General features: G+C 44.1%; 3 protein-coding genes, 2 long non-coding RNA genes, 1 other non-coding gene and 2 pseudogenes across 6 annotated transcripts; 4 read left to right on the forward strand and 4 right to left on the reverse strand.

Annotated features, from left to right (window-relative positions):
* The first annotated feature begins 13351 nt into the window (after positions 1-13351).
* LOC108316979 (ras-responsive element-binding protein 1-like) lies at positions 13352-17568 on the forward strand. The gene is given in 4 exon segments (XM_037745257.1): positions 13352-14092; positions 14095-15899; positions 15902-16503; positions 17409-17568. Coding segments are annotated over 4 exon segments (2958 nt in total). The 5' UTR covers positions 13352-13701.
* A 2715-nt stretch (positions 17569-20283) lies between these two features.
* Positions 20284-28901, reverse strand: LOC108317000. The gene is made up of 4 exons (XR_001830544.2): positions 28822-28901; positions 25122-25192; positions 22486-22548; positions 20284-20524 (listed from the first exon to the last, which is right to left on the reverse strand). It is a non-coding gene; the product is annotated as an uncharacterized LOC108317000 (long non-coding RNA).
* A 15707-nt stretch (positions 28902-44608) lies between these two features.
* LOC108317001 lies at positions 44609-45609 on the forward strand (annotated as a pseudogene).
* Positions 45610-47026: 1417 nt separating this feature from the next.
* LOC108316980 lies at positions 47027-50111 on the reverse strand (annotated as a pseudogene).
* Positions 50112-52606: 2495 nt separating this feature from the next.
* On the reverse strand, positions 52607-62427 carry LOC108317002. Its single transcript, XR_001830545.2, has 2 exons — positions 62394-62427; positions 52607-52711 (listed from the first exon to the last, which is right to left on the reverse strand). It is a non-coding gene; the product is annotated as an uncharacterized LOC108317002 (long non-coding RNA).
* Positions 62428-65043: 2616 nt separating this feature from the next.
* LOC119473945 lies at positions 65044-65148 on the forward strand. The gene has a single exon (XR_005203217.1). It is a non-coding gene; the product is annotated as a U6 spliceosomal RNA (small nuclear RNA).
* Positions 65149-80030: 14882 nt separating this feature from the next.
* On the reverse strand, positions 80031-89102 carry LOC119473938 (protein FAM240B). Its single transcript, XM_037745231.1, has 2 exons — positions 88960-89102; positions 80031-80216 (listed from the first exon to the last, which is right to left on the reverse strand). Exons 1-2 carry the CDS (start codon positions 89100-89102, stop codon positions 80123-80125), a joined length of 237 nt encoding a protein of 78 aa, XP_037601159.1. The 3' UTR covers positions 80031-80122.
* A 2432-nt stretch (positions 89103-91534) lies between these two features.
* Positions 91535-92452, forward strand: LOC108317044 (guanine nucleotide-binding protein G(s) subunit alpha-like). Its single transcript, XM_037745232.1, has one exon. The coding sequence runs from the start codon at positions 91794-91796 to the stop codon at positions 92061-92063; it is 270 nt and encodes an 89-aa protein (XP_037601160.1). The 5' UTR covers positions 91535-91793; the 3' UTR covers positions 92064-92452.
* Positions 92453-130064: the final 37612 nt, after the last annotated feature.

The raw sequence follows: 130064 nt of genomic DNA on the forward strand, positions 1-130064 counted from the left end.
AAAAAAAAAAAAAAAAAAAAAAAAAAGGCCCAGTTGTTTCCTTTGGAGGATGCTAGGGAACCAAGTGATTGCCATTACAATTAGTAAATAAAGGAAAAGAATCAAGCAGTGATCCTACATTTCCTGCGCAAACAATACTGAAGATTCAAATGATGAGGGAAGGCTGCTCCACACACAGTTGCCTCTGCCCTGACCTCCATGCTTTGGCAGTTCAGTCTATTCTCAGAACACCGGAGATGCTCCTGTTAAACAAAAGTCAGATCATGTGACTCCTCCACTCAAACCCGCCAACGGCCTCCTGGTTCACTCCCAGCACGGACCCAGGGCCTTCCATGAGCTAAAGTGTCAACACCATCTGTCCCCACTGCCTCCTAACACGGACCCCTCCCTCGGTCTCCTCAGTCACCATGGCCTCTCACACTGAGCACGTGTGAACCCCAGGGCCTGTGCACTTGCAGAGCCTTTCCCAGATTCCTGTTTTATGTATCCACTTGTGGTCCCAAACCTCACATGGTTCTATCTGATTCCACAGGCTTTCCACTAAGTTGGACTATGTCAAGGGGCTAAGTAGAGGGCAAAAAGAAGAAAATAACCTACTTCCTGCCCTCCAAGATCTTAACTGTAATTCCTGCCCTCCAAGATCTTAACTTTAAAGGTGACAGCCAGGGACCACACACACACACACACACACACACACACACACACACACACACACACGGCCTGCTCAAAGTGAGTTGTCCTGGAACATGTGGGAAGCTGGCCTGGCTCTGCACAAGAAGGTAACCCTGTATAAACTGACTTAGCACCTCAGTTGGAGCTAGGAGTTCTCTCAATTTCTGCATCTCTCTTGCTGGGTGTTGTGCACCAGAGTTGTGTCTATTCGGCCATCTTGACTCCCTCCCCCTTAATCCCATCACTGGGTATATACCCAAAGAACTATAAATTGTTCTATTATAAAGACGTGCACACGTATGTTCATTGCACCCCCGTGTACAACAGCAAAGACCTGGAACCAACCCAAATGCCCATCGATGATAGACTGGACAAAGAAAATGTGGCACATATACACTATGGAATACTATGCAGCCATAAAAAAACAATGAGTTCATGTCCTTTGTAGGGACTTGGATGAATCTGGAAACCATCATTCTCAGCAAACTGACACAAGAACAGAAAACCAAACACCACATGTTCTCACTCATAGGCAGGTGTTGAACAATGGGAACATGTGGAATCAGGGAAAGGAGCATCACACACTGGGGTAAGTTGGGGGTTGTTGGAGAGGGACAGCAGGGGGTGGGGAGGGATAACATGGGGAGAAATGCCAGATATAGTCAAAGGGGGAATGGAGGCAGCAAACCACCTAGTTATGTATGCATCTATGCAACAACCCTGCATGACCTGCACATGTACCCCAGAACCTAAAATTAACAAAAATAAATAAACTGACTTAGCAGAGTAGGTCGTCTGAGAGGAAATGAGCCCTGTGCACTGAGCTCTGAAGAGAAGGCGGGCTGAGGTGATACAGGAGATGGTGGTGTTTGTGGGACTTAAACTAAGATTATCTGGAATTATCTGGGTGGGTCCAATCTTATCTTAAAAGCCCTTAAAGGCAAAGAACTTAGCCCGAAAGCAGAAAACAGTTGCATGGATATACTAGTTTGGTTATTCTCTTATCAGTTGATGGACATTTGGGTTGTTTCTAGTTTGGGGCTACTGTAAACACTTTTGTGCAAGGCTTTTTTGTGGTCATGTGTTTGCATTTCTGCAGATGCTGTGAGTTAAATGGAAGAGGTATGTATAAATGTTTTAGAAACTTGAAAATAGTTTTCCAAAACAGTTGTATCATTTAACCCCACCAGTAATGTTGCACTTGCATTACATTCTCTGTAGTGATTAGCCTTTTTTATTTCAGCAGTTCTGGTAGGTCCGTACTCATAATAGGGGCGATTTTGATCTGCACTTCCTTGATGATTAATGATGCTGGGCATCTTTTAATGTGCTGATTTGCCATGTATCTTATTTTGTAAATTGTCAGTTCAAGGTTTTTATACATTTTAAAATTTGGATGTCAGCCTTTTTATTATTATAGTAACTTTTGGAAAATAGATTTTTGACATAAGTGCCTTGACAGATATCTAGGGATATTTTCTCTCAGTCTGAGATTTGCCTGTTTCCTAATAATGTCTTTTGATGGTCAGAAGATTTAAATTTTAAGGAACTCAAATTTTTTAAAACAATATGGCCAGTGATTTCTGTCAACTCCTTAACAAATTTATGTCCTCCTCCAAAGTTGTAAAGGTATTCTCCTAGTTTTTCTTCTAAAGCTTTCTAGTTTTACATTATGAGTAGGCCTGTGATCTCTTTTGGAATAATTTTTGTACAGGATGTGAAGTAAAGGTTGAAGTTTGTTTCCCCCTCATATGGGTATCTAGTTGTTTCCATATCATTTTTTGAAAAAAATTGTTTTCTTTTCCTATTGAATTGCTTTTCTGTTTTTGTTTAGCAAATCATTTGACCATATATGTGTCGGTTTATTCCTGGAATCTTTTTCACTGATTTATTGTGTCTGTCTTCACCAGTATATTATAATCTTGAAGACTTTATCTTAAATCTTGAAGTCAGGTAGTGTAAATCCTCTAAATTTCTTCATTTTCAAAATTCTTTGGGCTATTCTGTTTTCCATATATATTTTATATATTCTAGGTTGAATTTCCACATATATTTTTAAATCAGCTTGTTAGTTTCTATTTTTAAAAACCAACTGGGATTTGGAATGGTATTTCATTACATCTACAGATACATTTGGAAGGAAGTCATTTGTTCACATTAGTTTTATTTTTCTCAGCAAAGTTTTAGTTTTCATTATAGTCTTCTTAAATACTTCTGTTAAATGTATCCCTACATTTTTGGATGCTATTAAAAAAGGTATTTAAAATTTTTTAATCTTTAGGTGCTACATATGCATGAATGTGTTACAACTTTGGGTCTAACCTACCTGGATTCAGAGAACTTTTTGGATTTGTATATTTATAACTTTCCTCTAATTTGAGAATTTTTTGGCCACTAATTCTTCAAATAATTTTTCTGTCCTTTTCTCTTTCGTCTGGGGATTTCTACAATGTATATGTGTTTGGTGTATGGTGTCCCATAGACTCTTACAGGCTCTGTTTACTTTTCTTCACTCTTTTCTTTTGCTCCGTAACTTGATAGTTTCAGTGAACTTATCTTCAAGTTTGCTAATTCCTTCTTCTGCCTTTTCAAATCTGCTTTTGTATTCTTCTAGTAAATTTTTCTGTTAGATTGCTCTATTTTTTAACTCCAGAATTTCTATTTGGTTCTCTTTATAATTTCAATCTCTTTATTGATATTATTTGTTTACATGTTGTTTTCCTGATTTCCTTTACCTCCTTGTCTGTGTTTTCCTTTAGCCCTGTAAGCACATTTAAGACAGCTCTTTTGAAATCTTGATCTAGTAATTTTGAGGCCTCTGTTTTTTCAAAGATGAGTCTGGATATTCACTTTCTTCCTTTGAATGCGCTATGCATTTTTCCTGTTTATATGCTTTGAAAGTTTTTGTTGAAAATTGCAATTTTGATTAAAGGGCTGCCTCTCCCAATCTTTGAAGAATGGCTCTGCACAGGGAAAGATGTTTGTTAATCACAGTAGTGTAAGGCTTAAGATATTCTGGACAGCCACCTTCCATGGGCCTGTGTATGTGCTATTTTTCCAAATACCTCACATAGACAGCTGTTTTTAATGTCTTAATTTCCCTAGGAGATTCACTCCTCCTTCTTCTGGAGGCCATAGCATTCTACTGCATTCTTTAATCAATAATCTCTTTTCGCTGGTATCCCTGGTTCTTTAGTTTGGTACATTTTTCACAAACCATACTCACTGCTTCCTGCGGATTCCACTAGCCTGAGATTCGAGCTATTCACTTTTGCCATCTTAGTTCTGGTGTAGGGCACATAGAGACCAACTCTTCAGTTACCCCCAACAGGTGAGAATCTGGTCTTCTCTGCGTTTTATAAGGTGAGGTTTCATGGCTGCTAGATATATTTCATAACTGATTTTATTTTTAGCTGTTACTCCACTATTTATTATTAAAACTTCCTAAGCCTACAGATATTTCCAAGGAAGGTCTTGGAGAAAATTAAGTAGAGGCAGCAAAAAGCTGACATAGAGATCTACATGGAGATTTGGAGGAAGTCACAGCATTATTACAGTAAAATAAAAGTTGATTTGTCCTTATGCAATGCAATCATTCTTTTAACAGGCATTTACTGTGTGCTTACTCTGTAAAAGTCATTGGAGATAAAGCACTGACAAAGTGGAAAAAAATCCTGCCCTCATGAAACTTAAAATCTAGTAATGAAGGAGAGATATACACAAATAAGGATGGTATTTGGCATGCCAAATGATAATGAGGGCTGCAAGAGAAATGGGGCAGGAAGTTGGTAGGCGGTGGTGGTTTGGGGGTGAGTGTCAACACTGTTCCTAAGGGATGACCACTACAAGTGATCTGAGGAGACATCATTGACAAGTTGACATTTCAGCAGAGACCACAACAGAAGAGGGACCATCATTTGGATTATCAGGGGTAGCAATTCAAGGCAGAGGGAAGAGCAGATGCCAAACCCTAGGGCAGACGCATCTTCATGAATTTAAGGAGCAGCAAGCTGGCCTCTTACACCAGGGCAGAGTGAGTGAGGGCCCAGCTGTGGAGTTAGATCAGAGAGGTAACCAGTGGCCAGCTCAGCCTGGACTTCATGGGTGATGGGCATATTTTGGCTTCTACTCTGATGAGTGGAAATATATTGAGGTTTTGAGCTGAGGAGTGATCTGGGAGGTTGTTCTGGTGCTGGCTGGAGCACAGACTGGGTGCAAGGGCAGGAGAAGGAATATTGTTAGTAGGTAGCCACAGATGTCCCGTCAAGAAGTGATGGTGTCAAGAACAGATGAAGGCAAAAAAGTGTTAAGACAGACATCTCCTGAAGGTAGGGATAGAGATTTTGCTGATGGGATGGAGAAAAGGCAACAGGGGAGTAAGTCAAGAAATACCACAAAGCTGTATTCTGAACACCTGTTCGGATGATGTTACTTTCACAGGAAAAGGGAAGTCTAAGGTTTGGTTCTGGCAGGTCAGTCGTCCACATGAAGAGTTAGTTTGAGAGGAGTTAGTTTTCAGCGGCCTTTTAAATATCAGTATAGAAATAACCAGTGCTCAGGAGGATATAAGGCTCTGAGGCACAAGAGAAAGGTCATAGCTGCAGGTATAAATGTGATGGCTCATCAGGGAGTGAGATGTCCAAGGTCTGTGCAGATTTAAAGGGGTAAATTCAATGGGCCTGTTTGTGGCCAGAGCCTTCCTCAGGCTTCCCAGTATCAACATTATCACAGAAAGCCTCAGTGGTGATCTACTTGAGTCTGTCCACACATGTTGGGGCTTGAGTTGTGCAGACTCTCCATTTTGTTCCCCTTCTTCAACATGACAAGACCTTAGTTAGCCAAATGTCCTGAAGAGAGCTGAGGAATTTGATCTGAATCATCCCGCAAATTCATGGTACAGGAAAGAAGTGCTGCTCTTGTCCTTGGCTCTAGAAAGATGATAACAACCAATATTTTACAACAGGACTTTGCTTGGGATTGGGATTTTAACACTGGGATCTGGCTCCAGGTCTCTTGCCTTCCTCTCTATCAGGTTAACTTGGGATGGTTAGCCATCTAACCAAGTCCTCATGTTTCTGACAGTCATTCCCAGCCCATATCATCCTATTAACCATTGAATTTGTTGTCTACTAGTGCCCAAGTCTGGGATGCAGTATTCTTTTTTTTTTTTTTTTTGGCTAGCTTCATTGAGATATAATTGACAAAATTATACATTTAAGGTGTACAATATATTTTGATAGGTGTATACATTGTAAAATTATTACCACAACCAAGGGAGTTAACATTCCCATCACCTCACATAGCAACTTTTTTTTTTTTTTTTGAGACAGAGTCTTGCTCTGTTGCCCAGGCTGAAGTGCAATACACTCACTGCAACCTCTGCCTCCTGTGTTCAAATGATTCTCCTGCCTCAGCCTCCTGACGTTTTTGTAGTAAGAATACTTAAGTGCTACTCTCTTAGCATATTTTGAGTATATAATACATTATTATTAACTATAGTCACTACATTCTACATTAGGTTTCCATAAAGTTATTCATTTTATATTTTAAAATTTGTACCCTTGAACCAAAATCTCTCCATTTTCCTCACCCCCTGACCACTGGTAACCAACCTTCTACTTTTGGATTCCATGAGTTTGAATTTTTCAGATTCCATGTATAAGTGAGACCATGCAATACTGTTCTTTCTGTGTGACTTATTTATTTCACTTAGCATAATGTCTTCCAGGTTCATCCACATTGTAACAAATGGTAGGATTTCCTTCTTTATTAAGGTGAATAATATTGCATTTATTCCAATAATGGAATCATTTTCCATTATTCCATTTCAATACACACACATACCTAAACCACACTTTATCTATTTATCACTCAACAGACACTTAGATTGCTTCCACATCTTGGCTATGGTAAATCATGTCGCAATGAGAGTGAAAGGGCAGATACCCAGAGATGGTGATTTTATTTTCTTTGGATATACGCCCATAACTGGGACTGCTAGATTACATGGTAGTTTATCTTTAGTTTTTGATGAACCTCCATAATATTTTCCAAAATGGCTGTAACAATTGAGATTCCAACCAATGGTGTACAAGGGTTCCATTTTCTCCAGATCCTTGCTAATACTTGTTATCTTTTGACTTTATAGCCATCCTAACAGATATGAGGTGTTAGATCACTGTGGTTTTGAATTGCATTTCCCTGCTGGTTAGTCACGTTAAGCATCTTTTCACATGCCTTTTGACCATTTGTATATCTTCTTTGGAAAAATGTCTATTCAGGTCCTTCATTCATTTCTAAATTGGGTCATAAGATTTCCTTTTTTGTCTTGAATATTAACCCTTTATCAGATATATATGGTTTGCATATATTTTCCTCCCATTTTGTAGACTGCCCTTTCATTTTGTTGATTGCTTCCTTTGCTGTGCAGAAACTTTTTACTTTGATGTAGCCCCAATTGCTTATTTTTGTTTTTGATGCCTGTGCTTTTGGTGTAAAATCTAAATAATTATTGCCACAACCAATGTCAAGGAGCTTTTCTCTGTAAAGTTTCAGGTCTTACATGTAAGTTTTTAATTCATTTTGAGTTCACTTTGTGATTGGTGGAAGAGCAGGGTCCAATTTCATTCTTTTGCATGTGAGTATTCAGTTTTCCCAACACCATTTGTTGAAGAGACTACTGATTCCCCATTTTTGTATACTTGGTGCCATTGTTAAAAATTAGTTGACTGTATGTATGTGGGATAATTTCTGGGCTCTCTAGCCTATTCTACTGGTCTGTCTGTTTTTAATGCCAATACCATACTGTTTTGATTATTATAGCTTTGTAATATAATTTGAAATCAGAAAATGTGATGCCTCCAACTTGGTTCTTGCTCAAGATTGCTTTAGCTATTTGGGGCATTTTGTAGTTTCATACTCTGCAAGATATTGTAAAGAATAGAAAAAAATCAAGCCATAACATGGAAGAAATTAGTTTCAAAATATAGAATGGTATAATTTAAAAAATTAATTTTACTGTATGTAAATTAAACTACTTTAGTGAACAACAACAACAAAAATCCTGTACCAGATACATGTAAATGGCCATGTCACACGCCTAACTCCCCACGCCAGGACCTGTCAAGTGCTTGCTTGGTGTCTTTGTTCATTCTATACCAGACCAGGCCTCTGATGCCACCTTGGGAGTCAAAAAACTCAAAGGAACTCCTACTGATTACTGCAACAGCATGTGCAGGGAACTGACTGTGTCCAAGGACAGCATTTAGCTAAGGACAGAAACTAGTGGATAAATACTTAACCTTCTATCCCAGATGGAGCCCTCTAAGGGACATTCCCTATGGTTCCTTGGAATGTTTCCACAGGGGCCGAGGCCACAACCCACAGTGATAGCAGGCTCCATAACTCTCTTTTGGACTAGATTTCTCTTGTTCCATTTCACTCATCCTAGTCCCCTAGCTCCTCTTCCCTGAGAGTTTCTTCCAACATAAACTACCTGCACTCAAGCCATGTCTCAGGGTCTAGGGGAATTCATGAAATGCAATCCTTCACAATGGCTGGTTCAACATTTCACTCCAGCAGAAGCCAGACTCCTTACAATGGCCTGTGATACTGTGATATTAGAAATATGTATTTTTGTCTCTGCCCATGGTTCCTCACACTTAGCTCCTAAAATCGTGGGAATCTCCAGTGATGAGTCTTTTGTATGCTAATGACATGATTGGTGCCAGGGGCTCCCAGATAGCAGGAGGGAGGTAATAGTGGCACTGGTACCAAGAATGGCCAAGACGTGATTAGGGTGTAGGGATTTTCAGCCCCACCCCCAACCTCTGGGGAGAGGAGAGGGGCTGAGGTTGAGTTGATCACTGATGGCCAATGCTGTAATCAATGGTGCCTACTACTGAAGCCTCTATAAACACCTAAAGGACTGGGTTCAGGCTTCCTTTTTTTTTTTTTTTTTTTTTTAGGAGGAGTTTCACTCTTGTCACCCAGGCTGGAGTGCAATGGCGCAATCTCGGCTCACCGCAACCTCCGCCTCCTGGGTTCAGGCAATTCTCCTGCCTCAACCTCCTGAGTCGCTGGGATTACAGGCACGCGCCACCATGCCCAGCTAATTTTTTGTATTTTTAGTAGAGACGGGGTTTCACCATGTTGACCAGGATGGTCTCAATCTCTTGACCTCGTGATCCACCCGCCTCGGCCTCCCAAAGTGCTGGGATTACAGGCTTGAGCGGGTTCAGGCTTCCTAATAGCTGAACACGTGAAAATTCCTGAATGGTGGCACACCCAGAGAGGGTCCCAGTAAGTTCAATGCTCCTCCCCATATGCCTGGCCCTATGCATCTCCTCTACCTGGCTTTTCATTTACACCCTTTATAATACATAAGTAAATGTGAATGAAGTGTTTCGAGTTCTGTGAGCTGCTCTAGTACCTGAGAAGGCAGTCATGTGAACCCTGACTTATAGCTGGCTGGTGGGAAGCACAGGTCACATGCCTGGAGCTTGTGACTGGCATCTGAAGTGGGGGCAGACTTATGGGGCTGAGCCTTTCACCTGTGGGATCTGAGGCTACCTCCGGAAAGACAATATTAGAATTGAATTGAATTTGAAGACACACAGTTGGTGTCTGCTGGAGAATCTGGTGTCAGAAGCATTGTTCTGAATTTGAGAGGACCCTTAGCAAGGCCCCACATGATCCCTCCCTCATGACTGGTTTTGTTACTCTCCTCTGATTTATTCTGCTCTGGCCACGCTGGCCTGTGAGCTGTCCTGGAACACCTGTAGGACCACCCTGCACCACTGGCATCTGCATGGTAACTTCCTCAGGGTGAAGTATTCTCTAGCTATCCATGTCGCTTATGCCCTCATCTTCTTTGATGTTTCTCTCAAATACCTCTTCTTATAGAAGCTTACCTGATTGCTTCATTTAAAACTGAAATCTGCCCTTCCTAACCCCCTCCATGCAACCTGTGCAGCTTTATTCTTCCCACAATGATATGGGGTACTTCACGGCAAGGTTTAGAAAACATTTGTTTCTTTTAATTCAGTTGCAGTTTCTTAAAAGTCCCTTATGGTATCTGGGTTTTGGTGACTTACCTGTGAGGGAGTGAGGAGTACTGTGTTTACCTCCTGGCTTCATCGCAAACTGAGTGTCCCAGACAATGCACTGATGCTCTGAGGCTGAATATCTTTAATGCTTTAAAATGAGTCATACATGGACGACTATGGAAACCCTTCGCAAGCCATGATGCTGGGATTCTGTGAGGTTGGGGTAAACTCAACAGTGCCACACGTGTGACGGCAGTGAAGTATCTGTAGAGTGGAGAAGGGACTGGAGACTATTTTGGGATTGTGGGGACAGAATCTCCACCCTCTGCCTGATGACCCCTACCCCAGCCTTTCCTTTACAAGCTCTGGAGTGCAGAGCCCCTTCCAGAGCAGCCTGCCCCCGGGCCTCCTCAGCTTACTTTACTCTTTTCAAAGCTGGTCCAAACCTCCCACAGTCACCCTGTCTGTGGGGGCTGCTGGAGGGGGTGTTACCTGCAAGTTTGGCTCATTCTGGGAAGGAAGATCAAGGACTGGTTCTGACCATACAAACCGAGGATCTATTTCTTTCTAGACACTTTGGTGGGTGTTCTAAAGCTCTGTGAGAGGACAAAAATGAGAAGTGCTCTCTCCCAGGTTAAGACTCCTGTTTCCAGAGATTCTCTGCTTCCTACCTCGTAAAAGTCGCTTCGTTCCAAGAAAGCTGGGATTTGGGACCAGACAGCAAATGATTTCTAGGATCACACACTTGACTCTAGGAAAGTCAGACTTAAAACATAACCAGCCTGCCAGAGTAGAAGGGCCAGGAGCCTCAAGGGGCACTAGAAATCCCATGGTATGTTTGTCGTATGGCGAGATTCCACCCAGAATCACTTGGAATTTTACTCCTGGGCATTTGGACACAGTTCAGTCTGAATGCTGTGACAAATACAGCGGTGGCTTTAAGACACATCTGATACTGGAAAGAATCTGAGACTGGGAGTAAAACCCCTGTTTTTGAATGTAAGCACCACCACCAGCTAGCCTATGACCTGAGCATGCCATTTCACGAGACTGAGCCTCAGCTTGCTTACATTTTAGCCAATGCATTATTTTTTTTTAAATGCAAAGAGTTATAGCTGCCTCAGAGGATGGCTGTGAGGTTTACCAGCCACCCCCAGCAAAAGGGACAGCAGCTATCACTTATCCTTAGTGATGATCCATAGCTGCGTGCTGTACAGGTGCCATTTCTCAGAACACCATGTCAGTATTAATGTCTTCATTTCCAAATAAGAAACCTCTCACTCAGGCTGCTTCCCGCCCCGGCTTCCAGGAGACAGAGCTGGAATTTCCCCGGGTCTGTTTAGCTCCAGGGCTCGGGGTCTCGCCGCGGACCCAGCACGCGGGTTTTCGGGCACGTTCGCCGTCGGCTTTTATACGCGAGCGTTCCTCTCCGCCCTCCCGCCCGGCCCTGGCCCCGGCCCCGGCCCCGGCCCCGGCCCCGCGCGCAGCGGCCCGCACCGAGCACCTGCTCCCGACCGGCGCGCAGCCCCCACCTCCCCGCGGGAGCCCGCGGCCGTCTCAGCCCTCAACCCCGCGCCAGGAGGGAGCGCTTCGGGGGTTTCCCGGACTTCCCGCCCGGCCCATCCTGGGTGGTCCCCAGGACTCACAGATCCCGCGTCCCTCCGCCTTCGAATCCCGGTGCCAACACGCCGCACCCGCGTGGACACACTTGCAAACACGAGAGACGCGGAGACGGCTGCGGAGTTAGACGTGCGCATGCGCAGAAGCAGCCGCGAGGCCGTGTTCAGAACGCTGTGCGCGCGCCCACGCTATTCAAGACTACGTTCCCTCGGAGGCGGAGGGGTGGGGGGGAATTGGGGAGAGATAGCATGGGGAGAAATGCCAGATATAGGTGAAGGGGAGGAAGGCAGCAAATCACACTGCCACGTGTGTACCTATACAACAATCTTGCATGTTCTCCACATGTACCCCAAAACCAAAAATGCAATTAAAAAAAAAAAAGAAAGCCAATAAAGTAAACAAACAACAAAACAAGCTTAAAATGGGCTGGGGGCCATGGCTCACACCTGTAACCCCAGTGCTTTGGGAGCTAAGGTCGGAGGATCGCTTGAGGTCCGGAGTGCAAGAGCAGCCTGGGCAACATAACAAGACTCTGTCGCTACCAAAAGAAAATTTAAAAAAAAATAGTTTGTGCCATTATGGAAGGAGAGAGTTGTATTTTCTAAGGTATCAGAATGATGTAGATTAGAATACCTGAATAAAAGTGACATGAAAAATTTTAAAGGAAGATTTATGAAAAGGTTTTGTCACATTTCTGTAGTATTATTTTTTTTGTCATGTAGACAGTAAGTGCAATAAGAGGTAAGGATGGAAAAGGGAATGGGGGGCTTGCTGGTCAGAAAGGCTTCCAGGAGAAGAGCGGGCTGGAAAAAAAAAGACTACATTTCCCATGAACACCCGCGCCCCAGTGGGCGGTGACCTTTCCAGCTCTTTTGCGCTTTTGTACACCTTCAAGGAGGAATATTTTATTTAAAAAGAGAAAAAATTGAGTTATTTTAAAATGTGAATGTTTTAAAAAGGTAGGAAATGGTGTGTAGAAATGTTCTGGATTTAAGGAGACTGAAAAGACGTGAACAAAATACAACACCTGATCTTAGACTAGTATAGAATGAAAAAATGCTGTAAAAAGGACATTATTAAGTCATTTGACAAAACTAGAATGCTAACAGTATGATAAATAGAAGTATGGAATCAATGTTAAAATTGCCAAAACTGTTAGCATCTATATGGTTATGGAAGAGAATATTGTGGTTCTGCATACTGAGTAGGCGTAACGCCGTGACTTACGCACTCACATAAGGCCAGAACAGAGCCATGTATGTGTCTAGATATGTGTCTAGATGTCAGGTGTGTATACACATGCTGCCGGTTAGATAGAGACTGAACAAATGTTAAATAATGCAAACGAGGCAAAATATTAACAATAGGTGAATCTGGGTATTCATTATACCATTTTTTTTTTTTTTTTGCAACTTTTCTGTGAGTTTGAAATGATTTCAAATAAGAAACTTAAACAAGACGAGAGTTCCCCTAGATTGTATTCTCTCAGGGTCACTGCAATGTCAATGTTGCAAATAGCAGTAACCAATACCAGGCTTTCTCTGCTGCCTGAATTCCAGCCTGTAGTTGACTTCTTTAACCTTCCCTGGCTTATTAGAGATTGGGGAGACAATTCTATCTCATGCTAAGAAATCGCTGTCAGTCTTTCAGATTTCTCCAAACATAAAACATAAAACTCTCAGGATCTATAGATCTATATGTCAGCTCAGCATACAGCATCAAGGCCGAGTTTTTGGATGCATTGTAGACAAAGAATTTTTCTGCATTTTAAAAATGGTTGGAAGACATTATCTACTTATCAGGGTGAGAGGGGGAGAGCGAGACTCCGAGCGTGTGGGTGAGGGAGCTCCGCGGGGGACAGAGATGGGGGCCAGGACGACGGCTGGGGCGCCGGGGTCACCAGCTCCTTGCCCACTTCCCTCCCTGTGGGAGAAGAGGAGGAGGGGAAGTGACTGTGGAGTTGATGAACTTTGCACATCCAGAAACGCCATTCTGATTCCTTTTCCGGAACAAGTTTGCATCTCTCCTCGGTCTCTCCCTGAAGCCCACCGGTCCCCAATGCATCATGTCCGGGAGCCAAGCGCCTTGCCTGGCCATTGCTGCAACTGTGTGCTCCGGGACTGGTGGCTCTGAGGTGTGACCCTGCCCACATTTGGGTCCAGCCAGGTTCAGCCCCCTCAGTAAGGAGGGCAGTTTGATAACACAAAGAAAACAGTGTCAACGAGTGCTACCAAGAGCAGAAGAAAAGAGGTCAACACAGACTCATTTCCTACTCCAAGGGGGAAATTTCATAGTCTATCAGTTGGGTCAGAAAATGGAGTTTTATGGCAGAGGCTTCTTAGAAGCTTAAACGCCTGTCCCAATGACGTCAAGTTCACCTGTTGGCTTGGAAGGTTCAGACCTGTCTTCCATCAACACCATGATGTCGGCGGTCATGAGTGTAGGGAAGGTCACAGAGAATGGCAGGAACCCCCAGGGCATCAAGTCCCCCTCGAAGCCTCCAGGACCAAATCTGATTGTCAGAAGGAACCAGGAAACGAAAGAGGAGAAGTATTCCTATAACTGCCCCCTATGTGAGAAGATTTGCACTACCCAGCACCAGCTGACCATGCACATTCGCCAGCACAACACAGACACTGGAGGAGCTGACCACTCCTGCAGCATCTGCGGGAAGTCACTGAGCTCGGCCAGCTCCCTCGATCGCCACATGCTGGTGCACTCTGGCTAGAGGCCATACAAGTGCACAGTGTGCGGTCATTTACCACCAATGGGAACATGCACAGACATATGAAGATCCATGAGAAGGACCCTAACAGTGCCACAGCCACAGCCCCTCCATCCCCTCTGAAGCGTAGGTGACTTTCCTCCAAGAGGAAACTGAGTCATGATGCCGAGTCAGAGAGAGAAGACCCAGCACCAGCTAAAAACATGGTAGAAGATGGGCAGTCAGGTAACTTGGAGAAGAAAGCTGATGAAGTCTTTCACTGCCCATTATGTTTCAAGGAGTTCGTTTGCAAATATGGACTGGAGACCCACATGGAGACACATTCAGATAACCCACTAAGATGTGACATTTGCTGCATCACCTTTCGAACACATTGAGGGTTGCTCCATCACAACATGCTTTTCCACAAACAACTTCCCAGGGATGCAATGGGCAGAGCTTTCATTCAGAACAACCCTTCAATTCCCGCTGGTTTCCAGGACTTAGGATTTATAGATTTCCCCTGTAGGAAGTTTCCTCGAATTTCTCAGGTCTGGTGCGAAACAAACTTGCGGAGGTGCATCAGCGAGCAGCACCGTTTTGTCTGCGACACTTGTGACAAGGCATTTCCCATGCTCTGCTCACTGGTGCTGCATAAGCAGACCCACGTGACCACAGACCAGGGTCAAGAAAAGCTGCAGGCCATGACCCTGCCTGGTGAGGCCCTGGAGCAGAAGGGCTTCCTGGCCTTGCTGGGCCTGCAGCAAACCAAAGACGTGAGGCCTGCCCCCACCGAGGAGCCTCTGCTGGATGACAACCAGGCAATCCAGCTCCAGACACTCGAGTGTCAGCTACCTCAGGACCCTGGCTGCACCAACATACTGAGCCTGTCTCCTTTTGAAGCTGCTTCTCTAGGCGGTTCTCTCACAGTTCTCCCCGTGACCGAGGAGAGCATAAAGCACCTGTCCCTGCAGCCCTTCCAGAAGGGCTTCATCATCCAGCCTGACAGCAGCATTGTGGTCAAGCCAACTTCTGGTGAGTCTGCGATGGAGCCAGTGGCCATCCAGCAGATTCTGAAGATGGCGGCCTGGGGTCCCCCTCAAATCAGTCTTCCGCCCTTCTCCAAGGCCCCTGCCACCCCAATGCAGGTGATCTTCAAGCACATGCCCCCTCTGAAGCCAAAGCCCCTGGTCACACCAAGGACGGTGGTGGCCACCTCCACGCCCCTGCCTCTCATCAACGCCCAGCAGGCCTCCCCCAACTGTATCAGCCCTAGCCTGCTGCCACCGCCCCTGAAGCTCCTCAGGGGCTCAGTGGAGGCGGCCTCCAACGCCCACCTGCTGCAGGCCAAGTCCGGGACCCAGCCCAACAAGGCCACGTGGCTCTCCCTGCAGCAGCCGCGGGCAGAGCTGCCCGGCCAGCCCGAGATGAAGACTCAGCTGGAACAGGACAGCAACATCGAGGCCCTGCTGCCGCTGAGCATGGAGGCCAAGATCAAGCAGGAGATCACCGAGGGGGAGCTCAAGGCCTTCATGACAGCGCCCAGTGGCAAGAAGGCACCTGCCATGCGCAAGGTGCTCTACCCCTGCCGCTTCTGCAACCGGGTGTTTGCCTTCTCAGAGGTGTTGCGCGCCCACGTGCGCTCCCACCTGGGCATCTCGCAGTACCAAAGCAACATCTGCGACTACATTGCTGCCGGCAAGGCCGCGCTCATCCGCCACCTGCGCACGCACAGCAGGGAGCGGCCCTCCATCTGCAAGATCTGCCGCTACCCCTTCACTGTCAAGGCCAACTGCGAGAGGCACCTGCGCAAGAAGCACCTCAAGGCCACCCGCAAGGACATCGAGAAGAACATTTTGAGTACGTCAGTAGCAGTGCGGCCGAGCTGGTGGATGCCTTCTGCGCCCCAGACACCGTGTGCCGGCTATGCGGAGAAGACCTCAAGCACTACGGCACCCTGCGCATCCACATGCGCACGCACGGCTGCCATGGCCTAGGTGGGGGCCACAAGGGCTGCAAGCCCTTTGAGTGCAAGGAGTGCAACGCCGCGTTCACGGCCAAGCGCAACTGCATCCGCCACATCCTCAAGCAGCACCTGCATGTGCCAGCAACCACATGGCCGTCGCCCGGAACCGGAAGGAGGGCTTGGCCAATGCCACCAAGGACTGCAGCCACAGGGAGGAGAAGGTCACAGCAGGGCGGGCATCCGAGCCTGGCTGGGGTGACCTTAACCCAGAGAGCCCTGCGTCCCCGGGGCAGGACCTGCTGGAGCCCTGCAGCAAGAGGCCCGGCCACCCCATTCTGGCCACGGTTGACTCTGACGGTGCCTCGCAGCTCCTGGGGATGGAATGACAGCCTCAGTCCCCCTCAACACAGACAAAAGCCAGCAGAGAAAAGCGTTGCAAGTCTATACTTCATGGAGTTTCCTCAGTGCCCTTGGCTGTTGGGGATTGAGAGAGAGTGAGTGCGAGAGACAAGCAGGAGCGTGGCCGCTGCTCAGTGCCACAGCCTTACCGCAGCCTGCGTGGGAGGCCCCAGCCCCTGCGGATTCCAGTGCCTTCACTACTTGCCGGATCCATATCATCATGGGTGTTATATTTTTCCAAAATGACTTCTTAAGACAAATACTGTAATGAATTGTCTGGAGAGGACCTCTTCCTTTGAGCATTAGCGTTATTTTGTATTGGTGTGTGTGAGCTTGTTCTTGTGAATCTGTGATAGCACCGTTTGTTCTGGGAGCTGGAAACAGAAGGAAAAAACATACCCTTGGGTACCCATAGCCAATAATTGGAAGAAAATTATGTGAATTTCATGTAAATAACCAGAGGAGAGATGGATAAGATGATAATTTCTCAAATAGACATTTTCCTTTTTTTCTGTGTGCTTCATGGTGGAGTTGTCATCTGGTCCTTGGTATTACAGGATGTGGTTGATGAAAGTTTCCAATGTGGTTTCAAGCCAAAACCAGGAAAGAGTCTAGCTTCAGCCTCCTGTCTGTTTCCACTCTGTCAGCATTAGACATGGTCACTGTTCAAGTTTCAAGATATCCATTCTTAACTACAGAAAAGAGTTACTCCCCTGGCAACTTAACCTATGGAAAACATGCACAGATAGCATATATTTGATTGTCCCCTTTCCCTTTCAGTATGTGTATTATTAATTTTATTATTATTAGTTCATCAGTTTGCTGGTCTCTGCAGTCAGCAGAATCAAATGGGCAATATTTGTCCTGGGAGACCTGTGTGGCACCCAGGTCCCTGAGCTAACGTGTGCCTGTGGCTGCGGTTGGCACCTTCGGGTGGTAGCTCTTCTACTGTACTGAGACAAGCCTTTCTTCTGTTACTGCGGAATTTGGCCATGAGCAGTCTTCCCAAGCATGGCCCAGAAGCAGCTCAGACAGGGTGTAGTGAGGATGTGTGTATCCAGGGAACGGGCATCGAGAAGCCAGGGTTGTGCCCGGAGCATTGCAGAGATGGCTTTGGAGAAAGCAAAGCAGTGACCAGTGACCAGGCACGTTACTCATGAGCGAGGTATTCCCAGTCTTCCCGCTAAGCCTAATCCAAGGCTTCCCCAGCTGTGCTACTGTCATTTGCAAAGCGAGGAAATACTACTACTGGTAATAAAACTACACACGCAAGATGTCAGATGAGAAATAGGTTTATATTTACTTTCCTGAGATGTGGGGTTGGTGCTTGAAGATAAATGTGCTGTTTCTAGTTTCTTAAATAGCCCAAACCCCTGGGTGCAAAAAAGCAGGACTCTTTTTACTCATGAGCATCCTATGCAGGCAATAGACTTCCCTTACTGTCACTGCCCACAGGGAGGAGAATATAGCCCACTGCAACTGAGCTTCTGGTCTCTCAGCCAAGACCTCGGGATGGCGGGAGCCCAGTCAGCCTGCTGCCAGGAACTCCTGGCTTGCTGCAGCACGTGGAGCCCCTTGCCTTTCCCTATGGAGGCACCCCTGCGCCCTAGCTTCCTTCCCCAGGCCTTTTCTGGCCCCACATGCTCCTCCTTTTCTTAGACTTGTTCTCACAGAAACATACACACCCCTTTCTCTCCACCACCTCACCAATTTCTGAAATCCAACCTCCCAGACTTCAAGGGAAGATAGATATTCTTGAGATAATGAAAAGTGATATCTTCGCATATGGAAGGGAAAAAGGTTGCGGTATATATGACTTTTAACTGTATTAGGGATGTATGAACCAGTTTAAAAACAAGGTTTTATTTAATTTAGAGATGAATGGAAATCAGAACCAATGATATCTTGGTCTACTTAGTTAAAACCAGTTCATACATCCCTTAGGCTTTAAAAAAATTTTTTTTAATTGTTATTATTATTTGGGGTTTCTTGTGTTTTTTCTTTGCGACTCTCCACACTAAACTCACAATATTGTGGGGAGAAGCTGTGACTAAACTACGCTGCGGTGAGATGTAGCCGTAATCAGCTCCCAGAGACGTGTGTAGCCGGGGCTGCCGCTCGCAATAATCACTATTGATTTAAAGCTTTACTTAGCCTTGATCTGTACCCTTATAGTCAATAAGGTCTTGCCACATTAGTGAGGTGGAGAAATGTATTATTTGTTCGTTGTTTTTGCCCTCCCGCCGCCCTCCAGTATTAAACTGTGAAATTTGTGATTTGTTTAAACTCTGGGTGAATCATAGCCTAGTTTCATGTCCACCTAATTTGTTTCTATACATTTTGTTTGATTCTCTTTCTTCTTCTCTCAGGGCTTTTACAAATGTATATATATATGGATCTTCTGAAGTGCAACTTTTCCTCTTGTTTTTTTTTTTTTTTTTTTTTTTTTTTTTTTTTTTTTTTTTTTTTTTTNTTCATTGATTAATGGACATGATGCTGAGATTCAATCACTACATGAAACACCTGGTTGTGAAAACAAAAGAAAACCCAGAGGGCTGCTTTCCAAGCATCGCTGGGGAAGCGACGTAACAGGCGGATGCCAGTTTCAGAAAGATTCACCATACGTTCTGACCCTCTGTTCGTCTCTTTCCTCTCCTCTTTCTCAGAAGGAAATTGATCCTAGTGATTTTAGCCCGTGCATTAAACAGGAAACAATAATTAGTAGAATTCATATTTTTCTAAAGGGAACTTAAAAACTGCTGCTACGTGTTATGTACAAAACTGGTTTATGCCACATGAACAGAGAATGGCAAGTCTGGTTTTGGGACTTTTTGTTCCTCTTTATATCCAGTTGTATAGAACTTCCAAATGCAGAGTCAGGAGAAAGCTGTTCTGTATCAAACCATCTAAGCAATAAATGTTATATTTTAAAAGTGGCAAAAAAAAATGGTTGGAAGACATTGTCAGTGAACCTTAGAAATGCGGACATTAACTAAGGGAAATTAAAGTTACTCTTGTTATTTATGAAAATAATGCTGGGGTTATGTTGGAAAGTTTGCTGATGTTTGAAGGTCATGCCTATTGAAGTATTTATGATAGAAACTATATAATCTGTAACTCTACAAATTTCCAGCCAAAACAAGCAAGCAAATGAAATAGGGCAAAGTGTTAAAAAAATTTTCTGTTTGAAGATTGTGTGAAACTTTTTTGAAAAGGAAATAAAAGAAAAAATTATATGATTAACAATTTTTAAATGCTTAATTGTCTAATAAAAACTAGGCTTTTTAGGCTAAAATGGCCACTTTTTATATACGTATATATGTATGTGTATATATATATATATATATATAATGTTCATATAAATTCATATATATACTGAATTTTCCTCCAGCAGCATTCCTTTAAAACTCAAAACTGCCAAAAGAAGTCAAGGTACACATCCCTTGGGAATACAGCTGTGACATGTAAATTGTAGAGCAATCAAAACTCTACCTCTCCACCTCTTAGGGTTCCAGCTAGGCCTGAGAATCAAGTTGACATAAAATACATCATCAGGAGAAAAACCACACAAGTTTAATATGTTACATGTGACATTGGAACCGTCATAAGGAGACAACCCAAAGAGGTGGTAGAACTTATGTGCTTTTGTATTAGGCTGAACAAAGAGAGGTAAATGAGGAAAAGTAATTATGTATGCTGGGAAACTAAAGGAAGATAGGTGTTATTTTAACAAGGTCTGTTTTTACAGAATGTTCTGAGGCTATGAATACCCATCAAAGAATGTTCCTTTTCTCCTGGCGGGGGAGTCTTTCATGTGGCAATTCTAATCCTTCTTCCCCAAGAAGAAAAGGAGAGATCAGAATGCCTTTCTTTTATTTTTTTAGAGACAGGATCTCACACTCTTGCCAAGGCTTTGGAGTGCATGACCTGATCATTGTCCACTGTAATCTCGAACTCCTGGGCTCAAGTGATCCTCGTGCCTCAGCCTCTCCCACAGCTGTGACCACAGGCGTGCACTGGAATGCCCTTCTTGTATCTGCAGTTTTGCAAGTGCCTTTAGCATGAAGTAATTGTTATGCCAAAGTGACCTATGTTGGGGTGGCATATCCTGGCACCCTTCAAAATAAAATGGTAGAAAACGGAGCACAGCATTACTGTATAACAATTGTATATATGACCATCGCGTTTACTTCAAGAAAAACAAGACACCTTTTCAAAAATACAGAATACACAAAAATACAACACAAAATAAGAAAAGGGTTATCATGCAAATCATGCATCTCCCAGAGATGAACATAATATTACAGAAGCATCATTTTACTACATTACATATGTTGAGCGTGTTTTTTGGTCAATATTATTTCACAAAATCTATCAATTCTTCTATGAAATGAGATCAAAAAATGAGATCCTATTCACACGGTGGCGGGGGAGGGGAGGATACGGAGGGACAGAATCAACAAGAAGTTAGTGCGATCCATGTGAGCACAGGTGCAAAGCTTCGCTCCTCAGCGACTTTCCTAACCAGCACTGGTCCCTGTCCTCCTGGGGATACGATCCCGAAGCCCCAGAGCCCAGCCTGGGCAGCCTGTGGGTGGGCCTGAGCGGCTGCCGCAGACTCCAGGAGGCTTCCCCCGCGGCGTGCCCCAGGCCCTGGCTTCGGGGTATCTGGTCGAGTCCCCTGCCTCGCTAAACCCCAGTAAGCTGGGTCTACGGGGTGACTCAGCAGCTTGCTCCCAAGACCACCATGAATGAATCTCCATCTACCCTAGCTGGCAACCAGGTCCTCAGTGATGGTCAATTCCCAGGGGTCACAGATTTGTCTTCTTATTTGGACTGAATTTCCTGTCTTTGCAAAAATGGACCCTACTCCCTATCATGAAGGCTTCCTTTGGGAAAGACAAAAATCAAACAAACAAAACCAGAGACATCCAAATCAAGCAACACAAAACACAAGTTGATAGGTTTGACGTATCCTTCTTTTTTTTTTTTATTAAATACAATTTTCTCTGTAAAATTCCTTGAACCTTTAACGCAAAAGCTGACTGTGACAGTAGTGACAGTGCAATAAACTGGCAGCCCAGCCTTAATTCTTTCTTTTATGCAAACAGGATGTACTTCATGTGAAGCTGTGGAAAATCACAAGCAAACTGTACAGGTTGGCATTTCTGATCCCCCTTAAGTTCGGTGTTGAGCAAGGCTGTTAAATAAGGCTTATCGGTCCCCTAGCACTTAAAAGAGTTTATCCTGTTTCTTTTATGTAGGTGCATGTAAACACTTTTGTTTTGGAGATGGAGTTTCATTCTGTCACCCAGGCTGGAGCACAGTGACGCAATCTCGATTCACTGCAGCCTCCACCTCCCAGGTTCAAGTGATTCTCCTGTCTCAGCCTCCCTAGTAGCTGGGATTACAGGTGCACACCACCACACCTGGCTCATTTTTTTGTAGTTCTAGTAGAGACAGAGTTTCGCCATGTTGGCTAGGCTGGCCTTGAACTCCTGACTTCAGGTGGTCTACCCTCCTCAGCCTCCTAAAGTGCTGGGATTACAGGTGTGAGCCACCATGCCCAGCCGAAAACTTTAAATTATCAAGGTATTAGTTCTAACAGGCTTTTTGTGTGTGTGGAATTTTTAGGGTTTTCTACATATGAAATTCTATCATCTGTAAACAGAGATAATTTTACTTTTTTCTTTCCAATTTAGATGCCTTGTTTTTCTTGTCTCATTGCCCTGGCTAAAACTTCCAGGACTATGTTGACTGGAAATGACAGAAGTGAGCATCCTTGTCTTGTTCCTGATCTAGGAGGAAAAGCTTTCAGCCTTTCACCACTGGGCATGGTGTTTGCTGCAGTCTTTTCATACCTGGGTTTTTATCATACAGAGGTAGTTTTGAAGCCTGATCATGTTAAACATCCCTTACTTTTTATTGTGTCCAATTACATAATTATTATTGGTGCTTTCACACTCTCAATAAGCCAGGGTGTATACAAGAGATGCTACTTGTTTACAAACTGTTTTACATCAACATGTTTACAACTTTAAGGTAATTTCCAATTTAAACCTATAGCAGGTACTTACCTTTTATGAACCCGGTAGCTTACATTTGAGTCAGAAGCAGCTTACGTAAACATGTCCACAAGTCTAAGGATAAAATCAAGATGGCTTATTAGTTACTTCTTTTTTCTTACGCAGTGCTGCTGGACAGTAACACACAAAGAGGAAACACCTCAGGGTCAGATATGCATTACATCGTTTGTGTCAGCCGCTGCCCAGCCTCTTCACTGCCTGCAGGATCCACACTCATCCAACTCCCCACTTGCTGGGGAGCCCACAGGCGCTCACTGTCATTCGGTCCCTGCTGCCCTCTGACCCTGGCTCAAAGCATTTCCCAGCAACTCGCTGCACTCCAGGAGGGGTAGGGCCCCCGGGAAGGGGCTGTGTGTTCTCGGGATTCTGTCCTTTCTCATGAGATGCCCTTCTGCCTGGAATCCTTTTCACTCCACCTCTGCCTCTGCTGAGTCCTGCTTGTCCTTTATGATACAGCTTGATTTTCATTCCTCCTTCTCAGATCCCATTCTTCCTCTACCATTCTGCCTAGGATGCTCCAAATATGTGGTTGCGTATATCATAAGTCCTTAAAATGTAGTGCGAGAGTCTGCTGTGTGCACTGCTCTGAATAAGCCTTGAGCTCCTGGGGGCAGGACAGTATTTTTCATCACTGTCCCCCAGGGAGCCTGGGTATGGCAGGTGGCTGGCTCCCTGGGGGACAGAGATGCTCAGCAATCTTCTCTTACAGGCGAAATGAGTTGAATTTGAATTTCATTTAGCTACCTACCACTCACATAGCCATCATTTAATATTTATTAAGCTTCATTAAATACAGGTAACGTGTGAAGGACAAGAGATGCAGAAATACCAAGGCAAAGACACCGAGGTGGCCTTAATTAATTGCTGGAGTAGAGGTAAGGACAAGATGCAAAGTCAGTGCAGGAAGCAATTACTTTTTACTGACAAGACATTGAGGGGACGTTTGATTTGGGCCTTAAGAGATGATCAGAATTTCATTATTCTGGAGTCCATTGAAGCATTCAAGGCCACAGAAATGAAGGGCAGAAATACATTAACTTAAACTGTCATAAAAGAAACATGTGCTCTTTTTAAAAATTAAAACAACACAAAAGAATTTGAAGTCATGACTCCATAATCCCACACCTCAGAGTGGGATTCTAACATTTTTCTGTATTGATATATGTGTGTATTATCTACACATATATATGTTTATGATTAGATACAGCTTTTGTTTTTATAAAATTAGGTCGTACTACACGTACTTTCTGCAACTTGGATTGTGGCTCATGCCATAGACAGCCTTCTATGTTGCTACATTCAAATTGATAAACCTGTAAGCATTATTCCAGAATAGCTGGATGTCCAAGAAATAAATATGCCTTTTCACAGAATGATCAAAAGAAATGGAATTGATGATTTTCTTGCTCCATTTATACACACAGGCACATGCAGGCACCTGTGAAAAGGAACCACCCATCCTTTCCATTCAGGACTGGAAACGAACAGTGTCAGGTCCACCCAAGGAAGCAGCTCTTTTACCTCTTTTCCTTCTAAATCTGCTTCAAGTAGAGCTTTGTTGAGAAAACAACCAAGCAACCAACCAATCAACCAGCCAACCTGAATCCAACCTCGATGTGTGCATTTATATACAAAGCAGCAGCTGCTGCACACGAGTTCTCATGAAAGTTCCCCGAATATTGGTCCATGAGAAAATATCTGGATTTGATGGTATCAAGAGTGCTTTTGTTGGTAGTGTACAAAATTTAAAAAGGATTTTTACCTCTTAAGGACATATTAATACTTTCCTATAACAAACAGGTAGAAACTGACTAAAAGCACACGACAGCTACTGAACGAGGTCTGTGCTGGTTGGAGCTCTGGCCTGCGGTCTGCCCTGGCCTCTGACACTGCTGCATGATCTTGGACCAGTTCCCTTCCCTGGTTCAGATTCCTCTTTTGAGGAAGGAGACCCAGGCATCTGGGATTCCCTCCCCCTCTGTCATCTACTGTGCATCTCAATAGAAGAGAGGCCAGCTCAACAGAAGCAGGCCAGCTGGCGCCTCCTGAATCTCCTTCCTGAAAATAGCATGCTTGGTCTTGGGGAAACTCTCTGGAAGACACTATTTTACTTAAAACAAGATCAAACCAGAAACCTTTTCACATGTGAGTCCTAAAACTGTAAACCGGAACCCTTTCATATGTGATTCCTAAAGCTATAAACTTAAGATTCTTCCATGTGTGACATCTAAAGTATAAGCCTATATAAAGGCAGAACCTTCCTTTATTAAATGAGCTGGGCTTTTGACAAATTACCGCCTGGTCTCCTGGCCAGATAAACTCTTCCCTCCTTTATTTGGTGTTCGAGAGATCTGTTTCCCACGGCCGCTCCTGCTACACTTTGAGGAAGACCTGCCCAGTGATTACTAAAGCTTCCTGCAGTTCTAACATTCCTATCCGTTTGCCATCTTGATGCCAGGCTGCAAATCGACCCCAGAATTGCTTCTCAGACATGGATGTTACTGCCCATTTCTCTGTGGAAGGAATGTGCAGTGAGAACAACAGTAGCAATGACGAAAAGGACAGGACATGAAGTGCTCGATCCATGCCTGGTGTAAGTTACTGGATCAGAGCAAGATTCTACTTACAAGGCTGACAGAGCTCGTCCTCTGGGCTGATTACATGATATCTATCATTTAGAAAACCTTGGGGAGGGCATCTGTTAATTCAAGAAGAGAGAAGAGAACACTAATAAAAAAGCCTGTTGGATCCCTCCAGAGTGTCTGCCCTAGAGAGGATGCCCCACTCAGCTCTCTAGGCAGCCTCCTGCTTCCCCCACATTCACAGGGGGTGTCTCTGCTTCCCTGGACCTGTCCTTCAAAGTTGAGAGAGAAGGCTTAACTTCCCCTTCCCACAACGTCTCACAAACCCCAGGAGCAGAGCCGGGTTCAAAAGCAGTCCTTAGAAGTAAGAACTGCCCCTGAATATTTCCTCTGAAATTCTTCACCTTGTCATTGTACCTAAACGTCTGTTTGGAGAGTCTGTTTCCCCAGCGCAGTTTATCTGAAGCCAGGAGCCACCTCCACTTGGATGCGGTTAGCAGCTTTCCTCTGAACCCTTCATCAAGGTTGGGTGCCGTGGGTGTGGGGAAGGCAGAAGACAGACGGCTGACCTGTGGGTAACTAAGGGGGCAAACGTAGGAGGGGTCTGAGAGACCTGCTCTGGGGGGCCTGTAGGTGGAGGCATCCGCTTGCGATAAGAAAGATCAACTTGGTTTATTTAGACATTTTGATCGTTGTTAGTCCCAGGGTTTGTAGCCCTAGCAAAATAACTAGCAACCATGAAAGGACGTGAAACATATGAAAAAACAGACAAAACGATTTAAGATCAGTCAGTTCTAGAGCCGATTTTGACAAGAAATATTTCATCACACTCTCAGGTTCGCACCTGGCATTTGTAATTCAGCCACTAGGTGTCAGCAGAGCACCGTGTGCAAATGTGTGCAGGGTTGTGCCAATGTATTTTATTTTGAAAAGCGGGCTAGGAAGGTTTTGTGATTTCTGCTTCTCATAACATTTTATTCTACGTGTGTTAATAATTTCAGTATTGCCTTTTCCTTTGGTTTTTTTTTTAACTTGTTCCCTTTTATGGGTGAGAGTATCATGTGAAAACCGGTTGAAAGATTTTTGACAAAGCTCCCTTCTCCGGATCCACCCTCCCGTCAGCTCCGACCTGAGGCTGTCATTGATGCAGGCGGGCACCCTGGCCAGACCCTCATAGCTCTTCTCCCAGAAAAGAGTTTTTTCTTTGCTTAAGATAATTCCCTCCAAAATTTTAACATGAATTTGAAAGGGAAAAACTCAATACCCGGTAAGTATAAGCAGATGAGAAAGAAAATCAAATGTATTCAGTTGACACAGTGTCTAAATTACTTGCCTACGAAACATTTATTCACTCAACAAGTATGGATCAAGGTCTATTTTGGGCAACTGGGATTAAAAGAAATCACAGGCCAGGTGCGGTGGCTCACGCCTGTAATCCCAGCACTTTGGGAGGCTGAGGCAGGCGGGTGGATTACCTGAGGTCAGGAGTTCGAAACCAGCCTGACCAACATGGTGAAACCCCATCTCTACTAAAAATACAAAAATTAGCTGGACGTGGTGGTGTGCTCCTCTAATCCTAGCTACTCAGGAGGCTGAGGCAGGAGAATCACTTGAACCCAGGAGGCAGAAGTTGCAGTGAGCCGAGATCATGCCATCATATTCCAGCCTGGGTGACAGAGTGAGACTCAATTTCAAAACAAAAAAGAAAGAGAAATCACAATAGACCTAGCATGAATTGGAAATCAGAGTTAATAAAAACCTTTAAAAATTTTTTAAAAACAGCTTCATTGAAATGAAATTTCTTCACCCTAAAATTTACCCATTTGAAGTCTATAATTAAAACATCACCACAACACAATTACAGAACATCTTAATGACCACCCAAAGATCCCTTATGCCTATTTGCATCCCACTACTTTTAAAATTCCATTGTTACAGGAAGAAGCACTTGCTGAGAGTTATTTAATATTTAATCTGTTCAGTGGAAAAACATGTTTTTCTTCCCTTTGGGAGTGTGTCTCCAAATTACCTATTCAAATTTTGCTCCCAGCCTTTCATCACAGCCTTTCATCTGTAATCAGCAGATTCCCCTTGTTGTCCCCACAGCATCGTAGGTTAACTCCCTGTTCTGGGTCTTTGCTCACACCGGTCCCCTTGCCTAGCGCCCTCTGTGGCCTGCTTCACTTACCCAGATCTTTCCATTGTACGCTGCAGGTGAGACTGCATCAAGTTTCTGAAGCCTCCCTCGCTCAGCCGGTGCCTAGCCCTCCTCACTTCATAGCTTCTGGTTGGTAGAATCTGTTTGGTAGAACCTGAGCATATTTCATTTCTCTGCAATAGAGCATTGAATGTTTTGATGCTGAGCTGACTGGGTACACTCTCTCTTTAGCATTTCTGAACTCCTGGGGCTCAGTTCAAGAAACCGGAGCTGATGGACCAACTGACGGCAAAACAGCGGAAGGAAAACGGGATCACGGGGGACGAACTTGACACCAGTGACTTGTGGTCAAGATAAGTTCAAAATTAGAGGGGCAAATCCATCTGTGTGTCCAGTGATGTGGAATAGAAAGGAGAGGGGAGGGAAGTGAAACGTGTTGAGGGGCTAGTTGCCAAGTTATTTTTCCACACAATATTTTGGTAATTCTAGCAAATTTGCAGATGAGGTAACCGAGGCTCAGAGAAGTTAAGAAACATGACCAAGAAGGTAGAACTATAAGTCAGAATCCAAACCGAGTTCTCTCTGAATACAGAGGCCTGGCGATTTCCATACACACCATGTCTCACGAATGCCTTTCCCTCAGTGACATTGTTTCAGTTTCCCAAATCACAGAAAGTCCCTCTAGAGTTACCTTGCACTCTGCTGCAGTAGAAAGGCATGGGGGGAATGAGAATAGTAAATAACCATCACACAAAGAAATTGAGGTCATTACCATAAGTGATGTCTAAGTGCTGTAGGGACTCAAGGGAGGTAAAATCATCTCCCACTGGGAGAAGAAGAACAGCTTCAAGGAAAGTGCATTTGAAATAAACCTGGGAGACTGGAAAGACAGTCCAAGCTGAGGAAACAACATGTACAAAGTGACCGTGCAGAAAGAGCTAACAAAGCAGGGTGGAGACCGCTTTCCTCGGAAGGGTTGATTGCAAGGTCGGCGTTTGGTTGGTGTCAGAGACCTGAGTGGGTAAGCAGTTCCCTATCTGAGTGGGAAACTTTCCCTAAATGAGAGGAATGGCTCCTGTGTCTGGGCTGCTTGCACAAGCAATCTGGTTTCTACTGACTACATGCCTTCTTTCTGGAAATCTAGCATTTTGGCACTTGCTAGGCAGAAAGCGCTTATACGGCCAGCTTCCAATACAAAGATGTTGGATCTCTAATGAACTTTCTTGGCAAACAACACTCCAGACATGTCGGCACACTTGTTGCTGGAAGGGTTAAGTGGATCCTATGTATCTTATGTAATATACTGGGCTGTGACTCTTGGAAATTCAGATTTCCTCCAGAATTTACTTCATGTACGTTTTCTCTTTGCTGATTTTGCTTTGCATCCTTTGCTGCAATAAATTTTTTCCTTTTTAAAAAAATTGTGCTTTAAGTTCTAGGGTACACGTGCAGAATGCGCAGGTTTGTTCCATAGGTATACACGTGCTTGGTGGGTTGCTGCACCCATCCCCCGTCATGTCACCTACATTAGGTATTTCTCCTAATGTTATCCCTCCCAAAGAGCCCTCCTTGGTCCTCTTGACTTACCCAGATCTTTCCATTGTAGGCTGCAGGTGAGACTGCATCATCTTTCTGAAGCCTCCCTGGCTCTGCGGGTGCCCAGCCCTCCTCACTTCATAGCGTCCGGTTGCTAGAATCTGTTTTGCAGAACAGTGGTATATTCATATTTAACTTTTAACCATCTACTCAGAGTGAGTATTTTACTACTTCAAGTTGAGTGAAGAAGCCTTACCAATATAATTCCTTTTATCCTCCCACATTAATTTTATCTATAACTGTTTTATATATTATATCAACATACATGGAAAACTCTATCAGACAATGTTACATTTTTTCCAACCATCATACATACTTTAAAAAACTTAGGAGAAGAATAGTAGTGTATTGAATGTACCAAGATTTTTACAATTTCTGTTTTTATTCCTTCACACCTGATTATCTAAGTTTCCCTCTGATAATGATTTCCTTTCTACTTGTAGAATTTCTTTTAGCGCGTATTCTTTTGATTAACTCATTCATCTGAAAATATATTTAGTTCACCTCATTACTGAAATATTTTCACTGGATATAAATCCTGAGTTGACAGGCCTTTTAACACATCAATATTGTGCCTTTTTCTTCTGATATCCATGATCTCTAAAGAGAAATTCAGTCATTCAAGTCATTATTTCCTTGTATAAAATGTCATCATTCTCTGACTCTTTTAAGAAAATTGTGTTGGTTTTAGTTTTCAAAAGTTATTTTATGATGTGCCTAAACAATTTTTTTGAGTTTATCTTGTCTGGTGTTTGCTGAGATTACTGAATCTATAAGCTTATATTTTTTGCTGAATTTGAAAGATTTTAGTAATTATTTTTTCTACACACACACACGGTCATGTGCCACATAATGACATTTCAGTCAATGATGACCTGCATATATGATGGTGGTCCCATAAGATTATAAAGAACTGAAAAATTCTTGTTGCCTATTTATGTCACAATTGTGACAATGTTGCGCAATACAATCCTTAAGTGTTTGTGGGGATACTTATGTAAACAAACCTACTGCACTGCCCATCATGTAAAAGTATAGCACATGTAATTATGTACAGTATATAATACTTGATATGGTAATAAATGACTATGTTACTGGTTTATGTACTCACTATATCACACTTTTTGTTGTTATTTTAAGCTATACTCTTTTTACGTATTAAAAAAGTTAACTGTAAAACAGCCTCGGCCAGGTCCTTGGGAGTATTTCAGAAGAGGGCGTTATTATACAGAAGATGACAGCCCCCTGTGTGTTATTGCCTTTGAAGACCTTCCACTGGGACAAAACCAGTGACGCTGATGATCCTGACCCTATGTAGGCCTAGGCCGATGTGAATGTTTGTGTCTTAGTTTTTAATAAAAAAAATTTTTAAGTAAAAAACAGTTAAAAATTTTAAAATAGGAAAGGGCAAAAAAATAAGGATATAAAGAAAGAAAATATGTTTGTACAAGTGAATAGTGTGTGTTTGAGCTATTACAAGAGTCAAAAAGCTTTAAAGAATTAAAAAGTTTATAAAATAAAAAAGCTATGGTAAGCTGATTAGTTTATTATCAAAGAAAAAATTCAATAAAATGAATTCAGTGTAGTCTAAGAGTACTGTGTTTATAAAGTGGGCAGTAGTGTACATTAGTGTCCTAGGCCTTCATATTCACCATTCACACACTGACTCACCCAGAGCACCTTCCAGTCCTGCAAGGCATACACGTGGCATGATGGTTTGCTGCACCTATCAACCCATCCCCTAGGTTTTAAGGCCCACATGCATTAGGTATTTGTCCTAATGCTCTTCCTCCTCTTTCCCCCACCCCCTCAGCAGGCCCCAGTGTGTGACGTTCCCAGGAGTGGGTCTTTATATTAACGAGTCTCTAAGGGGTGAGAGGAGAAAGAAAACAGACTGGGCTAGCACTCCGCTGAGTTCCGCTGCACGGGGTGCCTAACGTCGTGCTGTTTGCTGCTGTCTCCCCTGCTCCTGGGGAACCTGGTAGCTGTGGAAAGCCAGCTGTCTCTTGTGGCCCAGGAAACTCCTGTTAAAAAAGTGAACAAGAAAGTGAACATAACTTCAGAGCAGCGGCGTCAGGCCCTGTGAGGCATGCTTGGATCTTGACACAAAAATCCCTCTTTGACTAGATCTGGCTTTAGTATGGATCTTTCACTTTAGCCCAAAGCGCCTCCTTGAACCCTCAAATGTATTCTGAGCTGAGCATGATGGTGATTTGGGGTCAATTGACCTTCCTCATGATCTCCCCCAGGGGGACTTTCTCTCTCAGAGCTCAGACCTTGCACATGGCCCCTATGACCCACCTCCTGAAACTGGAGGCTCTGGGAAACGGCTGATGTGCTTCGGGACAGAGCAGGCACCGTCCGCCACCGCTGTGCTAACCGTGGAAATAAAGTGTGGATAGGGTATAGCTCAAGGGTTACGTGCAATTTTATCAGAAAGGAAATGCAATTTATTCTGACACTGAAAAATGAATTAGGTCCTCATGCTTCTTTTCTTTTTCTTTCTTTCTTTTTTTTTTTTTCCAGGCAAGATCTCACTCTGTCATCCAGGCTGTAGTGCAGTGGCACCATCATGGCTCACTGCAGCCTCGACCTCCCGGGCTCAAGCGATCCTCCTGTCTCTCGTGTTTCTTAAGTCTGATTGACAGGGGGACAAAAGCACACATACCTGGCACCTCTCCTCGGAGGACTGGCCACAGTCATTTTTCGAAAGTTGGGGAGGCGTACACTAGATGGTGCTGTTGGCTTGTGTTATAGAACTCACACGGCAAGGGCTGGAGAACTGAATTTCACATTTGAGAAATGGAAAAGGAGGAAATAAAAACGTGGAATGTCCTAAACTTTCTGAAAATCCAAAAAGGGCCCAAGGGAAGCTAGTTCAATTATTCCTACTATGATGAATTGTGTGATAGTCAAACATGTGCACTCTGGCGGGTTTTCCTAGCCTGGGCTGCCCAGGAGATGGCAGCTGTTCTAGGACTGGAGCGTGGACCCCTTCCCTGTGGTAAGCTGGGGTCCCTCTTAGGAATGACCAACAGCCCAGAGAGGAGGAGGGCCTTGTTAATGCAGTGGTGAGTGGGGGCTTGCAGAAAACTGCCACCTTCGGTGCTCTGATGTCTGAATGCCACTCTTGTCACCTCGAGATTAAAATTTAGAGACAGACTGTCCTGTGTGGCCTATTGTTGACACGGGGCCTCTGAAAGGAACACAGAGACTACCCACATTCACCCTGCTGTGGCTACTGGCCGCCCTGGCCGGCTTTGGTTCCCTGCGAGTTGGCCATTCTGATTGCCACATCCCATCCTTTCTCAGACACATCTATTTTTCTCACACCTGGGAATTACATCTGCTGGCAGTCTTCGGAAGTTTCCAGAGAGTTAGCAGCTTGGGGCTCATTCGTTTCTGCTCATTTCTATTTAGCTTTTGAGAGGTGCTGTGGTCTATCCAGGCAAGACATGATCATAGCTCATCAAAGAGAGGTTGTTTTTGGGAAGCGGAGCAGCTGATTCCGCTGATTCCGGAGCTGAGGTAGCTGCTGCCGCCGCCACTGCAGCGACCTGAGGAGTGGGCTTGGGAAGGTGGTGGCCACCATGCCCAGAGCTGTGCTCGGAAGTGCCAATGGATAAAAGTGCAATGGTACAGAAAGCCAAGCCTGCTGAGCAGGCTGAGCGCGGCGATGATGTGGCCGCAGCCTGAGAAGGCAGCCGCACGACAGGGGCACGCACTCCCTGCTGAAGACGGCCATGTGCCCTCTGCCGCCTGCAGGAACACGGTGGGTGCCTGCTGTTCTATCTGGCTGGTCATCTCCAGCGCTGAGCAGAGAACAGGGAGGAAAGGGAAGCAGCTGATGGGCAAAGAGCACTGTGGGGGACAACGGCAGAACTGCTGGACATCTGCAATGAGGTTCCAGGGCTGTTGGAGAAACCTCTGATTCCCCAGGTGACACAATCTGAAAGCAAGGCGTTCTGCTTGAAAATGAGAGGAGATCGTGCCAGGTGTCTTTCTGGGGTAGTGTGTGGAGACAATAAACGAGCCACTGTGTTGAACTCCCAGCAGGCTTACCAGGAAGCACCTGAAATCGGTAAGAAAGATGAGCAGCCTGCACTCCCAATTCGACTGGGCCTGGCACTTAATTTCTCAGTCTTTTGTTATGAGATGCTAAATTCTCCTGAAAAGGCCTGCAGCCTGGCAAATGCGGCATTTGGTGAAGCAATTGCTGAACTGGATACACTGCACAAAGGGTCTTATAAAGACAGTGCTCCTACCATGCAGTGAGTTCGGGACAATCTCACTCTGTGGACATCGGGAAACCAGGGAGACTCGGGAGATACTGGGGAGGGAGAGAACTGCCTCTGTCATGCCCTGTGATCTGTTGTTCAGTGTCACCTTGTCCCACCCACATACATCCCTTTGTGAGATTAAAACAAAAGAATTGTGCATCGACTTGCAATTTTTCATAGCCTCAGCCTAGCAAAAATGGTTCATGGGATAAACAGCTGGCATTTGTATCTAAAACCCAGACTGGTTGCAGAAATGGCACGGCATTCCGAAGTTTTGGCTCTGATTAACATTGGCAAGATTACTGTGTGTTTAGTTTTCTTAAAGCTGAACGCTGTGATGATGGGTTTTATAATTCAGCAGAACTCTTACTGACAGGGAAAATAGACCCGAATGTTGTGTAACTCTTTGGAATGTTTAATCCAATATCAAAATAGTCACTGAAATACAATTCCATTGTAAAGTTGTACAGAAAGTTAGAGAGATTATGTTGTGTGATGCTGGGATGTGGAGTGAGACACCGTCGTTTGGCATCCGAGTTTAATGGTAATTCACAGTGATGCTGCCTGCTCAGAGTTATAGACACTGGAGCTGTTTGGGCTGTTGGTGCTCAAAAGTTCATGACCACAAATGTCCACAGCACCCTCCTCGGAGGAAACTCAAATCCTGAAGTTGAAATTCTTTGTGACAGATAATTTGCTTGCGACACTGTGAAAAGCTCTGGTGCTCATATGACACACCTGACTGAACCCCCTTTCCTGCCGCGCTATGTTACTGATTTGCAGCTTGTGCTTCTGGAGTGAAATTATTTTTCATTGTTAACACTGAGCTAAAAAAAAAATGCTGTGTGTTTTATGAATGCTCTAATCTGTTTCCTGGCTAATACTTTTTTTTTTTTTTTTTTTTTGGTGTGAGGAATTTAATGAGACAATGCATACAAAGTGCTCAGAACACCAGAGATACCCAGCATTCAACCCAAGTGTTAGCCACTGTCCTTATAGCACCAATGTCCTTTCCCCCACATGCCTTCACCCCACATTCCTGGATAATACCTTTAAGGATAATGCTCTGAGTCAGGCGTGGTTGTGCGTGCCTGTAGTTCCAACTACTTGGGAGGCTGAGGCAGGAGGACCACCTGAGCCCAGGAGTTTAAGGCCGTAGAGTCCTATGGTTGCACCTGTGAATAGCCACTGCACTCTCGCATGAGCAACGTAGCAAGACCTTGTCTCCGAAAAGAAAAAAAGAATGTTCTATAGAGATTGACTTTCACTTGAGGAATACTCAGGCTTTAGGTTCTTCCTAGCTTGGGGCTCTTATTTATTTATTTATTTACTGAAACAGGACGTCTTCCTCTGTGGCCCACACTGAGGTGCAATGGCACAATCTCAGCTCACTGCACCCTCTGCCTCCTGGGTTCAAGCTGTTCTCCCCAGCCTCCTGAGTAGCTGGGATTATAGGCATGAGACATCACAGGCCGGCTAATTTTTATATTTTTAGCAGAGACGGGGTTTCACCATATTTGTCAGGCTGGTCTTGAACTCCTGATCTCAGGAGATCTCGGCCTCCCAAAGTCCTGGGATTATAGGCATGCTTGGGGCTTTTAGATTTCGAAATCTAAACATTCATTGGCCCCGTCCCTTTTGAGTGTTGACTTTGGTTTTCTCTTCTCTCTTTAAATTTCCGTCCTTCTGCTTTCTTACATTGTTTTCTTTTTGAATTCTTGCTTTATCTGTCTTTTGTTCACGTTTTAATGCTACATGTGGGCAGGGGTGAGAGACATGAGCGAGCGCCTTGGTGAGCAAGGCTTGCTTTAAAGAGCTGAGAAGAGCTGCCTGCACCACAGCTTCGTCTTCCTCCAGTCCTCAACATAGCGTCGCTCTTCAGTCACACCATGATCTGCATCAAAAGAGTATTTTAAAATATCCAGCATTTTCTCCCTGTATTGAGGCTGACCCTGATCAGGCTTGTAAGTACCTGTCATCAGCTCTGCCAACTGCGCCCATGCAGCTTCGCTCTCAGAAGTGTTTAAACAAGACGCTAGCACTCAGGGCAGTTGTGTGGACACTGCGGGGGACAGGCTGGAGAGGATCCAGGCCCATCGGTCTCCCAGGGTCTCCCTCCACCTCTGACATTCCGCCTGGCTTCAGGGTCCATCTGTTTGTCCATCCGCCGAGATGAACAAAAAATTCATGCACTGACTCAAAACAAACCAAAAAAGAAAAACAGGCAATAAAAATCCCTCCCTCCTTCGTAGCTGAACAAAAACGTGTATTCAGTTAATACTTGCTCCTTGAAAATGAGTAGTGAACGTGGAACCAAGCTTGTCTTGTTTGTGTGTCTGGTAGCTTTGTTTTTTCTTACCAGTATTCTGCCTAACGTTTGCTTCTCTGATAGTTGTATTTATTGCCTAGCAAGCAAGCCTGTGGCTGGGAAAATAGAATAGAAGCAAAAAAAAAAAAAAAAAAGAAGAAACAAAATGAAAAATGCCTGGTTATTGATGTACTAGATTTGTGTATGTATTTTAAACGCTTACTATTTTGCCTTACATGGAGTAATCAAGAAAAAGGTAAAAATTCAAAAGTGAAATAAAAGTTTTATCAGTTAAAAGAAGGGAGACTTTTGATTTTCCTTTTCAGGCAGCACTTAACACACTTGAATTATACTTTCCATTACTATGTGTGGATGTTAGCCAATAAAACTGTGAGTAAAAGGCTTGACTTCCTTATGCCCATTGAAAAAATTTATTTTGAATTTTTGTGGGTACACAGTAGGTGTATATATTTATAGGGTAACAAGACATTTTGATAGAGGCATGAAATGCATAATAAAATGCATTGCATCAGGGCAAATGAGGTCTCCTCTTCACTCTTACTTATTATTATTATTATTTATTTTTTCAAACAGAGTCTTCCTCTGTTGCCCAGGCTGGAGTGCAGTGGCACAATCTCGGCTCACTGCAGCATCCGCCTCCTGGGTTCAAGCAATTCTCCTGCCTCAGCCTCTCAAGAATCTGGGATTACAAGCATGCACCACCACACCTGGCTAATTTTTGTATTTTTAGTAGAGGTGGCGTTTCACCATGTTGGCTGAATAGGCTGGTCTCGAACTCCTGACTTTAAGTGATCTTCCCGCTTTGGCCATTGAAAGTGCTGGGGTTATAGGCCTGAGCACCATGCCTGGCCTTCCCCTTCACTCTTAAGTCAGAAATATTTTTCTACTTTTTCCATCATGGAGTTTGTGATTTAAAACAGAAGAGGGAAAGCCATCTTATGCTCCTGCATTTACTGCACTATTAGGTTCATTTAACAGCAAACATATTTCTTGAGGATGTTGGCTGCCAAAAGTTTTAAAATCTGAGTGGACAGGTGTCCCATTAAGCGGTTTTGGTTTATGAATTTTAGGGAAGTTATTCACTGGATACGTCTAAATGCCCTGTTGTTTATTGTTGCAAAGTATGAAGACTTTGTTTGGATCTCACCCCATTATACGTATTTTTCTCTTTTTGGTGCCTAAAATCTACCAGGTGAATATATGGCGAGGATGAGGCAAATGTGCCCTGCCTGTAATATGCCAGTTTAATTGCTCATGGAATTTGTGAATGACGTGGAATGGGAAGTGAGGGGAGAGTGAAATGTGGGGATGGGAATCTCAAGAGCTGGTCTTGACAACATGTGACTTGCCACAGTCAGGCCGGGCGTGGTGGCTCACACCTGCAGGCCCAACAGTTTGGGAGGCTGAACCGGGAGGATCACTTGAGGCCAGGGGCTCAGACAAGCCTGGGCAACATAGAAAACCCATCTCTACAAAAAAATAAAAATAAAAATTAGTAGGGCATGGTGGCACCTGTGGCCCCAGCTGCTTGAGTCTGTTTAGGTCACCGCTGTCTCCCCAGTACCAGGATCCCTTGAGCCCAGAAGTTCAAGGCTACAGGGAGCCCTGATGGTGCCACTGCACTCCAGCCTTGGGTGACAGAGCGAGGCCCTGTCTCTAAAAAAATAAAAATAAAAAAAAGCAAACTTCTATGAATGGTGGAATTCATTGACTTTGGTCAAAGGCTGAGATCACCTGTAAGACGGGGGACCATTTGCTGCCAGATTAGCTTGGTTCCATGGTGACATATTTTCATAACTCCTGCACATTGCCATTATGGAGGGTTGCTGTGTCTAGTAGTGTGATAATCTGGTTATCATATTTCTCCCCCACCAGACTAGAAAACCTACGAGCCCCAGGGCTGAGTCTGTTTTGTGCATTGCAGCATTCCCACCGCCCAGGCCAGAGCCCAGCACAGGGACGATGTGCAGTGCACTTAGGATCAAAGGTGTATCCTTTGCTGTATCTCACGTACCTGTGTGACTGGCCGCAACCCCTTTAGCCTCCAGATAGTTCTTGGAAATGATGGTAGAGAAGCGTGGATGTCTGGACTGGGAAAGGGGCGACGGGAAACTCTCCTGTATGGCAGAGTAGCAGCCTCCACGCAGGGCGCACTCACTGTTTAGACAGCTGTCAATTAAGAACTTTTGGTGTGCCTGCTACTGGCGAGACAGTGGTGGCCTAAACAGACATGAGCTCTGCCACACAGTTTTTGTTCTTCTGGAATTTACAGTCCAGTGAGGGAGATAGACTGTAGTAAAAGAGCCACAGACATGAGTGGACAATTACAAATTGAGGGCAGCAGGTCAACCCAGAAAAGCCAAGGGACAGGCAGCCGTAAGAGCATCCATCCGTGGAGCCCAGCGTAGAACTGGGGAGTTAGGGGAGGCTTCCCATAGGGAGCCACACTTCTGCTGAGTTGCAGGTATCTAGAATGGAGAGGCTTGTGCAAAGGCCCTGTGTCTAGAAGAAGCTGAACTTCTTCAAGGACCTGCCAGAGGACAAGATGGCAGGAGATGAGAGGTTAGAACATGAGAAGTCAATGGCAATGTGCAGTAGTTGTGAAAGCACGTCACAATGGAACCAAGTTAATCTAGCAGCAGGGGGTCCCCCTTTTATAGGTGATCCCAGTCTTTGACCAAAGCCAGTGAACTCCACCATTCACATAGGTTTGCTGTTTATTTTTGTGTTTTTAGAGACAGGGTCTTGCTCTGTCACCCAGGCTGGAGTCAGGGCTCACTGTAGCCTTGAACTTCTGGGCTCACGGGATCCTCCCACCTCAGCTGCCCAAGCAGCTATGACCACAGGCACCATCATGGAACCCTGAAAATAGGGGAGCCTGGTGCCAGGTGAGGCACAGAGGTCAGCAGAGGCCAGATCACACGATCCTTAGGTGTCAAGTGTTTTAGTCTTTATTCTTAAAGAATGGGTGGTCTTGAAGTAAAGCAGAGTGTGGTATAATAGGCGTATCTGTTATTTATTGCTGTGTAACAAATTACCCCAAAGGGTAGTGACATAAAACAACTTATATTACTATCTCACAGCTCTTTGGGCTAGGAATTTGGTCATGGCTTAGCTGGGTCCTCTGCCTCTGGGTCTCCCACAAGCTTACAATCCAGTGTCAGCGGGAGCCGCAGCTATCTCAAGGATTGCCTGGGGAGAGGGTTCATTTCCAAGGTCACCAAGTGGCTGTTGGCAGACCTCAGGCCTTTGCTCACAGCGGGCTGGAGGCATTTCTTCATTGTCTCACGAGCCTCTCCCTAAGGCTTCTCACAACATGGCAATTTGATTCCCCCTGAGTGGTAAGGCAGGAGACAAAGAAAACATTGCTTTTGTAACCAAATCTGAAATGTGACATTCTGTCACTTTTACAATATTCTATTCATAGAAACAACTCACCTGCTGCGGCCCACACTCAGGAGGAGGTTGTACCAGGGAGTGAATGCCAGGGGGTGGGAATGTCTGGGTGCCAGTGCAGATGCTGCCTACTGCAGTGTGGAGAATGCATTGGAGGGGTCAGAATGAACATAGCGAGAAGATTCAAAGCCTCCTGAAGGAGTCTATGCAAGGGACGGTTGCAGACTGTAGCTTGGAAGAATCCGGTAGCTGTGGTGACGATGGACTCTGGGTGTATACGTTGGAGAGACACTTAGAAGGTGAAATTGACAGGTAGTAGCTTAGAGATGAGTTGGATATGAGAGAAAAGGAAGAGAATGTCACAGAGCATTCTTAGGTGTCTGTCTTCTATACTGCACGGACTGGGGCCATTTGTGGAGTCAAGGACCGTGAGGCGAGGACCAAGTTAATGGGGAAAATCAGGGGTTCCGTCTTGAAGGGACTGGCACTGAAACGATACACAAGGACCCTGAGATTCCAAATCACTTTACTGGACATCTCGTGCATGCAGGAAGATGTCTAAATCTTGAGCCCAGACATGCAGGCTTGATGTTTAAGAGTGGGAGCATCAGCAGGCTGCCTTGTGAAGAAAGCTCAGGCTGATGAGGGGTGGATCCGGGCCTGAGTCTTGGTGAGCTCCCCATGTCATGATGGGTAGAGAAAGAGCAGCCTAAAAGAAGGTAGGTAAGGTGGGGCTATATCAGAGAGACAGTGGTCAGGGAGGGGCTATTTCAGAGGCACAGAGAGGAGAACATTCAGGAAGGAGGGAGTGGCTGACAGCACTAGGGCTGCTGGATGACTGTCACTTGTCGGCACACACTTACTGAGCACCTGCTAAGCGTCAGGCCCTGAGAGCCTCCATTTGTTGTCACCTTCCTGCACGTCTCAGTGTAGGGGATATGTGGGAACCGAACACCTGACGTATACTTTTAAATCCCCCAGCCACAATGCTAGCTGCCAAATCAACGTTAGCAGATGCTTGACATCGTGATTTTTCCAAGGGCCTGGCTGGATGGGGTGGGTGTTTTGCATGCAGCCCCTAGACTGGCCGCATAAGGCTGGGGACTTCATAACAAAACAGACACCAGGACCGTGGTCCCAGGAGACTCCAAGTCAGTGGGTCAAAGATAACTAGGCAACTGATTTTAAATAATCAGGTTTTTTTTTTTTTCCTGGTGCACAGGCAGGATGGGGAGCCCCTCAGAGGTCTGGGCTGAATTCTGATTCCTCCAAGAGTCAGTGCTTCCACCCCGCATGGGTCACTTGCTGAGCCTCCTTTTCCTGCCATGAGAGATAAGGAGGACGGCAGTTGCCCACTAGGTTGTTGTCTTGAATGGGATCCTGTTTGTGGAAGCCCTGGAGTAACGTCTCAAAAGAGTCCCAAGTCTCAGGGTGGTTGGGGATGGCGCCACTCAGGCATTAATGTGCATGAAACATCTGGAGATCCTGTAAAATGTGCATTCGGCTTCGGTCGCCCTGGGTGGGATTGTGAATCTGCCTTTATAGCACACTTCCATCTGAGTCAATGCTCTGTTGTGTGAACCATGGGTCCTTTGGATGGTAATGGTTGGTGAAATTTGCATGTGGTGTTATGCATGACCTCCTAGCTGAGGTCTTCATGATGTTCGCATTTGATGACATCATCACAAGATTGCTTCATGTTTCATAAATTGTATCTTCTGCAGTACTAATAACCAAAAGAAGCCATTCTAACCCCAGAGCCAGCAATCATAGAAACAGTGAACCCTCCAGCTCTGAGCACTTTGATAATGAAAAGCAAGCAGCCCACTAGAGCATCGGCAACAGAAGAATAGAACACTCAGTCAAACTCGTGATTGTAAACCACGGCACGAGCAGCATAGGTTGCATAGGCATATGAATCAGTCAATCCCACCCACTGCAAATGCAGAATGTTTCAATATGCTTCATTCCAAAGTACTTTTGAATAAAAAGCTTATTCAGGGGGTAAATGCAAATTAGCTCTAGGTGTGCTCCCTTCAGCCAGCTGTAGAGGAATCTTAAGGGCAAGGATTCAGCGCCTCTACAAACCCTTTCTGCTTTCTCCTCTCTGCTCGCAAGCCCTCTCTACAATCCTGAGAGCGTGATTTCCTTTACCCGCATAATTTCAAAATGCATTTCATCTCTGTACATACTCTGCTTGTCAGAGCCTGTTGCAAACATCATCAGCTTAAAAAAGGTCCGGGCACGTGTCATCCTGGGCTGTACCCCATATGAGTAACCCCCTTCATGAAACTGTGACTCATCAGAGAAATGCAAATTAAACTCACCATGAAAGATCACCATACATTCAACAGAATGAATAAAATTCAAAAGACTGACAATGCCAAGTGCTGGCAGGGATAGCAAGTACACGGAACTCTCACCCACTGCTGCAAGGGGGCAAAGGGTGGATCAGCTGCTTTGAAAACTGGAACTACCTTCTCAAACTAGATCTATGCCTGTCTTGTGACCCAGAAATATCAGTTACCTGTAGGTGTTGTCAGGCCTGAGCTCTTTTGCTAAAGCAACTGCTGACCCCTAGTCAGAGCATGAAACGTCATGATTAATTAATAGTGGTGCTTTGCACCTGTGGATTTGAGGAGCACCGTGTGAGCTGTGCCGGTTTGTCAACATCGTTCATTGGTAACAGATGATTTGTACCTGGCATTGCTGAGAATCCTAGAGGGCTCGGCTATTGCAGCCATGGCGTTCTAAAGTGCCTGATAGATGGAAAAATTAGAGGGAGTAACAAACATGTTTTGTAAATATCTTTTTGTTAAAATTCATATGAAATGTTGTTTTGCGGGGAGAATGGCCAAACTAAGGGAATGTGTGCTCTTTCCAGGTCCACAAGGGGGTGTAGTTTCTAGGGCAGGAACTTCCCAGCGACAGGCCCTACCTGCCTTCCCCCATGCCTCCATCCAGGACTTAAGGGTCTTTGTTTAACTTTGGCACATGCGGGAAAGGATCAAAGATCAGTCACTCCAGCGGAAGTTTAAAGGAACTCTTTCCATTGGCCAGGGGGCTTAGAGAAGGTGGAAATTCCTCCCAGGTTAAAAGTCCCCTTCTTCCTGACCTCCTTGGATTCCATACGTGGGTCCCCTTCCACTACCTTTGTGGAAGCTGCTTTCTCTCTCCTGGATTCCATCTTTCTGGATTCTCTCACTCAGTGTGAGAGGAGCTTTCCTTCCCTGATTTTCCCCTTCTGGGGACCCTTCTCAGGAGAAAGCAGCTTTTCTTTCTCCTCATTCAGTGTGAGAGCTAGCTGTTTCTCTCTCCCCCCCTTCTTCTTTGTTCTCTCTCTCTCTCTCTGCCTAAATAAATCACTTTCTGCAAAAACTTGTTGGGTCCAGTATTTACTTGCGAGCGCACCTCACCTTCTCCCATTCTTGGGAGAGCGAGAGAACAGCAGCCTGGATCCCAGCAGGGAGCAAGCTAAACCTCCCTTGCACCCCGAAACCTGGAAACAAAACCACCTGTTGAGTAATCTGCAGTGTGTTTGAACCCTGGTTCAGGGGAGTCAAGAGAAGGGTGAAGTGTAGAGAGCTCTATGCCACTGCGCTCACAGTGAGGCAAGATGAACCATTACCTGTTATGTCTGTGCATTTTGTTTTACTTATCTCTGTATATACGTAGTGTATATAAAGGACAAACGAGTCCTAGTTTACATCTAGTTTTTCTAGATGTTAAAGAGGGTGCTAATGTATGGCAAAAGTAGAGTTAGCGAACTCATATATTTCATACATTTTGTTTTAAAATTCCAAGGAAAGATTGTCTTCTGAAAAGCCGAGCATTCTTTCTCACTGGGTTGATGGAGCTGGGAAGGATCCTAGGCCAGAATGTCCATATTTCAAAGACTCTTTCAAATTATAACTATGGTTACATGTGTGCAGTTTATTCCAGACTGCTGTGTACATAGTGGACAAATTCAATCCTTACCTGAAACATCTAGTCTCTCTAGATGTCTAAAGTGCCTGATATATGTTAAATGTTGAGGTGGCAGCATAGCACTTTGCAAATACCTTTTTGCTAAAAGTTGTGGGAAATACTCATTTTTGGAAATTGAATTGTGAGCAGTATAGTACTGTCTATACTTGTTCATGACTTAGAGGAAGTGAGAGGGAGGAAATTGCAAAAGGTAATATGCTAGTGTGTTCATACTTGGACATTTTCAGACACCATTTTTCTGTAGCTTTTGTGCATCTTGTTTTGCTGTGCATATAGTGCATATAATGAAAAAGCAAGTCTTAATTTTGCAACATCTGGTCTCCAGATGTTAAAGAGATTTCCAGTGGATGGCAAACTACTAAGAAAATTAGCATATTTTTATTCCTTGTGTTGAAATTTATAGGAACACTTTGTTCTGTCAATGACTTTTGGATAGAAATTCGCTCATCTCTAAGTGTTACATGTGCCTGTATTTGTCCACTGGATTGAAGGCAGAGAGGAAAAAGTGAGGAGAAAATGGTTCAAGGCCAAAAAGGTCATTTTAGAAGATACCTTGGATTATAACCATTGCTATGTGTGTACGATTTCATTTAATGGTGCTGTGGACAATGGTGGACAAGTTAAATGAAATATCTAGTCTTTCAAGACATTTGAAAATGCTCGATTATTCATTTATTTATTTTTATTTTTATTTATTTTTTGTGACAGGGTCTTACTCTGTTACCCAGAGTGGAGTGCAGTGGTGCGATCTCGGCTCACTGCAACCTCCGCCTCCCAGGCTCAAGCGATTCTCCTGCCTCGGCCTCTCCAGCAGTTGGGGTTACTGGTGCGCTCCACCACCACCCTGCTAATTTTTGTATTTTATGAGAAATGGGGTTTCACCAGGTTGGCCAGGCTGATCTTGACCTCCTGACCTTAAATGATTCATCCACCTCGGCCTCCCAAAGTGCTGGAATTACAGGCATGAGCCACTGCACCTGGCAGGTGATTATTAGAAGTAGTATACTTGCATTTTTTAAATTTGTAAATAGCTTTTAAAAAACAGATGGGAAATAACTATTTGTAAGTGGAGTTGTTGAACTACCTCTGCAAACAGTATACTCTCTGTACTTGTTTATTGGGTTGAGAGTGCTGAGAGGGAAGAAATTGCAAAAGGTGTTTTGCTAGTGTTTATTAGAAACTTTCAGTTTAATCCATAGCCTCCCAGAGTACTGGGATTACAGGTGTGAGCCACTGCACCCAGTCAATAGTGGCTATTAAAAGATAAGCCCTAATGCTCAAAGTATGTTAAAAAATAGATGTAGTAAAACAATCTATCTATAAATGTTCCTTTGTTAGATTTAGGAAGGCCTGTCTTCTGGGAGTGACCTTCATTACTCCACCTCTTGGAGCCAGATACAGTCCTATACTTAGTCACTGGGGTGGTGGAAGATGGAGAAAAGGAAGGCTGAAGGAAAGGGCTCCTTGCTAGTATCTTCACATCTAGAAGACAGTTTCAGATGGTAACCATAGGTCTATGTGAGCATTTTTAGTAAAGTGCCTGTGTGTAATTCTGGACAAGGTTCATTATTTTGCAACATGTAAGCTTTATGAATGTCCTGGGGAACACGGGCAGCCGCCAGAGACCTAGCCCAGGGGCGCAGCTGGGAGCTGAATCTCACCTGGGGTGTGCGAAGAAGGCTAGGACAAGCGAGTAGAAAAGTGGGGCGCAATCCAGGGGTGTTGGGGTCCATGTCAGTTGCGCATGTGCCAGGCCCACAGCTGAAGTTGGAGCACGGCCTGAGTAATGGCAATGTAGACGCGGCTTGAAGCAAATGCAGATACTTCAGTGGAAGAAGAAAGGTCTGGCCTACAACCCATTTCATGGTGAGAACAGCGTGGCATAAATGCCAACGATGTGAAAAAAAACAGAAGCAGCTGGATTCCATACTGTGGAGACTGTTGCCTATGCACCAAAGAAGGAGGTAATAAATACTAAGGGTATCAGGAAGCCAAGGCTGATACAATTATGGCTGAAAGCAGCTAAGTTAGTTTCAGTGGGTTTCACCACGCAACTGAATTCCACCAAAGGCGGCCAGAGACTGGCTCCAAAGAGCTTGACAAACTACTTCAAGGTGGAATTAAGACTGAATGGATCACAGAGACATTTGGAGCATTCCGAACTGGGAAGACCCAGATCTGTCATACATACACTGGCTATCACCTGCCAGCTTCCCATTGACCGGGGTGGAGGTGAAGGAAAGGCCATGTACATTGACACCAAGGGTACTTTAGGGCAGAACGGCTGCTAGCAGTGGCTGAGAGGTATGGTCTCTCTGGCAGTGATGTCCTGCGTAATGTAGCATATGCTCACGCGTTCAGCACAGACTGCCAGACCCAGCTCCTTTATCAAGCGTCACGATAGTAGAATCGGTATGCACTTCTTATTGCAGACAGTGCCACCACCCTTTACAGAACAGACCACTGGGGTCGAGGTGAGCTTTTAGCCAGGCAGATGCACTTGTCTGGGTTTCTGCAGGTGCTTCTGCGACTTGCTGATGAGTTTGGTGTTGCAGTGGTAATCACTAATCAGGGGGTACCCCAGGTGGATGGAGCAGCCATGTTTGCTGCCCATCTCAAAAACCTGTTGGAGGAAATATCATCACCCATGCATCAACAACTAGATTGTATCTGAGGAAAGGAAGAGGAGAAATCAGAATCTGCAAAATCTACGACTCTCTCTGCCTTCCTGAAGCCAAAGCTATGTTTGCCATCAGTGCAGACGCAGTAGGAGATGCCAAAGACTGAATCATTAGTGGTTTTTTCCTGTTACAAACCTTAAGTGTGGCAGCCTAATGGGAGTGCACCGCCCTGCCCGCTGGGGCTCTCCGAAGGCCTCTGCCTGTTGTGACTGCCAGGAAAAGGCTTCCGGGAAAACAGCTATTGTGTCAGCTTTTCTGATGGTGTAAACAGGAGACAGGTCAGTAGGCACAAACTAATCTAAAATGTTTATTCCTTCTGGAGTGTAAAAAAGATTATTGTATTTATTTATTTTCTCATTTCAAGCACGTATTTTTCATCAGGACACAAGAAGACGTTACATACATTCTAATACACATGGGGGAGCGGTGATGAGAACTAGAGCTAGCAGATAACAGGGAGGAGAATAAGCAGGACAAAGTCATCTCACATCATGTTTCTTGTTTTCTTTTTTTCTTCTTCTTTTTTTTTTTTTTTTTTTTATTGAGATGAAGTCTCGCTCTGTAGCCCGGGCTGGAGTGCAGTGGCTCGATCTTGGTTCACTGCAACCTCTGCCTCTTGGACCTGGTTCAAGCAATTCCCCTGCCTCAGCCTCCGGAGTACCTGGAATTACAGGTATGCACCACCATGCCCAGCTAATTTTTGTATTTTTAGTAGAGACGGGGTTTCACCATGTTGGCCAGGCTGGTCTTGAGCTCCTGAACTCGTGATCCACCCGCATCGGCCTCCCAAAGTGCTGGGATTACAGGCACGAGCCACTATACCCGGCTCATGTTTCTTATTAAATACCCACGTGTTCATTATATATTATGGCATTGTTCTATGTTCTCACGTTACCCACAATATCACTAGATAACCACTGCTTGCAACCGTCCTCCTTCCCAGTACTGGTCTGACGCAGCCGGCCTATGGCAAAGTCTTCCATTCCCAGTACTACCTGAGGATTGATTATTGTACTTTTTGATAAAGCCCTTGATGCAAGGCTGACATCAAAAAATTTTTGATACATTATTGGTTCAAGAAAACGCTAGTGCACTATAGACGCCTTTGGGGGAAATTTTGTTTAAATAAATACGGAGTGGAAAGTTGCTCCCTGCAGATTCGAGGGGGGCTGTTGGTGTGCCGCCCACCTGGGCTGCTCCAGAAGGGAGCCCTGGGGTGGGGCGACCCTCGAGACGGGTGTAGGCCCCTTCCGTCTGCGCCACCAGCAGGGTCCTCTTTTTGCTCTGTTCAGAAAATGCCTTGTGGATTTGGTACTCAAAGGGGAAGGGGCAAAAAGTAAAAGGATGAGGGGTGAGACACACATCCAGGGAAGAAGGGTTTCAGCGCAGAACCAACATCCCTCCGGGGCCCGGCTCTCTACACGGTCCGGCGGCCCTTGCCTACCGCGGCATGCCTGCTAGTCGGGGTGGGCTCTGCGGGCAGGGGCGGACTGCGGGTGGAGGTGGAGTGGAGGAGGGTCAGGTTACGTGTTGCTGTTGCACAGAAACCTGTAACAGAGGTGCGCGCTGGCCGTGAGGACCGTGGCCATGCACCTGTTGACCAAGAAGAGCTTCCAGAGAGTCGGTGCATGGTCCTCCTTCTTCGCGGGTGGTGACAGCTCCTCTTTGGCTGGGAAGGCAGCCTGGGCACCTCGAAGACTTCCCTTCACGACCCCACTTCTGACTTCAGTGTCTTGCCTCAGGCTTTCCAAGCTGTAGGGTACGGCATTTAAGGGGCTTCCTGTTTCTTCCTTGATGGGGCAGTCTTTATCCTCCTGGGTCTCATCCTTCCGCCACTGGTGGTTTGGGAAGAACTCCCTGCATTTCCCATTGTGTGGCTCCAGAATTCATTTGGGTGTCTAGGGGCGGGGGTGGGGGTGGAGGTGGGGGCGCGGGAGGCTGGGGGACGTGCTCGGGTGGGGGCTCTAGTGGAAAAGCTCCTTCCGCTGATCCTGCATGGAAGAGTCTCCCATGATGAATTGGCACATTGGATCACAGCCAGGTAAAAGAAGCGCGGCTGGTCTGCTGTCTGGATCAGCCCCATCCGAAACTTCTCATTTCTAACGGCACTTTCTTGATATCAACGGAAGAAGGGTCTTTCCTCTTGTCCATCAGCAAGAGGCAGATATCAGCCAGACAGAAGGTCCGGGACTTGCCAATGCCCACACTGCAGTGCACCACTAAGGGGCCATGCTCCGGGCTGAGTGGCCCTGACTCTCTGACTTTGAAAAGAAAGTTCAAGAATGAGGCTGGCAATTCGGGTATTCCACAGTCAGGCCGTGTGATATAGTGGAAATGTAAGATCTGTCAAGTTTCTTGGGTTGTAAGATTTTCCATTGCTAGCTGTGGAACTGTATAATATGACTTGATATCTTCAGAGATCAATGTTAATTTCAAATTTGTGTCTTCAAAGATCATTTCTTTTTCTTCTTTTTGTGGCCAGTGATAAAAACTAGAACTAATGAATTACCCGATTTGTAATTTTTTTTTGTTATAATTTATAGAAAAGATGCAACTTGGACAAGGAATTTTTTTTTTTTTTTTTTTGACACAGAGTCTTGACTTGTCACCCAGGCTGGAGTGCAATGGCATGATCTTGGCTCACTGCAACCTCTGCTTCCTGGGTTCAAGCAATTCTCCTGCCTCAGCCTTCTGAGTGCTGGGATTACAGGCACCTGCCAGCACGCTTGGCTAATTTTTTGTATCTTTAGCAGGAATGGGGTTTCACCATGTTGGCCAGGCTGTTCTCAAACTCCTGACCTAGTGATCCGCCAGCATTGGCCTCCCGAGGTGCTGGGATTACAGGCTTGAGCCACACACCCAGCTGACATGGAGTTGCTAATCCACCTCTGAGCAGTGTATGCCAGGACTTCTTCATTAGATTGGCAACAGAGGAGCAGAAGGAAGTGTAAAGAGAGTGATGTTTGCAGATGTGTCCATATTTACATTTTTATGATAGCTATTGATGTATGTGCATCTTTTTTAGCTGTACTATAGGAATACATTAAGTAATTCAATGAAAACATACCTTGTTAATATTTTAATAGTACAGATCTGCTAATGAGTTCTCTTAGAAACATTATTGTTAATTATTCTGTTGCTGTATATTTCATTTTAAATTGAGCATTAAGGGAATGAAGTATTTTAATCAAAACTCTGCCAATGCTTTTATCTAGAGGCATGTCACCATTTTTGTCTTCTATGACATTTTTGTCCCAAGAAAGGCGGGGTTACATTTTTTTCTAACAGATTGAGTTGGTGTAGTATATTCTTGGTTATCAAAATACCCATATAGCTTTGAGATATTGAATTGGTAAATACTCAAGATGTGTGAAAAAGCATGATATATACTGTATGATCTCATACAGTATATTGACTGTTGTGTCTACATGTGGGAATTCACTCAGGGTGGTGGCAAAATTATTAAAGGAAAAATAGTACAGAAAGTTATAGGATGTAGTCTCAAACCCTTTTGGAAGGCCTAAGGGTTTTTTCTACAGTTCTTGGCTGAAGCAGCCAGAGTCTCTTTGCAGGAGCCACAGAGATTAAGGTGCAAATACAAAGGATTGTGAATAGTTTACCTAGCTAGCTTGTTTACTCATGTGGTCTTAAAACTAAACTTTGAGCCGGATGGCCCTTTTGGGGGAGGTCGTCTAGGGAGATTACCCACTAATGGTGTTTGCTTTGGGCATCCAAACCTGTCCGTTAATTTTTCTCTACAAGTGTGTTGACTTAGAGCCTCTGTTATTAAATCTATACTGAATAAATGGCGAGAGGGCAAACTAGTCAGCTGCAGGATCATGTAGCTGTGCTCTTTCTCTGTGAGTGGCTCAAAACTCCTTGGCCCCCTCATTCACTGGAAATTTATGGGATGAATCCTGGCATCTACACCCACACAGGACCTAGAAGGACATGTTAAACTGTAAACTGCTTATGATTGTGGATGACTTTGTTCTTTGCTTTTTGTGTTTTTCAGTTTCCTATAATGCACATAGTAACTTTAAAAAATAAAGGCTTTTTTAAAACCTAAAAAAAGAGGAAGTTATAGAATTGAGTACTCCATGAGATATGGTAAAATCACCTTATGCTAATGGTTGCAATATAATGGTATAAATGAGCTTTCACTATATGTATTAATGAACTTTAAGATTTGGAAATCAAAATTCGGTTCATATATTCAATTAAATGTGCTCAGATTTTATTGTGTTAGATAGGCACATTTTTCTAATGCAATATGAGTGAATCAATAGAATCTTCATATTATTGATGAAATGTGGTCATTTCCATGTAAATCTTATATGGCTATTTCCATATGAATATTAATAATCTATGGACCATATGTTACTAATAGGTATTTAAATTCCTTCAAGTGCTTGTGGATGTAACTTTATGCCATAGCTTTATCTTTGGCATGAAAAAAATAAATGGATAAGAGAGACGACTTGTAGTAACATCACATTTATGCCCAGCTTCTGTGTGTATTCACAGTATTCTGTGGAGAGGGGGCGAGTATAAGTCAAATTCCTGATACCTTGAATAACTCTCAAATCTGTATCTCTGTTTCATCATGCCACCGTGAGCTAGGTAGATTCTCCTATTCCTTCTCATCCTTCCACACAATACCCGCCTGTCCACTTTGACTTTTATTTTGACTTTCAAGGCTGGGGATGTTAACAGTTGGCGGAAGAAGTGCAGTGCTGCTGCTCAGCGAGAAGCTTGCGTGGCCTTGCTAGGTTTCCAAAGCACAAAACCACACACCGTTTTCATTAGTGTGAAGTGCAAGATTCTCTATTCTGTGCTCATTTGCAAAGAAATTAAGACGTTACCTTTCAGTGGAAAAATTTCCCTGAGTGCCCTAGTTCAGAGGAGCAACGAAATGTAATACTCAGAGTCAGATGTTGAGGAACTCCTCAAGTTTCCTGTAAAAGAGCAGAAGCACAGGCTGCAGGATGACTGAGGGTGGGGCTGGCCCTGCAGCAACCGAGGGATGTCTTTGCAAATATGCTCATGTGTGTGTTTTTTTTTTTTTTTTTTTTTTTTTGAGACAGAGTCTTGCTTCCTCACCAGGTGCCAGGCTGGAGTGCAGTGGCACAATCTCAGCTCACTGCAATCTCTGCCTCCCAGGTTCAAGCAATTCTCCTACCTCAGCCTCCCAAGTAGCTGGGACTACCGGCGCACGCCACCACACCCAGCTAATTTTTGTATTTTTAGTAGAGACAGGATTTCACCATGTTGGCCGGGATGGTCTCAACCTCTTGACCTCGTGATCCACCCGCCTCGGCCTCCCCAAGTGCTGGGATTAAAGGCGTGAGCTACCACGCCCGGCCTCATGCATGTTTTTACATAAAAATAATTTTAAAATTTCTCAATCCAGGCTAAGAAAAAAGAAAGAAGACACAGATTACTAATATCAGAATTGAAAGAGGAATCATCATTACTGATCAAGTGGATGTTAAAGGGACAATAAAGAAATATTATGAACAATTCTATGCCTATAAATTGTATAACTTAGATGAAAAGAACCTATTTGTTGAAAGACAGAACCTACCAATACTCACATAAGGCAAAATAGATGATCTGAATGGGCCTATATCTACTAAAGAAATTGAACTGATAATCAATAAACTTCCAAAACAGAAAGCACCAGGTTTAGAGGGGTTCAAAGGTGACTTATACCAAATAATTGAGGAATAATTGATATCATTTATTCATAATTTGTTCCAGAAAACAAAAGCAGAAGGAACACTTCCTAACTAATTCTATGGGGCCAGTATTACCCTACTACCAAAACCAGATAAAGATATTGCAAGAAAGGAAAACTACAGACAAATATTTCTTATGAACATAGATGCAAAAATCTTCAACAAAATATTGGCATACTGAATCCAACCATGTATAAAAAGAGCTATAGACCACAATCAAGTGAGGTGTATGTCAGGTATGCAAGGCTCAACATTCAAAAACCAATTAGTGCAATCTATCACATCGACAAGCTAAAGAAGAAGAAGCAGATTAAATGATCATATCAATAGATGCAGAACAAACAGTTGACAAAATCTAACACCTATTTTTATTAAAAACTCTTAGCAAACTAGGAATAGAGGAAACATTTCTCAAATTGATAAAGAACATCTGCAAAATGCTTACAGCTAACATCATACTTCATGGTGAGAAACTAAATGCTTTCTTCCTAAAATTGGGAATAAAGCCAGGGCGTCCCCCCTCATCACTCCTATTCAGCATTATACCGAAGTTCTTGTTAATACAATGCAACAAGAAAAGGAAATAAAAGGTATATAGATTGGGAAGGAAGAAACAAAATTATCTTTGTCCAAAAATGACATTATTCTACATTCTTCAGTAGAAAGTCTCAAATAATTAACAAAAATTCTCCTGGAACTGATATGTCATTAAAGAAAGGTTACAGGATGCAGGTTAATTAATATCCAAAAGTCAATTGGTTTCCTATATATCAGCAATAAACAATAGAAATGAAAAGCAAAACACCATTTACATTAACACTAAAAAAGTGAAACACTTAGATATAACTTAACACACTAGGTATAAGATCTATGTGAAGGAAAACTACTAAACTCTGATGAAAGAAATAACAAATCTAAATAAATGGAGAGATGTTTAATGTTTGTAGATAGGAAGACTCAATACCGTCAGAAGGTCAGTTCTTCCCATCTGGGAATCTATAGATTCAATGCAATTCTAGTCACAATCTCAGCAGATTACTCTGTGGATATCAACATATAGATTCTAAAGTTTACATGAAATGGTAAAATATCTGTGGATAGATCAGTAGAATATTGAAGAAGAAGAAGAAGAAGAAGAAGAAGAAGAAGAAGAAGAAGAAGAAGAAGAAGAAAGAATGACATTACCCAACTTTGAGACCTATTTTAAAGTTACAGTAAACAAGAAAGTCTGGTATTGGTGAAAGAACAGACAGATAAATCAATGTAAGAGGATGTAGAGCCTGAAAATAGACCCATGTAAATGTATAGTCACCTGATTTTTTGACAAAGAAGAAATGCAGGTTAATGGATAAAGGGACAGTCTTTTTTTTTAGACAGAATTTTGCTCTTGTTACCCATGTTGGGGTGCAATGGTACACTCTCAGCTTATCTTAACCTCCACCTCCTGGGTTTGAGCGATTCTCCTGCCTCAGTCTCCTGAGTACCTGGAATTATAGGTGTCTGCCACCACATCTGGCTAATTTCTCTATTTTTAGTAGAGACAAGGTTTCACCATGTTGGCCAGGCTGTCTTGAACTCCTGACCTCAGGTGATCTGCCTGCCTTGGTCTCTCAAAGTGCTGGGATTACAGGCGTGAGCCACCATGCCAGGCCCAAAGATACAGTCTTTTTAACAAATCGTGGTGGAACAAGTGAACATCACGTGCAAAAGAAGAAAAGGATCTAGACAAAGACCTCACACGCTTCACAAACTTAACTAAAAATGAGTCATAGACCTAAGTGTAAAACATAAAAGTATAAAACTACTACAAGATAACATAAAAGAAAATTTACATGAGTTTGAATTTGACTGTGAGCTTTTGATGCTACATCAAACGCATAATTTATGAAGGGAGAAAATAGGTAAGTTGGACTTCAGCAAAATTAAAACTTCTGCTTTGTGAAAGAAAGTGTTACGAGAAAAAAAGGCAAAGCCACATGGTTGAGCTTAAGCATAGTTGTGAAGAGGCACCAGCATTCTTTTTGTGAGTCATTTCCCTCCCTTTCTCTTTTTCCCTTTCGTCCCTCAGGTCAGTGGGGAGTGATTCTTTCTGCCTCCTTTGAGGTCTCTGTTAAGAGATGGAAACTTGTCATTAAAAAACACAGTTATGCATAAAATCCCTGAGTGCAGATACTGGTCAACAGTGTTAAAAAGCTTCCATATGTGTGAAAATGTGCAGAAATAGAAAAAATATGTAAATAACATTTGAAGTGTGTTCTATAGTAAATGTAAAACATGATAATTTTGGAAAGCTTGGAAACACTTCCAAACTGGACCAGTCTCTTTGGAATAAAATGGCTCTACCTGCTCACTAAATCTATGTGAAACTTGCTGTGGGGGTGATGAGAACATCAGGCTCATTAGTGGTTCCAGTCAAAAGAATAAAAGACTTTAGTGACATCTCGTAGGCCTAGTTCTCACACTGCTGAAGGAACCAGTCCATTCTGAAATCCATGGTCTTATCTCAAGAATGAGTGAAGGGGCTCAGCGCAGTGGCTCGCTCCTGTAATCCCAGCACTTTGGGAGGACCAGACGGGCAGATCACTTCCTCAAGTGAGTTTGAAACCAGCCTGGCCAACATGGTGAAGTCCTGTCTCTATTAAAAATACAAAAAATTAGCTGGGAGTGATGGTGCATGCCTGTAATCCCAGATACTCCAGAGGCTGAGGCTGAGGAAGGAGAATCGCTTGAACTCGGGAGGTAGAGGTTGAAAGGAGCTGAGATCACGCCACTGCACTCCAGCCTAGGCAACAGAGTGAGACTCCATCTCAAAAACAAAACAAACAAAACAAAACAGAATGAGTGAAGGATTCTCCCTCTTGAGAAAATGTTGACCTGTAAAAGATTGTGAGGACCTGAATCGGTCCACTTCTCTATGGTTCAAAATTATTTTATTTTTTATGCTATGACCTGGGGACACGCAAAGGCATTTTTTCTCCTTCCTTATTGCTGTAGCAAAACTATCAATATTGTTATGCCTCCAGCCAAAGAAGAGCGTGGCCACGAATTCTTGCCTTGATTTCTGTTCGTTTCTCTTTTCCTACGTTGGAAGGGCTGCCAGTTGGCTGGCTGGACTGTTCTAATCACACATGAAAAACCTCGTGACCCAAAGAATTCATGTGGTGTCCTATTTGCATTTTAGGGTAACCACATGAGGTCTGTAGAGGTGAAAGAAGCTATATCACGGCCAATGGCAAGTTGGAACTGTTGGATGGGTTTTCACTGCCTTTCTGGGTTGCTTTTTCAGGAGGATCCACATATGTGACAATGGCTCTTGGGGTCTTAGGGCAAGATAACAGGGATCTTAACCTCGATTTAATGTGTCCTTAGGGAAGTTTTAAATGTTGGGGGTTGCACCTAGCACAGGATTCTTAGCAAATAGTAGTTGTGGTACTTTCTGACTTGCTGATTGCTTATACAGAAGTTTCAAACCTAGAAACAGGTCATGGTTTTTATGTTACCATCTGTCTATAACTACATGCTGGTCACAGCAAAGCCAGGCCAGAAAACCAAGATGCTGCTGGTGGTAAATTTCATTTACAACAATACAGTAACTAAAAATATAAGAGAAAGAAAAATATAGAAGCTTTCATGACATAAACCATAAACCTTTACAGACAGCAATAAAAATAGACTTGAATAAGTGGCAAGATACTATAAATAAGTTTAAATTCAAGTCAAAAGCCCCATGGGATTTGGAGAGCAGGATTGGACAAAGTGTTGCTAAAATATCCTGTAGGTAAGCACCAATACTCACCAAGAAATCTTTAAATATAGAGAATATTGGAAAAATTTAAAGATATTATAGACTCTATGCAGATGTAGGTCTGTTATAAGAGTAGATAGATGAATTGGAGAGCACAGGCTGCTTGCAGGGACCCTTCCTCTGCTCCACTCCCAGAATAAGAGTTTATGGGCAGCATCGCTAATTATGAGGGAAGGAAAACTGGTTAGTCAGTGATGCAGGCATAATAGGTGGGGAATGGATGTAGATTCTCTCCTCATACCATATACTGACCATAGTAACTCAGTCTCCAACCTCCTCAGTGGTCAATGGAGACAGCATGTGCCAAGCCCTCCACTCTGAAATAATCCCAGGGTGAGAACACACTCTGGTGTGGCCCCAAGACACCAGGTACACACAGATGCTCTCGTAAGGCGGGATGTTCTGAACACTTAGAGGTCACTGCCCAGAAACTGGCCAAGGGTGAGGCATGTTTTTCAACGGGCAGGGTTTGAATGCCCCAGACTTGCTGAGTTAACCCTTTACTGCACAGGGACTACTGGTGGCTGCACAGAGAGAGGGAACAGACAACAGGAGCCCTGAGGAGGGACTCGGGCAGGTGTTTGTGAAGAGGGGAAGGGGCGGAGCTCGGGAGGTGGGAGAGGACACTGGAAGAACTCAGCCTGTTGTCTGGCCACATGCATGTTTAATGGAGGGCAGCCTGCCTCAGGAAAGAGCTCTGGGCCAGAGGCCGAGGCCATCAGGAGGGAAGGCAGTGCTGATGGCTAAGGCACAGTCAGTCCCAGGTTCCAGGGTCCACACGGAGCCCCTGCTGCAGCCTCATGCCCTCCTCCCTGGCACTGGCTTAGCAAAGGCCATGCCTGGTGATGATCTTGTAGAATGAAGGCTGAGAGTTTTCTAATAGACCACTTGGTCAGTTTCTAATTGGGGAATGAGGAGATTTCGGAAGAGCTTCAAGGCATTGCTGCTGATTCAGATTATCTCCACAGTTGCTGTGCCTGTGACTCACTTTTTCTCTCCATTTCTTTCTTTCCACCTCCCTTCCTTCCTTCCTTCCTTCCTTCCTTTCTCTCTCTCTTTCTTTTTCTTTTTTTTCTTTCTTCTTTCTTTTTCCTTCCTTCCTTCATTTCTTTCTTTCTCTTTCTTTCTTTCTTTTCTTTTCTTTTTTTTTTCTTTCTTCTTTCTTTTTCTTTCCTTCCTTCCTTCCTTCCTTCTTTCCTTCCTTCTTTCCTTCCTTCCTTCCCTCTTCTCCATTGCATTTTGGATTGTCATTCCAGGATATTTAAAAACAGTTTTTACTCGTTTTCTGGAAAAAGAACATCTATAAAGACTGGACCACTTCTTGCCATGGCCCTCCCACTCTTGTATGACCCTACAAAAGAATAGACAGCCAGACTGGGGCAGGACAACACGTTCTCAGAAACAGAATGCCCACAGAGCAGGCACCACACATTTGCTATTGCTGTTTAGTTCAAAGGTCCTGCCCATTTCATCCTCAGGAGCAGTTTTCACAGTTACCAGGGCTTTAGGGCCGAAATATGAGGAGAAACTGAGGGCTGATCCCATTTCTTGAGCGTTCACTGTTTTAAAAATTAAAACAGAAGAGGATATCACATCATCATTTCTATCTAGTGAGTGTGACCGCATAGGAAAGGCAGACAGCGATGTCATTTCTTGCCGTGGGGTGCAAATTCCTAGGAAACAGAAGGACTCTTGTGAGACAGGGACAGTCCGCACCACTCGCCATTCCCCGCTGGGGACAGCCTTCTCCATGGCAGGGAAGCCCTGTGACTAAAGCATTGCTTCATCTCTGTTAGCCAAGCACTTAACGTTGTATCAGAAGATATTACAAACTACTGATAAATGTGCCAAAGTCAGCAATACTTTAATCACTATTTCTCAGATTTATGTAAAAAGCAATTAAGGCAAGCTGTGAAATAGGAACATAAATCACTGGAGGAACATTTGACATTTAGTGCCCCGTTATTAGTGACAAGAGAGCACTCCAGCACTGGGTGTTAGTGGACTCTTAAAGCAATCTCAAATTATGTGGAATTCAAATTCTGTGGAGTAATTAGAAATCTAAATAGGACGAAGCTTTTCTCATTTAAGAGGTTTCTGACGTAACTATTATTAAATTATCTATGAGCAAGAGTTGGAGAGGACGAGAAAAACATCCCTTTCACGAAGAGCCCAAATCAGTAAATAAGAGAAAGAGATGAGAAGTAGTCATTGGAATCAAAGCCCATGGCTCCTCTCCATATGACTCCACCACAACCCATGTCCTTTAAAAGTTTACTGAGAGGTCATTCTGCATCAGAGTTTCACCACCTTCTTTATTAGCCAATCCTACGCTGTTCTTTAATTGTACATTGTAATTAGTGCGCAAAAAAAAACACAACGCCTAGTAAATTAAAAAATAATTCAGGTCTTGAGTTACTTGTATCTGTCTTGCTTAAAGTTCTGAGTCAATTACTTGATGAAAGGGTGAGGTGCCTGCTTTTATGCTCAGCTGGAAGAGCCGTACATGTCACAGGAAGGTATTCCATACACCTGGCATAGGCGGGATCTCAAGAATGAGCAGTCATGGGCTTCTCCAAACCAGAAAACTGGGACCTCACCTCCTCCACATGGAATTCCTCTCACAGAAATAGACACAGGCCTCACAGCAGAATGGTAAAATTCTAAAAGCGTTATCTCAAAGGACCAGAAAAGGACATGAAGAAAAGGTGAACCATGGCTTGAAAAAATGTCACAAATGGTGAATAAGTGAGATCAGGGTAACACAATGCAAATGCTGCTGGAAAACAAAAAAAGACATGTTTGGTGTTAGGAAGTCTTAAAAACTCATTTTCTATGATATCTCATACAGACTTTGTTTACTGGAGAAAATAATTAGCTCAGGAAGTCATCAGTCAGGGAATGAGCACTGGAACACCTCACTGTTTTGGGGGCGACCTCTGGTAAGGACCAAGTCCTCTCTCGTGTTTGCTCTCTTGACCCTCCCCATGGGGGCTAAGACTTTTCCTACCTGTGGGGAAATGACTCACTCCTAAACACGTGGTGGACAGGTTTGAAAGCCACATAGGCAGTCAGAAAAGTCATGGCAGGGGCACTTCAAAATAAATCTCTAAGGGAGCTGTAAAAAAACAAGAAAGAAAGAAAAATATTTTAGACGAATCAAAGCCCTGGAAAAGCCTTCTAAATCCTACCCACTCTGCCAATCACTGGGTTCTTCCCTGAGGGACCTTCAGAAAATTAAGGAGATAGAAGCCAAACTCAGATACCATTGCAGCATCTTTGTTTGAAAAATCACTCTTTGCTATAAACTTTCATGTTCATGGGACAATCCAACCAGTATTTTAATGATAATAGTAATCATGGAGCATGCATTTCCACTGGAACGTTCGGAAGCCAAGGAATAATGGCATTCTGGCTCTGATGCCTTCTGTCCTTGTTTACATAGTAAACGACACTCTCTCAACAGCGCTTGGAACGATGCCCTTTCATATCTGACAATGAGTTCATCTGGTACAAATAGAGAACCTTGAGGAAATGTGAGTCTGCCTTCCCCAGAGGTCAGAGCTTGTTATGTGAGCGCCGAGCCCCACTGCTGTCCTTGCTGGGCCTGTACCCCACAGCGACGCTGGCCACACCCAGCAGAGCCAGCTGCTCTCCGTCCAGCCCTTCAGCAGGATCTGTGGTCGCTTCTGAAAACGCAGGGTCCCTCTGTGCTGGCTCGCCGGGCCCTGCTGCTCTCTGGTGCCATTCTCCTCCAGCTCACAGACGTGCCCGGTGGCACATGGGGTTTTCACTCTAGACAGAGCCCGGGAACCCTGCCCCCATCAATGTTGACATGTCCCCTATCCAAAGGCGCTCCTCTGCAAGGTTTGCAGACCACTGCCTGCCCGAAAATCAATCTGACATCCAAAATGTGTACGCCCTACAGTGCCCTAGTGTGCGTTTTACCACTTTTAAAACAAGAGTGGTCCCAACATCTCCCTTAGGGACTAACTAGTAAATTGAGACTTGCTCTCTGAAATATGCCACAGTTATGGCCCTAAAAGTGCCCAAGGCAGGGCCTTGTACTTGGTGATGGGAAACTTAAATGAAACGCGTATGCTCGGTGATTTTCACTGACTGTTAGGCGTATGGCAGATAGTCTTTGCCAAGTTACAGAATTAGTATTCCTTTTCCAGATTTCCCCCTGTCTCATACCTGGACAACTGGAGCAGAATTCATAAAATGTGAAAAAGGTGAACGTGCTGAGAGGAGGAGGGAGAAACAATCTCTGTATTTGTTCAGCCAAATGGCTAAACGCGCTGTGACCAAAACCTGGGGACCGAGAATGAAACGCTTCAATTACGTGAAGCAAACTAACATCTCAAGTTACATTCAGCACAGACACATCTGCTACAGTGATTTTTAAAAACCATATAAAAAGTTGTCAGGCAGCCATTGCCAATACAATGCAATGAAAAGAGCACATGCCCTAAGTCGCGGCTCAGTCCGGGGCACCGAAGCCAAGCTGTGTCATCTCCGGCAAGACCCGGAACGTCTCTCGGCCTCAGTGTCCTCTGTGAGGCCTGGATGTGAACCTCACAGGGCTGCGCTGAAGAGTAAATGCGATAATGAATCTGAGGACTCTTTGTCAGTGCCACTTAAACATTCTTGTTTTAAAATTTATTGCTTTTAAAGCCATGTGAATTGGGTGTTGAGACATTTAAAAATTCTCACCACATGTGGCAAGGTTTATAGAGCCCTGACTTACAGAATGCCAATTCACAAACATCAGCCACACCCGGCTTGGGTGGCTCCATGAGTCTTTGGCTGTGAGAACTGACCTCTCTACACGCTGCTGCTGCTGGTACCGCTGGTGCCTAGGCTTCCTCTGTCTTCCCCCTTCCATTTCTCCTCAAAACTCCTCTCCCATGCCCCACCACCATAGCACAGAACCATACTTTGGGCCTAAGGTAATTAAATAGACTGTTGTAATTGATCTAAATACGGAAGCACCACGCAGAATTAAGGTTGCATGTGAAGAAGTCTGACAATTTCCAATTCCAAGGAGCTGACAAACCAATATACATGTGAAGATCAACATATTTGGAGATTGCAGACCGCCTGGGCAGTAATTTTCCATGTGTAGGCCTAGTACAATTTTCTTTTTTGTAGATTGGATAAAGAACGTTCACAGCTAAAGACAGTACTCTGGCAAATGCTTAAACCTATGACCAAGCTATGACTTGTGATTCTACTTGTCACAAGCTATGATTTGTGATTCTACTTACCCTTCTATTTCCAAAGCTTATTCACACCAAGAGTAGAAGGCTTTCTCAATCCGATAAAAGTTATCTATTAAAAACTCTACAGATAAATTCTGAACACATTTCCCTCTAAGTTTAGAACAAGGCAGGGATGCCCACTCATACCAGATCTATTCAACCTTGGTAGTAGAGTAAGTCAAGAATGATAAATGAAAGTTATGAAGGCTAGAAAGGAAGAATTAAAGCTGTCTTTATTTGTAGGTGATAATTGTGTACAAAAAAAATTCAAATTCAGAGATTCCCATGATAGAACTCTCTGAGATGTTGAAAACATACCGTATTTTGATCTAGATGATGGTTATACAGGTATTTACTCATTGGAAAAGTCACTAAGCTGTACATTTAAAATATGAGAATTTAACTTGGTACAAATGCATTTCAAAAGAAGTTATATGGTTTAAAATCATCTGCATGAAAATATAACCACTGATGCTTTCAAAACATGTTTGCAAATTATTTGATGCTTCTCCTTTCAAAATGTGGACTGTAACTCCCTCCCCTTGAATATGGGCTGAACTTAATGACTCATGGCCAGTGAATAAAGGCTGTGGAAGTGAGGCCATGTGACTTCTGAGACAAGACCATCAGAAGGATATGGCTTCCGTCTGCCTCTCTCTCTGTTAGGATGACCACTCTGTGGGAAGCTGGCCGCCATAGCATGAAGACGCTCAAGCAGCCTTGTGGAGATGCACGCTTGGTGAGGAACTGAGGCCTCACACCAGCAATCGGCAGCATCGTGCTGGCTGTGTGATCTTCCCAACGTGCGAGTAGATTCTCCAGCCACTCAAGCCGTGGTGCTCCTGCAGTCCTGACTTTCTGACTGCAGCCTCATGAAAGAGCCTGAGCCAGAAACATCCAGTGAAGCTGCTTGTAAATCCTTGCCCCACAGAAAACGTCGAGAGGTAATAGGCGTTTATGGTTGTTTTAAGCCAGAGAGTTTTGGGGGTAGTTTGTTACACAGCCATGGATAATCCTTGTCTTCAGTGTTAGTGATTATGTTTGAACAAGATGCTTCATGGCTGGGCATGATTGAGATGTGAGAAGTTCTATATATCTTATAATCTAACCTACAAAACAAGCTTCGAGTGCCATCTATAAGGCATGATGTAAATTAAAGCATACCAAGTCCTGAAAATGTAAAAACGCAAGTAATGTTATGTTATTGATTTTCTAGATGCCCCTTTCCACTTGTGGACCCTAAAGCCTCTACATCTGGAGATTGTGGGTGACTTTGGAACAAAATACTAAGAATGCAACAGCCATAAGAAAGTGATATTGTAAGGAGTTTTCCCAGGGTAGAGAACCAAGCATGACAACTGAGGCCTCTTTTGCCAACGTGACAGCGTGAGGAGGAAGAAGGAAAAGCCTCTGACTAGTTGTATTTTGGTCTCATTATACTACTTTGCTTTCTAAAGGTGTCAAGTCCCTATAAATCCTCTTCTTGAAGCACTAGGAAGTCAGGTTCGAACTCACCAAATGACGGAGGAACTGGTTAGAACCTGCATCGCTGTTGTTAGAAGACTCAGATTCTCCCCCCAGCACCAGACGCTCCACCTGGAAGGTCACAGCAGCCCTTCTCCTTGCTTACCACTCAGTACTGTACATGAAGAGAAGCTAATTTCCAACGCAATGGCCGACTTTGTAGCCACAGGGCTGCCCTTTCAGATAAGCTTAAAGAAAGTTGCCCAGTTGCTTCCAACTCCTTATGCTGTTCTTCCTCAATGCTGCTTCCCCACCATTCCGCTGCTTCTGCATTTTCAACAGTAAGTTTGTTAAACAAGCCCTCTAAAATGCATGGTCATGAATAATTTTAATAGTAAAATGGTTTACACTATAGGTGCTGGAAATAAGTAAGCACCTGATAATGGATTAGTTGCCCTTAAGAATTTCCCCTTAAAAAATCATTAGCATTTCTCTACAACCACTGGTGGCTGCTTTTGTTGTTATTGTTAGAAAGGGTCTCGTTCTGTCACCTGTGCAGTGGCACGGTCATGGCTCACTGCGGTCTCCACCAGCCAGGGTCAAGGCATCCTCCCACCTCAGCCTCCCAAAGTGCTGGGATTACAGGCACGAGCCACTGTGCCTGGTCCTCTGGTGGTTTTCTAAGGGCATCAGTTTTGCCTGAAAAGCAAGGAAGAGTTAATGATCAGGAACAAATACCTGAACAAACAGAGCCATCCTCTGTGCCTCGGGGAGATGTGATCCCGACCACAGCATGTTCTTGACGCTGTACACTCACAATGTGTCCTCATGTGAAGTCATTGTGTAAAAAACACACACCTGAAAGGACAAATGAGCAGGAACAGAACGTAAAATGCAGAAATCATTGGAAACTATTCCTAAGGTGACAAAGTTAAGATTCAACAATAAAACCACTAATTTAAAAGAATACAAAAGCAGAAGGTTTTTATGTCAGGAGTAGGGATCAGAGTGGAAATCCAGGGTAGATAATAATCACAATGATGGTGAAAATGACTTTTTAGCAATCATGGAAAGAACAGAAACCATTTAAAGCACTTTCCCCACACGCCAAACAATTTGAAGTCCTCTAGGAATCTGGTGGAAGATGAGACCGCAGAGGTAAGGTAAGGGTGTCCTGGGAAGAGTTCTTTTTCAAACAAAGGAGCTTTGGAAAACCTCAAAGGAGGCAGAAAACAAACATCTGGGGGGATGTGTGTGTGTGTTGCTGTGTGAATAAAGCTGAGTGCCCATGGGCTGCTCCAGCTGGAGTCTGACAGCTGACATGGAGGAGAGTGAGCTGTGGCCAAGGGCAGAGGAGGCGAGGGTCATGGAGGGCACATGGCGGGAACATGCCACAGAGGTGATGAAAGGCAGCTTTGTCGACAGAAAGCAGGGAAGCCTCACGGGGAGATGGGAGATGTGGGATTGTGGGATGTTTAGGGTCACTGGAACCATTGGCTCACTGGGGCCACGGGTGGACAGGGGTGCTGAGGGACAAGGTTTCAGGTGGTGACTTCATGGCAGGTGCCTCTTTTATCACCTCCTGGGCCAAGAGCTGGAGGGGTTATCTCAGCACGCCCTGATCCTGCAGTGGGAGCCTTATGCATTTCATTCCTCACTTGCTCCAAGAGATTACTGTGTTCTTCACTAGGATCTCCATGAGGAGGGTGGGGACATGCAGGATTTAGAGGAAGCCCGGGGGACCCAGCCTACCGGAGGCTATGCGGGGAGGCAGAGGGCATCCTAGCTTTCCCCCCCAAGATTCAGTGAACTGCAGTAAGCCAGAATAGACTCCAACTTCAAGGCGGTGTTTACATAGGACACTCCTGACAGTGGAGGCGGAGCCTGGGGCATGGCTCATGGGACCAGGACTTTTAGGGGCTCAGTGTTACTGGGTAGTCCTGCTCAGCCTGTGCTGCCCCCTCTCAGGCTTTTGATCAGCCAGAGAGTCCACACACACTGAGCAACCACAGAGCGTGTGGCCAAGTCTGAGTGTTCAGTCACATTAAAGGGCCTTACAGTCACAGGGCACACATCTTTCTATTTGTATGGCTTTGCCCACAGTGCAGAAGACCAGATCTTTATGCCACTGCAAGGGTGACATTATAGTGGAAGTTGCTTCTAAAAATGCAGTGGTGAATGTCATATGGAGCAAAGTGGAGTGAAAAACACAAAAGTTTTAGTACTGAAATCAGATAACCCAGCCCAGCACTCCTCGAAAGCCTCTTGGGCCAGCTACTTGACTTCTCAATGTTATCACCTTATCTACAAACTTAGGATGCTGTTGTGGATGATGATGAGACTCATCTCTTGCTGCTGATGTTATGAATAACACTAAAGCGTGAAAAGTCACATGAGTGAATATCACCTATTCTTGCTCTAACTCAGGGTTGAGTCTTTGGTTCCATGAAATCCTAGACCCACCCTGTCTGGCTCCATAGCAGGGCTTCCTAGCATCCAGCATGGCTGAGTTTTCCATGAACTTGGGGGGTGCAGACACCTCAGGTTCCAGGGAGACCCATCCACAGGCCCCACACTCAACCCCAGTTGTGTGAGAGGGTGCTTTTCTGCAGACATGGCGATGTATCAATCGGGCTGAGTGTCTTACTGCAAAAGAAATTCCACTTCACATTAGTTTTCAGAAATTACAAACTGCTTCAGAAGTCTGATTCTAGATTCACTAGTTTTGAGCTTTGCTGAACAAAATCAAAGGAAAACCTACCATTTAGAGACTACCAGATGGCTTTCTCTTTTGTAAGAGATGAAGCCCAAATTAATGGTTGGAGAAAAATTGCTCTTCTGTCTGAGAAAAGGAAAAAAAGACACTTCACTATGGGTTTTGGTTTTTGAAAGGTGAAGCCAAGATCCTACTGTGAAATAGCATTTAAGACAACAGAGAATCATACAGTTTTCTACAAAAATGTCAAGGGTGGTCTTCACTGTGGGTAGAACTTCATTTCTTCACTCATTCAAGCATTGTTCATTGAGCTAGGATGTACGGATCCCAACAGAGTGCCTTGCATGCTCCAGGCCTGGGTGCTGCTGCGTGCAGCCAGCAGTCTAGTAAGAGGAACAGACACCAATCCAACAATCGCCTCACTGCCACCAAGTGCTGTGAAGCCAGGGCGATGTGCGATGGGGCACTGAGCCTTGTTTTGAAGGCTTCTCTGAATAAGTGACTTCTAAACCAAGATCCAAAGATGGGTTTATAGGCAAAAGGAGTTAGGGTGCTCGCTTCGGCAGCATGTATACTAAAATTGGAGCAATTCAGGAAAGATTCACATGGCCCCTGTGCAAGGAGGACTCATAAATTCACAGTGTTTCATAGTTCTGCACAACAATGTGAAGGCATTAAATACCACTGAACCGTACACTTACAGTGGTTAAACTGGTACATTTTATGTTATGTAAGTGGTAATATGTATCACAATTTTAAAAAAGAGAATGTGCGGAGTTGCAAATGCCCCATTGCAGGCAGAGGCAGCATCAGGTACACGTGTTAGTGGCCCAAGAGGAAAGCCAGCAGCCAGGACTTGTGTGCTGAGATTTGTGGGGTGGCGTGTGGCCCAAGATGAGACTGGGGTTGCAGAATCTGGTTATCGGTCTTTGTCTCAAGGTCAGGGAAAGATTACTGAAAAGATTTTATCAGGGCAGTGACATAATTTGTGTCAAAACAATCACCCTGGACTAGGGCAAGAGTGGTTGGAGGGACAGTGGACGCACCTGGCCAAGTAGAAAGGTGTTAGAGTTCTTCAGGAGGCAGTGGTTGTCACTTGGGATAATGTGCTGGAGTTGAGATGCAGAAAAGGGGATAGATTCAAGAAAACTTGGAGGACAAATGGCTGAACTTGTTGATGAGTTGCTCTGGGGGCGAGAAGGACTCACTGGGACAGATCGCTGGGTGGACAGTGGGGCCAGTAACTGGGGCAGGAAGCACAGACAGAAGGGCTTGGAGGATGGATAGCGGTGGTTGTTTTGGGCATGGTGTTGAGTTTGTGCCTCAGTGAAGTTTGCAGCTGCCAGTGGGGGAAGATCCTATGCATGGGTGGTTGACTCGGGGCTCGCTAAGGCCTGCACTAATATCTGGTGGAGTCTCTGGGGATTCTGCTGGCTCACGCACTGCACTGTTTTCTGAGACACTTCTGTCACGGGACTGGGGAGGACTCAGGACCACTCCCGAGGGAAAACAGATGGAATGCCCTTTCTGCCTCATGCAGCAGCAGGCCTGCTAACAGGACAGCTGACGAAAACGATCTCTTCTTCTTCTGCATGGCTGCTCCCAAAGAAGCCACACTGGCTTCATGACAGCACCCTGACTGGACCTTCTGGGGCATGTTTGTATTTTAGACCTGCCAATTAACTGTGTGTTCAACTCTGGGTCCTGTAGACCCCAGGATGGGCAGTACTCAGAGCACTTCTGAAGCACTGGCTTATAAGGCAGACACTGTGCTGAGTGATTGAAGCTAAATGTTGCATCCACCCACAGGGCTTGAGTCTCTGGAACAGCTGCCTTTTCATTTAACAATCTTGGCAAATAAAAGCATACTGGCCAGGTGTGGTGACTCATGCCTGTAATCCCAGCACTTTGGGAGGCCGAGGTGGGCTGATCACATGAGGTCAAGAGTTAGAGACCAGCCTGACCAACATGGTGAAACCCTGTCTCTACTAAATACAAAAAATTAGCTGGGCATGATGGTGCGTGCCTGTAATCTCAGCTACTTGGGAGGCTGACGCAGGAGAATCTCTTGAACCCGGGAGGCAGAGGTTGCAGTGAGCCGAGATTGTGCCATTGCACTCCAGCATGGGCAACAAGATCGAAACTCTGTCTCAAAACAAACAAACAAAAAATAACATACACGGTTGAGATCCACCAGAGGCCGAAGTGGCCTTGTATTCGTGAGCTTCTCTCGTCCCTGCCTCCAGTCCCTCTGTCCTCCCCGGGCCCATCCTAGTGCCATCCTGAAGGAATATCATTCTTTATTCATGCCCTGCTGCTGAAACATGCATAAAGGTTCCAACTAAACAATCAAATGTCAGAAAACAACATTTAGGACATACCACCCAGACCACCAGGCATGAAATAAATGCCTGCAATTAGTCACGCATGCCTCCAGGAGTAAACATGAGCTGGAATGAAGGACGGCTTTTTAATTATGTCAACAGATGAAGTCTTCTTACTATGTATGGAAGCATTCAGGCCAAATTCTGCGGTAAGTTCAGAAATGTAATTCCCTAAAAGTGGCTGGTCATAATTAGTTTGGAAGTGGATGAGAATATGAGGTAAACCATTTTTAGCAATGACTCACTCTCACAGTTAAGGGTGAACATGTACTGAAGGAAACTTGTTAAGCTGTCAAGGTCAACCAAGAAGCTCTTGATGTGTCCTCAGGAACCCAATTTGGTATAAGTAAGGCTACATATAAACAAATATGATAAGCATATCTAAGGACAACGTTCTCTTTTGAGAGTGCTGGAAAGGGCCCCAAACTGAGAATGTGTCGTGTTTCGCAATGCTCCGATCCCATCCTCACCAAGCTCCATTGTCTTACAAATTTGTTCTGCTTGCTGGCTTTGCTGCCGATGGAAGAAGGCATTAACAGGCTGGTACAAGGATGCTGAATTACCTAATCAAACTATTCCTTACTATGAATTGCCGCATTGTTATCTGCATTTATACAAACTCCTTAGTTTCGTGCTGGTCCGGTAGGTATCCTCTAAACTGCTTGGTTCTTTCCCATGAACCCACAGCCTGAGGGGTGGCAGGATGCTTCACACTTGCCAATGAATAGCATTTTAGTTTAAATAGAACATTCTGAGTTTGAGCGTTTGTTCTATTTAGAGCTCCATTTCATGTCAGGGCTGGCTTAAATACTCTTACGTATGGCTCTTAGATGAAGGCTGCCTTTGAGATGGCAGGATCCTATTTTTGTCTTTCTGGATGTGGGGTCCCACAGTATAAGGCTTGTTGGATCATAAAGAATCTGACTAGCCATCATCCTTAGTTCCTGGGAAAGAGACTTTAAGTCACTGGAATTTCCAAGTCATTTGACTGTCTTAGTCTAGCCTAACAAGATGACTCAGAATGGGGCTGGTCACCATAAAGACCAGACATGTGATTACAGGGCTGGGGCTTCGAGCCAGCCTGGCCCCCAAGGAGGGGAGGAGAGCAGGAGGCTGAGTTCATACACATGGCCAGTGTTTCAGTCAATTATTCCTTCACAGAGAAGCTCCAATAAAAACTGGACGTTAACGCTCAGTGGCACTTTGCAGTTTGTGAACACATTGATGCATTGGAGGTGATGCACCTCCAACATAATAAAACTCCTGCACCTTCCTTTAAAATAAAACAGATATTCCTAAGCGTAGTGCTTTCCTCAATTCTGTCAATCATTCTAGTAAATTACTAAAACTGAGGGGAGTTATGGGAACCTCCTGAACTTACAACATTTGGTCAGAAGTGTGGGTGACATGGGGATCCTAAAACTTGTGTCTGGCATCTGAAATGAGGGAAATCTTATTGAGTATCCTGCCCTTTGGTCTATGGAGCCTGTTGCTAACTCTGGGTGGTTAAAATCAAAATTGGAGGGTATAACAGTGCAGAAAGTTTGTGCTCCTGGCAGGGGAAGGGGCATCACCGGCCTGCTCGGGGTCCTGTGGTCCTGTATGTGTGTGCCATATTGCACAATAAACAGGGGGATGTGTGTCACATCGCCCCACGTCAGATTTGTCTCTCTTAACTTCATTTCATTCTATGTCTTTTGTCTCTAGAGGCACATGTGTTCTGAGAAAGACTCATAAATGTATAAACTGGCATTTTCATTTACTGTTATATCATTGAAATGCCTTGCAACTTTTCTATTTTCAATAGTTACAAAGTCAGAATTTCTCAGGAGTTCTGAAAATTATATTTGAACCATTAGTGTCTGTGCATCCAGTATGTGGCCTGCTATCCAGGAGGATGCTGAACCAAGTGATGTGCCCTTCTTTGAAAAATTAATCCCAGGATCAATCCCTAAATGGGACAAAGGGATATACTCGTGAGCACAGAAGCGCTACTGTCTCAAGAAACCAACTTCTCTCAACTTTTCATTCAGAGGAGGCAGAGTTGGGGGTCAGCCACCCCCATTTCTACTCATGTCAGCCTGCTCCACAAAACTGACAGTTTGGGGTCTGCTAAAAGCCCTTCTGCTCCACTCCTGGGAAAGCTGTTCTCCTTGGGGGCCTCTGACAGCAGCTTCCGCCTCCCGCCTCAGCACTAGTGCAACTTCTGCAACCCTGGCTGCAGGTTAGACTCATCAGGAAGATTTAATAAAATGCCCATGCTATCTCCACACTCAGAAATTCTTGCCTCTCAAGTTAGGCAATTCTCCTGGGCTCTGCTGGCCTTGCAAAGTACCGTGCCTTGCCTTTGCCTGCAACCTGCAGGTTTGATTAACATCTCCAGAAAAGGTGACCCCACGGCTGTGTTTCCTGATGCATTCTTAGGCCAGGTACCTTATGTCTCACTCTTGACATTTACAACTAGAAGGAGAGTTGACAGTTTGAAACGCTTCATTTAGTTTTGCAGTTCTAATTAAACATCTCCAGATTAATATTCTTGAAACAAATACGTATCTCATTTAATGAGAACTTCCATGGTGCTAAAGGTTTGATGTGCATTTTCTTTTTTTAGCCCCTTTACTGTGAAATATGACACACATAAGAAACACAAATACACACCTGAGTGAATTATCAAAAGCAAATGTTGGTAAACCATCACTTAAATTCAAAAAGAAATACAATATGGCTAGCATCCCAGAAATCACACCCATCCCCCTTCCGTGACACTAACCCCTCTTTCCTTACAAAAGTTAGGTAATAACTTCCCTGACATTTAAGGTAATCACTTCCCTGTTGCTTTTGATTGCCAGTCACCAAATATGCATCTCCAAAGTTGAATTTTGTCTTGCATTTTATGAATTTCAAACATATGGAATGTATGTGTTGTGTCCAGCATTTTCTGCTCAATGTCTGAAATTCATCCATCTTCCAATTCATCCACGATAGCAGTGATCCATTCATCTTCAATGCTATCTAACATTCTACTGCATGAAAAAGGATCCATCTCTCCACTTGTGATATTGTGCTGGCCTAGAGCCAGAACCGGAGCAAAACTATTTTATAAAATGCAAAACTGTTTTTAGATAAGTTGAAATGGCTGCCCCATTCTCCTCACAATAACTACTGTCCTTGGCCTCTGTAAATAGAACTGCTAGTTTGTTCTTCAAAACTACGTAAAGCTGCTTACCTTTTCTTATCAGTAACTGCTAAAATCTGTGATGTGTAAACAAATGTATATCTTGACTTCTGTAAACCACTGAGGTAACAAACAGAATGACAAAAGTCCCCCGGCCTTTGGAATGTCCGGAGACCCCCACACTCGTCTCCACCCAGGAGGTGAATCACAGAATCCCCTAGCCCTTGGAATGTCCAAAACCTTTTCATCCCCATCCCCACCCCTCACCCCCGCTCTCAAGGTGGTTTTTCGGGTATAAAAAGTCGTGGCACCCTCCTTTTGGCACCACAGGTTGGAAAGACGTGAGTCCTCTGTGGTCGCCGGCATAATAAATGACCCTGCAATCTGGCATACTTTTGTCTTGTGGTAACTTTCTACGCTCCGGTCAAATACAACACACTCTATTGTTGAATAACATCTGAGCGAGTTCCAGATTACAGCCATTGAAACTGATCGTTAACAGCGCTGCTCTGAACTCTTGCACGTGCTTCCTGATGTCCACAGGAATTGCTGGGCCATAGGCCATATGCAGCATCCTCCACTCCAGCAGACAAAGCTGAGACATTTTCCAAAGTGGCTGCACCAGTTCACAGTCCCATGCTTCATACTCTCTCCAATACATGGTGCTGCGAGTTATCCTCAAATTAGCTGTCCTGTGCGTGCGTATGGCAGCTCTCTGTTTTGAAAAGGATTTTCCATCGTCAGTGAGGTTGAACAGTCCTGTGTTCCACGGCCACCTGAGTATGCACCTCTGAAAAGTGTCCATTTGGTTCTTTTATTTGTTCCTCCACTGGGTTATCTGCTCCTTCTGTGTGACTCTCAGGACATTCTGGATGCCAGTCTTCTCTGATGTATGTTACAAAACATCCCCTTCACTCCAAGGCCTGACTCCTCATTCTCCCAATGACGTCTCCACAAGAACGAAGGCGCTGATTTTAAAGTAGGTCAGGTACATTTTCTTATGACATCCTCCCCAAATTCCTGTGAATTAGAATTATTGCCCCAACCCCAAGGTGTGGAAACTGGTGTTTAATGCTTACAGAAGTTAGATAATGTGCTAATGAGTGGCAGCCCTGAGATTAGCTCCCAGATCCGCCTGACGCCAAAGCCCATGCCCTTAATCCCCAGTCTCTACAAATAACAATTGGCTATTTGCATTTGAGTCTTGGCCACAGTCCCAGTAAGCAGCCGGTGAAAGCCAGATTTGTAGATTTCTGTTCCTTTCTTAGCCCTTCTCCCACCCACTACTCCACAATGGATAGGTGCACATCAACGGTTGACTGTTAATTACTACATATGTGCTTAAAAGTGTGAAGTTAGCCCTGCAAAAGTCTTGAAAGAGAAATGTTATCAAGCCATACTTGGTAAAAAAAATCAGCCCCTTCACCTCTTTTATTCATTTTTTAGCAAATTTTAACACTCAAACTCAATCTCTTGGCATGGTTGTCCCATGCATGACTTGACAGGGGAAAGATCAAACATGGGAATTAAAGTGATCTCTCTAGGTCGTCAGATGCCCACTCAGCATCACAGGTAGAGGTGCAAGAGGAACTTTCCAGGAACCGTGCTCTGTGCTGCGCTTGGGAGCATTTCGCTGTCTCGCCGTGACTGACGAGGCAATTAGTAGAGGCGAAGTGTGATGTTCACCCATAGTGCTTCATTCTGTGTACAATGCAAGACAGTGAGAAATAGATGGAAAAAGAATCCAGGCAAATGCCAACCAGCAGAAAGCCACAGGAGAAATATCAATATCAGAATAACAAGAAACATTCCCCAGCCCGCCTGCCAACCACATTGCTCAGTCTTTGGTGCTCACCCAGTGAGAGAGTTCTTGCATTCTAATATATTTTCCAATGGTCTTTCAAGAAAGGGCCTAAGGATGAAAGAGGGCAATGTGCCCTCCTGACTTGGCCGCTTTTCTAGTGCTAGGTCATGAGAAGGTTCAGCTTTGACTTGACCTTGAGGCATTACCATTGGTTCAAATACAAGGAGGTCTCCCTGGACACCTGTGCCTGGGAATGGACGTGACTCTTAAGGAGCCAGCCCCATATTTATTGCACTGGGAGAGATGCTCTGGGGCATCAAGGAGGTGTCTGAAGAGGTAAGAATTTTCTCCTTGGGAGCGACTGTTCCATAATTTGTTATGGGGGTGGGGGTGGGGTGCAGCTCAGCCAAAACCAGACAAAAGCTGTTTAAAGTAAGGATCCCTCGGCAGAAGTTGACAGTCAGGATGTCTGGTGGGAACTTGTGTTGAAGACCACCCCCACGGAGGGATCCTCTGAACTGCAATGCGAACACCCGGTCCCCTCTCTTGCCCATTTGCCTCTTCCTCCCTCAGGAGATCAGGGCGTGTGGGGTCGGGGATGCCAAACGCCTCCATTTACTTCGGTTACTCCGGGGTGCACCATTCCAATCAAAAAACTTCATTCTGAATGGAACATTCTGAGACTGAAACGACAGAAGTGCCCTGAAGGCCAGCCCTGAGTAAACCTCAGGGGAGAAGAGCAGCCCCCAGGAAGAACCCATCCCGCACGGTGACTGCAGTCCACCCGCAGAGAGCCCCAGCACGACTAAGAGGTCAGTGTGGAGGCCAGACAGATTTCCAGTCGGGAAGACAAGAGTCCTCAGACAGAGGACACTCTAGACGTTCCTGCTAAAATGCTAACAGCTACTGTTCATTGCAGACTGTTTATGTTTCCCGTGCTTTTCAAGCACACTGCATAGGTAATCTTCACAGCAGCCCTATGAGGTAGGTGCTTTAGGAAGGAGGGAACGGAGGCTCAGAGAGGTTAAGCGACTTGCCTGAGGGCTCTAGCTCGGAGGCGCAGCCCGGCCCTCTCACCGGGAAGCCTGCGGGCTGCGGGCCCGGGAGCGGTCTCCTGCTCTGCCCTCTCCCCGACCACACCGCGCCTTCGGAGAGTCTTGATGCGCATTAACATGCTAGTGACGCTGAGAAGTCCAGAACAGAATATTTAAAAATGCAGTTGTTTCTATTCTTTATTCCAGAGTTTGTCACACTTAGTTGACGAGTCATGCTTCCTTTGAAATGGGGTGATCAGACCCCAGGACACAAGAGGGGATGAGCCTGGGCGGCTGCGGGCTGGCAGCGCAGGAGCGGGGGACGAGCGTCTGTTCCCCGCTCCCCGGAGGGGTGTCTCTGAGCGCAGGGCTCCAGCGCCGGGCCGGCTCCCTCAAGCGTCCAGACCGGGGTCAGTCGTATGGCCGATGGCCGGGCAGGAAGGATCACTAGGTGCAGCCAGGGTCCTGGGGCAGAGGCCCGTGTACTGGGGCCAGTCCCAGTGAATTACCTTTGCCCCCCACCCAGCCCCATTCAGGTGTTTTAAATTACAAGAGACAGACAACTACAATGAGAAAAGAAAAGAAAGAAAAGAAAGAGAAAAGAGAAAAGAAGAGAAAAAATTAAAAGATTTAAGAGATAAAGTTGGCTCCAAATAGCTTGGGTCCAGGGACTAAAACTCTCTGCGTCTCTCTCATCTCTCTCTCCCTGAGCTATGCCCTCCTGCGCTGGCTTCATTCCTGGGGAACACTCTCTGGGGTGACTGGCAGCAGCTCCAGGCTCCATCGTCTTTATTGTCCACCCAGAAGAGCCAGCAATCTCCTTCCCTGCAGGTCCGGCCCAAGCCTGGGCCCTGGCTCTTCCTGGACTCAATTGGGCCAGGGGGCCATCCCTGAGCCAGTCGTTGGCACCAGAAGGCTGTGGCACTTTATTTGGTCAGGTTTGTGTCAAGCGCCTAGGGGTGGAGCTGCCCTCCCCTCCCCGCAGGGAAGGTGAGTTGAGTTGGGTGTCTTCCTCCTCTCTGCCCGGTACAGTCTGTTGTAAGGGAAAGGGGCACTAGGCACTGGTCAGGCACAACCTACAGCATCCACAATGCCCCCGGCATTGGGAGAGGTGGTTGTGAGCCATGAATTATCTATTCTGTGGCTGGCCTTCAACACAGCAGTTCTACTTTTAGACTTCATCCAAAATACACAACTGGATAAGCATGTGTGTATGTATGTACACACACAGTGAAAACCCAGAAAGTTGGCTGGGCACAGTGGCTCACGCCTATAATCCCAGCACTTTGGGAGGCCGAGGCAGGTGGATCATGAGGTCAAGAGTTCAAGACCAGCCTGGCCAACATGGTGAAACCCCATCTCTACTAAAAATACAAAAATTAGGTGGGTGTGGTGGCTGGCCCTGTAATCCCAGCTTCTCAGGAGACTGAGGCAGGAGAATCACTTAAACCTGGCAGGCAGAAATTGCAGTGAGCCGAGATCAGGCCACTGCACTCCATCCTGGGCCACAGAGTGAGATTCTGCCTCAAAATAAAAAAAAAAAGAAATGAAAAACCAGAAAGTCAACCAGAGTTAACCAGAAAGCTATCCAGAGTTGTTAAATGAAATATGAAATATTCTAACAGGACACACACAACCTTTCTACGTTATCATGTCTGCAGTAATGTTTTCAAGGAATTGTTTGTAAATTCTAGTAATGCAGAATATGCTTAAGTAATTCATTTGTTATAGCTCTGAACTTTTATTAAAAAGGAATTGTTCAGGCCAGACGCAGTGGCTCACGCCTGTAATCCCAGCACTTTGGGAAGCTGAGGAGGGTGGATCAACTGAGGCCAGGTGTTCGAGACCAGCCTGGCCAACACAGTGAAAGCCTGTCTTTACTAAAAATACAAAAATTAGCCAGGTGTGGTGGCATGAACTTGTAATCTCAGCTACTCGGGAGGCTGAGGCAGGAGACTGGCTTGAACCCAGGAGGCAGAGGGTGCAGTGAGTCGAGATGGCGCCATTGCACTCCAGCCTGGGCAACAAGAGCAAAACTCCGTCTCAAAAAAAGAAAGAAAGAAAAAGGAAATGTTTAAATAAATCATTCACATCTAAATATTATGCAACCAACAAAAAATAATGTAGATTTGTATTTATCAATTTTAAGATGTCCACAATATGTTACTGAATGGAAAAACAGGTGACAAAAATCTACGGTAATGCCTCGCTTTTGAAAAGTTATTTATCAATCTTTTTGTGTAGGTATGACTAGAGAGCTGTTACATAGTGTTCAAAATATTAGTAGTGTTTATTGCTGGGTGGTGGCAATGTGGGTAATCTTTACACTTTTTCCTTTTCTGAATTTTTACCATAAACAAATATTTTATAATCAGAAAAAGTCAGGTTATTTATTATTTTCAAAGAAAACGCATTATTTTCTAAGCTAATGGGAGAATCCTATCTTCTTCCTTTAGAATCTGCATGTTGTCAAGGAAAATGTTACAGTTGCCCTGGAGCGCCTCGATCCTGGGTACGCTCTCCTGCTGCTGCTGCTGCTGTTGTGGTCCTCCTGGGAGAACTGGCTTTGTGCCTGGTTTGCACTTTAGCGCTGCTTCAGTTCTCATGGCGTCTGGGGGAGGTGGCTCTGTGTTGCAAACAATCCTTTGATTTGCCCAACTGTCTTTGGGTGCTACCCATCTCGCCCACATGCCTAGGACAGTAAATCTTTCCTAACGAGTGTCTCTCTCCCTTTCCCTCCCCGTCTCCCCATCTGTAATGTCCCCCATAGCAAAGCCTCCAAGTGCCGTTGTGTCTCCTGGGCTGGGTACGTGCATGTCAGCTTATCTGCACCAAAACCAGCCTGAGGACTTGTGGACTGGTCTGAAACTAGAGAGCTCTTTTTGATTTCATCATTAGATTGCTTTGCAAAAAGGGACCTTTTCTGGTTTAATTTCTTCTGTCAATAATTCTGAATCATGTGTAGCTGTCCAAAAGAAAGAAGGATCTGTTGTTGCTACTCTTTGTCAACATAAATAAAGTTATGGTTTCAATTCAGTAAAGTTTTTTGAGCAGCTGAGGTCGCCTCTAAGTTGGTAGAATAATTTTGCCATTTTTCAATCTGCATTTCACACAAGGTTATTAAAGGAAAAGTGCTAACAAGTTTGAAATGAGAACTGGAATTTTAAATGTGTTTGTCTGGAGCCACAGCATAAGGTACAATTGCAATGCTTTGGTCTCTGTATCTCATCACTTAAACCACACTCTTATTTTTGTTTTCGCTCACCTTGACCAGAGTAGAGGATCACATAAAGGGTATATTTTCCAAATAAAGCTGTTTGGATCATCATAGTTTTAACAAAGACAATCCCTAACATCTGTAGAGTGCATTCTCCGCACTGCTGCCAGGGCTGTTTGACTAAGACACTAAGACAGGTTCTTAGCACGTTACTTGCTTGCTTAAAAACCTTTGATGAGCCTCCATTGCCTATGTGACAAAGCCCAAACTCCTTAGCTCAGCATTCAGGGGCCTTCCCCATTTAACCCCAACCTTGCCCCCCTCCACTCCCTACAGGGACAGCACAGAGGCCACTTCCTGCCTTTACACAGCTGGTTCCTGTGTCCAGGATGCCCTTGGCCTCTACCTCAAGGCTTCATCTTACTCTCTCTGGGAGACCTCCATGCTTCTCCCCCGGGCACCCAGTGCTCTTCTGAAAGACCTTACCATGCAGACTCAGTTTATGTCATCTTGTCTTCTCTGCTAGATTCTGCACCCTCTGAGGAATCAGTTTCCAAGTCTGGCTAAGCATCTGCTCTCCTGGGCAGCGTGATAAAAATACCATCCCCGAGCCCCACCCCAGATCAACAGAACTAGAATCTCTGGGAGCAGAGCCCAGGAATCTGTGAATTTAAAGCAGTTTTCCAGGTGATTCTGACTGGCAAGCAGGCCTTGTAACCACTGCCCAGAACAAGCATGCATTTTCCATGGGCCCAGCCAGGTGATAGCCAGGAGGGAGCAGAGAGAGAGAGAGGAGGCGGAGAGCTCAGGTGCACTGAGGGCCCACCTTGTGCCAGGTTCTGCCCTGGGAGCATTTATACCCGCTCATTCGATTTCAACCACCGCAAGAAACAGATGATGGTATGCCTATGATGCCAGATGAGGAAACCAAAGCTCAGGGGGTTCGTCTGAGGTCCCCACCAGTACGTAGTGGAGTTGTTAACAAAACCAGCTCTGCTGTCTCTTTGGACTCACATTCGTCTTCCATAGCCCATGTTAAATAAATGCTAGGTAAAATAAATGAATATCTGTGTTTGTAGATGCTCCGTGCCTCAGGCCCCTGCAGATCTAACCAGCAAGGTCTATCCATTCTGTTCGTTCACGTCCATTCTCTGTCATGGAGACCTGGGAACAACCTCCTAATCCGTCTCCCACCGTCTCCTGCCATCTCCCCTTAAATCCGTCTTCTCAGCTGCAGTGGAGTGATCATTTAAACTTGCAAATCTACCAAAGCTACTCTGCTTGTGGTACATTTTATGACATAGAAGCTTTTCATATTTATATAAATAAATATGTCTATTTCTGCCTTGATAACTTCAAGGTTTTCAAACTTAATGGTGAATATTTAAGCTAGATTTCTAATGCAAATAACAATCCAGGGGTTAAGTTATATACTATATTAAGCGTTCGTACACATTGACATGAAAGACACATCTTAGAAAAATGGGCAGTAAAGTATGCATAAGCAATTCACAGATGAGAAAATTCACCTAATCTACAACCAAATGAAGAGACTCCAATTATGATGTCACTCAACACCCCTCAGACTACAGAAAATTTAAGCTAGCTCTGACAATTAATGCTTGCAGCGATGTGGGGAGAAACATATTCTCATAAACTGTCGGTTCAAATGGGAATTTCTCCAGCCTTTCTGGAAAACCTTCTAGTAGCATGTTAAAAGTAAAAACTGCAAATACCATGTTCTAACTTTCCATTCCTGGGAATCTATTTTCCAGTATCAAACTCCTGTGATAAAGGACCTCCAGAGGAGATTACTTACTGCTGCATTGTTCAAATGCAAAACCCTGGAAATCATGTGACTATTCATCTCTAAAAGAATTGTTAACTTTAATTATAGAACATCCACATCATGGGATAATACGGCCAAATTAAAAATGTAAATTGGAATTAAATTCACCTGGGTGCATTTGTATGAAGCATGGTTGTGTGAGGAACACAAGATACACAAAAGAACGTGATCCTGTTTTGTAAGATGTTACCACATGAACACATCCACATAAAGCCTTTTAGATGTATAGTGTGAGTGTGTGTTCAAGTGTGTGTGTGTTTGTAGATTTATGTGAACGTGGAGTAACCTAGGTGAGGTTGTTACTGAGGTGTCGGGGTCACTGACAGTAGTGAGCAGAAAGAAAAGGGACGGAGTTAAGTCCCGACCACAGAGATGAGGGAGAAAAGGTTAGTAAAAAACTGTGATAAGCCCAATCGGCATGCATGATATGATCATATTTGTGCACCTACACGAAGTTACATAAACATGTATATGTGTGCTTGAAAAAGTTCACAATGCGCATCTGATCAGCTGATTCCTCCACCTGAAACCTGTCAATGGCCTGCTGTTACCCTGTGGTTAGATCCAGAGTTTCTTATCTGGCTCCAGAGGCCCCTTCGCCCCTCCCCCTCCTATATACTAGGCTCCTCCCCAGTCTTTGGGCTACAGACGCATCTCCCCAGGGACCTCAGGTCCCCACCCCCTGCACCATCTCCTGATCCTCTTTGGTTCTTCACACTTGCTTTTGTCCTCTGTCCAAGACATCCTCCCTGACACAGTTTCCTGGATAATTCTTACTTGTTTGAATTTCTTTCTTTACTCTATATATTTAGGGTGTACACCATGATGTTCTGATGTACGCATGCACACTTGATTAATACTGTCTAGACCTTAGCTAAAGCATCCATTTCTCGGGGAGATTTCCCTTTTCCTTGATCTCCAGATGTAGCCTTCCAGATGTTCATTCCCATGGTCCTCTGTCCTTGCTCAAGTTCTATTATTTTTATTTAGTCTCCAGCTATAGTTTATGGCTAATTTGTTGCATTTGAATTGAATGAGAGCCTATGGCAGGGGCCAGCACGGCTCCCCGGATCTCATCACAGTGGGTGGGTAGAACACGTCTCCAACCCTTCTTGCCACCCGTGGCTCTGTCAGCTGAAATGAGGCCATTTAGATTCCTGTGGAAGCAGAAGGAAGCAGTTATACCAGCGCATGGCATCTGCAAGGGCTGGGATCCTGTTCAGCACCATCTCAAACTATGCCCCCACTGCACCCTCTGTGTCCTTCTGGCCCTCTGTGCTTCTGGGCCCCTAGTCTTTATCCCTTTGCTGCAGCCTGGCAGGGAGGAAGCTGGGCAGTGGTGGCCCCATCACTACTGCCCCCGTAGAAGGCCACCTACCTTATGATCGTGTTTGAGGCCTGAGAGGAGGCTAATGTGAGGGTGACTTTAAACTCTAGAATGTGTCTGGACACCTGCTGTGCCACCCGAGAGCTAACCCGACAGGTGTGAAGGGAGTTCACACAGGGGACTGACCTCGAGGGCGCTGCAACCAAGTTTATCGCCATGCGTTCATTGCATGCTTCTAATTAAACCCGTTGACGAAGAAAAAGCAACACATTTACAGGAAGACATAAATTAATTGAGTTCCTTTTCAAGCCACATTGTTAAATTCTTTTTATAATAATAGCTTTATTTCTGCAAGAAGTTACATTTCTGTGTTCATAAAAAGCAGGGAAAGAAAGACAAGATTTTATGACTTCTTTTCCAGGAGACCCGGGGAAGCCAAATTTTCAGCAAGGTCATTGCCCTCAGTAAGCTTAGAGAAAACACTCCAAATGTCTCAAGACTTGAAACATTTTGAAATGAGGAGGAAATGTGGAATCACATTATGTCACATGGGCCTGTGAGTCCTGGGGAGTGCTAATTCCAAGAGCTTTTTATATTAAATAGCCTGAGCGTCCTATCCTGCTTGCGGTCATCCCGTCCTCTGTGCGGAGGGGATTGAGCAGGATAATAACTCCCATTAGCACTGGGGGAGGTTTCACATGTAAATCCCCTAGCAAATGGAAGCACAATTGGAGAGCGTCCTGTTTAGTAAGTCAGCATAACTTGGGTGTTAGTATTTTTCCCCTAGAAAATTGCCCATGGTTGCTTGCTATCTTTGAAGTCAGTGAGGTGGGCAACGCTCAGTCCGTGCTGTTGGCCGGCTTTTCCTTCTCATCAGGGTTGTCCAGCATCTTCAGCCTCCTCTCCAGCCTCTGCCTCCATTCTTCTCTGAGCCTGTGGAGGGGAAACCGTGCACATGCTCAGTGCATTTGTCTCCACCTATGCTGGTCCACTGAACCATGGCTTTTTCTTCTCAAGGATATTTTAAAAGAAACCTGGTGTGTGTTACTCTCCTCCCTGTGTTCATGTGTTCTCATTCTTCAACTCCCACTTATGAGTGAGAACATGCAGTGCTTGTGGTTTTCTGTTCCTGTGTTAAGGGGAGGACAAATACCTAATGCATGCGGGGCTTAAAACCTAGATGACGGGTTGATAAATGTAGCAAACCACCATGGCACACATATACCTACGTAACAAACCTGCACGGTCTGTACATGTATCCCAGAACTTAAAGTAAAATAATAATTTTAAAATTCCAAGGCTTTTTACAAATGAACAAAGAAAAAAATGAATAGTCACAAGGGCAATGTCTATGAATAGACGGCTCTATCCCAAACGCAATCCTTCCCAAATTGATAGGTGGATTCCACGTAATGCCAATCAGAATCCCAGAAAGACTTTTCTATAGCTATCAACAAGCCGGCTCCAACTTCTATATGGAAAGGCAAAAGTAGATTAGCCTTAAGAAGTCTGAAGAGAGCTGTTGAAGACTCACTCTACCTGAGTTGAGGCTTAATATAATTAAGTTACCATCATCAGGGCAGTGAATAAACAAATAGATTAATAGCACAGAATAGAACAGAAAGTTCAGAAATAAATACACAGTAACATGACCAGTCGATTTTTGTCAAGAGGTTAAGGCGACTCAATAGAGGAAGCATAGGCTTTTCAACAAATGGTGCCGGAGCATTATGTATCTATATTCAAACAACAGACCTGGAATCTGCTCTGGTCTGAACATTTGTGTTTCCCCTCAGATTCGTATAGTGAAATCCTAACTTCCAAGGGGATGGTGTTAAACTCTGCTAGATTATGGACCTGGGAAAGAATGGGAAGATTCTGGAGTCATGCTCTGAGGTTCTGGGGGTTAGATAATATGTGTGTACTTCAGGAAAATCAGAATATACAGAAAAGAATTAAAACAATTGAATTCACCTTCATCTTTCATTCTTATAAATAACCCTACAAGAAGTATAATACTTAATACTTTTTCTGTATCCCAGTCTATTTTCCTCAGAGTGGCTCCCAGAGGTGAAATAATACCACTTAGAAGGTATAAATATTTTGAAGGCTCTAGGCACCTATTACTAGATTGGCTTCAGGAAAACTTCTTACTTACACTCTGCTTAATTATGGGCCCCGGAAAGAATGGAAAGAATCTGGCGCGCGGGCCTGTTGCTGGCTGGTGCTGTTGCATAAACACATGAGCAGGCGGGGACTGAAAGTTGAAATACTGTCAGAGAATGAGGCACATGGGGCAGTAGTGTCAAGACATTGGTTGCAGTCCTAATTCTACCTCAATTTTAAATAGAAATGAACGACATCAAAGTATAGTTTGTCTGTTTGTTGAGCACGGGGCTGCTGCTCTCCCACGAGTGGGCAGCTTCCTCACATGTGGGGAACTCTGCTCCGCACCACTGGTCAAAGTATGTTGTACCTACAAAGGGATGATTTATTGAGCTTATATGACCTTCTACTTTGATTTCTACAGATTAGCAATTTTCATAATTATATTTCTGCATCATGGTTGTTAAGTATTCATCCTATATTTTAATTTGTAATCCACCTCTCCAACCTGGAGAATACCCAATTTCACAAGCTTTTTTGGTTACACATCTCTGAAAGCCTCTGTAACTAAATCTGCCTTCAAGTACATGACTTTTGTCACCCGGGATCTTTTGAAGCTCACTAATAAGGGCTGCTGCCTGGTGTTTCATTGAACTTCATGCACTTCTTAACCTAATGAGGATTCATTCATTAACAAAAGGGACTGTAACTTTTACTGGGTGTGGTGACAAAGCTGACTGGTGGCTGCAGCTTCTTTCCATTTGTATTTGCTTCAGATCAATGCCAAGGCCACACTTCCTGCAGGCTGCTCTAAGACAGCCACTGGGCATGGCCGTGGTATTAGCGCAGTGCCCCCCAGCGAGCTGCAGAACTTCTTTAGCAGGTGGCTTTGGCTCACTGACTCCTCGTTACTCTGCCCAAAACTGACTAGGGCTGCCCTGCTGTCTTCCCAGTCCTAATTCCTTTTTCTGCTCCTTCATGGAGGTCAGACCCGCAGCACAGTCTGATGACCTGCCTTCTTTGGCTTTGTGGTGTGCTGAAGCTGCCTCATAACAGTTCAAAAGAACCGAGGATTACTTTTCAGGAATTTTTTTAAGCTAATTATTAAATACAGACAGTATTAAAAGTAAATTATATAAAGTTCTAATTAAATTGTATTAAAACAAGGGCACTGACTACGTAAAATTCATTACTTCCTAATGATTTTACTGCATTTTACAACAATCTATGCTCGTCAGGTTACTTAGGTCGATTTCACCTGTATGGTGAAAGTGCTACATGATGAGGGATTACTGCCAAACGCCTCTTCTGAGCTTGTCTTCATTTCAGACATCTCATTGGTAGCTTGAAACAGACTGTGGTGGGAATATTTACACCACGGAAGCTGCAAACAGTTTAAATCATGCACGACTTCAGGTACCATTTTGTTCATTGTCTGAACTAAGGTTTGGCCCTAATGCCAAATCTGGCCAGCCACCCATTTTGTAAATAAGGTTTCATTGAAATATAGCCCTGCCCACTTGTTGACATGTTTTACTTACATATGGCTATAGCTGCTTTCGCACTACAATGACACAGTTCAAGAGCTGCAACACAGATCATACCACCTAAAAAGCCAAAAATATTTACTGTCTGGTTCCTTTCAGAAAATGTTCCCGACCCTTGGTCTAGACTTAGGAAAGTGATGGACGAAATCTTAACATGGATTAAATTTAGAAGTGTGCCGTGTCTGTAGCTAATATATTATAAATAGCAAAAAAAAAGTTGAGGAAATATTCTTCCAGTACTAGAAAGCAATGGACTTCTTCGCTGAACTGGATAGTAATCAAGCACTTATTTGCTGCATAATTTTTTTCAAATTATGGTTGAATTTCAACCATCAGTTGGCCCCGATACAAGAGGTTGGCAAAAAATGAATAAAAACACTTTTCATTATTATTCTCTGTGAGAACCAGGTGACTATATGGGATTTATAATAAAGAATATTGTGTGTTCTCTTACTGTTTATAAATTGTGTGCTACACAGCTTTCGTATCAGTCAGATTTATAAACATATGCATGTATATACACACATACATTTTTCCTCCAGAGAGCCAGTGGTTAAACATTCATCAACACACAGCTTCCTTCCAATTTTTCATTCACAGGTGCTTCCTCCAATAAATCTTATGCACATCTAATCTCTTGCCCTCTGCTTCTTAGAGGACCTGAATTAACACATTCGGTGTGATGCATTCATTCTAGGAAAAAAAAGTTAGGAATCTGGGGTTCATAACATATTCATTTACTTTTTATAGCAGTTACATGCTATTGCTAAATGGTAACGAATTCAGGTCTCTGTCTACCCAAATGTCTTTTAAATCTTGTCTTATGAATATTTAGACACTTTGCTGCTCCTTTTTGGTCAATATCTTTCATTACTGTGTTGCTTCTGTTTATTTTGGGGTTCTCAGTAAACTGGTGAATATAGATTTATATATGGGGCTTTCCTTTTGCAGCAGAGAAGGTCCATAAGAGGAGGATAATGCTTAAAACTTGGCTTACAAATTCAGCTACATCAAAAGAGCCATAAGACTGGCATTAAAGCTCAGAGAGAACATTTTTACCTTCAGCCTAAAAATATTGACCTCGCTTTTCAAATGGAGACCAAGTCATGTTTACTGCTTCTTGTTCTAGAGTCTTCTGATTTGTGAAGGAGTTGTCAATTTCTAGGAGCACAGACTCTCCTTGATAAGTCTGGGGCTTACCTAGAAAACAGGATGATATTTGTGAGATTCTTAAGTCATGATCATAATGTTATTCCTGGAGCGCGTGAGGACAACTGGATCCATAATTATATTTTTCCTATTATATGCTAGGCACTAAACATATGTGTCAGTTTCATCCTCCAAGAAGCAGATTTGTGGGAAACACCTATGAAAAATAAAGAAGGGAGGAAACTGAAGCAGGCAGGAAGAGCCTTATAGACTTCAGCACTGGTCTGACATCTGTGAAGAGACGGGGAAGTAACGATTGAGTAGGAAGAACCCACCCCACAGCACAGTTCTGAGGAAGCTTGCGCTGCGCTGGTGGGGAGTCCCTGAGCAAATGCTGCCTTCGGAGAAGACTTGTCATGCAGGAATTGCCTAGAACTAGCACCTCTGCCACCCTCAGTTTTGGCTAGGGGCAGCCTGGGGAGGTATGGTTTTGGCTCACCCACAATGGTAGATGCAGAAAGGGAGCTGCTGGCATGACCAGTCAGCTGTTTCCAAAGCAAATGATCCTGGAGGGCCTCTGAGTGGGGCACTTCCGTGGCTACCACGCTATGTGAAGAAGAGCAACAGCATACTCCCTGTCCTGAAGGAATTGAGAGTTGGCCGAATTCTTGATCTCCCATTTCAGATCTCAGAACTCCGATCTTGATCTCTGTGCTTTTGCTTTAGTATGAAAAGTGACATGATGATTTTGCTGCGCCTACGCCATTCTCATGGATAGGAAGCATGCCTTGACAATTATTTCCTCATAGTGGGGAGAGGCGGGCCTGCGTCTCGTTTCCTTGTGGTTTGTAGCTTGCTGACTGGGTCTCTGGTCAAGGGTCAGAGCTCAGTCCATCCACACAGGCTGGCAAACTTTGGCATACTGATTTGACCAACTCGATTTACCAGCTGCTTCCTTCCTATCCTTTTAGTTTGAATGAAAAATCTAACTAAAATTTTTCTCTCTTCTGCTTATTCTTTGTCGAGTAACTCTTGTCTTATAAAAAGTTTGAAATAGTGATTTCATCTGGCTGGGAGATTCTGAGTCAAATATCTGATTGCCTGAAGCTGAAAACATCCTAGTTGATATAACTGATAAGCAGGCTTCAGAGCAGAGGGAGGTGAGTGGTCTTGGGTTGAGGCTTGATGTACCCCCAGATTTAATGTCTACTTGACACTGTTGAGATCTGCTAAATTATGAAGAGGTATTTTGAAGACCACACTTCTTGCATGAAAACATTAGCTGTTCACTGTTCAGTTTCTTAGTTATAGCTACCGGTTGGGCACTTAGGTGTCCATAAGATTTATGATATAAACTGAGATACTTTTGAAAATAACAGGGACTGCGGTCAATGATGATACCAAACTTCCCCGGGCAAACCAGGAGGTGTGCTCACGGAGGATGCCCACGCCGCCCTCGACTCTTCTCGAATTACCTCAATCAGTTGCTTGCAAATACTTTCCAGCTTCTGTGGGGGACTAACCCATCCATGTTCTGTTGCTTTTCTCTATCCAGACTCAGAGAAAGTAAAGACGTTTCCAGTTCTGGGGCCACCCACTTTGCCTTGTGATCTCACCCCCAGGCCTCTGACAGATATAGAACACCAGTTCCAAGGAAAAATGGGTTCTCCCCATCCCTGGATTCCTTCCCAGAGTCACTGAACCCACAGGTGTGTGTGTAACACCCTTCACCCGGCTCTGGCACAGCATCTTGCCAGGTTAGCCCAGCAGAGGGAGAGGAGCATGAGACATTATTGGATTTGTTCTCCTGTCAACAACGGGATTTGGAGGTTTTTTGTGTCTACTGCTCACTCAGACACTTAGAACATTTCTTGATTGCACAGTGGATTGGAATTTTTTATATAAATGGAGGGTAGAATAAAAAAAGGTGTGTGTGCCTGCATGCGTACATTGGAGGGTGGGCATTTGCCTATAGTGGAGTTGGGGGAGGCAGGGACCATAGGGCTGAAATAGGGACTCAGGTGTCTATGATATTCACTGGTCTGCAAGTATATGCTGGGAGAGTATTATTTCATTAGGACAGTGTTTCAAACTATTTGCTCAGATCAGCGGGGATTTAAGCAAATGTTCTGACATTTTGGTTTTCATTTAAAAATTCTAGGTTTTTTGCAAAACCTGGTTCATGTGGGATAGGTATGTGTTTGCATTTTTTTCAGCAAAAATAAAAGTAAAACGACTAGGTTTTAATTCATTGTTTACCAAATTAAAAAGGCTTTTGAGAATTTTAATTCACAATTGCTAAGCACGCTAGCTCTGGTGGGTGGCCTTGAGGATGCAGGAGAGACCACAGGGAGCTGCGTTGCTTCCCCAGCTCCGGGTGGGATCCTGTTTCTGAGTCCTGCGGCCCCTGTGATCGCGTCTTTAAACACTTAGCTGGGGGAGACTAGCGGAATGTTTCATGATGAGCACAAAGATTTATTCTTTCAGTCATAGAAGGTAGAGAAATCTGCTCCAAACTTTAGGAGAGGGGGTCATTTCTGGGGCACATGGGAGCCTGGAGAATTAATGCAGTTTGTTCTATGGACCATTTGCAATTGATTGCCATTTTATAACTTATATTATTTTTTACTTACAAAATGGCATAGGACCAAATTTTTGGAAAAGATATGAGAACATACACACACACGCACACACACACACACACACACACACACACACAGTCATCCCATTAGTCAAAAATAACCACTTTCGGTATCTTAGTGTATTTTCTTCTAATCCTTTTCTTTTACATACTCTCTCTATATATAGTATGTAACTATATACATATACTATATATATGTATATATGTGTATATGTATGTTTTACTATCTTGACAAAAATAAGATCATATTGCAAGTTTTTGCTTTCTGGAAGGGAAGATACAGCACAGGGCTGATGATGGGATCTGGCTTCCAGTGGCCCAGTGGGCCAGGACTGGGGGAAGGAAGATGGTGGGGACCACACAACAGGCTCCCTTCACTTCCCTGAGAATCTCCAGGATTGGATGCTCTAACATGAGACTCTTCTAGCATGCAGGAAAGCCTAGTTTTGCGTATTAGGCCACCAGGAGTGTGGCTGGAATGTTGGCAGAGCTCTTCTCTGGGTTTGGAAGGAGGCTCCTCACTGGGGCTTAAGGAAGGATTTTGTTTTAGAAATTAACTTTGAGTTTTATACATGTGAATTACTCATGTTTGCAGCCCAGCATGCACTAGGCAGACACAGAAACATGGAATCATGGTGCTCTGCTGTGGAGAACACATGACTGCCATTCCACCTGTGGTGGACATCCTAGCAGACAGACATGCTGGCTAGCCTCTTCCCATGTTAGGGACAGAGAACCAGGACAGGCCCAGAAGAATTGAGCTGGTCCACATGACACGTCTTCCCACATAAGCAAACCTTCATCTCTCAGCAGACTCCTAGGACTAAGAATCCTTCTCTCGAGAATCTTGATACTATCCCAGATGAGGGTTCTTTTTATTAAACTAGTTTTTCACACATATACATATCTGTCGACTTAACCCTAAAATTTAGTATAACCACATGAGCTGGAGATTGCAACAGAGAAGAAATGGCGAAGGGATTGTTTTAATTCATCAAGACATAAATAATATATTCTCATTTTTTTGTATTAAAAAGTCTTGTCCAAGTCTACAAATCATTGATTCTCAATCAGGGTTGACTTCGCCCTCCAGGTGGCCTTGGTTGTCACAATGTGTGTGGCGATCTCACAGATAGCTCAGCTTTGAGGCCAAGGATACTGATAAACATCTTAGCACAGAACAGCCCTCCACAACAAATAATTATTTGGCCCTAAATGTCATTGTGCTGAGCTGGAAAATCCCTGGTATACCTGCAAGATGGAATGAGTGGATGTATTGGTGATGTTTTCCACGTTTTATGATGTTTTGACATCTTACAGTTTGCTGGCTGGGAAGAGACTGTCCCTGCTAGGACTAGCAAAAGGCTTGGCCGATCTCCAGACCAACCAGTCTCAAGTCTGTAGCCCTAGCCACCTCCGTGTCTAACTCTCACACACTGAATCACTATTTCCCCTGCCCTTGATTATCCTGGGGCCATACCAGGCAACTGGAAACCACTCCTACAGCTCAAAGCCTACCAGAATGATCCAAACTAACCAATCCTGAATTATACACTCTGCCCTGCCTTGCCTTTTTCATAGAAATCCCAATAAAGACTCTGGCTGAGCTGGGCGTGGTGGCTCACGCCTGTAATCCCAGCACTTTGGGAGGCCGAGGCGGGTGGATCATGAGGTCAAGAGATCGAGACCATGCTGGTCAACATGGTGAAACCCCGTCTCTACTAAAAATACAAAAATTAGCTGGTGGGCATGGTGGCGCGTGCCTGTAATCCCAGCTGCTCAGGAGGTTGAGGCAGGAGAATTGCCTGAACCCAGGAGACGGAGGTTGCGGTGAGCCGAGATCGCGCCATTGCACTCCAGCCTGGGTAACAAGAACGAAACTCCGTCTCAAAAAAAAAAAAAAAAAAAAAGACTCTGGCTGAGAGGTTCTCGCTAGCTCTTCTCCCACCTGACCAAAACCAGGAGCTTCCCCTCTGGCCCTGTGGGACATGTGTGACCCCCTCTCTGGGACCTGTGAGTACAGTGAGCTTCTTCCTTCCAAGCCTTGCCCCCAGGTCCTCATGAGAACTCGCAATTCCTCCTGTCGTTGTACAGCCTTTACGCCTTCATGCCCAGCATATGTACATTCCTACAACGGTGGACACCAAAGAGAATTCACTACCTCCGTCTTCATATCTGGCATCTTTCTAGGAAATCCACTTTAAAAGTAATAATAGAGAAAAAATTCACATACTTTTTCAGGGCGCTTCTTTCCTGACGATCTTCCTCCAGTTCTCGGTAAAAAGTCTGTTTGCTAATTTCTTTTTCCCAGAAGCTTTTGAGCTCATGACAAGTGTCACAGCAGAAGACTTCTCGACGGGTGTATTGATTGTTCATCCCCTGAAATATACAAGTAAAGCAAATCCCAGTCCTTCAGATAAAGCCTCTCTAGGTTTGGTGTGATAGAAAGATGAGCTTACACGTAGACACTGCTATTTCTATTTACACTTTTTTTTTTTTTTTGGTGACTGTAAACACATCACACATCTGTACTCTTAGTCTATTTCCTCAACTGCAAATGAGAATAATAATCGTTATGCCAGAAAACATTGTGAAAAATTTTGAATTAGACAAAACCATAATCTGGTAACTCTTCCAGATTATCTGAGTCTAAAGCTTGCTCTTTTCACTGTCTTTGAGGCATTTGACAATTTTGTAAATTATAGAACAATGACAGTAATGAAAATGATTCATGAACATAGAAATCCAAATAAATTTTGTCCACTAAAATGCAATTATTCTACCCATCAATATCAATTTTTCATCTATGTGTTTTTAAAATTTCTTTTGAATCAGTTGTAATACATTACTAGTTTTTTCCTTATTTATAAGTTAAATAAAATATTTGATGCATGTTCATTTTATATTTGTATGTGATTCATTATATTAGCTTTCTTAAAAAACGATCCTTTAAGAGTGACCTCACAGTTGTGCGTGTGTGTGCGTGTGGAAGGCGTGCATCGTCAACAAAAGTGCTAAGCCTCATGCATCACAGATAGCCAGCACCCAGTCAACAGCGTGCTCTTTCCATCCTTCCTCACAGAACAGAAACAGCCTCTGCCATCTATCAAGCACCCAGTGTGCGCCAGGTATGCTTTACCCACCGTCCCATCTGATGCTCACTGCAGCTCTGTCTCCACTCACTGTTCAGATGAGGAAACTAGAGTGAGAATCTGCCCGTGGCCATCACTGAAAATACAAGCGCTGGCATTTGAACCTAGGTGTGTCCATCTTCAAAGCAGTTGCTCTTTGCTCTGCAGATCCTCTTTGCTCACCAGACGTGTCCACTGCGTTTGGAAACGGGTACACCTGGAGCAAGCTCGTTCAGCATATGTGTATACATCCTATGAAGGGACACCTACTTAACCCAAAGATGTTTGCTTTTTACCCGAACGTGGCCGACTTTCCAGATCTTACAGTGCCATCAGGCAGGTGGACACGGATGCCTGCACAGCAGAGCCCTTCTTGCCGGCTGGCAGCTCTTGCTCAGAGAAGTGCTTCAGCCCAGGCTAGAGACTGGAAAGGGACCTGGTCCCTTACGTCCCAGCTATGAAGTCCCTATGATCCCACGCAAGCTGGGTTTTCCTGGGGCACCCAAAGGATTGGGGGTGACAGAGGAGTTTAGAAAAAGCTTCGGAGAATAACATTTATTATTTATATTTATGATATAAAGTAATTTATATTTTATTTATATGTATAATAATAGAATATGATGCCTTTATCAGAGAGGCAGCAAGAGCTTCCTGAATGAAGGGAACAACATGTGTAAGTGTCCTGAGGTAAGAAGAAGCTTGAAACTGAAAACAGCTTTGGGTATTCGATAAAGATTTTAAGAATCCGCTTCCGGCATTCTTCCTCCTGGACCCATTTTCCCATCACCTGCTTATTTCTACAGTCAGAGCTGCCCTGGAAAAAACTGTGCTGAGCACGTGGTGGGTGGTGGTGGCAAGGCAGGTCAGGGTGGGGACGATGGAAGATGCCAGGCTCTCTGGGGGGGGGGTTCTCTCTGGTCACATACCGCTATATGAGGGCCGTTGTTTTCTTATTTAAAACATTTTTATTTTTTATTAAACATTTAAAAATAATTTTTAAATATATTTTAAATTGACAAATAAAAGCTGTATACAACATGAAGTTCTGAAATATGTACACATTGTGGAATGGCCAAATCGAGCTAATTCACATCTCACTTTGCATATAAAGGGGCTGATTTTCAGAGGCATTGACAGGCCCTGTCGAGGTTCCACAGCTTGAGAGTGGTGTGACTGTCAGGGCCTGGAGCCTGCACTCTTCCTACCGCTCCCGGCCACTCCTTGGTAAGAAGAAGTTTGCCTTAGGTGCCCTTTTTTACTTGAGGTGCTCAGTGACCTTACCCTTTCCTGTGACTGACAGACGCTGAGGTGTTTGTTACTTAGAGGGGTACAGCTTCGTGAACAGAAGCTCAGTCTTATTTTGTTTTCAATGCATTGACGCATTTAATGGGTGTTCAGTTATTCAAGTTAAATGAAATGACCCCCTTCCAAATTATCTTTTTCATACGAAGAGCTGGCCCCTTTGGAGTATCTCAGATATGGAGGATCTGAGAGTGGATTGCTTTTGTGCTTTCTGGATAAGGGAAACACAGTCTTTCTGCAGTCTGCCAAGCTGGAGCTGTGCCGTAGAGCCTCTGGAATTTCTCTCTCAACCCTGGGGCCATCCTCCAGCCTGACCTGTGCACACATTTCTGTCTTTCAAGGGCATATTTCTTACTTTTTTTCTTTCCCGGGCTAATAATTCGGTGCACAGAATTCTAATAAATTTCTAGCCACTGGACATTGAAAAAGAAGCCACTAACAAAATATATCTGATTTTACATTTTCATTCATAGAACTAGGGTGTGGAATGCATGCCCTCCTACAGCAATTAGGTTTCCTGTGGGTTTTGTTCAGGTTCCAGGGATATTTAAGGCATCTCATTTTCCTGATATACAAATTCAAGATAAGAAGATAGTGCTGTCTGCCCTGGCCCTCCCGGCCCGCCGCCACCGCCATGGGCTGCCTCGGGAACAGTAAGACCGAGGACCAGCGCAACGAGGAGAAGGCGCAGCGCGAGGCCAGCAAGAAGATCGCGAAGCCGCTAGAGGACAGGCAGGTCTACCGGGCCACGCACCTCTTGCTGCTGCTGGGTGCTGGAGAATCTGGTAAAAGCACCACTGTCAAGCAGATGAGGATCCTGCATGTTAATGGGTTTAATGGAGAGGGCGGCGAGGAGGACCCGCAGGCTGCAAGGAGCAACAGTGATGGAATATATTATCCCTAGATGATGGCTACAGTTTCTCATCTTCCCGGCTATGTCCTATCACAATCTGCATGCTGGAATTGCTCGGTCTTAGGAACTTCTAATAAGAATACTTCCGTTGTCGGGGTGGGGGGGAGGGGAGGGGAAAGCGGGGAGGGGCCCCTACTATCTGACCTTGAACGGTGATTGAAAAAACAAAAAATGGACTGAAATCCTGAATTGGCAGAAATGTAGTATGACGACTATCAAAAAGACATCTCTGTAAGAAATGACTGACAATCTACTGCACCTACAGTTGGCATTTGAGCAATGTATGACAAGTCCTTCCTCAGTGAGCAAGCTGCTGTGTACTAGATGCTGTGCTAAACCCTTGAACCCTGCTAATACCTTGCCTGCACATCTCTCTATGGCTGTTCCGCAAGTAAATATGAGTATTAACATTCGTGATAAATAAAAATTCTCTGCATGTTTCAGCAAAAAAAAAAAAAAAAAAAGAAGATAGTGCTTGCTTTTAACTGGGAGGAAGGTGTTAAATGCAGAGTTTGCCATTTAAGTATGCAAAAGGTAATGCCTTTTATGTGCATGATAGTTTCACAGATTTTTAAACTTACAAAATACCCCTAAAGATTACAAGTGCATATTAGGTACCTAGTATTTAGAAAAAGGATAGCTTGGTTAAACAGGTACTCGCTGAAATGTTCTTTTCTCAAAATTAATAATGAACATTGTTTTCTAAAGAGCTTCGTTATGAAGACAAGGAACACAGCCTGCTCACATCCGCATGGCATTTCGCATCCTCTCTGTCTGGGAGGAAGGTGTGGTTTGGAAATGGAAAGAGGATTCATTCTAGCAGATACTGTAGTTGCAGAGTCATGAGCTGGGTTAAGGAAAATAGATGAAAGCAGAGTGGTGTCTACACACCCAAGGAGTAAATTAAAATCTGGGTGAACCCAAAGGAAATCAGGCTACGAAGAATCTGTTGCATGCGAGGTCTGCTTCCAATTCCTTTTTGATCAAAAAGCACTTCTGGGGTCTCTGTTTTCACAGAGTAGCTTGAGAATAGCAGGCATGAGTTTCGGAAGGACGTAAGGAGGAGACAGGAACTCAGACGTCTTCAGGGATCAGTAAGCATCTTAAAGGAGTGAAGCTACTGGGAGCAGTGGCACTAGGTCTTGAAGGGCACGTGTTCTGCTTCAAGACATGCTTTCCAAAAAGGCCCAACACCACACTGGCCAAACAAAACATGGCATTTGACTGGATGCAGTCTGAGGGTTACCTACCTGCCCCACTTAGGGGACACATTCTCTGTCTACAGATAGAGCCGATGTCTTTCTTCATGAGTTTTCCTCGAAACCTCCTCCCTGTGCTCTCCCTACAGGGAACCCTGAACTATGTTGATTTCTCTATGCCTTCCCCCTTCCTAAGCTGTCTCGTGGGGCAGCCCCCTCTCCTGCTTCTGCACCCAAGCAGGCAGATCCCACTCTGGCTAGCCAGGCTTGCTACTGCTGTCATTCCAGCAGCAACTGGGATTGGAGTTCTTCACCAAGCTGCAGCCCCCCCCACTAGGGGTCATGTAGACATAGCTGTCCTGCCTGCAAAACACAGCCACATCCTGACAACCAGGATGGAGACAAAGCTCAGTGGAGGACTTGTCACTGTTGTGACTTTGGGCAGGCAAGCCCTTCACTTGGTCTGAGCCCATTTCCTTAGCCTTGAAGTGGAGATGAAGTGTGGTGATGTGCAGGAAAGTGCCCCCAACACAGCCCACTATTCATTCCTCAGTGCCTCTCCCCACATGCCACATACTTGTCCACGGAACTCACAGTCCATCTCCCATCCCTGGCAGGCATCAAAAGTGCTAAATGAATTTGAACCACCACCTAAATACAGTCTCCTTGTGTTTAGTTTATACATGACACCAAATGTCTTGCTTCTTACTAACTCGGCCCATCTTGAAGGCTTATTTATCTCTGTTACTGGGCTGTAAGAATTAGAAAGCCTTAGATCATGGGTATAAGAGGCTTCCCATCTTGTCCCAGGTCCAATGTCAGACCACGTCCAGAGAAGCCTTCAGCAAAGCTCTTGGTGATGAGTTTCACCCTTACATCACTTAGGATGTTATATCTGTGGGCTCTGTGGTCAGGCTCTATAATCACATTTACTGAGTGATGCTGAACATGTTTAAGGAGTGACTGTCTTACTAAAGTTGACAGTTGCCACTGTGCCGACTGTTGGGCTCAATCCCTCCATGTGATTTCACAGCCTCACTGCTTGTTTTGCTGAAAACTGCTGGGGAACGTGAACTTCGGCAGGTAGGATTATGACAACATGTAAGAACTTCCGTAAAAGAAAGTGCATTTTGTTTGAGATGAGCCATGCCATCTTCCTCTTTCCTTTTTAAAAACCTTGTTTTACATTTATTGCTCCCTTTACTGGGCTCACCATCGCTGGTATTGCCCTCTTTGAACAGAATGGATAGCAATTTTAGAAAAGCATTTTTAGGAAAGCATCAAAATAAGGCAGGAAACAGGGAATAAAAGAGGTCTGCCTTTCCCTGGGTTATTGATGGGAAACCTAGGCACTGACGGTCGCTCTCTCTGCCTCTGCACCTGGCCCAGGCAGAAAAAATCATTAGCTATATGCCACATGCATACGGTGCTGCCCCATTGGAGCGCAAACGAGAGTGGAAAAGCATTAGTTTCTCAAGTTGTTCTCTCTGTGTGGTGGGGAAGAAAGAAAAGCTGCTGCGATCCCCCGTGGGATGGATCGGTAGTGTTTTCATTGTCACAGAAATAAGAAATACTAAGCAATGTGCAGACACATAAACCCATTAGGTATCTGAACCTTCCCGAGCTACTTTTAAAGCTCTATAAGATTAAGCTCCTATTTTTTCCATGAGCAACTTTTCAAATTCAGGTGTCTCCATTCTGTTCTTGTGCAACTGATTTTTGTTTATAAACCCAATTTCAGAGGTGCACACTCACATGTCTTCTAAGTTTCCATTTGCTACTTTCATTCCATGTGTATGCAGATGGATGAGAAGAGACTTTACAGAGGAGCAAGGAGCGTGTATGTGCCTTTTGATTTTTTTTTTCCCCCAGAGTCTGACTCTGTCGCCAGGCTGGAGTGCAGTGATGCAATCTCAGCTTGCTGCAACCTCCACCTCCCGGGTTCAAGAGATTCTCCTGCCTCAGCCTCCCGAGTAGCTGGGACTACAGGTGCGCGCCACCATGCCCAGCTAATTTTTGTGTTTTTAGTAGAGACTGGGTTTCACCATGTTGGCCAGGATGGTCTCGATTTCTTGACCTTGTGATCCCCCCGCCTTGGCTTCCCAAAGTACTGGGATTACAGGGCTGAGCCACTGCACCTGGCCTTGATGTCTTTTAAATTCCCTCTAAACCCGAGATTCTCTCAGAATATAAGATCATTTATTTTTCTCATAACCCAGGTAATTGTATTGTCTTCCATCCCCTGGGGCTCCAAAAGCAGGAGCAGTAAATTAAAATAGCTATAGTGTCCAGAAGGCCACATACCTGAGTTATTCTGGCTATTTTTATAATAAACACTTAGGAATATTGTCTGCTTCTCCCTCCCACCTCTAAAAATCAGGTTTATTGTATTTATCTTTTTGTTTCCCCCGTTTTTATAAATTCATGGGTAGAGGGCAATAGTTCTCCTTTCTAAAGTATAGACAATGGTGGGAAATCCATTGGTTTGGACAAGTGAAACTCAGCCCTGCAACCGGGGGGGCGTGGAAGTGAGTTCGGGAATGGAGCAGGTCTGATCCCGATAAGTGGTCAGACAAAACCTGCCACCCTATGTTTGCCTAATGGCTGGTGGGCTGCAGGTCTGCGTTCTCTGGCCTATTTCTATGCTCTTTATCGAGTGCTTACTGAATACCTTTTATTCTTCAAAGCGCTCTACATTTCACCTTCGATTCCCACAACAACCCTCTTCTTCTCCTTATTTTACAGAGGAAATACAAAGAGGCAAGCCACTACTGGAGGTCGCCTTGTTGATGGTGATGGAGCTGGGATTTAAACCACACCCAACTCCAAAGCCCGTGTCATCACCAGCACACCACCCAGCCACCCGACAGAGAGATGGCAGCTCATGACAAGAGCAGGGTGCAGAGAAAGCAGGCATCCAGTTAAATCTGCCGAGAGCAATATGCAAGCCATCAGTTCTTTCTCAAAGCAGAACTAGCTTAACTTTCTGCCAAGATGATCTCCTGTGCATCACATCAAGACACACATCCCTTTTGCTCTCAACGCTTTCTGTCAAAGTGCTCACTGTGGCTGGTTTCATGCCGGGCATGGTAAGGATAAACAAACAAACAAAAACTAGACTCCTCCTGACACCAGCACCAAAAGTGTTTGTTTATTTAGCCCCCTCACCTGGAGATTCTGCTTCCACAGGTGCAGGGGACTCACCGTCACTCCATTTCCACTCAGGTGGCCTTTTTCACCCGCAGTGAAAATACCTTTAGGTCCGAAGTTACTAGGTCTGGGAGTAAGATGGCTCCGCCTGGCTGTGGCCCGAAGACATTTGGATGGGCTTCTCCTCCCACCCCACCTTCGGGCCCCACTGGACCGAGAGCAGATGGAGTTTCCTCCCGTCTTCTCTCAACTTCTCAGATGGAAGCTGGAGTGCAGTGTGGGAGTGTTCTCCTTAGGTTAGCACTTTTTCAGAAAACATTGTCTTTTTAATTTTCCCTCCAAAATTCTGTCCGGCTATTTGAATTTCAGTCTTGAGTCCCTCTGCACCGTCTCCTTATAATTAATATCCCTCAAAGCCACGTCAGATTTTGCCAGCAGTATATTTGGGTCTTAGGAGGAGGCTCAGGAGAAAGAAAAGGTCACCTGGGCAATACGAGTGAATTCTTGGGTAGCTGGGAGTTTTAACTGAAAAAGGACTTAACGTGGGAGAAAAAAGCTTATTTGTACCGGATGTGTCCATAATAACTCAGCCATGTTATTCCCTCGGAGCTTGCCTGAATTGATTGTGGTGGCACCAAGTCAGGAAAGAAGGACACCACAATTATGAGATAAGTCCCTGTGACTTTTAGTCCATATGATCCATACGGAGCTTAATTTTATCACATGAAAAATGCATTGTTCTGAGAATTACATGAGACAATGGAGCATGAAAAGCAAGCACTTAACGTACTATCTGCTCCATAATAAATATCATCACTATCTACATTTTTATTAGCAGCCTGCATTGCGTACAGTACCAAATGCTATCTCATTTAATCCTCAGCATATTGTGCTAGGTTTTACTTTCTTGTATTTGTGAGCAAGAAAGTGAGTCTGAGAGGCTGACTTGCCCCAAGCTCCAGAGCTCATGATATGGAGAGCCAAGAGTCCAGACCTGCTGATTTCACAGCCCCCAGAATGTCCACTCATTGGGTGCTGACATCACAGAAGTGACAGTGAACAATGAATTGTACTTTGCAATTGCTAATGTGATCTTCAAAGTTATCTCACTCAATGGTATCAAGAGCTCTGGGAAGTAAATCTTATTATGTTCCCTGTAACCAGACAATAAGCCAGGGGTAGAAGGTTTAAATCCTTGTCTAAGTCACAGAACCAGTAAGCGCTGGTCCTGGGCTCTGAAGCCACAATGTCTGATGCCAAAAGTCCTGTCATCACCTCCCACAGTTTAAGCCACTTTCCTCCTTCATTTAGGGAAAAGTTCACGTGCCCTAGAAAAATAAGGACTAGTTAGCATCTGTCATCGTAGACAATCATTATTCTAAGATGCTCTGCAAGGGCCTGATTTGGATCCATCCATGTCCAACCTGAGTGCTCAATCCTGCCAGTCTATGGGTGGGGTCAGGGAGCCTTGCTGACTAAATCAAATAGGAACCTCACCCAGGATAGGAGCAGTGGGCGCCGCTCCAGGGAGGAGGATAGGTAGGATCATAAACATCCGTCTAGTTAGTCCATCTGTTCAAAAACTAGATTTCAAAATGCTATAAAGGTCAACATTGACTCAATGGACAAAACTGGAATATGGACAATAACAGGAGTGCCTCAGTGTCAAGAGTTCCCACAGCTGATGAGTGTGCTGTAATTACGTTAAGCTGGCCGTGTTCCTGGGAAGCACCCACTGAAGCATTTAGAGGTGAAGGGTTATGATGTGTCAACTTATCTCAAGTGATTCAGTAAATTTATAAGGCAAATGATAAATCAAGCAGGGTAAATGGTGATGATAAATGCATCTGGCTAATACTATAGAGGAATTCTTTGAATTATTCTTTCTGTAATTTTGAAATTACTGCCAATGAATGCTAAAAAGTAAACATGACTTTTATCTCCTTTCAAGAGAAAAATTGCTATTTACTCTGTTTCTCTCCCATTTATCCCCCTCCCCCTACAACTTCTTATGCAGAGCTCCAACAAAGGCTTAAAAAACAGGTGAAGGGCATTGCAGAATTAGTCAGCTTGGGAGTTCTCAATATCCAAAGAGGGAACAATTTGCACAACAAAATAAATAACATGTCAGTTATGACCCAAAGTATGAAGTCAAATTGATATAAATTATTGAAATACACAAATGGAGGAGAAAGAACAGCTATTACTTTCAGAAGAATTCCAGTGAGTAAGTGTAGAAAGAATCAGGGAAAGAGAAAATCACCATGAGAACAGCACAGTAATAATACCACAGTAATAATACCACAGTAATAATTATCGCAGGCAGAAACCATTCATCAGTGGTAAAATGAGTGGATGACATTTTAAAGAGGAACAGAATGCTTGCATAACTTCAAAGATACGTCTCCAAAAATTTACTAATGACTGTGGTGGTTTTAACATATGATCACAAATTGTTTGATGCTCCCCCTCTCTCTGGAAGGTGGAGTTAAGTCGCCTTCTCCCTGAGCCTGGGATGACTTGGTGACTGAGGGGAAAGTAGTCACTTTACAGTGGAGAAACAAATACCCCCTAATGTGCTTAAGGCTCTTAACGCTTCTAAGCATTGTTGATATCATGTGTCCCTTGACGTGACGTGATGTGACACGATGACTCTATGGTGTACTTTCCCTAACACCAGAATGCTGTCTATTCATGAGACAACTGAAGACCAGCTCAAATTCCAGAATATTTTATGAAATACCTGAACACTGCTCATTTAGAAGTGTCAAGGTCATGAAAGATAAAGGGAGACTATGATTGATTACACATATATATATATAGCACATTGCATTTATTGGTATATATATATATATATTTATTGGTGTATATATATAGGTGTATATATGCACTGGTATATGTATGCATTGATCAGTGGACTGATCAATGAATTCTGCCTGCAATTTTATACACACACACACACACACACACACACACACCAATAAATGCAATGTGGTATCCTGGCTTGGATCCTGGAACAGAAAAAAGAGACAATAATACAGGAGTGGAAAACTGAGAGAATCTGAATAAATCCCGCAGTACATTTTACTGTACCAAAGCTAGATGTACCATGGCTATGTAAGATGTTAATATTAGAGAAAGCTGGATGACAGGTATATGGAACACTCTGTACTATCTTTGTAACTTTCTCGAAATCTACAATTATTTTGAAATAAAAAGTAGAAAGCACATGCATCTTCCTGACACCATCGGCAGATAGGAATTAAGGGCCATTGTTTGCCTGAGGAACATTGTCAGTGCATACAGAGGTAGCCCGTCCTGGAGCCAGTGGCGTCCTGCCATTCAGCCCTGTGTCATGGTAAAAGCCCAGGACTAGGAGTTAGGAGACCCCGCACCCTCTATATAGGGCAAGTTACTTAAACTAAGTCTCTGTTTTCTCATCTGTAAAACGGAACAGTATGTACTTTACCAATCAGCCAGTTTTCAGTGGAAAAGACTGCTGTGAAAAATGTTTTGCCTGACACAGTAAGTGCTTCATGAAATCCTCGGCTGCCTAATTTATTTATCCGTATGTTGATTACTGATAGATCAGGGGCCACGCACTTGGAAGCCTGCGGAGTTCTGGTGTGTTTAGAAGGCTCTGTGGCAAATTCTAGGATGCATGGCTTGTTTCAAACAGACACCACCACTCAAATCCAGCCAATCCACTGTCGCTGGTGGGGCGTGGTCCCAGTGTTGCCTCATGTTTCTAGTTTTTCAAAAGCAGCTGGAAATCTGATTTTTAAAACATTGTGTAATTTATTTTAAAATTTGATAATAATTTATAGACATTTCAAAAGACTGTGCAGAGCAGCAGAATATGTCTGTGGGATGGACTTGGCCTTTTGGGTCACTAGTTTTTGAGCCCCACATGGACTAATGGAGAAGACTTCTGAGTTCTCCGTGTAGCTAACTTTGCCTTTGCTTCCAGGAAAAACATACACTGGGCACTGGTAGAGTTGAAATAAAACGAAGTGAAAGCAAAGTTCAGCTCCACCCTTCCCCGTTACTGCGGACCACTGCGGGCTTATTGGTCACATCCAGGTTGCTCAATTTGACCCAATTGTGACCTAGAAGGGAACCGGGAGGTTCCTTTTTTTTTAATTGCATTTTAGGTTTTGGGGTACATGTGAAGAAGATGCAAGATTGTTGCATAGGCACACACATGGCAGTGTGATTTGCTGCCTTCCTGGAAGTGGGAGGTTCTTAAGCTCATTCTGCCCACACAGAGCTGCCCCTGGGTTTGCCTCCATGCTGTTTGGGTTGGGACCAGAAGCCAAGCCAGGTATCTGTTCCCTGGGGCTTTGACACCAAAATCTTGTCCCTTCAACTAGACCCTTAACTACCTTGGGGCAAGGACCTTACTTAATATGGTGTCCTTCACACAGTGTGTCTAGTGGACAAAGAACCCATCATCCCCTCATGCTGACACCACTTGCCAGTCAGTCCAAATTCTCCAAAGAATTTAGAGCTAAAAGTAATCAGTTCTCTAAAAAAACATATTCTGCTCCTATTAAATGCTTTTAAAAAGGCAAGGTGGCTAGAATACAAAAATTGGCTAAAATACTGTTTCTCTCCTCTCCTTCACCAAACTGCCAGTCCGGGGGCAATTTGGCCTTCACTAATTTATGTTACTTGTTTCCTGAACAGAAAACTGGCTGTGCATATTTTTAAAGAGTGGGCCCCAGCCAGGGTCTGATTTCCCAAAATAGTTGGGTTTCCGGAAACATTGTTTCCTTTCAGATAATGGACTACCTAGAAGGAAGGCCCATTAGTGATCTCTATGACCAGTTGAGTGAAAATAGAATTGTGGGGTGGATGTCCCATCTTCCTGCCCCACAATGTGTGCTTTCCATCAATCAAGTGTAACTCCTCAGAAACTTGAGGCACCCAGAGAGGCAGCCAGGTCTAAATGGGACAGTCCCCACAGGTCACAGTGAGACGTCTGGAAGAAGAACACTCTCAGCACTTTTGGGGAGGTGTAGAGGGAAGTGATCCCGGAGGGCAAAGAGCAGGGGGCTTGGAGTGGCATCAGTTTCCCTCTCTTAGGCTGTTCTTCCCTTGTTTCTCTTTTCTTGGGGTGGTCCATGTATGTGGGATGGACATGGAAATTATTGCATGCCATCATTTATTCAATCCTTCTCGCCAGAAAATCCCCAGCATAATTTGGTCAGAGTTACAAAGTTTTACACTATTAGCAAAGATGATCCTTTAACACCCTGTTTTTAAAAATGTGAATGTCATTTCATGCACGTGGTGAAATACTTTAAAAAAAAAAAGCATTGAAGGATACGAAACTAAAAAGCGTTTCTCATTTTTCTTTACTGCTGTCAGCAACACTTCCCGAAGACATCCGCTCTTAATGATGTCATATTTGTAATTCCATCTTAATGAAAGCGTATGTGTTCATTAATATGTGTACAAAATATTGTCTTGTTTTTGCAAGCAGGACCATACAATAGGCACTGTTTTGCATTTTGCCTTTTTCAACTAAGAAAATATTTCCTGACCAGAATACATTGTTTTTCATGGCTGTGTAGTAATCTGTTTATGGATATGCCATAATTAACCATCCTAGCATGGATGGACATTTAAATTAATTCCTGCTTGGGTCTGTTACAAAAAATTCCAGAGCAAATAATATGTTTTGTTCACATCTATAAGCATATCTATAGCATAAACTCCTAGAAGTAAAACTGCAGGTCAAAGTCCATAAACCCTGAAATGTTTACTCCAAAATTCCATATTGCCCTCTGCTGTCATGGGAGTGATGGAATGTTTGTGGACTTAGCAGAACCTTTTCTGTAGAGGTCCTTCCGGTTTCCTTAAGGACAGAAAAGTCTGGGTCAATGTATTCACCTCTTGGTAAAAAGACACAAGCATAGTTTCAGGTCTTGGACTCAGGAGAACGTATCTGAATGGACCACCTTAAGACAGAGCCTGGAAAGCAATTGGCTTTTCTAACTCAAAAAATATGTGCTGAACTAATGAATTGATGAGTCATAGCAGTGCCCATAGAGAAATAACTTGATTGAGTTACACTTGATTGATGGAAAGCACACATTGTGGGGCAGGAAGCTGGGACATCCACCCCACAATTCTACATTTCTCAGTTGAGTTTTGCGTCAAACATAAAATAAATAATTATTTAAATAAATAAACATAAACTTTAATCAGTTTCATTGCATTCTAATGCTAGTAGGACAGATACATAGTTTGAGATAAGTAAAAAAAATGTTCAAAGTTCTAACAGGAGATAGGTATTTTAAATGGTCAATTAAATTTTCTGTGTCTCCTATTTGCTTTGAATGCTATTTGGTTTATAGTTACCATATTAATACTAACATGCAGTCATTTCTAAAATACATGTTTGATGCATTTTGTTTTATAAATTTCATTCACTTTTCTTAAAAAGTTTTTTTTTAAAGAGTTTGGGAAAGATACGTAAGTCTCCTCATCTGTGAGTTGAGGTGTTTGATCTCAGAGGTTCACTGAGGTCTGTCTGGCTCAGAAAAGCCATCAGCCTCAAGTTCAAGGGAATAATCTGTAACTTCAAAATTATAGGGACTTTGTGTTTCAGGTTTTTCACTTTCAAATGAGGATATCTAGTTGCTTTGCACATATGGGAAGGGCAAATATCCACAATTAGATAAGCTTTAGCAAAAGGAGACTTTGATAAATAAGCAATTCTGTTTCTCTGCATCACCCCGAGCAAATGTAGTTTTTAACTATGGTGTAATCCATTGAGAGGATTAGTTCTATTTTCAGTAAAATGTTACCAATTTAGAAAAGTCATAATTCCAATGGCAGTTCTTAAATTTACTTTTGTAATTCACTTGCACTTAAAGAGTATGAGAACTCATTTTTATAATAAATTTTAAATTAAATATCAATTTAATCAAATAAATTTATTAAAGCTCGACTGTGTGAGGCTCATGTACTTGAATCTGTCTGATGAGGGGCTAGGGAAGAGCTAACTATATCAAGTCGGATGAAAAGGAATTCTATAGTTGAATTTCACGATTCTCAGGTTAGTCAAATAAAAGCCTCAAATTAGTGATTAATCCTCCCACCATCAGCTCTCTGAGAAGCTTCAGTGATTTGGCACCTACAATGAACATTCCTTGGGACTAAATTATCCATCAACCAAAATGAGACACACCTTTATTTTGGTTAACCTTAAAAGAGCCTTGCTCTGTGAGATTGACACCATTTCTGGCTTTTCCCACACTCCTTAACATGAAATTTCTGCATCATTGACATTTAGGAAAAGAGGAAAAGCATCACAGATGGGAAAAAATCTTTTGGCTCATCTAAGTTATTCCCAACTGGTACAGGGTAGGTGTTCAAGGTGAAGAGAAAATGAATTCAAGTGGTCAGTAAACGACACACATATAAGGGGTGATGTCTGTTTCCATTTTCAGCCCAAGTTGCGAGATGTTCCCACACTTGACAACACAAGCTCAACGCACTGTACCTTAAAGATGAATTTGCAGGTGAACTGATACCCGGCCCGGGTGCAAAGGAGGGTAAGACTCCCAGGCCCGCTCTTGATTCCTCAGCTCCGGCTTGGGAAGGCCACAGACGCTGTCCTGAAATCACATTGTTGCAGCCCTTATATATGGAGTGGAAGAGTTACAGAAATCCCGTAACCTTTCAAGGTCATTTGAGCCAAATTAGTACCAGAATCAGACAATATCTTTCCCGGGACATTGTAGCCTTCCCTTGTGGTGAGAGATGGCTCTAAACAAATCCCATCTCTGTTACTACCCCACCCGCCCCAGAGAAGGCAAGCTTCTGTTTTGGCAGTTCCCACGAGTACTATGACTTGGCCCAAATGGAGAGAGACGATTTAGAGCATGGGCTGGATTATCCATGTGCCCTATTCCCCTGTGACTTGTGAAAACCCAGTCTCTGCACCTTGGTGTGTAAAGGGGACTGGAATGGTGGGACGAGTCACACTTGGGTGTAACATTACAGGAAGACTTAGAGAAGCATCTGGTTCTTTGGAGCCATTAATCCTTGAATGGAATCTGGTGATGACATATCACGGTCTGCTGAGTTCTCTACCAGTTGGAGCAGGAATTGACCCTGGTGAGTGTTTTCCAATAAAATGCATCCAAGTGAGATCGACTTCTCATTTTAGAGTGGCTCTTATCCCATGATGGAGGAGCACATTTTGTCCTTAGGAAAAACATTTAGAATCCTCACTCATCTGATAACAGAAATAGCTTTGGTTTTCATCAAATCCTTTGACTATGCTACTAATTGCATACCCATTACTTGGTTCAGTGGATTATAAATTTACAACTTACGTTATACATGATAACCTCCTCTAATATAGATGTTCAGATTTTATCCTGTTGAAGTAATATTTAATGTTGAATCTGTGAAAGTGTTTTAATAAGCCCATTTACATTAAGCTGGATGCTTTATTTAATAGCAGAACCAAATTTTATAATTCTTTTTTTTTGGCAAGGAAAGAGAGTAGTTAATTCTGAAATTATCACGCAGGGTCCTACCTACATAAAAGCAACAATTTAAAGAGAAAAAAACTCAACAAAAATGTTTCCAAGGAGTATACTGAAATCACAGAAGTGAACTTATATACATATCTGTATATTTCACTTAAGTAAATATAGTGAAACTTGAATAATTAGCAGGTAACAGATCACTAGATGCTAGTCTTCCTTCCTTCCTTCCTTTCCTTCCTTCTTCCTTCCTTCCCTCCTTCCTTCCTTCTCCCTTATTTACCTCCCTCCCTTCATCCCTCCCTCCTTCCTCCCTTTCTTTCTCTCCTTTGAAAGTTATTTTGGCTACATGAGATGTCTCAGTCTTTATTGAAGCCATTAGTAAGACTCCAAGAAAAATGTTTTCAAAATATTTCTTATGTGCTGGTACTCCACTTGGCTTATAGCAATTCTGTAAACCCTTACTAAATCTGCTAATATAGAATCTTGCACAATTACCAATTTGTTCCACTTTAAAGAATGAGCATTTACGCTCTTCCAAGTTCAACAAAGGTTTTAATCTATAAGTATAGTGGTGTCCACATTTTGATCTTGATTGTATCTTTGATTTGATTGGGAAGACAGAGGCACAGAAAGGTAAGGCCACATGGCCAAGAAGTGGCAGGATTTGAACCTAGGCTGTCCGACTCAAGCTCTTACTAAAGTGAGATGTTCAGCACATGCGTCTGTCCAAGCCCCAAACACTTCCCACTATTCATTTCCCTACTAATAAAAGGAGTTTACCTGAAAGGACAAGAGACGATAGAATACTTGCTCAGGTCAGAGCCCCTGCAGGACCCTTCTGGAAGGAGAAGCAGGGGCTCCAAGAGCTGCCTGTGACCCAGGCAGGGTCACAAAGTAGGCAGGAGCAGAGCGGGGAACCCGGGTAAGAGAAGAAGCCTCTCAGATCCCACCAGGGAGCTGATTTCAAAAATTTAAATAGAGTTACTCCCCATCTCCCTGCCACATAGCCTTTAAGACAAAAGCGCACCTATTCAATGGTGGTTATTATTACCATTATCAATACAGTTATTACTACCCCAGGCCTTTCTTCTTTCTCCTTATTTTGAAACAGGGAATTTATGCCACTTCATTTTTTTAAATTTTATCTTTTTTTCTTCCTGAGGCTGCCCCCCCCCCAAAGAGAAGGGGAGCCTCAGGGGTTACTGAGAATCTTCTACATTTAGTAGAGGTGTACACACCAACTGGGCTCTGGAACCCAAAAGATTAGATGTAAAGAAGAGAAAAAAAAAGAAAAAGCACATAGAGAGAAATATCTTCTAGAAGAGATTCAGGTCTATATTTATTTGAAAATGTTATGTGCCAAACTGGCCAAGAAAAGCCTCCCCAGTGGCAGGCACTGCTATCAACTAGAAACCTAACCCTTTTCCTGAGTGCACAGCCCTGGGAATTTCCAGCTCCAATCTGCATTCGCAGATGAGCCCCCGGAAGAGTCTCTCTGGGGGCAGAGGGTCTGGGAGTGGTGAGAAGGGGTTGATGATGACGCACTTACAGGCCAGTGCGGGGAGGGAAGAAACAGGAACCAGTAAGTAGAGAATTGGAGGTCTCACGCTGGATGTTTCATGCCAAACTTCCTGTTTTCACATCGTGCATTGCAAAATATAATATCAGTGGCTTAGTGGCCATGGCCTACACACGTGTGATAGGTGGATAGCACTTGACCATGCAGCCCTTTATTTCCATCATCATGGAGCTAGTCTGAGTCCAGTTCCTTTGTGTGTATGATGACCATTTCCAGTATAGGCATGAAAAATGTGTATTAACATCTGCACCTGGAATTTGTCTTAAGCAGATGTATTAAGACATGCAGATGCAGAAATGTCTGTCATGAGGGAAGAAGCTGATATTCACAGATCGATAGGAAGAGGAGGCAGGGCCATCATGCCATGCAGGGCCACGCAGCAAGCACCAGGGTTGGTCAGGAGGCAGAGAGGGGCGAGAGGGGAGAGTGTGGCCCAGAGCCTTTTTTGGGGTTTTTGCAGGAAGAGATGGGTATGGTGACCTTAGGATTGACAACTTTGAACAACTTTGGTGGGCCCTGGGCCATAGGGTGGCCTCTGTTGCCTGGTTTTTGGTCCTGGGTGGTATAGGGGAAATACTGGCTTGGCGTGGAGAGTTTGGGGAAGGAGATAGTGGGGTGTGGGCCCTGCACTCGTTGATTTGCATATCACAGGCGTGCTTGCAGGGAGGCACGTGCTACCTCCAGGAATGAGCCTGCCCTGGAGGGCAGGTTCTCCAGGATCAGGGCTCCAAATGCCAGTGCATCCAGAATATGGAAAATACAGAACATGTGCTCAGGTCAGAGCCCCTGCAGGACCCTTCTTCTGGAAGGAGGAACAGGGGATAGCATTTCCATATCCCTGCCATTTCACTGTCATGCCAGCACTGTCTAAGGCAAAGGGCGCCAGCCCTGCCCCCCCAACCTGCTGTGTCCTGGGTGCAGCGGGCCACTGTGAATGGCCAGGGAAACCCAGCCATAGCAGCGTCTAGATAAACCACCACCTGGGCAGAGACTGACTCTGAGACCCTCCTCTCCTCTTCTCAGGGCTCCCCCACCTTGATTTTTGTTTCTTCTGGCCTCCACCTGATGGCTGAGCCTTCCCAGGTGGAGACTTTCCTCTCTCAGCCACCAAACCCTGTTGATGGTGTCAGCTGGGTGACACAGGTGTCTAGAGGTTCTAGGTGGGCCTCTGGCTCTCCCTGGGCTTGTAACCTTGTGGAACTTTCTCATGTGTGCATAGGTGCATTGTTTTCCCTTAGAAGATTCATAATTTTCCTTAAATCCTCAAAGGGCTCCATGCCTCTAATGGGTGTACTATTAAAAACAACAGTAACAATAACACCTACCATCTCTTGCGTATGTACCATGTTCCAAACACTAAACCCTTTACAAGTATTAACTCTTCTCATCCTCACACAACCTCTTCTGAGGCACAGTGACGTGAAGGAACCTGCGGTCACACAGATCAGCAGTGTGGCTGCAGACCAGGGAGCAGCAACTGTGGCCCTCAGGTTAAATCTGACCCACTGCCCTTTTAAAAAAATTAATCGGCCAGGTGCAGTGGCTCTTGCCTGTAATCCCAGCACTTTGGGAGGCAGAGGCAGGTGGATCACGAGGTCAAGAGATCGAGACCATCCTGACCATCATGGTGAATTCCCATCTCTACTAAAAATACAAAAAGTAGCAGGGTATAGTGGCATGCGCCTGTAATTCCAGCTACAGGTGCGTGTAGGGAGGCTAAGGCAGGAGAATCACTTGAATGCTGGAGGTGGAGGGTGCGGAGATTGTGCCGCTTCACTTCAGCCTGGCAATAGAACACAACTCTGTCTCAAAAAAAAAAAAAAAAAAAATCAATTAATTTTACTGTGACAAGATACACACAACATAAGATTCACCATTCTATCCATTTTAAAGTGTACAATTCAGTGGTATGTGGTACACTCACAATGTTGTGTGACTATCACCACTATATGATTCCCCAACATTTCCATCATCCCCAAAGAAAGCTCTGCACCCATTGAATAGTCAGTCCCCATTTCCTCCTCCTCCCAGTCCCCGGCAATTACTAATCTGCCTTCTGTCTCTATGGATTTACCTATTCTGGATATTTCATATATATGGAATCATAAAACCTTTTGTTTCTGGCTTCTTTTGCTTAGCAGAATATTTTCAAGGTTCATTTGTGTTGCAGCATATATGAGAGTGTCATTCTTTTGGTAATTAAAAATATAAATTGGGTGTGATCTCTTAAAAATAAGTTTAGCCTAAAGCTGTCTCCTGGCCTATTTTAAATTGGACCTAAGTGTTTCTTCGTATACAGTGAACTGTTTACTAACTGGATATGTAAACAGATTATAAACTACTCTCATACCAAGCTCTGTGATTTGGCAAATCACGGGCGGCCAACTGTTCAAACCATTTTCAAATAAGGCAAACAGCAAGCTGTAACCAGTCCAGCTGTTCCTGTACTTAACTTCCTCTTTCTGTCCATAAAGCCTCTTTGACCACGCACAGCATCATAGCCTCTCTGAACCTATTCTGGTTTGGAGGGGCAGGTAGGGAGTGGTGGGGGAGTTTCCTGGTCTATGAATCATTCTTTGCTCAGTTAAACTCTGTTAAATTTAATTTGTCTAAAGTTTTTCTTTTGACAGGTTCATACAAGTGGGTGAGCCTGAAGCTTCAGCTCAGTCACTCCTTAGTAAATAGCTTCTGGAGCAATTTTTTCTGTAGGACCAGTTCCCCAAAGTGTAATTGCTGCATCAGTGAGCATGGCCCCTCACATTTTGGGCAATGACATCAGATGGCCCTCCAGAAAGGCCATATCCAGTTATTCTTTCACTCTCTTGTAATTAAAGAAGCTATTTTTCAGAGGATAACTTGGCAATATGTATCAATATTTTATATAGCAAGTTAACATTGGAGTCTCATCTCTGGCAATTAATCCTATGGAACTGATCAATAAGTGGATAAGGATATAGGTCTAAGGGTGGTCAGAAGAGCATTGTTCATCATAGCAAAGAATTGGAAACCAACCAGTGTCTCATGACAGGACGTTGGTGAAAGGAATTATGCAGACTTACAATGTGTTGATGTAGAAAGGTAAGACATGTCAAGTGGGCCTGTCGCTGCTGGGTATGTTTAAAGCCATAAAACATTTCAAAGCCTAATGCTTGTAGCTCCACAACTCCCAGCTGCCTCTGAGTCTCGTTGGCACTGACTTTCCGCTTTCCCTAACAGATGAGACCTAGGAAAAAGGGTGATAGAAAATAGATTTCATAATATTAACTCGAGGGTTCTGTCTGGAGCCCAGACACTCCCAGTGGTTTGGCCCAGCTCTAGGCTGGAAAGCCACAGGATCAGCCCCTTTTGTAAGTGAGAACCACTGGACTCATTATTCCTGTTACCTTACTTATTCCCATCACCCTTACACAGACTTTAGGGCAACAGCAGAATAGAATTATAACATTAGGACTAGAAGAGGCTTAGGGATTACCAAATAAAACATCTTATTTTGGGAAGATTTTGAATGTTCACAACACAAAGAAGTGATAAATATTCAAGGGGATAGATATGCTACTTGCTCTATTATGATCATTACACATTGTATACATGTGTAATATCACTCTATATCCTATAAATATGTATAATTATTACTTCTCAACTAAAAATAAAAGAATATTCATGTGTATATGAGTTGTATGAACTTGCCTTGGTAAAATGAATGTATTATATGCACATCCATATAAATGATATATATATACATTATGTATGTATATATGAAATGTGTATATGTGTATAAAAATGGAAAGTTACTTTTTCTATTCTAAGTTCGTTAATGGTGATTATCTCAAAGGTATGGGCAAATAGGAGAATTTTAATCTTTTCTTTGTATAAAAGCTTATTGCTTTTTCTTTTGATAGGGGTATATTGCTTTTGTGATTGGAAAAAACATAAAGAGGGGAAAAAAGCCCATAGCTTTGACCCCAGAAAGAAATAAATGAAAAATGCTACCACATTAGGCTGTGAAAATATAAGTTAATAAAAGATTTTTAGAGAGTTGGTAGTGTGCAATTTTCAGTTATATTTAACATCCCTGGAGGCATGTAAGAAACAGTAGGGGCAAATGAGATACTCCCAGGTGTCTGGACCCCGTCAGCCCAAGGACAGGCTGGACGTCAGTGACGCTGTGGTAAGGAGGTTGTCAGGGCTGAATGAATGTGTGGTTCCCCGGGGCCATGAAGCTGCTAGAAGGCAGCGTTGGTCTGCCACATTCTGGGGCACAAACCATCTGGCGTTCGTAGAGGTGGTGAACTAGTCCACCAAATGAAATAACAGCCTATTCAAACAGACTCAGCAGCTTGTGGGAGGAAGGCTAAGCTGAGCAAGCCCGTTCAGTGAACCTGCCAAGGTTGTCCCAACTTCAGCCAACTGCTGTTATTGCCGCGCAGCTTCTGAGGTAAGAGCTGTGTGCTTGCTGTGAAAATGAGTTTTAAATGCAAATCCCAGCCGTTCCTTTCTAACTACTGCTGCTGCTACTCAATTCTGATACAGACATAGTGAAGCCGCTTGTGTGCGGGACAGGTGGGCAGCTACCAGAGCCTGAGGAGACTCTGTGCAAAAGAGCAAGAAGACCTCTCCAGAAGACACAGCTGCAGAAAAAATCTGGCATTTACAAAGCATGATTTCTGGAATCTTAAAGAAATTAGTATACAAACCCAAAAAAAACGTGCATGGTAACTGAGGTGATCCAAAGAGCTATTCTGGAAGATGAAACTGGCCAATGACAGGAAGGAAAGCCTGAGTGAAAATTTAGATCTGCCAATAGCGGGAGAATGAGAAGGTGAAAAAGGAACAGACAGAAGTAAAGTAATTGTTCAGCATATATTGGAAGTAACTTTTTCTAATCTAAGAAAATCGTGATTTAGGTTGAATAAAACCACTGATCCCCAGGGTAGAATCAATGAAAAACAAAACCAAAGAAACTCACCTAAGAATATCCTGGTGAAATTTCTGAATTATAAGGACAAAGGAAAAAACTGGCTAAGATTCTGAAGAGAAAGAACAGGTTACTTAGAAGAGAAAATAAATCTGGCTAGACTTTTTAGCTCATTGAGGGAAATGAACCAGGATCCAGAAATCCTATACCTGTCAAGGCAAAAGATCCACATTTCTGAACATGCAGATCCTCAGAGTGTGCATATCCATTGCCCTACCTGAAAAAAATTGTAAACAAAATCTTGTAAATAAACGGCTTTTAAATCAGGAAAGTGTTCTCAAGCAGGACAAGATGAAGAGGATGAGAAGTGATGGTTGACAAACTGATCTTGTAAGATGGGTAATAATGATGACAAATAGGGATTATTAATCAGAGGTGACATACTCTAAAGAGAAATTGAATAGAAGCAGGGAAATGAAAACCATAAATTATCTGGATTTGAAAGAAGAGTGTTTGTGGAAGAGAGTGATGCTGAAGAAGAGAAGGCGGTCTCAGGTCTGGTCTTGGAAAAGAGGGGAGGTGGTCAAGTCGTAACTGGGACTGCTGCCTGGTAGAGTGGACATTGGGGTTGAAGCAATTAGGATTTCATTTTCATTAAACAAACGTTTTCTCTGTTATGCTGGGCACTGTGCCAGGTTCTGGGGATGCAGAATCTCTGTCCCCAACATTGACGTGGGGAGTTGCGAAATTGTGTTCTTTAGTTAAAATTTATTTGTTTTTAGGCCAGGTGCGGTGGCCCACAGCTGTAATCCCAGCACTTTGGGAGACTGAGGGGGGTGGATCGCTTGAGGTCAGGAGTTCGAGACCAGCCTGGCCAACATGGTGAAACTTGTCTCTACTAAAAATACAAAAATTAGCAGGGTGTGATGGCATGCACCTGTAATCCTAGCTACTCAGGAAGCTGAGGCAGGAGAATCACTTGAAGCCGGGAGGCAGAGGATGCAGTGAGCCGAGATCGTGCCACTGCACTCCAGCCTGGGTGACAGAGAGAGATTCCATCTCAAAAAAAAATTATTTATTTTTAGAGACAGGGTCTCACTCTGTCACCCAGGCTGGTACACAGTGGCACAATCATAACTCACTGCAGCCTCAAAGTACTGGGCTCAAGTGATTCTTTCACCTCAGTCTCCCAAGTAGCTATGACCACAGGGGCGTACCATCACGGCAGGCTAATTTTTTTAAAGTAATTTTTTTTTTGTAGAGATGAGGTCTTGCTACATTGTCCAGGCTGGTCTCAAACTCCCACCCTCAAGCAATCCTCCCTCAGCCTCCCAAAGTGCTACAATTATAGGTGTGAGCCACCGCACCCCACCTGGATGAGACCATGTTCATGTTTGTTTACCAGCTAGCTTGGGCTAATCTGTGGAGTCTTTCTTTCCTATGGTGTGTGACTGCTAATGCCTTGGCTCAGGTTTTAATTTTCATTCTTGCTTTTATTTTTAAGCCTGGCTTTATAGGGGTTGCTGTTCTGTCTGCATAGCTTAGTGGTCAGCCAATGATAGGGCATGGTTTGTGCTCAAACACCTTGAGCCAGTAAGTGTTGCACTGTTTGCCGCAGGATCTGTGTGTGGTTGAAAAATGCATTCAGAATTTAAGCAGTCCACAGGTGTTCTCCGGCTTTTGATTTTTGCCACATTCCTCATGTCTCTTTTGGTATCCACATGGCCTCAGCGTGAGCCATGGATAAGTGGACAGATGGTTTTCTTTTCTGGTGTCCTGCTCAGGGATCTGGCCGTGTTCATGCCTCCAGACCATCAGGGACTGTCTGAGCTCACCAAAGTCCCCTATGGCTGGCGCCTTGCTGGATCTCACTGTTAATTTCCTCCTAGTCTGACATTCTTTTGTTTGCCCCTCCCGGAACTGCAATCTCAGTCTAGTTGTACTGTTGGTCTTCCCTGCTGATTTGTAACCAAGATTGCTTCTGTTTTGAATTTTCTGAGCTCCACTTGAAATCAAAGGAATGCCCTCTGGCAGCAAAGTTGCTGGTTTCCCCCAAACGCTCTGTGTGGGTAGAGCTGAAGAAGGTCACAGACTCCCATTGCCCTTTCCTTACATTTAGTAGTTTTTCTTGAATAAATCCTTCTCAATTTGATTGATGTTGTTGGCTGATTTCCAGGCTCCTCAAATGATAGTTCTTTTTACAATTGTGTCCAGTTTCATTGTTGTTTTTTGGGGAGAGAATTTGATGACCCCTTGACTCCACTGTTTGGGCAGTCCCCACTTTAAGTTTTTGTTTTTGTTTGTTAAGACACTCAAGGTGATTCTAGTGTGTAGCCTTGACAGAGAACAACCATGTTTTGAAGAGAGAGCAACTCCAATCACTTGGGCATCCACAGTGGGCAACTCTGAGAAAGAACAGTTCACATTCAGGAACCGTCAGCCCCTGGGAAGGTCAGACAACCTTACCTTAATATAAGTTAGTCCTGGTAATATTTCTATGAATGGAAATATCCTTATTAAGCTTATCCCTGAAGAAATGACTCATGTTCCTAAGTAGAAATTATAATTATTTGTCAAGCTTTTACTGAACACTTCCTATAAGACGGGCACTGAGCTCAGCAATGCATGGCATTACTTAATGTCACCCTCGCAATGACCTTAGGATCTGCGTACCACCATTTCTGCGTCTTTTCCCTTCGTAGTTGAGAAAATTGATGCTCACCTCACAGAGCCTCATCCCTTAGATCTGACTCCAGTGCCCTTAATACAGCCGCTTAACTGTAGATGGAGCAGGGACTTGGTCCTGGCTACACAGCATACATGGGGACCTTTTAAAATTCATTTCTGGGTCCCATCACTAAACAAATTAAATGATCACCTCTGGGAGAATGGGTTCCAGGAAAAGAAAGATTTTAAAAGCTTCCCTGTTGACTCTAAAGGGCGTCCTTGATGAGACCCACTGCCTGGGAACAGTTAATTTAGGCTAAACTAAGTAGTGCATAAAGCCATAATTTCAATTAAATAAAACTTTACACACAAGGTCCTGAGTGGGAAGCAAGCTAGTGGCTGGGTGTCTGTAAGTCACGACTCATGGTAAGAACCCAGGGAAGGATGGTCACCGCACGCTCACCAGCGCACTCCACCATCCTCACCATCCTTCTAGTGGGGTCCCTGGGCTGAGGGGCAGAGCAGTGCAATAGCGTTATTCAAAAATTTTTTTAGGCCGGTGCGGTGGCTCATGTCTGTAATCCCAGCACTTTGGGAGGCCGAGGAGGGTGGATCACAAGGTCAGGAGATGAAAACCATCCTGGCCAACGTGGTAAAACCCCGTCTCTACTAAAAATACAAAAATTAGCCGAGAGTAGTGGTGGGCGCCTCTAGTCCCAGCTACTCAGGAGGCTGAGGCAGGAGAATCGCTTGAACCTGGGAGGTGGAGGTTGCAGTGAGCCGAGATCTCACCACTGCACTCCAGCCTGGGTGACAGAGTGAGACTCCGTCTCAAGAAAAAAAAAATTTAGAAATTATTTTTTAATTTTTCCATAAGTTATTGGGGTACAGGTGGCATTTGGTTACATGAGTAAGTTCTTTAGCAGCAATATGTGAGATTTTGGTGCACATATCACCTGAGCAGTATACACTGCACCATATTTGCAGTCTTTATCCCTCACCCCCTCCTGTGCTTCCCTCCTGAGTCGCCAGAGTCCATTGTGTCATTCTTATGCCTTTGAGAAGCACGATAGCTCTTGATATGCACTTGAAACTGCTCGTGAAAGATTGTGCTGATTTATATCCTCAGCACCCAGCCAGCGAAGCAGAGGCAGAATGCTTTGAGAGTGGTCCTGGCTGCCCTGGGGTCTGGAGCAGCTGTTAACAGGGTTGCTGATTTCAGGTCTCCTGGAGCCCATCAATCCCAGTCCTGGATCTCGCGGAGGGGTGGGAGCCTTGGGGCTTGTTTTCACATTTTGTAGTGCAAAACCATGATCTCTGTTATGCCTGAACTCTGGTTCCTTCTTGCTGTGGGGGAGAAACAGGCTACCGAGAATGCCTTCTCTGCTGTGCGGAGCTTTGTTCTGCTCTGACTTTCCTGTATTTTAGGGCAATACAGCTTCAGGAGCCAGTGAATCAGTGGTGCAGCGGCTGCAACGCTGTGGACCACCCCAGTAGGAGAAGCTTTGGGTAATGTCTATAGGAGCAAGGGAAGAAGTGTTTTTGCAGCATGCTCTATTTAAAGATCCTGCCTTCTCTCCTACCCAAAAACGGAAGAGCAGTGGCCAGGAGTGGTCCTGCTGACCAGCTGCCTGGCAGAAAGGCCTCATCTCATCCAGGGGGCTGCCTGTTGGTTCTCAGCTCTTACTGAAGCTGGAATAGGGAAGTCCCAACCTTGCTTCTGATGCTGTGAATCTGCCTTCCTCTCTGGCTGGCCTTCTCAGTACTGCGAGGGGTCTGCCTTCTTGAGGGCTGCCTCACAAAGGGAAGGAATGAACGAACTTCTATCTGGTGTATTGGCCAAGGCTGATACTTGTGTTTTGAATTCTCGTGAATTCTACGCTGGCTCTTCACATTTGGGATTTGTGCCTGATGTGTGACACATTTCCTCTAGATTGACGGAAGACAGCACCAAATGATCCTCTGCAGTCACCCTGTCCTGGTGTGTCCAAGACATGCTGGACCACAGAAGCTGGATGTGTGGCCCGAGCTTCTCTCTCATCACAGCCCCACGGAAAGACGCTACCCACGAAACCAGAGGGAGTCCTGTGCGCCTCCCTGACCAGCACCTTCTCTCTGGTTTACAGACAGGAAATGGAACTAACGTGGGTGTGGAGGAAACACCCGCTGTCTGTGGGGGCTTCGCCCTGCTTAGGAGGGGAGCGTGAGCTCCCGGTCCTCTGACTTACAGTGAGTGGCACATAAGCGCCTCACTCACGTGTGGAACTGACACCAGCATCCTCAGGTTAGGGAGTCTCAGTAATAATCATCCTGGTAATAACTTCAAAAATAAAATGAATGTATTCACTAGTGAAGGCTCCACAGGGGCAAGGACTTTGTTTTATTAACTACTTAGCAGGTGCTCTCTAAATGTTTATTGAATGGACAAATAATAAAATAATGGCCATGGCATGAGTTTGTCAGCTAATGATAGACAATCCCAGGGAGGTCCTTGGAGCACATTAGCCAGCATGGAGATGGGCAGGGACCTACACACACCTCCAGAGTCACAGTCCCTGTGGCTTCAGGCTCCGTGCACACCGACCCCCAGCTCCTGAGGACACAGGCATCGGTTCTGGCATGAACGCATCTCCGTGTCCTGTTCCAGAAAAGCTCACAACCTCCCTCTCTCATCTCCCCGATCATGGTGCTCATGGTCCTGGCTTGTGATGAAGGCTGGGCAGACTAGAAACTGCCCAAGGACACAGGGCCCGCTGCTGCTGGCATCTTCAAGGACCCAGGCAGTGATGCTGTGACCAAGAATAGCCATGCCCAGCCCCTGGTTGCCTCCTGGTCATCATCTCTAAATTGCCATGAGATCTGAGAGGCTACAGTCTTACTGCCTTGGAGCCTGACAGTGTTTTAACAGTGTTGCTCAGTTAAGTCTCATTTGTTTATTTAGAGATTAAAAGGTAAAATTCCAGGGAAACTGGCTGGTCACAAAGTGAGCCTTAATAAACCCTGTAGGAAGAATTTTAAAGCGTATAGTCAGAGACCTTCCTCCCTCTCTCCCTCCCTTCCTGCCTTCCCTCCTTCCCTCCTTCCGTTCTTCCTTCCTTCCTTCCTCCCACCATTCCTCCCTCCCTCTCTTCCTCCTTTGTTTCTTCCTTCTGTGTGATTTCAACTCCAGCAATTATGGTTTAACAAAATGTTTAATGCAAGTGTTTTAAAAGGCTAGTTTCACCAGGAAAAAGAGCATTGCCGGGGCTGTGACATGTAACAGATGCTAACAGATTTGAAAGCATACAACAACCAAACAGTCATCTGCTAGAATCATTTTCTTGCCTGTTTTTTTTTTTTTTTTTTAAATTACAAGTTAACCATAATATTAGCCTGGCCCACAGGAAAAAACCCCATTTGGGAACAAATAAAATATTTCTCCAGTGAAATAAAAACTTCTCTTTTTCCCCTAAATGCCTCTAGGCAATATTCTCTTCTTTATAGTTTATATCTATTTGAAAATAATGACAGATATTGTCTATTCAGTTTCTCATTTTTATTTTTAAATCCATAAACCTTTCAGATCCTGATCTTGGATAAGACTGGCTGTCTTTCATGGAACAGCTTCCCCGGACTGCACTGGGGCCCTCTTGACACAAGAGACAGGGTCCAGACCCCAGGCCTTGGAAGGGGGTGACTTTCCAACCCCAGCTCCTATCTGTACCAGTGACCATATCTGAGGCCCAGGTGGAGGTTTTCAGCTGAAGCTTTTGGGCCATGGTATTGCTGATTTTTCCTTCATCATCTTTGCAATTCTCTTCTTGCTGGCTTTAAAAAAATTATTGAGCATGAAAATGATTGAGGACCAAAATATTTTAAGAATATGTCATACCTCCACAAAAATATAAATAAAATATCTCTTATAGTTTCCCAGTGGGTCTTCTATAATGGCAAATTCATCATAAACAGAAGTCCGGAAAATAAAAATTTTTATTATTTTTTTTATGACTGAAGTTCACAACCTAAAATAAATATATTAGCAGCAATTCACATAGGCGTAAAACTTATCTTCAAAAAATATTAAAACTAATGGAAGAGCATACTCCACTCATCACTTAATTCCATTTAACATTGAAAGTGTTAGAAATATTTATCAATGAGATGAAAAATTACACATTTTCTTTAGTTCAGAAGAACACTGGTTAGCGTGTTGCAATCCAGTCTTACAGTTGCATGTGGTCCCCACTAGCTGAGTGATCTCTGTTCGTCACCTGACGTGGTGGCTTCAGGACACATTCCTGTTGCTACTACAGTATGAGATATATATTTTTTTTCTTTTCATCAGTGCATTTGAGGAAAGATTTGCAAGGCAGCTGCAGCCACACATTTCTTGTATCTGAAGGTCTCTCTGCCCTAGACTCTGGGCTCAAGGCATCAAGAACAAGGTGGGAAAGGCCAAGAGCCCAGACACAAGCTACCCTCTGCCTATAATGTGGCATGCAGCTGAGCACTGCCACCCACAGATCTGGGCCCAGGCCTGCTCTGCACCCAAACACCTCGTTTGTAATTTGTAATAGGATTATAGGATGTCAACATAATAAGAGATTTCAGGAGGAAGGATTTTGTGAAGGTCATGATTTATTTCCTTTAATCTTTCTAAAAATAGAAGAAATTTAATAAAAGTCACCCAATAGCTTTTCCTCTCCAGGCAACCACTTTCTCCCCACACAAACACAGCTTTTGCTTGGCTTCCAATCCATAGCTCATGTTATTTCTAGTCACTGGATACTGGATGTCATCAGTTAGTTGGAGTTAACTGGAAGTAAGTGAGTGTCGGGAGTGAGGCAGGGACAGATGACACAGGAGCCCTGGGCTGTGTCAGCAGTCACAGGAGCTGTGTCCGAAAGCTTCTGGGCACGGCCATCCCCACTGCTTATATCACCTTGGGCCGCTCTGGAACTGAGGCTGTCTGGGTTTCAGAAATACAGATTCCTTAATGAACAGTTCTGGTAGAAGGTATGAGGGAGCCAGAGGAAAAGGTGGAACCCACAGTTGTCGGGGCGTATGCAGGAGGCTGGAATATGAGGAAGGGTAGAGCCATCTAGAGGGGGTCATGGGAAGACAGAAACCTTTTGAAGACTTTTTCATCTAAAATGCAATCTTTGGTAATCAGGTGTTTCTCTTGTTTTGAATTCTCCAACTGAAATGGATGTGCACTGGCTCTTACCTGCCTTGGTGGAAATTAGCAGTTTAAAAATAATACTGTTACCCATGTTTATAGCGGCACTGTTCACAACAGCCAAAAGGTGGAAGCCAATTAAGTCTCCAACTATATATGGGTGAATGGATAAACAAAATGTGGTATATACGTACGGTGTGTCCCTCTACAGCTCACAGCTCTTAATAATTCAGTGGGGAAAAAACCCATTAGAATGAATATGTAAGAACTGAACATCAACATTAAAAACCAGAGGAAAGTAGATTACATTGTATGAAAGGAAAATGGAAATGTAATACAGAACATATCAAATTAGATTTTTTTTTTCAGAAATTTTCACCATAAGGTAGAAGAGGATACGTTGCAAAGATGCTGCCGTTCAGATGATTAGAGCTGCAGTGGATCTGCTAATTAGTGGTATGATTTTGTAAGTTACTGCAGTGTTTCAGGGGATTCTAGTTCCAAGGAAGGAATCCAAGGCGGAATCCTTCAGGAGCTAGATGGCCCCCCGTGATGCTGAAGCACCGAAGAGATGGAAGTGAAACCAAAGGCATGGGAATTCCAGACAGAATCTCCTCTGTCATACTGTGCAGGGGTCTGAAATGCATTGTGGGATAACGAAAAAGACTTAGACCTTATTGTGATGCCAGATAAAACCTTTGACACTCTGACCAGCCAAAGCCTCTTAACATTAATCAATAATCAAAAGATTGGAATTTTTGGTGTCTGTAAAAATACGCTATCAAATTTGTGAATCAAGATTAAAGGAGAGGTAGAAGGTAGATATTTAATCAGGACTCCTTAGGTATTATTTGAAGCTTTTAATGCATTTTTTATTTCAATGCCAGGTTTTTCTTCTTGAAATATGTCTTGGCTGTGTGTCATGGCTCATGCCTGTAATCCCAGCACTTTTGGGAAGTTGAGGCGGGTGGATCACTTGAGCTCAGGAGTTCGAGGCCAGTCTGGGCAACATGGTGAGACTCCACCTCTACAAAAAATACAAAAATTAGTCAGGTATGATGGCATGCACTTGTAGTCCCAACCACTTGGGAAGCTGAGGTGAGAGAGTCACTTGAGAGCCTGGGAGGTTGAGGCTGCAGTGAGCTGTGGTCACGCCACGGCACTGCAGCCTGGGCAAGAGTGAGATTCTGTCTCAGCATAAGGGGAAATATTTATTCTACTTTATTTTTAAAGAAAAGGCTGTGGAACATCAGTCTTGGGCTCTTGGAATACTATGGTCAGCTAAAAAATTGGATTTTTGCCCTCATGGAGTTTATGTTTTAGTGGGAATTCAGACAGACACACAAATTGAAGTAACATTTAGTGTGTTAAGTGCTATTAGTGTGTTAAGTGCACACTAGTCCCCCTCTTGCAAAAAGAGGAGATCTTTTTGCAAGAGGGGGACTAGTGTGTGCACATATTGGAAAGTGAGGCTCAATCATGGGGGGCCTCCTGGAGGAGTTGACATGCTTCTAAAGCTAAGAAGATATGAAGGTGAAGGACTAAGGCAGGAAGGAGGGTCCCTGCCTGGTGGTCATTACTCTCCAAGAGGAGATGAGAACATGCAGTCCTGGAAACTCTTAGGGAAGATGGGTGCAGTGAGTAGCTTCAATCGAGTCCAGTGGAGAAGCTGTCAAGGAGACTGGCCCTCCATGCAGGTCCTGTTGGTCAGGTTAGAATAGTGGGTCCTGCATTCTGGGCCCAGGAAGGAGTCACTGACAGGCAGCTGGCGGGGGTGCAGGCCTCCTGGAAAGGGCAGTTGACTCTGTATTTGCCACAGGTCTGTGGTTACAAAGAATAGATTCACACACTTAAGATATTTACAGTGCAAAAGGGAAGCTGTGCATAAACCAATAGTTTCAGGGCTTAGTTAGAAACAAAGTCATTTGAGATTGTGAAAGAGACAGATAAGGCTTCTCCTTTAGGGGGTGTGTGGATGAGCCACACTCTGCTTCTCCCTGCACCTGCTCTATCAGTGATGGTGGTGATGGCAGTGATGGTAATGAAGATGATGGCAAATGTGATAAGAAGGAGGAAGAAGAGGGAGTGAGAGACGAGGAAGGCTTTATGAGCCTATTCTGATGAAGTAACACCCAGTAGGAATTCCTCTAACCCGGTGGTCCTCAAAATGTGCTCCCTGGACCCACAGCATCAGTATCACCTGGTACTTAATGGCAAAGCAAATTCCTGGTTCCCATCCGAAACATATTGAATGAGACATTCTAGGGATGGGGCCCAGCAATCCATGTTTTTTACAAGCGCTCTGGGCGATTTGATGCATGCTACACTTGAGAGACGCTGCTCTCATTGATATTTATGTGTACCCTCTTCGTTGCCATTCTTTTAACCAACTGCCTAATACTTCATTCAATAGATACATCGTATTTATTACACTAGGTCCATGTTGGCCAACACCTGAGTTATCTGCACCTTTCGGCTATTACAAATAATGTGGTAGTGAATGCCCAAGTACATTTAGCTTGACGAATCCGTTACTTTATGATGTCTTTACTTTTTGTTATTAAAGTATACTTTATAAGCAGTGAAACGCACACATCTTACATATACAGCTTGTTGAGTTTGACAAGCACATATACCTTATATAACCCCCACTTTTGTTAATTCATTACCCCAGAAAGACAACAAATGCCAGAAACAGAAAATTCTTGACAACAGTTTGCCCAATGTATACCCTGATTGACTGCCAATGTATAGGAGGGTTCGTTTCTCATATCTGTGTGAACTCTGGCTTTCACTAAAGAGCTTCATTTTGTTAATATCATATTTGAAATAAGTAATATCTTGTTGATACTTTGATTGACACTTGTCAGTATAATTAGTCATTTTCCCCATATGTTTATTAGCTCTTTATATTTCTCTTTCAATGTCTTGGCCAGATGATCTGCTGAACTTGAATGTAGAATTAACTTCCACTCTGCCCAGATATAATTTCCTTGAGGAATCCCCTTCCTGACACTTCCCTCAATCTCCTCTCTCCCATTGGGCTAAGGTGTCTGTAAAAATACTGTATCAGATTTGTATCTGCGCTTCTTTTGACCCCTTTTCACTGTACTTTTCAACTAGATTACAAAGCATTTCTTCGTGTTCACTGCTTTTCTTCTCCTCTGTCCCCTGGAAAACTCCAGACACTAGCCTTCCAACTCTTTCCCCAGAGCCCAGCCCAGTTTCGGGCACTTGCTGGCTTCCTTTTGCCTAAGTATAAATTCACCTGCAGTACCTGGGAGAAATTGAAAAAAAATTAATGTATCATGGTTTAACTTTGCCTTCGGAACTGCATAGTCACTGAGAAGAATATGAAATCTAAAAAAAAAACTCTGAGAGCAAAAAAACCCAGCAATCCCTTTTCCCTTCTTCTCTGCTGAGCTCAAAATGATCACAGAAGAAATAAAGGCAAAGTCCCAACAAAATATTCAAAGCTGCTGTTGATATTTTGGAAGCTGATTGATTTTTTTAAGCAGCCATCATATACAAGCAATCTGCATTGACACATTTCTAATAATAATTCCTGCTGCTGATCCTAGTCTCTGGCTGGGCCCTTTTGCTTGTTTGAAGAAGCAGAGCCTTGTCAGGGTGGGGAAAGCCTGATTTTTGACTTATAGGCATGATGACAATTGAGAACTCTTTCTCATTTAGATGCATTTTTTCCTTTTAAATTCAACAGATATTCACTAATTAATTACTAGATGCTAAACACAGAGGGGACCATAAAGATCTCTAAGGCTGTCCTGTCCTCCCTGACAGGTCAGAAACACAATAGCTCATGGCAAAGCGAAAAGGGAAAATTGACTAGAGTAGCTGACATGCCCTGGAGGAGGGGTCACTTCTAGACAGCCAGCACTGATTTAGTCAAGGTCAAAACATCTGGAGGCGCGCAGACAGACAAATACCGTAGAAGAAGTTCCTTCAAAAGCGGAGGCTGCGTTTCTTGAGAACGTACATCATTGTAAACCACTTCTTCAGTACATTTTGCATTTGGTGATATTTGAACCCCTTTCTCAGCTCTTAATGGCCTGAAATTGAGAAAATGCAAAGTGAAGGAGGGAGGCAGGGATCCCAAGCCTTGGCTACACTCAGAAATGACATGATCTCTAGAGAGAACACATCCTTCATTCCTGGTGTGAAATGTGTCCAGCCCTGTGCTGGGTTGGGCCAGTTTGTAGATTCTAAAAGAGATGTGCCATAATCAATTCTCAGCTCGTACAAGAATGAGAGGGAAAGTCTTGGTTATTGGATAATTTGCTTATATTCTTATCTTGTGTTTTGGCTGCTTTAGTTATTTTTGAGATTTGATTAGTGAATCAGTAAATAGTTCACACAACTCTCATTAAAGGCTACATTGAGCATTCTGCAGGCATTCCAAAAGGACAGTGTTTCAGGAACATAATTGTGCATTATACCTAGTAAATTTGGGTCCATAAACATTTACCAAACACCTGCGTGAGGCACTGCTCCCAGTGTCCAGGAAGTAGAGAGAAATAAGATGCATCCTTTCCGCTAGAGAGCTCATCTGTAACAACTGTTAGAATCCCAAGCCTCTCTGTGACAGGTGTTGTCATGAGGTCTCCACAGGGTGCCTTGGAGGACAGGGGAGGAAAGAGTGATGCTGCTGAAATACGGTGCTCTGTGTTTCATGTGGTGAGGCATGTGTGAGTTTGGTCTTGTAAGAAAAGTGAGATTTTGACCAAAGAAGTGGAGAGGTCAGGGAGGAGCCCTCCAGGATGGCAGTGGACAGTGAGTGTGCATTTTGGCTGGAACATGGAGTCTGCATTTGGGGGGTAGATGAAGGGAGGATAATGGGGAAGAGGTGGGGAGGAGAGTTGGCATAAAAGGCGGGTCAGCCACATTGCAAAGGCCTTGGATGTTGAGCTATGGTATCACGTATCCTCTGCAGCCATGGAAACCCACTGGAGATCTGTAAAAGATGGGTGACACTATCAGCCCTGAGAGAAGGGAGAATTAGAGGAAAGAAGGCCGGGCTTGGTATGCCAATTGGAGGCTCTTCAAATAGCCCACCCAGCAGGTCAGTGATCAGATGGGGGTTGTGGAGCACTCAGGATATCTGCAGTACTTCCGTGCTCTGCCTGGTGCAAATGAAAAGGAAGGGGCTGATTCAGTTAACTACCTCAGCCATATAACTTTTGTACTTAGCAAACTGCAGTAGGTTAGGGCTCTCGTTTTCTGGGGATGCTATAGCAAAATACCACGGACTGGCTGGCTAAAACAACAGAGATACATTTCTCAAAGTTCTAAAGGCTGGAAGTCCAAGATGAAGGAGTCAGCCAGTTGGTTTTCTTCTCAAGCTCTCTCCTTGCTTGCAGTTGGCTGCCTTGCCATCATGTTCTCAGATGGTCTTTCCTCAATGCATGCATCCTGTTTCCAAACGTCTTATAAGGACATCAGACGTATTGGATTACGGCTCACCTTAACAACCTCATTTTATCCTAATCACCTCTACAAATGTCCAATTTCCAAATATAGTCAAATTTTGAAGTATTAGGGTTTGGGGCTTCAGCATATGAATTTAAAGGGGTTGGAGGGGGCGTAGAACTCAGTTCAGCTTTTAACAGAATCTACAGAATATTCTTGGTGGGGAGGCAGTAGAGTTTCCTGGTTAAATGTGTGAGCCCAAGAGTCATAATACTTGGTTTGGAATCTTGAATTATGTTCTCAAATTAATTAATCTCTCCATCCCTCAATGTGAAATGAAGATAATAATAGTTTGTACTGCATGTTATGGGGGGTTAATAAAATAATATTTAAAAAGTATTCAGAACACTGCCTGATCCATAGCAGCTGTAGAGGAGAGTATTTTTTTTTTTTTAATTATCATCACTTTTGGCAGAGGGGTAGCAACTCTGAAGGTGAGTCTACCCTGGTCTCAGGTGGACACTGGCCAGTGAATTATGTGGTCTGAATGTCTGTCCTCAGCGTTCCCACTGCAGTCATAAAGCAAATCACTTACAACAGTGGTCCTCAGCCTTGGCTGCAGACTGGATTCATCTGAGAGTTTTAAAAAATTCCAATGTCCAGACTGCTTCCCAGTCCAACTAAATTGGAATCAGAGGAGGCAGAACTCAGACATCAGTGGTTTTTTAAAGCTTCCTTCTAATTCCAACCCACAGCCAACATTGTAAATTGTTGGCTTAATTTCTTTGTTCCTTAGGAAAACTGGGGAATTGAGCTTAACGAATGGTTGTATATAACTTCACTCTAATCAATAGCAGTGACATTAACTATGAACTGATAGCATCTCAGGCCCTGTCCCAGATCTACTACAGATTCTTCAGTTTAACAAATGCCCAGGTGATTTGTATGCATATTACAGTTTGGGAATTCTGGAAAGTTCTTTGGTATTCATGGGTTCTCTGAGGTTAAAGAGAAAAAATTCAGGTCCTTTCCTTCTACTGCAAAAGTCCAGATGATGGTTATTATTATTTTTTTTTTTTGAGTCGGAGTTTCACTCTTGTTATCCAGGCTGGAGTGCAATGGCACGATCTCAGCTCACTGCAACCTCCGCCTCCTGGGTTCAGGCAATTCTCCCGCCTCAGCCTCCTGAGTAGCTGGGATTACAGGCACACGCCACCATGCCCAGCTAATTTTTTGTATTTTTAGTAGAGACGGGGTTTCACCATTTTGACCAGGATGGTCTCGATCTCTTGACCTCATGATCTACCCGCCTCGGCCTCCCAAAGTGCTGGGATTACAGGCGTGAGCCACCGCGCCCGGCCCAGATGATGGTTATTAACATCCCATGCAATAGAAAGGTTTTAGTAGTGTGTTCTCTTTTTAAAGGTAGTAAGATTATGTAAGCAGGGGGAGGCAAAAGGCCACTGAATTTAGAGTTAGGACACTCAAACAGAGGTCTCAAAACTGTCTGACATGGCTCAGTGAGACCACGCAAGGCACTTAACCTCTCTGAGCCACTGTTTCTTCAAACATCTATTAATACACATTAGACACTAGAACCTGTGCCAGGTGCTGCATACACAACAAAAACTACACACACACTCAAGCAATAGCAAATAAGACTGTTGAGGACTTTACAAAACAGTTATAAGTAATTGCTATCCATGAGAGAGAAACAAAGTAAAAGGACTTTAGAAGCCAAAAGGAGAGAGACGACTTCTGCTTGGGCTTCACAAAGGATGTGAACTTGCATTCTATATTAATGAGGAGATGGTTTGGATTTCAGAAACGGTGAAAATTGTATGAGCGAAGGCAAGAGTGTGAACAGGTTGAGGGCACGTTCGAGGTAGTGGAGTCATATATTTTAAGTGGAAATTAGGATGTTTGGGAATAAAAGGGGTGAGAAATCCATTCACTCCATATTCTTATTATTGAATATCAGCTCTGTATCAGATATTTTTCCAGGTGCCCTCCTGTAGCTGTGAAAACACAAACCAACATTCTAGTCAGGAGAGACAGACTGTAAACAGCATAAATAAGTAAATATCATAGCATAACAGAAGCAAAATCTAATGGAAGAGCATCTCTGGCAGAAAGAACAGCAAATGCAGACCCTTGGGGCAGGAACAGACTGTTGTGTTCACAGAGGGAAGGTGGTCAATGACTAGAATGAAGTTCAAGGGCGCGAGAGTAGTTGGAGATTAAATCAGAGAGACTCAACTGTGTTGAGCCTCGAAGACCATGATAGGGTTTTGGCTTTTATTCTGAATGAGAAGAGGAGCTGCTGGAGGATCTTTGACCAGAAGAGTGGCATGATCTGACTTAAGTATAAACGGATCATTCTTGCTGCTGTGTTGAGAACAGCCTTTAGGGAGGACAGGGCAGAAGCAGAGACAATGCTTCGGAGGCTGGTGTAATAACCCAGGTAATGAATAATGCTGAATTGGAAAGGGTCGCATTTTGTATATATTGTGAAGGACTGATCAAGATTTGTTGCATGTAAGAAAAGGAGTAATCCAAAGCTGAATTGAAGAATTTTGGTGTGGGCCTTGGAACGAAGGAAGCGTTCATCCGCTGAGGTGGGAAAGACTACATTTGGGCTGGAGGACTGGTTCAGTTTTGGAACTGCTACATTCAAGGTATCTATTGAGCATCCAAGCGAATACTGAATAGGAATCATGTCTGAAGATCTAAATTCCAGGAGTGTTCAGTGTGTAGAATGTATTTAAAGACTTAAAGGTAGATATATAGGTAAAGGAAAGAAGACTCAGCACTGAGCCCTGGGGTTTCCAATGCTGAGAGGTCAGGAAGATGAGAAACCAACAAAAAAGACAGAGAAAGTGTGTCCAGCTAGGAAGGCAGCAAACCAGGAGTCCAGGAAGCCAACTGAACAAAACGCTTTGGGAATAATAATCTAGGTCACATGCTGCTGACTGGCCAGCTAAGATGAGGCTGGAGATTGGACCACTGGATTCAGTAACATGGCAGCCATTGTCACCTCTACATGAACCATTTCAGTGGGACGTGAGAAGGAAAGCCTGGTTGCCTTGGGTTTAAGAGAGAGTGGGAAGAGAGGAGTTGTGGGCACCAGCAAGAGACCATGATTTTGAGGAGTTTTGTTGTAAAGGGGAATGGAAAATTGGAACAGTATCTGGAGAGGGAACTGGGATCCTATTCCCGTCTGGACTCATTTGGGATATTTAGGGAACATCGGCAGGGGAGTGGGAAGTTGGGGCAGGGAAGCAGCATTCTTTATAAGGAGGATTTACCACACCAGCTCTCATTTTGGGTGATGGTGCTCAATCCTGCAGGGAAGCTTTGGGAACGGGACACCCCCAACACCCGCCATGTTGTCCAAGCTGAGGGGAATTGGAGACGTGGTGTTTATATACCAACACCTGTCAGTTGTTGGTTGGAGGGTGTTCCAGGGAATGTGAATTTACTGGCACTTTCGGCCTGCAGTGGGTGGCTGGCACAAAATTGAGGCAGAAGAAAGAAAGCCCTTAGTTGAAGAATAGTGGCTGACAGGGGGAAGTGGGGTCCATATGCACTGAAGAGGTAAGGGCAGAGGGCAAACAGCATTTGTCCCAAACCCAGTGAAACTTTTCAAAAAATAGTGGGAAAAATGAAAGGCATATTTGTCGATGGCAATGATTGTGTGTGTGTGTGTGTATGTGTGTGTCTGTGTGTGCAGGGGGGATAAGGAGGAGAGAGAGAGGTAGAATAATATATAGTCACGTATCACTTAACAACAGTGACATATTCTGAGAAGTGCATCGTTAGGCAATTTCTTCATTGTGGAAACATTGCAGAGTGGACCTACACAAACCTCCTACACACCTAGGCTCTGTGGTACAGCCTAGTGCTCGTAGGCCATAAATCTGTCTAGAATGTTGAATAGTGTAGGCAATTACAACACAATGGCAAGTACTTGTGTATCGAAACAGAAAAGGTACAGTAAATATAAAGGATGGTGATCTTATGGGACCACTGTCATATATGAAGCCCATTTTTGACTGAGTACATGACTGTACTTGAGCAAGCAAGAAAAAAATGGGATCTAGGGCATGGGGGCAGGGCTGGATTTAGATTGCAGCATGGGGACTCTATCTGCAGTGGCCAGAAGGAAGGTAGCATGTGAGTGGACGGGAAGTGGGGAATATGTGCACATCCTCTTTTGACTACTTCAGCGTTCTGAGTGGTTAGGAAGTAAGGCCCTAAGCTGAACATGGGGATGAGCAGGAGGAGCTGGAGGACCACAGAGAGAGGAGAAATGGTAAAGTGCCCATTTAGTGGAGGGTCAGGTAGTGTGATTCCTAGGCAGTTGGAAGAGACCACCTTCTAGGAACATCACCTGTGACCTGTTTGAAGAGGCCCCTGGGTAGGTGGTGAGAAGGTAAAGTGCTGTTTTCTGTGCTAGGAGCCACCAAATGCTATAGTGGAACAGGGAAGTGAGTGATCCGAGTCAGGCACCTGAGTCTGGTGTTAGGGATGGAGGGAACTGGCCAGATGTGAAGGTAGAAATCACTTAAGCTGCCTTCCCGTTAGCCTGATGAGCTTTTGGACTGGGAATTAGGAGCAGATGGATGGGAAATTGAGCTTGGCACAGTCTCAGGGCTTCAAGGGCAGTGAAACATTACTGCTTCAACTTCTTTTTAGTTGCTTGTGCTTGCCATATTAGAATTATCTTCAATCCTTGGCTTCTTTCAAATATCTCTTTAAGCTTACTTGTTCACGTTCATATTTAGTTAAACTAAATAATAAGGTGTATTAATCCACTTAATTAGGCACAGGTTAGCATGTTAAAATGCTAACAGTGAACAAGTGATGTGAATTCCACTCTTCAGAAAACCGGAGTCCTTCGGACATGTACAGCAACTGTCAATCCATATTAAATATTAGTAAAGTAAAGTTATTATCTCATTTTTTGATAAAAATAAATTCAATGAGAAGTTCTAATATGTTGTTCCTAGAATGCATTGGGTTGAAAACCTCATGCTGCTGGAGATTGTCTGGTTTAGACAAGTTGTCGTCAAACTGGGGTATGCATTCCCTGGGGATATGCAGAGCTTTTCATGGGAGACACAGAGATAGATCATTTGCAAGAAATTTACTTCCCTATCCTCAATTTCTGCAGGTACTAAAATTGATACCTTTTAATAGTTAGCTGCAAAATAAGTTACTTCTGGTTGAAGGTTCTCCTTTCTTTCTTTCTTTTTTTTTTTTTTTTGAGACAGAGTTTCGCTCTTATTACCCAGGCTGGAGTGCAATGGCACGATCTCGGCTCACCGCAACCTCCGCCTCCCAGGTTCAGGCAATTCTCCTGCCTCAGCCTCCTGAGTAGC

Source organism: Cebus imitator, unplaced genomic scaffold, assembly GCF_001604975.1.
Source record: "Cebus imitator isolate Cc_AM_T3 unplaced genomic scaffold, Cebus_imitator-1.0 Scaffold196, whole genome shotgun sequence".
NCBI lineage: Eukaryota > Metazoa > Chordata > Mammalia > Primates > Cebidae > Cebus > Cebus imitator.

Coding starts and splice junctions, on each gene's coding strand:
- LOC119473938 (XM_037745231.1), bottom strand. CDS start 89,102: ATGAACAATCAATACACCCGTCGAGAAGTCTTCTGCTGTGACACTTGT. Junction 80,217..88,959: donor GAAAGAAGCGCCCTGAAAAA/GTATGTGAATTT, acceptor TCCCCTCCACAG/GCTCAGAGAAGAATGGAGGC.
- LOC108317044 (XM_037745232.1), top strand. CDS start 91,794: ATGGGCTGCCTCGGGAACAGTAAGACCGAGGACCAGCGCAACGAGGAG.